This window comes from Ornithorhynchus anatinus, chromosome 6 (assembly GCF_004115215.2).
Source record: "Ornithorhynchus anatinus isolate Pmale09 chromosome 6, mOrnAna1.pri.v4, whole genome shotgun sequence".
Taxonomy (NCBI): domain Eukaryota; kingdom Metazoa; phylum Chordata; class Mammalia; order Monotremata; family Ornithorhynchidae; genus Ornithorhynchus; species Ornithorhynchus anatinus.
The window spans coordinates 11,076,541-11,195,233 of NC_041733.1; the positions used below are offsets into that span (position 1 = coordinate 11,076,541).

At 49.3% G+C, this 118,693-nt stretch overlaps 4 protein-coding genes across 7 annotated transcripts; 2 read left to right on the forward strand and 2 right to left on the reverse strand.

Annotated features, from left to right (window-relative positions):
- Positions 1–12,456: 12,456 nt before the first annotated feature.
- On the reverse strand, positions 12,457–27,101 carry TRMT2B (tRNA methyltransferase 2 homolog B). Of its 2 annotated transcripts, XM_029067049.1 has the most exons (13): positions 27,039–27,101; positions 24,807–25,035; positions 24,107–24,161; positions 21,830–21,964; positions 21,217–21,316; positions 19,986–20,056; positions 18,076–18,222; positions 16,718–16,812; positions 16,075–16,289; positions 15,148–15,249; positions 14,540–14,659; positions 14,069–14,168; positions 12,457–12,789 (listed from the first exon to the last, which is right to left on the reverse strand). In XM_029067049.1, the coding sequence occupies exons 2-13, from the start codon at positions 24,983–24,985 to the stop codon at positions 12,663–12,665; spliced, it is 1,446 nt and encodes a 481-aa protein (XP_028922882.1). In that variant the 5' UTR covers positions 24,986–25,035; positions 27,039–27,101; the 3' UTR covers positions 12,457–12,662. The 2 variants fall into 2 exon arrangements, with proteins under 2 accessions (XP_028922882.1, XP_028922885.1); XM_029067052.1 differs by lacking the exon at positions 21,830–21,964.
- Positions 27,102–33,639: 6,538 nt separating this feature from the next.
- Positions 33,640–78,704, reverse strand: LOC100082632 (maestro heat-like repeat-containing protein family member 7). 3 transcript variants are annotated; one of them, XM_039912367.1, is made up of 25 exons: positions 78,373–78,704; positions 63,089–63,167; positions 59,704–60,192; positions 58,844–58,998; positions 58,191–58,319; positions 57,493–57,572; positions 55,590–55,734; positions 55,001–55,096; positions 54,155–54,259; positions 53,454–53,589; positions 50,968–51,086; positions 50,098–50,250; positions 47,346–47,506; positions 45,890–46,022; positions 45,447–45,637; positions 43,665–43,802; positions 43,428–43,542; positions 42,821–42,961; positions 40,426–40,596; positions 39,746–39,901; positions 36,879–37,001; positions 36,630–36,729; positions 36,153–36,218; positions 34,502–34,674; positions 33,640–33,919 (listed from the first exon to the last, which is right to left on the reverse strand). In XM_039912367.1, exons 3-24 carry the CDS (start codon positions 60,182–60,184, stop codon positions 34,529–34,531), a joined length of 3,240 nt encoding a protein of 1,079 aa, XP_039768301.1. In that variant the 5' UTR covers positions 60,185–60,192; positions 63,089–63,167; positions 78,373–78,704; the 3' UTR covers positions 33,640–33,919; positions 34,502–34,528. The 3 variants fall into 3 exon arrangements, with proteins under 3 accessions (XP_039768301.1, XP_039768300.1, XP_039768302.1); XM_039912366.1 differs by having other exon boundaries at positions 40,426–40,599; XM_039912368.1 differs by lacking the exons at positions 33,640–33,919; positions 34,502–34,674; positions 36,153–36,218; positions 36,630–36,729; positions 36,879–37,001 and adding an exon at positions 38,928–39,370 and having other exon boundaries at positions 40,426–40,599.
- Positions 64,430–81,061, forward strand: TMEM35A (transmembrane protein 35A). The gene is made up of 2 exons (XM_029067603.1): positions 64,430–64,731; positions 79,620–81,061. Exons 1-2 carry the CDS (start codon positions 64,612–64,614, stop codon positions 80,004–80,006), a joined length of 507 nt encoding a protein of 168 aa, XP_028923436.1. The 5' UTR covers positions 64,430–64,611; the 3' UTR covers positions 80,007–81,061.
- A 3,440-nt stretch (positions 81,062–84,501) lies between these two features.
- Positions 84,502–113,454, forward strand: CENPI (centromere protein I). The gene is made up of 21 exons (XM_007671542.2): positions 84,502–84,573; positions 86,708–87,067; positions 88,813–88,950; positions 89,915–90,033; positions 90,561–90,668; positions 93,096–93,144; positions 94,042–94,088; positions 97,390–97,479; positions 98,893–99,021; positions 99,175–99,342; positions 99,447–99,567; positions 101,269–101,360; positions 102,015–102,132; positions 102,227–102,291; positions 104,723–104,817; positions 105,536–105,671; positions 106,772–106,896; positions 108,109–108,157; positions 108,312–108,542; positions 111,902–111,943; positions 112,709–113,454. The coding sequence occupies exons 2-21, from the start codon at positions 86,827–86,829 to the stop codon at positions 112,817–112,819; spliced, it is 2,274 nt and encodes a 757-aa protein (XP_007669732.2). The 5' UTR covers positions 84,502–84,573; positions 86,708–86,826; the 3' UTR covers positions 112,820–113,454.
- Positions 113,455–118,693: the final 5,239 nt, after the last annotated feature.

A 118,693-nucleotide genomic window follows, 5' to 3' on the forward strand; every position in this document is an offset into this window, starting at 1 on the left:
CTTGTTTCTCTGGTTTCATGGCTCTTTCGTGTCTCCTAGGATGATGATCTCTAGTTGCTTCCCAAGATTGCTAGGAGATGACGGAGGTGGGGAGGGGATGGGGAAGGGCAGTTGAATCATTCCCATTTTACAGCTAGGAAGATTGAGTCCCAGAGCTCATAACCGATATGATCCATCCTCCCTCGCCTGTGCCGCTGGGACCTCAGTGGGCAAATTTCACGCCTAGCTGGGCTGGGTAGTACAGTGCCTGGCACATAGTAAGCCCTTAATAAATACTATCATTATTATTATTACTTTGTAAGCTTCTGCTCTGAACCAAAAAGAGAAAAGACTCATTGTCTGTCATTCAGCCAGTCAGAAGTACCAAAGTGTTTGAAAACCACACATCCTTTTGATTACATTTTTTAAAAAATCAAGCTCCCTGTGCTGAACATTAGGTGATTTGGAGGGGAAGGGGTGGGTGCTGAAGGAGGACTTGGGGGAAATATTTTGGTGAGGGGGCTGGTCTCTAAGTTCCTCCTCTAGACTGTAAGCTCCTTGTAGGTTCCCAAGCCCTTAGTACAATGCTCTGCTCACAGTAAGCACTTAACAAATACCATCGATTGATCGATCGATCGATTGCTAGATTGAGGACAGGACCCCAGAAGAGGAAGCCATGGCAGCTACCACGTCTCCTGCCATTTCAATATCCCAGTCTCCCCAGCCTCACAGAGATCGTCTCCTCCCGGAAGCTTGTCTGCCTCCACTGCTGCTCCCCGATCCTCCCCCAACTCTGGCATGGAGATGCCATTGGGGGGGAGGGCCGGACAGGCCCGCTCGAACTCTGGAGCTGAGCCTGGGTTCACCCGTGTTTTCTAGTCAGAGCCCCTTGTGTCCAGCATGTCTCCGCCAACTTCACCCCCTCTCCTCCCTCTGTCCCTCAGGAGCCGTGTTCAGCCACCAGTGCCCTCCCGGGAACCCGCCACCCAACGACGGTCCTGCTCGGCCTGCGCTGGCTCCTCTGCACCATCGCCGCCCACTACGGTCAGCTGAGCGCTCGCCTACAGGAGGACTGCCCCGGGCCCGGGGGCAGGGGAAGGCAGGGTGGCCTCAAGAAGGGCAGGCCTGGAACCTCTTCTCCCGAGTGAGTTTTGCAGCCTGCAGTGCTGGTGGCAGGGCAGTCCCAGATCCTCTCGGCCTCCCTTGCTTGAATCTGTTGCCCTGAGCAGGGAAAGCTAACCTCCAGTGGTCAGGATTTCTGTGTTTGTCTCCTCCGTCAGACTGTAAACTCCTTGTGGGCAGGGAGCGGATCTGGAGCTTCCACTGTACTTTCCCAAAGAAGTCTGTGGCACACAGCGGGGGCTTGGCAAATACCATCTCCACTAACCTAAGGTGACAACATGGCTCAGTGGAAAGAGCCCGGGCTTGGGAATCAGAGGTCATGGGTTCTAATCCCCCTCTGCCACTTAGCTGTGTGACATTGGGCAAATCACTTAACTCTTCTGGGCCTCAGTTACCTCATCTGTAAAATGGGGATGGAGAATGTGAGCCCTACGTAGGACAACCTGATTACCTTATCTACCCCAGCGCTTAGAACAGTGCTTGGCACATATTAAGCGCTCAACAAATACCAACATTACTATTCCTCTTATTATTACCAGCTGTCCATATTTAGAAGGAATTTACCCACAATGTTGGGGCCTGTCCCACCTCTTGCTGTACACTCTGAGGGAAACACCTGGGCTTCCCAAACCTAAACCAGACCTACAGAGCTAAACCAGGCATCAGGAGTCCTGCCTCACATAAGGAGGTAGAGAAGAAAAGGGGGATAGGAGGGGAAAGGGAGAAGAGGGAGGAAGGGGGTGTGAGAGAAGGAAGGGAAAGGGAGGAAAGGAGAAAGGGGGACAGATAAGTAGAGAGGGGAGAGAGAAAGAGAGACTGACAGGCAATCAGACGAGAGAAACAGAGAGATTGAATTTCTGTCTGAGCACATAATAATAATAATAATGTTGGTATTTGTTAAGCGCTTACTATGTGCCGAGCACTGTTCTAAGCGCTGGGGTAGACACAGGGGAATCAGGTTGTCCCACGTGGGGCTCACAGTCTTAATCCCCATTTTACAGATGAGGGAACTGAGGCACCGAGAAGTTAAGTGACTCGCCCAAAGTCACATAGCTGGCAAGTGGCAGAGCCGGAGTTCGAACCCATGACCTCTGTCTCCAAAGCCCGTGCTCTTTCCAGTGAGTCACGCTGCTTCTCATGAGTTTAACTGCCTGGTCAGGCCTGGAACAGGGGTCTGGGGCTAAGGCGGGAGGCGGTCCCCACTCCTGGGAGAAGTTCATGGGAGTGGGGTTGCGCACCCAGAGCCCATTAAGTCCTCTCCTCCTCTCCCCTCTTCTTCTTTTCCCTTTCCTCCTTCTCACTTCCCTTCTACCCTATTTCTCTCCCTCATTTATCTCTTTCAATTAATCAGTCAGTGGCATTTATTAAGCACTCGCTCTGTGCAGATCACAGTACTAAGGGCTTGGGAGAAAACTAGAGAATAAATAGACATAACCTCTGCCTTTAAGGAGCTTCCAATCTCCTTTCCCTTTCCTATTTCCTCTCTGTGTCTTTGCCCTTTGTTTCTCTTGTCTTTTTCTTCATCTACTGCTCTCTATGTCTTTATTCCCCTTCTTGGTTGTCTTTACTGTTTTAGCCCCCAGCCTGCATGTCCACCTTTGAGGTCTTATAAGACAGTTTGTGTTAAACCAATCCCAGTTCCTAGAATGGATGCTGCTGGCAGTGTGTACCAGTGTGGGGAATAGGTAGGCATTCTGGGAGGCCTTAGAAGAAGAAAGAAGGTGGGTTAATCAATAGTATTTATTGAGCACCTCCTGCATGCAGAGCATTGGACTTCGCTCTTGAGAGACTATAGTAGAGTAAGAAGACATGATACCAATGGCCTAGTGAAAAGAGCATAGGCCTGGGAGTCAGAGGTCCTAAGTTCCAATACCAGGTCCGCCACTTGCCTGCTGTGCTACCTTGGGTGAGTTTTTCGCTTCTCTGGGCCTCAATTTCCTCATCTGTTAAATGGGGATTCGATATCTGTTAATAATAATGTTGGTATTTGTTAAGCGCTTACGAGGTGCCGAGCACTGTTCTAAGCGCTGAGGGAGATACAGGGTCAACAGGTTGTCCCGCGTGGGGCTCACACGCTTTTAATCCCTATTCTACAGATGAGGGAACTGAGGCACAGAGAAGTTAAGTGACTCGCCCACAGTCACACAGCTGACAAGTGGCAGATCCGGAAGTCGAACTCATGACCTCTGACTCCGAAGTCCAGGCTCTTTCCACTGAGCCACGCTGCTTCTCCTTCTACTTAGGGACAGGGACTGTGTCCAACCTGATTACCTTGTATCTACCCCAGTGCTTATTATAGTGCTTGACTTAACAAAAACTGCAAGTATTATGCTGCCTGCCCTCAGGGAATTTACAATTTAGTAAGGGAAGTTCGGAATAACAGTGACTGACTTGGAGAATAGAAAGTATAAGAGGCTTGAAAGGGCCCAATTTCTACTTCTGATTCTTCCTCTCCCTAACCTTTTCCCCTTTTAGGGAAGCCAAACGAGAGCAGTCCCAAGAGAGTGGAACCAAATTGGAGGACTTCCGTCTCCCCTCAGGAGAAGACCACACCCCCCTCTCCCAGGTAACAGGCCCTTTGAATCTTCTTGCCCAGGCAACGGCGTATCTGCTCTTCAGTGTCTGCTCTTCAAATCCAGTAGACTTTCTCACCCTTCCTCCTTCTGCAGAAGGAAGACCCCACGTCCAAGAGAAGAAAGAAAAGGAAAGGGAAGAAGAAAGGCGTGATCGCCACCATAAGCAGAGAAACAGAAGAGAGAGGAAGTGGAGAAAGCCTAGCTGGAACAGGGACTGGACTCCTACCCAGCAACAGAGTGGGCCAGGAGAATCCAAATCCCACTCCATCCCGGTCTGTCCTAGCAGGTAATGTGACTAGGCCAGAGAAGAAAGTATGCACTCAATCAATCATATTTATGGAGCATTTACCGTGTGCAGAACACTGTACAAAGTGCTTGGGAGGGTACAATATAACAGAGTCGGTAGACACATTCATCTGCCCACAGGTTTATGGTCTAGAGTGGGGAGACAGACATTAATATTAAGGAATTACAGAAATGTGTGTAAGTGCCGTGGGGAGGAGGGAAGGGTGAATAAACGGTGCAGATCCAAGTGTAAGGACAGTGCAGAAGGGAGCGAGAAGCAATCCCACAGGTTGGCTAGTGGGCCTGTCTGTCTGGGCGTGCAGGGCCTGCAGATTTGCCTGTGTGTTTATGGCAACTCGTGTGTTTATGAAGTGTGAGTCTTTGGATCGGATTCCCCTTTCCCCATGTCTATAATTACTGGGATGGTTTCAGAAGGACCTGGACTCTAATCCCAGTTCTGCCACTTGTCTGCCGTGTGACCTTGGGCAAGTCACTTCATTTCTCTGGGCTTCACTTATCTGTGAAATGGGGATTAAAACTGTAAACCCCACGAGGGACAACCTAATTACCGTGTATCTACCCCTGCGCTTAGAACAGTGCTTGGCATATAGTAAGTGCTTAACAAATGGCATAATTATTATTGTGATTATTACCTCATCTGTAAAATGGTCATGACTGTGAGTCCCACATAGAAAGGGAACTGTGTCCAACCTGATTTGGTTATATCCACCTGAGCGCTTAGTACAGTGCCTTGAACAAAGCATTTAATAAATAGCCCAATTATTATTATTATTAATAATGGAGCAACTTGGAACTTCTCTTTGATTCCTCCTCCATGACCTCTATATGGCCATACGGATTGTAATCGCAATGATAGTGTGGATGCCAAACACTTGAAAGAGCCTGGAATCTAAGTCACTCCTCATTCGTTTGGTTTTGACAACACTTACCCGGGGTGCACGTACAGTGTTTGTGGGTCCTTAAATCTATGTATCTGTTGCTAATTCTGCTGTTGATTCATCTCCTGCCCTCTACCCATACCATCTGAGAGATGTTTTTGATGAGATTGGAGGAATTGCTTAGACAGAGCAGTCACATGAGGTATGCTGTTTCAGGGCAGGCAAAGAGGTATTGCCTACATAATAGAAATGATGGGGGAAGCACCAGTGTCCCCAGATGGACAATCTTTAGGTGATTTAATGTTGTAGCCTCCCTGGTTCTAAAAACAACTCTTCGTGTGGCCTAGAGGAAAGGGTAGAGGTCTGAGAGCCGGGAGACTAGAGTTCTCTTCCCAGCTCCTGCTGTATGACCTTGGGCAGGTCACTTAACTTTCCTGTACTTCACTCTCCTCATTTGTAAAACAGAGATTAGATACCTGTTCCCCCTCTTTCTTAGTCCATGAACCCCTTATGGGACAGGGACTGTTTCTGATCTGATAGTCTTTTGTCTCCACCACCGCTCAGTACCACGCTCAGCACCTAGTAAGCACTTAATACCACAGTTATTATCATCTGTCAATCACCTCCCTAAGGAGCTTTAAATATGAGTTGGAAAGCTTATGTGCAAGGCAAAGTGTTTGGGATAGCTTTGGGCTCTCTCCAGCCCCAAAGAATCCCTTTACAGGCAGACATAAGAGACAGGGCTCTGTCTCTGTGTTCTCCTAACTCCCCAACACCCATCCCTGACACTTCCCCTTGACAATACCAACAGAAGCACCAAAACTGGGTGAAGCTGGACAGTACTTTTCCGATGACATATGTGAATTCTCCACAGCTCCCCCGCCCATCCCCTTTAGCTTCTAAGGGAGAGGCAGATGGGTGCAAATAACCTACCTTGTTTGCTCACCTCCCACCTCAGCAACCAATCAGCAGTGGGGTCAGAGGGGGTGTGACCATATTCTCCCCACCCCTGCACCTTTTGCTCCTACCATATCCTCTAGGGCACACAGCTGGTCAGGATTTAGGCTAATTAGAAGAGCCTAGGCTTCCCTGAGCAGGACACTGCCCTGTTGAATTTTTCCATGACCTTCATGCCAGGAATTTGGGGGCTAAGCTTGACAGAGTGACAAGCTAGAGTAACCGAAATTCAGTCATGAGCGCTATCTGAGGGAAAGGGGAACATTTGGTAGGAGATAATAATAATGCATTTTTTAATTAGGCACCTGCCATTTGCTGAACACTGACAGAAGATAATTAAATCAAACAGTCTGTGTCCCACATGGGACTCACAGTCTAAGAGACAGGGAATGCAGATATCTTATCTTCATTTTACAGATAAGGGAACTGAGGCCCAGAGTGGTTAACTGACTTACCCAAGGCCCCACAGCAGGCCAAGGGCAAAGCTGGGACTGGACTCCAGGTGTCCTGATTTCCAGACCTGTGCTCTTTGCCAGTGAATTTTCCCTAAGATTGATTAGCAACTCCCCTGACTTTTATCCCCAGTTGAAATCCAGTTGAATTTCCCTTATCCCAGGGAAGAACACAAAGAAGAAAAGGAAGAGAGTGAAGAAGAAAGTACAATCACAGGAGGTGTCCCTGGAGCCGCCGGATGGAGTCACCTCAGGCACCTTTGGTCAGTGATCTCTCAGAGAGCGGAAGGGAGAGGCGAGGAGCCCGGCTGGACCTACAGTCCACTGGGTTCCCCCTTAGATCACAGACACCTCAAAGCCTCGGAGACAAGGATGTGAGTTTGGGAGGGTACGAACATTTTTCGCACGTTCTGACAGAGGATCTTTTCTCCTTGATCTAGATTTGTATCGGAGAGCAATGGTGGCTCTGAAAATGAACCAAGGCAGAAGGAAATGGTCCTCAGAGCTCACACCCTGAAGAAAGAAATCCCAACGTCATTTTCCAGATCTACCTGTTATGTTCCCTGCTCCCTCAGAGAAGGGTTCCACCAGCCCACATCCGTTCCTAGTCTCCTCACTACCTCCCACTCCTCCTCTTTCCTTGGCCCCAAGGATCAATCAGCCTCTTTCTCTTTCCAGAAGGGAGTGCAGAGGCAAAGGAGCAGTTCCAGAAAGGAATTATAATTATTAATATGATTTTATATTAAGCATTTTCTATTTGTCAAGCACTGTTTTAAGCGCTGGGGTAGATACAAGCTAATCAGACTGGACACTATCTCTGGGCCACCCTGAGCCTCACAGTCTAAGTATGAGGGAGTAGGATTTCACCCCCACTTTACAGATGAAGAAACTGAGGTAATGAGATGAGAAGTGACTTGCCCAAGGTCACGCAGCAGGAAAGTGACAGAGGTGAGATTAATTCTCAACCAGATTCATGCTCTCTCCACCAGGCCATTCTTGCTTCTCGGGAACAGTCAGGATGTCTGGAGTTCTGGTCTCAGGCTCAGGGGTATACCAGCTGAACAGAAATATCAGGAAATTAGTCAGTGAAGCTGCCATTCAAATGGGAAAATGCCCAGAGCCAAATGTGGTGAGTCTAAGAGGAATCTGATGAACCCTGCCTGCCCATCTGTTCAAGGGATTGATGACTGGGAGGGAGCTGGGAGAGTGTGCCGGGGATGCCAAGCCTCACAGGGCAAGCGAGAGTCAGGGGTAAGGTAGCTGCCAAAGGGTGAGCTGGGCACTGATGTGGGACAATGCAATTCTGCAAGCTGCTGAAAATGTCTGGGGTCGGAGGTTCCAAAAACCCTTCATCGGGCTGTCAAATTCCATTCTCCCGACTGCCTACTAAGCGGGTTAGCCCATGGTGGGGAGAACTTTGTCAGGTGAGCAGCCTGCTACCCTGGGAACAAGTCAAGGGAGCCAGCAGAGGTGCACCACGGGAATGATTGGAAGAGTTCCAGTGTGTCATCCTTCATCCCCTTGTGGCCTTTTATTTGGAATAACTTTCCTTCTTTCCTGAGGGGAAAATGCTGCTATTTTCCCTGAGGCCAGTTTGAGCATTGAGACTATCCTGGGGTTACCGATTAGAAACATAATGTATGGTAGACTGTCAACTCCTTCTGGGCACGGATTGCATTTACCAACTCTACTGTATTGTACTTTCCCAAGTGCTTAGTACAGTGCTCTGCACACAGCAAGCACTCAGTAAATACCGTCGATTGACTGATTGAATGATCAATGGGCTTCCTGACTCTGGGACTGAGATCCGAATCAACCCCTCATCTAGTGTTTAAACATGTTTGTTTTCTAATGGGTCCTGGTCTCCAGCCATGTGTATTAAAGCAGTGACCGTCCCTCCTCTTACTGTACGTATTTTGACTCTCTAGAGTCCAGGTCTACCGCCACCCACACACCCGAGCATCCTAGACATGCTAATTCATTCATTCAATTCTATTTATTGAGCGCTTACTGTGAGCAATGGAAAGAAAAGGCAATTAATAGGATTGAGGAAGGACTCAGATTTAAATGACACCTTTTCACATCATTTGGTTGCCAGGAGCACAGAGCAGCGTGACCTAGTGGATAGATCCCAGGCCTGGGAGTCAGAAGGACCTGGGTTCTAACTGCGGTTCTGACAGTTGCCTGCTGTGTGCTGTTGGGAAAGTCACTTCACTTCTCTGGGCCTCAGTTGCCACCCTTGTAAAATGGGTAATAAGATTGTGAGCCCTGTGTGGTACGGGCAATGTGTCCAACCTGCTTAACTTGCAGCTCTTAGTACAGTGCCTGATACATAGTAATTGCTTAACAAACCCCTTTAAACAAAAAAGAAAAGTGGAACCAGTGGGACGGGGTGAATATTGGGAGCGCAGGCATTGGCTCACAAGGAGTGTCGGCCCATGGGGACGGGGCACAGACAATTTGCTGTGGTGGGGCCGACTGTGAGTGTCAGTTGGGACTGGGGGTGGGCCAGTGACTAGTGGGTTGGGAATGGCAGAAGGTAGTTATTAAGCCACTTGAAATGAGCTCCAGGATGACTCAGTAATCCCACACTCTTAATCACCACTACTGGGAACCAAAATAGACCTCAGGGGCTAAAAGGATAAAGCAGCCCTCTCAGGGCAGCTCAGCAAAATGGACCTGGTCCCACGGGCCAGTTGGTAGCCGAGTTCTTGGGCAACCATGATACCCACTCCCACTTCTCCACTGGCTATGGCGACTGGAATTTAAAACTCAAAGGCTCTGATACCCTTTCCCCCACTACCAATGTAGTGTACTTAGAGGTGGTGGGTGCTCTCACACCTCATCCTTTGCTGGGAATGCCAACATAATCGTCTTGTACCTATCTCTAATTTTATTTATTTGTACTGATGTCTGTCTCCCCTCCCCCCGAGCCTGGATTGTAAACTCATTGTGGGCAGGGAATGTTTCTACCAACTCTGTTACACATACTCTCCCAAGCACTTAGTACAGTGCTCTTGCACAGTAAATGCTCAATATGATTGACTGCTTGAATCAACTGGGTTGGAAGCAGCATGACCTAATGGAAAGAGCCCAGGCTTGGGAGTCAGAGGTCATGGGTTGGAATCCCGGCTCTGCCACTTGTCAGCTGTGTGACTGTGGGCAAGTCACTTCACTTCTCTGTGCCTCAGTTACCTCATCTGTAAAATGGGGATTAACTGAGCCTCACGTGGGACAACCTGATTACCCTGTATCTACCCCAGCGCTTAGAACAGTGCTCGGCACATAGTAAGCGCTTAATACCAACATTATTAATCCAGCTCTGCTACTTGTCTGCTAATGTGACCTTGGGCGAGACACTTAACTTCTCTGAGCCTCAGTTACCTCATCTGTAAAATGGGAATTAAAGCTGCGAGCCCATGTGGGACGTGGACTAGCATCCAACCCGATTATCTTGGATCTAGTCCGGTGCTAAGTACGGTGCCTGGCACATTGTGAGCTCTAAACAAATGCCACAAAAAAAATAAAAAACCAGACCCTGTTTAAGCAGTGTGGTGCCCACGGATACATGATAAATGGGTTCCACAGCTGTTGGGTTCCACAGCTAATGTCAATCTGTGGCTTCAGCAGTCCACTCCTCTGCGGGAAAGAGATGAGAATAGCGCACACAGTGCGTGCCCCTTGTCTACCACCCCAATATGGGCACACTGGTACCCACGAGTCTACTCTTCAGGGGACTGCTCAGAGAGACTGGCCCGCATCCTTACTGGTGGGATAAGCACTCCTGTCACTTTACGTCTGCCATAAAGCATTCCTACTGTAATTGCTGAGTCGATGCCAACAGAAAGGAGGTTCATAACACTCATTTCACAGACAAAACCAGGGGAGATTTTTGTTCAGGAACCAACATTCAACTTCTCAGTCTTTCTTTCGTGTTTGGTTTGAAATGCTGCTGCGTGGAATGAGGTAAGGGGAAGGTCGTTTTGAGGGTCACAGGGAAAGGACATTATCCAAAGGATGGGCGGGTATGTGCTCAGTAGCACTGGACAATTAGCTGGGCAGGAAGGACACTCTGGGCTGATACGCTTTATGCGGGTGATCCACAGACTCTTTCATTATTGTATTGTACTCCCTGAAGTGCTTAGACAGATACTACTGATTGATTGCCTCACTGCTAGAATTAATAATAATAGGGGCTCACAGTCTACGTGGGAGGAAGAAAAGGTATTGATCAGATCCCCATTTTACAGATGAGAAAACTGAAGCACAGATAAACTGATTGTCCAAGGTCACAGAGCCAGGATTAGAACACGGATCCTCTGACTCTCAGGCCTGGGCTCTTCCCACTAAGTCATGCCATTTCACTATACTTGCCCCCTGTGCCCTGGCGGGAATCCAACTGGCAGGAGCAAGAGTGTGTATGTAAGCTCCTTGTCTACCAACTCTCTTGTACTCTCCCAAGCGCACACAATAGCGTTCAATAAATACAATTGATTGATCGAGTCCCACGCAAACCGCTAGCACTAGAATCAACTACTCTGTGTGGCTTCTTGGATCTGAATTCTCAGGCCCGGGGCTCCTCCGTCCATTTCCATTCATTCATTCAATAGTATTCATTCATTCATTCATTCAATAGTATTTATTGAGCGCTTACTATGTGCAGAGCACTGTACTAAGCGCTTGGGATGAACAAGTCGGCAACAGATAGAGACAGTCCCTGCCGTTTGACGGGCTTACAGTCTAATCGGGGGAGACGGACAGACAAGAACAATGGCACTAAACAGCGTCAAGGGGAAGAACATCTCATAAAAACAATGGCAACTAAATAGAATCAAGGCGATGTACAATTCATTAACAAAATAAATAGGGTAACGAAAATATATACAGTTGAGCGGACGGGTACAGTGCTGTGGGGATGGGAAGGGAGAGGTGGAGGAGCAGAGGGAAAAGGGGAAAATGAGGCTTTAGCTGCGGAGAGGTAAAGGGGGGATGGCAGAGGGAGTAGAGGGGGAAGAGGAGCTCAGTCTGGGAAGGCCTCCTGGAGGAGGTGATTTTTAAGTAAGGTTTTGAAGAGGGAAAGAGAATCAGTTTGGCGGAGGTGAGGAGGGAGGGCGTTCCAGGACCGCGGGAGGACGTGACCCAGGGGTCGACGGCGGGATAGGCGAGACCGAGGGACGGCGAGGAGGTGGGCGGCAGAGGAGCGGAGCGTGCGGGGTGGGCGGTAGAAAGAGAGAAGGGAGGAGAGGTAAGAAGGGGCAAGGTGATGGAGAGCCTTGAAGCCTAGAGTGAGGAGTTTTTGTTTGGAGCGGAGGTCGATAGGCAACCACTGGAGCTGTTTAAGAAGGGGAGTGACATGCCCAGATCGTTTCTGCAGGAAGATGAGCCGGGCAGCGGAGTGAAGAATAGACCGGAGCGGGGCGAGAGAGGAGGAAGGGAGGTCAGAGAGAAGGCTGACACAGTAGTCTAGCCGGGATATAACGAGAGCCCGTAATAGTAAGGTAGCCGTTTGGGTGGAGAGGAAAGGGCGGATCTTGGCGATATTGTAGAGGTGAAACCGGCAGGTCTCGGTAACGGATAGGATGTGTGGGGTGAACGAGAGGGACGAGTCAAGGATGACACCGAGATTGCGGGCCTGCGGGACGGGAAGGATGGTCGTGCCATCCACGGTGATGGAGAAGTCTGGGAGCGGACCGGGCTTGGGAGGGAAGATGAGGAGCTCAGTCTTGCTCACGTTGAGTTTTAGGTGGCGGGCCGACATCCAGGTGGAGACGTCCCGGAGGCAGGAGGAGATGCGAGCCTGAAGGGAGGGGGAGAGGACAGGGGCGGAGATGTAGATCTGCGTGTCATCTGCGTAGAGATGGTAGTCAAAGCCGTGAGAGCGGATGAGTTCACCGAGGGAGTGAGTGTAGATGGAGAACAGAAGAGGGCCGAGAACTGACCCTTGAGGAACTCCAACAGTTAAAGGATGGGAGGGGGAGGAGGCTCCAGCGTAGGAGACCGAGAATGATTGGCCAGAGAGGTAAGAGGAGAACCAGGAGAGGACAGAGTCCGTGAAGCCAAGGTGAGATAAGGCTTTATTGAGCGCTTACTATGTGCAGAGCACTGTACTAAGCGCTTGGAATGAACAAGTCGGCAACAGATAGAGACAGTCCCTGCCGTTTGACGGGCTTACAGTCTAATCGGGGGAGACGGACAGACAAGAACAATGGCAATAAATAGAGTCGAGGGGAAGAACATTTCCGAGAGAGACAGAGAGACTCGATCAACGGCAACCCACGCCGGCACCTGGCCAGCCAGGTCCGTGGCACAGAAGACATCTGAGGCCGACGAGACGAGAGGGTGTGGCAGCGGCACAGCCGACGTCAGGCATTAAGCTCCTGCAGCCCGGTGGGTCAGCGGCTGAAGAGAACCACCAGCTCGCAGTGCAGGGTGTGGGGAAAAAGATCCACCGGCACAGCCTCCTCTGGGACGAAAGGTTCTCCCAGGAGCTTCTTACTAGCGTCGGGGGGACAGCACAGCCTAGGGACAAAAAAAGGTGGATGTGCGGCCGGTGGGCGGCCTGTCCCAGAGGCCTGGGATACCCACCCACTGGAGCCCCCAGCCAACAATCTCCCCATCCCTTGAAGAGGACAGAAAAGGCTGATTAAAATCGCCCCATCTTGGAGAACAGCTCCTGACGGAGATCGGTGGGGGAAGCCGGGGCTCTACGATGAGGAGAGCAGGAAGACGGATGATAAAACCAGTTAAATCCAGCTAAATCCAGACCAGTTCTGGACACAGGTTACTACGGGAGTAGGGCTGGAACAGAAGCCCAACTTCTGTTATTTTACTATTTTGTACTCTCCCAAACGTTCAGTACAGTGCTCTGCACACAGTAAGTGCTCAATAAATACGATTTAATGAAGTCACACTTTGACAAACTGCTATACCAACACAACAGGGTTTTGTGGGGATTTTTTGCAATGGTATTTGTCAAATGCTTACTATGTGCCAGGCACTGTACTAAGCACTGGGGTAAATACAAACTAATCAGGTTGAACCCAGTACATGTTCCACAGTCCTAATTCCCATTTTACAGCTGAGGTAACTGAGGAACAAAAAAGTTAAGTGACTTGTCAAAGGTCACCCAGCAGACAAGTGGTGGAGCTGGTTTTAGAACCCAGGTCCTTCGGACTCCCAGGCCCATGCTCTATCCACTAGGTCACACTGCTGCTTTTTTGGAATTGCCAAACAGAGGAAAACTCCTTCCTCCTACCTGGCGGAATTCCTAACAGCTGCCAACAGGTGTACCGGCATTGCCTAGTGGAAAGCACAGGGGCCTGGAAGTCAAAGGACCTGGGTTCTAATCTCGGCTCTGCCACCAGCTTGTTGGGAGACTTGGGCAAATCACTTCATTTCTCTGCGCCTCAATTTCCTTCTCTGTAAAATAGGGATTCACTTCCCATTCTCCCTCTGACTTAGTGAGTCCTGTATGGGTCAGGGACTGTTTTGAACTGGTTATCTTGTCTCTCGATCAGTACTTAGCACATTGTAAGTGCTTAACAAGTACAGTATTATTATTACTATGCAGGCTCCCCTTGCCTCTCTCCCATTTACCAGGGTGGGGAGTGAGAGTTGGTCTCAGAATATGGGAAGGTTGCATGCTGAAGCTAAGACTGGGAATCCACGAACTGATGCTCTTAGCCACTTTCAGCCTGGGCTGAGAGGATTCCCTCCGCTAGATCCATGGAGATTTCAATATCTATAGATCCAATGATGCCTACACACCATCCAGACAATAGCTAAAGTCAGTGCTCACTCAAAGAAGTTCCTCATGGCTTCTCCGTGAGGCTTGCAGGAAACAAAAACCAGTCTCCGGATGGGCCCGCAGTTCCGGATGGCCCGAACAACACGGGGATCTGGGAAACAGAGAGACAATCTTGGGGAGGACCGCCAGAAACCTAAAATGGGGGACTCCCTGGACTGGTCATCTGATTTCCCCAGTGAGTCTGCCCCTCAAAGCCCAACTAATTGGCATTCACAGTTACTTTGGGCCGGAGGAAGCCCAGACCTGAAGAAAGAGGCAGGAAGGAGAATCTGGGCCGGCAGTGGGAAACCAGGAGCACCAAGCATAGGGAGACAGGAACACCTTGGGAAGCCAGGGGGACCACACAAAACGCCACTGCTGTGACAGAGTGTATGAGAGAGCAAGGCCAAGGGGAATACGAATGGGAGACTGGATGGGGCTGAATAAAAAAAACGCAGATAAACTTTCAAGAGAATTTCTTACGTAGTCCAGCCCGGGCTGGATTCACCACAGCCACGAGGGACCGACCCTCCATCTGCGACACAAGTAGCTGTGGCACGATCTTCTCCGCAGGCCCAGCGTGGAATTCACAGTTGGAGATGCCTGGGCAGTAGAGAGGCCTTGAGAACTCCAGCCACAACCAGCAGTGGTCCAGGGAGGGTGGGCGCTGCAGCTTGACAGCACTTCTTCTGCCAAGCTGCTGCCAGAACCGGAACGACTCCGAGGAGGGATTAAGTGCCCAGAAGACCCTCCTCCTCCCCACCCCCAGTAGGAGCTCAGGCCTGGCCTGAGAAAGGACATTTGGTCACTGGTAAAATCTCCACCTTCTCACCCCGGGGCCATCTCCATCCCTGTCTAAGTTCTGACGGGGAAGGCTTGAAGGGAAAGACAACCGTGGCATCTGGACTCCCTACAGAGATCCTCCTCCTCCTCAACTCTTTCTAAATCTCCTTCCTCTCCCAATGGAAAACCTCTCCATCCTCCCTCCTCAACTGAGCGGCTGCTCCCCCCGGCTCCCCGGACTCCCCCCAGACTCCACCCCCACCCCAGGCTCGGGACTTTCTTCTCAGCGAGTGGACGACGTCTCCCACCGTTGAAGGCTGCGGTCCACCTGGCGTCCTCCACCGCCTGCTCGATCAGCTCCACGCCGAGAACGCGGGACACTCGTGGGGCCAGAGAGAGGCCGATGGCTCCTGCCAGAGCGTGAGAGACAGAGAGATAGTGAGAGCAAGAGAGAAAGTGAGCCAGCAAGAGCAAGAGAGCGAGAGGGTGAGAGAGGGAGGAAGAGGGTGGGGGAGGCGGCTCAGAGCTCAGTACCTGGGCTCAACCAGGTGGCTTTCACTGGCTCAGAAGGGGCCCGCCCGCTGCGGACTGGGAGAGGGAGGTGCTGAGTGGAACCTCTCTCTCTTTTCCCCACCCTATTCAGATCACCCCCTGCATCATCTACACACTTGGATCTGTACCTCTTAAGCACTTTGCTACTCACTCCTCAGCCAAACAACAGTTCTACCCAAACCCTAATCCTCTACAGTTTCCCCTATCCATAATTCACTTTAATGCCTGTCTCCCCCACTATTCTTTTATTTTATCATGGTATTTCTTAAGCGATTACTATGTGCCAAGCACTGTACTAAACACTAGGGTGGATACAAGCAAATCGGGTTGGACACGGCCCCTGTCCCGCACGGGGCTCACCATCTTAATCCCCATTTTACAGATGAGGGAACTGAGGCACAGGGAAGTGAAGTGACTTTCCCAAGGTCGCACGGCAGACAAGTGGCAGAGCCGGAATTAGAACCCACGACCTGCTGACTCCCAGGCCCATGCTCTATCCACAACGCCATGCTGTGCTGCTTCCACTGGATTGGAAGCTCCGTGAGGGTACGGAACATGCCTTACTCTGTTGTAATACACTCTCCCAAGTGCTCAGTTTGGTGCTCTGCCCCCAGTGAACGCTCACTGACGGACTGCCCGATGGATCGCCGGGCACTCTGGCACTCCCCCGTTCCGGCCCTCACCTGTCCCACAGCAGATGTCAAGAAGAACGGTCGCGGGGTTCAGCCCGCTCAACCGGCCCACGGTCTGGTAGAGGAGCTCCGCCCCCGGCGTGTTTATCTGGAAGAAGGCCTCGGGGGAGATGCGGAAAGTCAAGCCCGACAGCTCCTCCAGGATGTAGGGCTCCCCGGAGAGAAGCTGGTAGGGAGACTGCCGGTGGCTGCAACGGGTCATGGTGCTGGAGGGGAGGACCGGGGGACAGAGTGGGATGGCGGACGGTGAGAAGGCCAGGCTCTCCCTTCTTGGGAGTCCCGTGGTGGGGAGGGAGCATGAGGCGTCAGAACCTCGGCAGAACCCCCAGCGAGCCTCCCGGGACATCCTCCCTCGGTCCAAAACGGGGCCTGGGCACCATGGGGCAGAGCTTGGCAGGCTGCTACTCTGGCTCGCCCTTCTCGGCGACCGGTCAAAACAAGGTGGCTAGCCGCGGCCACGTCACAGGGGCATTCAGAAGCCTCTGGGCCAGCCCACGTGACGCGGAGAGGAAGGCCCCGGCCGCCCCGGCTCCTTGGCTCCCGGATGCCTCGCTCTGAGAATCCCGGAGCCCAGATGTGGCATCCATTCCCCCCTCTGCCCCAGCTTCCCTTGGGTCCTGGATCCCGGATTTACCTTTCCTGGAAATAAAGAGAGCTCAAACCACAGACCGCTCCTGGCCCTTTGGTGAAAAACTCCCTGACAGCCTCCTTCTGAGCCCAGAGCTCCTCCTATAATAATAATAATAATTAAAAATAATTTGGGTATTTATTAAGCGCTTAGTAGGTACCAGGCACTGTATTAAGTGCTGGGGTACATACAAGGTAGTCAGGTTGGACACAGCCCATGTCCCACACGTGGCTCACTGTCTTAATCCCCATTTTACAGATGAGGGAACTGGGGCCCAGACAAGTGAAGTGACATGCCCGAGGTCACACAGTTGGCAAAAGGCAGAGCTGGAATTAGAACCCAGGGCCTGATTCTGAGGCCTGGATTTCGCACGCACACATGAATAATTCTACGTAATCAGGATCAGATTAAACTGTAAACTCATTATGGACAGGGAATGTGTCTTGTTTATTTTTGGACTGCACTCTCCCAAGAGCTCAGGACAGGGCTCCACACCCAGGGAGCTCTCAATAAATACAACAATGAATGAATGAATGTTCTATTTTTTATTAAATATATTTTATTCACTAGATTGTGTTCTATTTGTTTTATTTGTCTGACCCGTTCTTGGGAAATACTTGGTATGTAGTAAATGCTTAACAAATATTACAACTATTACTATCAGACATATACCCTTGTAATGGATATATTATCTGTATATTTTATTTGTAAATTCAATTATTTACTCAAATACCTTATCCTATGATAGCTGTGCTACTCCATGTTCTATCCTTGCTCTTCAAACAAACAATGGTATTGAGCATTTTTACACTGTACCGAGCACTTGGGAGAGTACACTGGAGTAAGTCAAGACTCCTCTTATTCCCGCTACTTGTAAATCCCTTTTCTCTGCCTGAATCCCTCCTTTAAACCATAGGCTCCTTGAGGGGCGGGAAATGTGAGATTTGCTTTCAGTTCTGTACCAAACACCTAGTACGGTTCTTAGCACCGCCAAGGGCGCTCAACAAATATCACTGATGGACCGATTGAGAAGTGAGGGTCCCACTAAGTGGAATTCTGCTAGCCGTTCAGCTCTTCCTTCCCGAGCCACAGCAACCCTTCAGACCTCACTGATCCAGCCACGGAGGAATTCAAACTGCCTCGGGCAGCCAGTCAGTCATATGTATTGAGCGCTTATTGTGTGCAGAGCACTGTACTAAGCATTCGGGACCGTACAATATAACAATAAATGGACACATTCCCTGCCCACAACGAGTTTACGGTCTAGAGAGGGAGCCAGACATTAAGGGGAGACAGACATTAATATCAGTAAATACATTACCTGCCCGCCGCCCCACTCCTGCTTCACACTCCGAAATTCTCACCTGGTTCAACTGCTGGGGGTGGAAGGTGATGATGGCCATGACTTGCCCCCGGGCATTGGTGCGCACTATGAGTTCTCTCCAGTGCCCGCCCCGGTGGAACAGCAGGCACGGCCCCAGCGGGGACTTTTGGAGGAAGGCCTCGTAACACTGGAAGGGCAAGGAGAGGCATCAGCGGAGGACCAGATCCCCAACGGCCCCAAACCTTCCGGCTGGGGGATGGATGACTCATACACCTACCCCAGGCCTGGGTCCCGCCCCCTGTGCTCTATTTTATTTTATTTTATTGTAGCAATCAAACAGAAATACTTCCTAAATGCTTACTCCATGCAGAGCTCTACACTAAGCACTTGACAGAGTACAAGAGGATTATTAGAAATGATCTCTGCCCTCAAGGAATTTACAGTCTAGTAGGGGAGAAGGACACTAAGATAAATTACAAATAGGGGAAGCAACCAAGTATAAAATATATACAGACGTGCTGTGGGGGGAGAAGGGAGAGAGTACTTAAGTGCTCAAAAGTGCTCTCTCAACAGTCCTCTCCTCCTCCTGATGCTTTTTTCTTCTCCTTCCGCTCCTCCTCACTATCCTTGCTATAGCAACACTCTGAGAAGCAGTATGGCCCAATGGTAAGGGAGCCAGAGGACTTGAGAACTAGTCCTGGCTCTGCCATGTGTCTGCTGTGTGACTTTGGGCAAGTCACTTTACTTCCCTGAGCCTCAATTTCCTTATCTGTAAAGTGGGAGGTTCAATACCTGTTCTCCCTTTTACTCAGACTGTGAGCCCCATCTGGGACAGGGAAAGTATCCAACTTATCATGTATCTATCCCAGTCCTTATTACAGCGTTTGGCACTTAGGAAGCCCTTAACAAATACCATAAGTGTTACTATTATTTATTCGTTCAATTGTACTCATTGAGAGCTTACTGTGTGCAGAGCACTGTACTAAGCACTTGCGAAGTACAATTCAGCAACAAATAGAGACAATCCCTGCCCACAGCTGGCTCACAGTCTAGAACGGGGGAGAGACATCAAAACAAATAAACAGGCAGTTTACTATTATAATAATAATAATACTATTAATAGTATTAATAATGGTATTATTATATTACTATTACTGGATTTCCATTCTGCTGCTGGCATCCCCCACCTGGGTGATGCCATTTCTCCTGCCCAGGGCCACCCTCTCTTTACCCTTCCCCATATTCCTTGGGCAAGTATTTTTTCCCGCCCATCCAGTCACCTGCATCAGTCCTTTTTTTTTTTTCCTATGGTATTGGTTAAGTGCCTATTATATTCCAAGCACTTTGGTAGATACATGCTAATCAGGTAGGGTACAGTCCATGTCTCACATGCAGTTTCCAGTCTTAATTCCCATTTTACAGATGAGGTAACTGAAGCCCAGAGAAGTGACTTGCCCAAGGTCACACAGCAGACAAGTGTCGGAGCCAGGATTAGAACCCAGATCCTTCTGACTCCCAAGTCTGGGCTCTATCCACTAGGCCATGCTGCTTCTCTGTTGAGACACCGGGCAGGGCTGGAGGAACCCAGGCTCCTAACAGGTGCCCAAGCCTTTCCAGTACGGCCGCCTGTAGTCTCGGACTTAATGCAGCGCTTTGCACACAGTAAGCGCTCAATAAATACGAATGAATGAATGACGGGCCCACTGCCTGCCCAACCAGCGTGCCACCCTGGGGGATCACTGCGCCCCCTGCAGGATGCCGTGACACGGGGCAGAATCCGTAGCTGCTAAAGTCGGTCAGTCAGTAAATCACATTTATTGAGCGCTTACTGTACTAAGCACTTGGGAGAGTACAAAATAACAATAAATATATTCCCTGCCCACAACGAGCTTACAGTCTAAATTAAAACTATCAGAGCTCTTCTGGACCTGGCATCTCTCATTTTCTTACCTGAGCAACTTGCTTGTGTTTTTCCGGAATATTTTTCAGCTGGTCCGCCCGCACACAGACAATGTTCCTGTCTAAAGGAAGGCGAGGACGTGAGTTACTAGTGATTCCGGCTCCGGCCCCCTCCACACACGCTGACGACGGGGAGAGGTCCCCCCAGACCGAGCCGAGCCAAGCACTGGCAGAGACCCCACAGTTCTGACTCCCCTCTAGACAGTAAACTCCCTCTAGGCAGGGATCGTGTCATCTTCCTTTCCCACACACTCCTGGACACTTAGCACAACACTCGACATCCAACAGGTACTCAATAAATACTATGGATCGATAGAGTATGGATCAATAGAGTACTTGGCCACCCAAGCAAGCTGCCTTTAATTGAGACTATTCCAGGCCATCGATGCCATCTGCGACATAAAGGCAGAACGGTACAACCCGATCTCAGTCCCAATTACTTTAGGAAATCTCGGTTTCCGTTCTACGCCCGGGCCAGGTTGCTTAAATTCAGGAGGAGCCACCCAAAACCTCCAGGCCTTGTGGCATTGCTTTTCAGGTAGGGAGGAGATATATAGTCAAAAGTGGGTCAGGGGGTTGTTAAATGGGGAGAATGAGATAGGGGAGAGCCCTGTCACCCTAATTCCTTCTGGCTAAATCAGAGGAAAAGAGTTTATCTTGAGGACGGATGGGCAAGGAGGTCGGCCTTGGGACAGGGAGGAAGCAGAGGTCAGTGGCCCAAGAAAACTGATGGGTGGAACTGGAGGAGGGGTGAGAAAGGGAAAGCAGAATGACTGAAATGCTAGGACTTCCAAGATGGCAGCATGGCCTCTGGAGAGAGTCAGAGGGCATGGGTCCTTATCCCGGCTCTACCCCTTGCCTGCTGTGTGACCTTGGGCAAGTCGCTTAACTTCTCTGTGCCTCAGCTTGTCTCATCTGTAAAATGAGGGTTCGACATCTGTTCTCCCGCCTACGTAGAGTGTGAGCTTCATGTGAGACGGGGATTGTGTCTGATCTGATTATCATGTATCGACCGCAGCACTTAGCGCAGTGGTTGGCACAGAGTAAGCCCTAAACAAATACCACAGTGACTTCTCCAAAATCTGGGAGGCAAAGGAAGACTGAGAAAGGGTCTCTTTTCCCTAAAAAAGAAGAAAGGATCCTAGCCCTCGAGAGACAGAAAATTCAAGTCCTTTCCCGGGCCTCCGGCTCCAATGTCCGCAGCAGCAAAACCAACCCTGACCTCGGCCGGTTCCCAGGTACTGTCCCACAGTCTTCGGGTTCCCGTCAGGGCCTCGGTTCACAGAGAACGTGGACTTGTTTCTGTACTCGCTGATGACAGGCTGGAGAGGGAGAAAGGCGAGAAGGGAGAGAAAGGAGAGAAGGGAGAGAGGGAGGATGGGATTCCCAGCCAGAGGAAAGAGCTCATGACACTCTCTGGTGAGTGTAATGCACTATGGTCAGGAAAAAGGGGAGCGAGAGGTCATCAGTGGCGGGAACCCACCCTTCAGGGCAGGAGAGGGGAGGGTCCGGGGTCTTCCACCCCATCTTTGGATTCTGCTGATTGGGACTGGATCCCAGAGGCCTCCGCATCCTCAGGCCCACAGCATTTGTGTACATATCTAATTTATTTTAATGTCTGTGACCTCCTCTAGCCTGTAGCCTCCTCGTTGGCAAGGAACATGCCTACTGACTCTGTTTATATTGTATTCTCCCAAACGCTTAGTTCAGTTCTCTGCACGCAGTAAGCGCTCAATAAATACGACCGATTAACTGATCGAGAGGGGTTTCTCAGCAGCAGGTAGGCTGCCTTGGTACTCCTAGTGAAATCTGGAATGGGAGGTGGGAAAAATTACCGAGGGGATTATAGGATGGAGAAGCCAGGGGAGCTCGTCTGATTCCGGTGCGACAGTCCCTGGCTCAGGAAGGCCACGTGCTCGGAGGCGAGACGCTAGAGTCTGTAAAACTCTCTTCTGAGCTTCAAACTTGACCTGTAGAGATGACCAAGAGGTGAGTTGAGTATTCGTCCAGGAGCCAGGGCTGAAGTAGAGACTCTGGGCTCCCACTGTCATGGAGAGGAGGAAGTGACAGCTCAGTCATTCGCTTGGAGCATTTTCTTATAAAAGAGAAGCTCGGCAGACAGCGGGCCCAGAGGGCCTGGCGTGCCCCATAGAGTCATTCCTGCCAGGTCAAGGTTGGCTGGGGCACTGTCATGGAGACAACATCCAGTTCCATATCGCTGCCCCATTCACACTGATTCATCAAAGTAATAAATAATAATCGTGGTATTTGTTAAGCGCTTTTCCTGTGCCAAGCACTGTGATAAGCGCTCGGGTGGATACGTGATAATCAAGTCCCACATGGGGCTCACATTCTAAGAAGGAGGGAGAGTAGGTATTGAATTTCCATTTTGCCGATGAGCAAACTGAGACACGGAGAAGTGAAGTCTTACCCAAGGTCACGTAGCGGCAAGTGGCTGAGCCGGAATTAGAACCCAGGTCCGCTGACTCCTAGGCCCGGGCTCTTTCCACCAGACCACGCTCCCTACGTAAACCAACCACAGATTCAGGCTACATGAAGAAATGTGTTCAGTGTCCAGTGGGGAAGGCAGGAGTCACCGCTGCTGTCAGTGACTCCAGAGGCTCCTCGACCTAAGCTCTGGGTCCAGCAGGTGGGGTCACCCTCCCTAGCCCGCCCCCGCTGCAGGGAAGGCCCGAAGCGGGCCGGTGCGATCAGAGGGCACCAGAGTGAGGCAAACCGCATTGAGGAAATGCAGCTTTTCCGCCATGAGGCCTGCACCACCGTGCCCATTTACACGCCCTGTCCATCACTCTCCAAGTGGCCGACTCACCTGATGACAGAGAGGCAGTGTGGCCTAATTGAAGAAGCACAGGGCTGTGAGTTAGGAGACCTGAATTCTAATCCCGGTTCTGCCATTTGCCAGTTGCGTACCCTTGGACAAGTCACTTACCTTCTCTGAGGCTCAGGTGAAATGGGGATAAAGCATACGTGTTTGCAGTCATAACGTTGGTATCTACCCTAGTGCTTCGTATATAGTAAGCGCTTAATAAATGTAGTAATAACAATAATTACATCTGCTGAAGTTCAGCAAACTCCCGGGGAGGACTGGGACAAGAGAGCAATGTCTGAAGAAAGTTTAAATAGAGAAGGCAGACAGTTGAGGAAGTGTTCTCTCTCTCTCTCTCTTGCCAAGTCTGAGCTAATGGAAGTTGGAACCTTGGTTGGGCAGTGAAGGCATACCTCGAGGAGGAGAAAAGATGATGCTAGTTTGGGGATAACGCAGATTAAATTAAGGATTCACACCAGACTAAAGTCAGGACTTTGGCTTAAAGCCTCTGCTCCCTAATTACTGTTGCTGTTAGCTTCCACACCCCTTGCTGAGAAAGATTTAGGATTCTGACTTTGATGCTTCTATATGTAGAAACGTATACATATATCTTTTTCAATAAAGAGGACTGCCTCTGAAGTCTTTCTGTTCTGAATCCATTATTATTAAACTATATTGATATATATATATTATTTTATAATCATGGAATTTATTAACCAATTACCACGTGCCAAGCATTTTCTTTAACACTGAGGTAAAAACAAGGTAATCAGATTGGACTTGGCCTCTGTCCCACAAAGGTTCCACAGACTAAGAGGGAGGTATCTTATCCCCATTTTACAAATGCAAAAACTGAAGCACAGGGAGGCTAAGTGACTTGCCCAAAGGTCACAAAGGAGGGAAGCAAAGGATCTGGACTAGAATCAGCCTTCTAATGTTCAGTCCTGGGTTCTTTCCACTTAGTCACATTTTGGGGGTTGAAGTGATCGGTTTTCTTCTTCAACCAGCCGCTCGGCCAGGGTGCTGGACCAGGGAGCAGTGACTCCCAAAAGCTTCCCGTGCCTAAGCAGGACACAGATCTGGAAAAACCTGGTCCAGGTAGACATAGCCCGAGTGCTCCAAGCCACGGAAGGGGTCTGGGCCAGGAGGGGCTGAGAGGACAGTCTGGTGATCTGCCTTTCAGGCCTGGAGCTGAGATCCTGTGACCCTCTACATCTTTGGAAGCTCTGGAATCAACTCCAGTCATTGGGGAAGCCCCACTTCAGTCCGGGCTCACGATTCCCACCTTGAGCTGCTCTTGATAGTCAAGCCTCCACAGTGGGGTCACCACATCAGCCAGCCTGAGGGAAACAACAGCGGGGTGAATCTGAACCCTGCCGGTCCTATGGGTGCCGACGTACCAACCTCCTCACTGTACCCTCGCTCCTGCCTCACCCACAGTCCACCCCTGCCTGAAACCACCCCCTTCCCAACACACACACACATATCCGACAGACCACCACTCTCCTCACCTTCAGAGCCCTCCTAAAATCCCATCTCCTCCGGGAAGTCTTCCCGAGCTAAGCCTTCATCCCTCCACCTAATATCCCTTCCTGCTGCCTGCCCCATGCACATAATCCCAAACCTTCAGCACCTAAATAATAATAATGACGATGATATCTATTAAGCACTTACTATGTGCCAAGCACTGTTCTAAGTGCTGGGGTAGATACCGGGTAATCAGGTTGCCCCGCAAGGGGCTGACAGTCTTCATCCCCATTTTACAGATGAGGTAACTGAGGTACAGAGAAGTTAAGTGGCTTGTCCAAGGTCACATAGCAGATGAGTGGCGGAGCCGGGATTAGAACCCACGTCCTCTGACTCCCAAGACCGTGCTCTTTCCGCTAAGCCACACTACTGGTACTGCTAGGCAAAGCAGGGCACACTGCACGGGTTCATATTCAAGCTGCTTTACGCTGGAGCAGACTGGGCTCTGATTCACTCACTTTTCCTGCCAGGAAGCATCGAGGGGTCCAAGATCTTGGCTTGACTGTCTCTTCTCGCTTCTCTCTCTTCCATTCCTCTTGGACTTTCCGTCGGATGCCGTCCCAAGGGACAGCTGGCGTGGAGCTCCCAGGCGGCTCGCCCAGTGGCCAAGCCGAACGAGGTAGGAAGAGAATGCCATCCCGGAGAGGAGGGAGGGCGGAGGCTCCACAGAGGGTCCACACAACCGAACTGTGAACATTACGAATTAACATTAGAGAAGCAGCGTGGCGTAGCGGATATAGCACTGGCCTGGGAGTACGGAGGACCTGGGTTCTAATCTCAGTTCCACGACTCGACTGCTCTGTGACGCTGGTTAAGTCACTTTACTTCTCTGGACCTCAGTTACCTCATCTGTAAAAATGGGGATTAAGACTGTGAAGCCCATGTTGGAAAGGGGCCGTGTCCAACCCGATTTGCTTGTATCCACCCCAGCGCTTAGTAGTGATAGCCACATGGTAAGTGCTTAACAAACACCATAATTATTATTATTACTACATTATCAAATCTACCTCTGCGACCCTGACCTCTCTTCATCTCTGCCATCTTGTATTTCCTCCTGCCTTCAGGACATCTCTAATTGGATGTGCCGCTGACACTTAAAACGTCCAAAACTGAACTCCTCATCTTCCCACCCAAACCCTGTCCTCCCCCAGACTTTCCCATCGCTGTAGACAACACCACCATCCTTACTCACCAGCCCTTATTTAACCTAGTCCTCCCAATCCCCATGTCCCTGGACCAGAATAGGAAGGGAGAGGAGAAAGGGCACTGAAAACACAAACCCAAGAACCAAGACTCCAAGTCCTTTTGGTAAGGGATAACAAAAAAAAAATTCAATTGTATTTATTGCGTGCTTACTGTATGCAACGCAATGAATGTGCTTGCCAAGTCCTGAGGTGGAGATAATAATAATAGTAATAATAATAATAACGGCGTGTTAAGCGCTCACTTAGTGCCGAGCACCGTTCTAAGTGCTGGGGATCTATACAAGTTAATCAGGTGGGACACAGGCCCCGCCCCGCATGGGGTTCGCACTCTTAGTCCCCATTTTACCGAAGAGGTAACTGAGGTCCAGAGAAGTGAAGAGACTTGCCCAGGGCCACACAGCAGACACCTGGCAGTGCCGGAACTAGAACTCAGGTCCTACTGACTCCAAGGCTCTAGCTCTATTCACTAAGACACGCTGTAATCAGAAAATAATAATAATGTTGATGGCATTTGTTAAGCGCTTACTATGTACCAAGTACTGGGGTAAATAAACGGTAAACAGGTTGCCCCACGTGGGGCTCACAGTCCTACAGATGAGATGACTGAGGCACAGAGAAGTGAAGGGACTTGACCAAAGTCACCCGGCTGACAAGCGGCAGGGCCGGGATTGGAGCCCATGACCTCTGACCCCCAAGCCCGGGCTCTTGCCACTAAGCCACGCCGCCGTCTGGGTTTTCTGAGCAGATCACAGTCAGATCGGACACAGTCCCCGAACCACGTGGGACTCACAGTCTATGTAGGAGGGAGACCAGATATATTCGCTCCGCCTTTCAGAGATGTGGGAAGGAGGCCCGGAGAAGAAGTGAGTTGCCCAAGGTCACGGAGCAGATGGGTGCGGGAGCCCGGTCTACCGGCTGGCAGGCCCGTGCTCTTCGCGGCAGGCCGTCCTCGTCCAGGGCCCCGTGGGGCTGGGGCGAGGGAAACCGCCTGGACGGTGTAAAGGAAAAGGCCTGGACGGTGCCGGGGAAACGGCCTGGACGGTGCGAGGGAAACGGCCCGGACGGTGCAAGGGAAACGGCCTGGACGGTGCCGGGGCAACGGCCTGGAGGGAGTTAAGGGAAACGGCCTGGAAAGAGTAGGGGAAACGGCCTGGAGGGAGTTAAGGGAAACGGCCTGGAAAGAGTAGGGGAAACGGCCTGGACGGTGCCAGGGAAACGGCGCCTGGATGGAGTAAGGGAAACGGGCTGGACGGTGTCAGGGAAACGGGCCGGACAGAGTAAGGGCAAGGTGGCGGACGATGTAAAGAGTAGGGCGAGTTTCACGGGCCGTGGGGCAGCAGCTTCCCGGGGCGGGGACTGGCCAGGACTCCTCCCGCCTGCCCGCCCCTTCCTTCCCCTTCCCCTTCCCCTTCTCCTTCTCCTTCTCCTTCTCCTTCCCCTTCTCCTTCTCCTTCCCCTTCTCCTTCTCTCCCGCCCGCTTATTACCTCTCTTACTTGGGCTCCAGAGCGGCCTCTCATTCTAAGGCGGAGGGCCGGGGCCGGGGCCGGGGCGGAGTCCGAGGGGGGCGACCACCGTGCCGGGGCCGCCCCCCGCCCCCGCCCATCCGGCTCCTGCGGCACCGAGACTCGGTCCGACCTCCCCTTCCAGTCCAGCATTCGTTCGATCGTATTTCCGGACCGCTTCCTAGGTGCCGACCCCCGGACCGAGCGCTCGGAACTTCCAGTTGGGCCCCAGTTAGAGACCGGCCCTGCCCAGTGACGGGCTCACGGTCCGAAGGGGGGAGACAGGCGGCAGGGGGAAACAGAACCGAACAGAACAAGACCACGCCATCAAGATAGATACAATCAAGGGGACGTACGCCTCATTGACGAAATAAAGAGGGTGATAAATAATATATACAAATGAGCACAGTGCTGAGGGGAAGGGAAGGGGGAAGAGCAGAGGGTGGAGGGGAAGCAGAGGGAAAGGGGGGCCCGAAGTCCCCCATAATAATAATGATGATGGCATCCGTTAAGCGCTTACTATGTGCAAAGCACTGTTCTAAGCGCTGGGGAGGATACGAGGTGATCGGGTTGTCCCACGTGGGGCTCACAGTCTACATCCCCGTTTTACAGATGAGGGAACTGAGGCCCAGAGAAGTGAAGCGACTTGCCCAGAGTCACACAGCCGACAAGGGGCGGAGCCAGAATTGGAACCCACGACCTCCGACTCCCCGGCCCGAGCTCTTTCTACTAAGCCGCGCCGTTCCCTATGATGCCTGTCTCCCCCACCCTCTAAACTGTAACCCCGGTGCGGGCAGGGATCGTCTCTAGTGCTGAATTGTACTTTCCAAGCGCTTAATACAGTGCTCTACACACAGTAAACGCTCAATAAATACGATTGAATGAATGAATGAATGAATGAAAAGTCATGGTATTTGTTAAGCGCTGGAGTAATTATAAAAATAGTATTTAAGTGCTTACTATGTGCCAAGCACTGTTCTAAACGCTGGGGTCGATACGCAGGTCGTCCCATGTGGGGAGCTCACATTTTTAATCCCCATTTTACAGATGAGATAAGGGAGCCATAGAAAAGTCAAGTGACTTGCCAAATCACACAGCTGACAAGTGGCAGAGTGGGGATTAGAACCCACCTCCTCTGACTCCAGAGCCCGAGCTCTTTCTACTGAGCCACGCTGCTTCTAACTCCGGGGTAGATACGAGGTGATCAGGTTGCCCCTCGTGGAGCTCACGGTCTTCATCCCCATTTTCCACATGAAGTAACTGACGCCCAGAGAATTTAAGTGGCTTGCCCAAGGTCACACAGCAGACAAGTGGCAGAGTCGGCATTAGAACCCACTTCCACTGTAATGATTGGGGAATTTGTCACTAATCAAATTTTGGAGTGGTATTTGTTCTAAGCACCGGGACAGATTCAAGATAATCGGGATGGACACAATTCCTGTCCCACACAGGGCTCAAACTCTTAATCACCATTATACAGATGAGGTAACTGAGGCACAGAGAAGTAAAGTGACTTGCCCAAGGTCACTCAACAGACGTGGTAGAACTGGAATCAGAACCCAGGTTCTCTGCCTCCTAAGCCCGTGCTCTTTTCCACTAGGCCACGCTGCTTCATTGCTTATTATGTCCCAAATATTGTACTAAATTCTGGGGTAGTCAAACCCAGTCCCTGTCCCACATGAGGTTCACATTCTAAAGGGGAAGGAAGAACAGCTCTTGAATCCCCATTTTACAGATGAGGAAATTGAGGCCCAGAAAAGTGAAGTGACTCGCCCGGGGTGACACAGCAGGCAAAATGGCAGAGCCGCCGTTAGAACCCCGGTCTCCCGACTCCCCGTCGTATGCTCGTCCCACCGGAAAACACCGCTTCTACAGCAGGAAGGTTCTGGCAATCTCGAGGCCTAGGTTTCGGTCCCGGTTCTGCCGGATAATGAGGGTTAAGACCGCACGTGCACTTCACAACGTGCTGTACTCTTGCCTGCCGACTCACGTGTGTACATATCTTTAATTTTAATGATTTATATTGTTGTCTGTTTCACCCTCGAGACTGTAAACTCATGTAAATGGTAAATTGGTAAATTGTTGTATTATACTCTCCCAAGCACTCAGCACAATGCTCTGCACCCGCTAAGCACTCAATAAAGACGATTGGATGAATGAAATGGAACTAGTGCCAGAGATATCACGTGCATAAATGGCAGATAAATTTTTAAGTGAAAATTATGCTGGCAAGGGGACATAATTATTAAATGGTGGTGATGATCTTTTGGGATTAGGCAAAACACCCACCTGCTCAATCGTATTTATGGAGCACTTACTGTGTGCAGAGCCCTGTGCTAAGCGCTTGGAAAGTGCAATTGGGCAACAGAGACCCAGCGACGGGCTCACTTCTTCCACGGTGTATTTTTAATGATGAAACTGATGGAGATAATAAGGCAACGTGCGGTGGTTAAATCCAAGGCTGGGCTTGCTGACAGGTTTCCAAAGCAGGCTGTGAAATCCTCTACTTGGAGTTCCTGGTTTGGCAGCAGCCTGGAACGGGTGACCTCCGGGCTCCCTAAAATTATGGGATTTTTTTTTTCCTTAGAAAGTAAGTGGTGCCGTGACTTTGAACCTGACTTCCAATCGCCAGTAGGCGTCACTAGGGACATTTCCAGGAGATCTCTGGAAAATTATTTTCCTAATGTTACAGTCGGATTTGTGTAGTAGAATCGATCGATGGTATTTACTGAACGCTGGGTGCAAAGCACTGTAGTAAGTGCTTGGGAGAGTACTGTACGACAGAGCTGGTAGATACAGAGAAGCAGCGTGGCTCAGTGGAAAGAGCACGGGCTTTGGAGTCAGAGGTCATGGGTTCGAATCCCGGATCGGCCACTTGTCAGCTGTGTGACTTTGGGCAAGTCACTTAACTTCTCGGTGCCTCAATTACCTCATCTGTAAAATGGGGATTAAGACTGTGAGCCCCACGTGGGACAACCTGATTCCCCTGTGTCTACCCCAGCGCTTAGAACAGTGCTTGGCACATAGCTTAACAAATACCAACATTATTATTATATTCCCTACCCACAAGGAGCTTACACTCTGCCACTTGTCTGCTGTGTGACCTTGGGCAAGTCACTTAATTTCTCTGTGCCTCAGTTCCCTCACCTGGAAAATGGGGATTAAGTCTGTGAGCCCCACGTGGGACAACCCGACTACCATGTATCTACCCCGGCACTTAGAACAGTGCTCGGCACAAAGACGCGCTTAATAAATACCAACATTATTATTATTGTTAGAGGGGGAAACAGACATTAATATAAATACATCATTTTAAATTATTAATCATTTATAATTTATATTATCTCCGCGGTTTTCATTTTTCTAGTGGGCTAATTAGGGACGCTCGCCCTATTTGCAGATGTTTCAGCAGCACCACAGTCGCTAGCTGACTCACTCCTTTTGCTCTACCCTTCCTGCCCAACCCACAGCAAGTGTTCAATCGTATTTACTGAGTGCTTACTATGTGCAGAGCACTGTACTAAGCGCTTGGAATGTACAATTCAGCGACAGAGACAATGCCTGCCCAATAACGGGCTCACAGTCTACACTTGTGCATATATGTACATATCTATAATTCTATTTAATAATAATGTTGGTATTTGTTAGCGCTTCCTATGGGCAGAGCACTGTTCTAAGCGCTGGGGGAGATACTGGGTAATCAGGTTGTCCCACATGAGGCTCACAGTCTTAATCCCCATTTTACAGATGAGGTACTGAGGCACAGAGAAGTTAAGTGACTTGCCCACAGTCACACAGCTGACAGGTGGCAGAACGGGAATTCGAACCCATGACCTCTGGCTCCCATGCCCGGGCTCTTTCCACTGAGCCATGCTGCTTCTCTAATTTAATACTATTTAATACTAATGCCTCTTTACTTGTTCTGATGTGTGTATATAAATATATATATATATATATATATATATTTCCAATTATTTATACTGATGCTACTGATCCCTGTTTACTTGTTTTGATGCCTTTCTCCCCCCTTCTAGACCAAGTCCACTGTGGGCAGGGATGGTCTCTCTTTGTTGCTGAATTGTACTTTCCAAGCACTTAGTACAGTGCTCTGCACACAGTAAGCGCTAAGTAAACACGATTGAATGAATGAATAAATGGCCAGAGGGGTTCAGGAGCAGAGATAAGAGATCTGGGGGTGGGGCGGGGGGGTGGGGTGGGGGGGTTAATATCTTAAAACTATGAAATTAAACAGTGGAACAGGAAACCAACAGTTTTATCCCCCGCTTCAAGAACCCAGGTGGCTGTTCTTGCATCAGCGATTATCCTCCGGGCAAAAGGGAAGCCTGATATGGAGGAGACAGCCAGGGAAGACAAGATAACCGAGATAATCACTCTTTCCCTCTTCTTTCTCCCAGCCTAAAGGGGAAATGGCAGGCCCTCTTTGAGGAATTCCTTGATCTCCATAGAAACCATGAGAAACCACAGTCTATTCGAAAAGTTAGGACTCAGACAAAGAGAAGTTAAGAAAAGGGATGTTATTAAATAAGTCTTTAGTTAAGTGCTCTGTATATAGTAAGCGCTCAATAAATACCATCGATTGTTTGATTCACAGTGAACATCTTGACACAGTAAATTACTTTTCAGGGAGATTAAACCGAAGTTTCCTGTAGGAGAGTAGTCAGAACATTACGAGGGAGGGAAAGGAATGTTCAGTATTAGAGAAAAGGTGAAAGTCCACCACTCTAAAATCCAGAATGGGCAGAAACAAAGTATGTTTAATATTGGCCAGCATGATTAATTCAGGGTCCCAAATTAGCCGACCATGAAATCTCCAGAAATTTGATAGCTTTTTACGCAAGGAATTCTGTGATCCCAGTTCTGAGAAAGAAAAAAAAAGAAAGAGGATAATAGAGATTCGGAGCAAATAGACCCTCTCTTGCCTCCAGAGAGGCGATGGAAAGAAGCCTTTCGGGCCCATTTTGTAGGAAGAAACCTCCTGGAAGGATGTCATTGATTCTCCTGGCTAATAGGTATATCTCTGTGTGGTACCTTGTAACCTGGTCTCCCTGGCAACAAGGGCATCTGTGAACCTATTTGACTGGTGCTTGGTTCATTAACAGAAAGGCCGCTTCGCTTTCCGGTGTGCTGTTCTGCCAGGGAATATTTATTTCAAGGCGAGGCCATTTGAGTTTCTTTCGGGAGCCCAGATTTTCACTGAATGACTCTGCTCCTTGTGTGCCTTCTGCGCAAGAAGAATAGAATCACTGACCTGGGCTCAAGTGAAATCTCCTCATCTGCCAAGGTCCAAGATAATCTGGCTTTACTTTGGATTTCCCGGAAACCGACGAAACCTCCTTAATTTGGGCAAGGCTGAAAGCCGGTTGGGCTACGGACTCCGAGTCCAGCATCTGAGCAGGAGCCAGAGGTCCTGGAGCAGGGCTCCAGTTCGCTCACTACTCTGGGAAACGGTCTGGAAACAAGCCCTCCATCAGCTCAATTCTCTGGAGTGCAAGGACCCTACTGTGCCCATAGCGGGTACCGGGGGGAAGGGACAGGGAGCTCCCACCTGACACAAGCCCCAAGATGCACAGACTTTATGCATGGCTATTTGTCTGCTGTGTGACCTTGGGCAAGTCACTTAACTTCTCTGTGCCTCAGTTGCCTCATCTGTAAAATCCCTATTTTAAGACTGTGAGCCCTATGCGGGACAGGGACTGAGTCCAACCTGATACTCTAGCCTGTATCTAGCCTAGCTCTTAGAACAGTCCCCGGCACATAGTAAACGCTTTATAAATACCATAAAAACTGCCCTAGGATGCTAATGCTGTTCTGCTCCTTGTCAGAGGAGGGAGGAGAGTGTCAAGGCAGGCCACACTCAGCAGCAGAGTGTGTTAGGCTGTTAGTGAACCAAATACCAGTCATTTGCACTTGAGCTTGCCAAGCGCCCTCTCCGCCTCCTTAACCCCTGAGACTGTGAGCCCGTCGCTGGGTAGGGATTGTCTCTGTTGCCGAACTGTATTTTCCAAGCGCTTAGTACAGTGCTCTGCACACAGTAAGCACTCAATAAGTGCGATTGAATGAACGAATGACCTTCAGGGTCTGGATGTTGGCGGGAAGGCGAGAGGAGGGGAGGACAGTAGAGGAGAGGACACCCCAGACAGTTCTGGAGAAGCAGCGTGGCCTAGTGGATGGAGTACAGGCCTGAGAGTCAGAAGGGCCCGGGTGCTAATCCCAGCTCTGCCACTTGTCTGCCGTGTGACCTTGGGTAAGTCATTTTACTTCTCAGGGACTCAGTTCCCTCATCTGCGAAATGGGAATTGCGACCGTGGGCCCCATGTGGGTTATGGACTGTGTCCTACCTGATTACCTTGTACCTACCCCAGAGTTTAGAACACTGCCTGGCATAAACGCTTAACAAATACCATTAAAAAACCCAAAAAACTCCAGCGAACCTTCTACCCTTTGGTGGGCTCAGGAAACCACTTTACTCCTCTCCTCTTTTCCCTCCTCACCACATTCCTGCCTCCTTCTTCTTCACTTCCTCACCTCCCTCCTCCCAGTCCTCAGAGACCCCAAGGCACTAGACTTTTCCCCAGATTTTATTTTGTGGGGGAAAGAAGTGACAAGATAAGGGAAGACGTGGGTGATGGAGAAAGTGAAGATGAAAGGGGCCTCTTGTGGGACCGCCCCCAGGTACAGAGTTGGGAAAAGGAGCCGGGAAAGAGAGAAATTAAGCCTCCCTCCAGAACTGTTTGGCTCCCTGGCCCTCCACCGCCAGCTCCACATTAGTTCAGGAGGGACTGCGGGGCATGGCCGCCAACAGGGGCATCCTGATGCGTCAGGCAAGGGATGAGGAGAGGTGTCTGCAAATGAGAGAAGAGAACAAATATTGTTTCAAGCAAATCAACTTCCTCATCTCTTGCCGCCAGCCCCAAACCTCCCTTCTTTCACAGGTGGAAGGCTCCCAGTATGGAGCAGGACCAAGGGGTCCTGCTTGGGAAGGTCTGAGGGTCAAGGTGTCCTCCTCCCTCCAGGACAGCCCATCTAGATTGCACCTTTAAAAGGGAAGCACTGTGGTCTGGTGGAGAGAGCATGGACCTGGGAATCAGAAGGGCCTGGGTTCTAGTCCCGGCTCTGCCACTTGCCTGCTGTGTGACCTCGGGCAAGTCACTTCAATTCTCTGTGCCTCGGTTCCCTCATCGGTGAAGTGGGAATTAAGACGGCGAACCCCATGTGGGACATGGACTGTATCTAACCCGATTTGCTTGTATCTACCCCAGCATAGTACAGTGCCTGGCGCATAGTAAGCGTTTGCCATTAAAATGCCATTAAAAAAAGGCCCCGAGGACACCCTGCTCCACTGTCATGAGTCTAAAGGGGTGGACCGACAGAGAGAGGCCAATTCTACGGAGTCCCCGGGGTCTTCCGGAAGCGATGGCTCTCACCTGATCCCTTCTCTGGACCACACATTTCTAGGGAGAGACACAACTGAAGAGCTTCCTCCAACTGGATTCCGGCTTGGGCTCTGCACACAAGCTTGCCTTCTGGACCCTGTTGAGGGCCTGGATTGTGATGATGCGCACAGAGGGCTCGTGGTCATTCAACAGAGGTGACAGGGCTGAACGGAGAAGAGAGGCATGTCAGCGGCACAATCCTAAATCCCACCAGCCCCAGAAACTAGCACTGGCCCAGCACCCAAAGTCTGAAAAGATGCAGGAAAACGGGTTGAAGTTGGAGGTTGAAAACTGGACCTGCTTCTCTCCTCCACACTTGTGTATGGCCAGGCTCTCTCCCTTTCCTTCTCTCCTTTACTTCTTCCCCACCACGTCCCTACAATCTTCTGATTATTTAAAGGTCGTCGCCCTCATGGGCTAGAGCCACAACTCTCCAGACAAACCTCGCAGAAAGTTCCAGAATTCTCCAGGTCATCAGCACTGTGTACCCGACAAGCTTCTCATTGCCCATGAGCCTCTGCCTCCCGAGGAAGGTGATAAGTGGCTCTAAGCCGGCTGGGTGTGAGAACAGGCCGGACAGCTCTTTTACCAAAAAAGCAAAGGAGGAAACACAGAGAGCCGCTGCTCACGGTCTCCCACAGCTGACGGTTTGGAGTTAAGGAGCGTGAGAGTTCCCGGCGGGCAGACGTGGGGCTGCGGAGACAGTCGCCCATCAGAACAGCTCCAAGGAAGCCAGGTCTCTCCCTGGGCTTTGTTCCCAGGGAGGAAGTGGTGTTTTAGGAGCACACGAATCCCTGGCACCGTTGCCGGGGGGGATTCGTGTGCTCCTGACTCCCGCTGTCAGCCGGAGGAGGCCCAAGGCAGCAGCGATTCCTCCGCCGCTCCCGTGAAGGAGCTGCCCTGCTTGTTCTCACCCCCGTGCCACTGAATTATGGGCAGGGTGGTGAATTTTCCGTGTAGCCCGCTTCCCGGTCGGGGAGGAGAAAGTGCAGGGGGTGGGACAGCAGTGGTAGTTTTATTTCCCATGCTCCCAGGAGTGGCAGGGAAACCATCGACATTATCATTATCATCCTCATCATCTGGGCAGTTGGCTGTTGCAGCTGCTGAGAGGAAATGACGAGGAACTGGTAGTTCCTGGTGGGCAGAGAACATTCTGTTGTATTGTACTCCCTCAAGTGCTCCCACACAGTAAGCACTCAATAAAATACCACTGATCGATTGAAGACAATGCCCCCGCCCTGGAGGCATTCACATTCAGTCTCAGAGGGGGCAGATCTAACCTCTGACTAATCTCCCCACCCTATTTCCCCTCTCTATGCGCTTGAGTTCAAAACCCCTAAGAACTCGGGTGCTCACCCCTATGCAGTCCACACCATTTATGGGCTTATCTTTATGCATTTTCCCTTCCCCTACTTGCTCCTCTTCCTGTAATTCACCTCCCCCCAGAAACTGAAAACTCCCAGAGGGGAGGGATTGTGTCTATTTACTCTAATGTACTTAGTAAGTGCTCTGAACAGAATAAGTGATGAATAAATATCAGTGATTGACTGACCCCAAGCAGTGCCCTAGAGATGAGAAAAGGCAAAGGAATCTGCTGGAGACCCCATCCGACAAACATCCCAGACCAAGGGCAGGTACTGACCGTCTTCTATCCCGTCGGTCCCCTTCATGCAGAGCTGGCTGGGCTTCATGTTCTTTACTACAAGCCCTAAGTGCAGAATGGACAAAAGGAGCCTCAGGTGTGGACCGTGGACTTGAGCACCACAACCTAAGAGCTTCTCTCCTCCGGCAAACTAGGCGGTCGACCAACGGTGACCATCAAGTCGGTCCGGAGGATTGGCTACTTTCGATTACCTGCACCGTTCGTCCTTCCTTTCTCCCCCAATCGGCTCCTCAGAAAACTGCTAAATTCTGGGAGAAACAGCCAGGGAAGAGGGACTCTGATCACAGAAATGAAAGCATCTTATTTTTATTAATGTCTGTCTGCAAGCTCGTTATGGAGCGGGAACGTATCTGCTAATTCTGTTGCACTGTACTCTCCCGAGCGCTTAGTACGGTGCTCTGCGTGTAGTAAGCACTCAATAAATACGACTGACCGATTAACTGATTGATCGTTTACCTATAAATTGGGAGGAAGCCCGTCTGATTTGGAACTGGGGGCTCTTGGTGAACTCTAGGCTCTGGTCCAGGATGTTACATTTTCCCCTACAGTTTTTCTCCTAAAGGGGGGAAAAAAATAGAACAGTGAGAATTCCTAGAGGATAAACTCTACGTGCCGTGGTCATGCTCTCTACAGTGTCCCGATGCTGTACGGTCGAGCACAGACTAAATGTCAAGTTAAGTTCAAGAAACAGAAGTGCCCACTCACAAAGAACTGGCAGGTCTTTTCCGCTGCAGAAGGGTGGCTGTGCCAGGGATGGGGACTGTTCACCTGTCGGGGCAGCTTCCAGCCAAGCAATTGCCCACTCAGCCCAAGAGTCTTTCTACATGCCTGGGAGGAGGAAGGAGATGAGGTCAGGGTGTGTCGTAAACCCGCTGGCAACCCACTCACCCTGCCTTCCTGAGCCAGGGTGACTCTGGACGAGGGAACGGGCTCCGGTAGCGGCCAGGTGGCACAGCTCCCGTGCCAATGTAATGAGCTCCACCCTCCGCCCTCAATCCCTCACCTCTCCCTCCCATTTTTCCCTGCTGCTCTGAAGGAGCAGCATGGAAAGAGAAGGGGGCAGAGCCCTGGCATGTCACTGAGGGATGTGTACCCCTTCCTTCCAGCGACTCATTCATTCATTCAGTCATATTGATTGAGTGCTTACTGTGTGGAAAGCTGGCTTTAAAGCAGTCCATCACCTTGCCCCTTCTTACCTCACCTCCCTTCACTCCTCCATCCCAGCCCGCACGCTCTGCTCCTCCGTTGTCACTAACCTTCTCGCCATACCTCCATCTCGCCCGTCTCGCCGCCGACCCCTGGCCCTCGTCCCACCTCTGGCCCGGAATGCCGTCCCTCCTCAAATCCACCAAACAATCACTCTTCTCCCCTTCAAAGCCCCACTTAAGGCACACCTCCTCCAAAAGACCTTCCCAGACTAAGCCCCCTTTTCCTCAGTTCCCCTTTCCTCCCGCATCACCTCGACTCACTCCCTTGGCTTCTCCCCCCTTTCCCCGCACCACGGCACTTACGTATATATATATTGATTTATTCAATAATTCTATTGATTTATAGTGATGCCTGTTTACTTATTTTGATGTCTGTCTCCCCTATTCTAGACCGTAAGCCTGTTGTGGGCAGGGATTGTCTCTCTTTCTTGCTGAATCGTACTTTCCAAGTGCTTAGTAGTGTTCTGCACACAGTATGTGCTCAATAACTAAAATTGAATGAATGAATGACAATAGACACATTCCCTGACCACAGTGAGCTCAGTCTTCTCCAAAGCTAATGCAAACAGAAATCTGGGCTCCCTCCCTTCACCACCATCCCCGACCTTGGCCCTCGCCCACATCCTCCATTCTGGCTGCACCGCCAAGGGCTCTGTGGGTCCTGAGCATCAGCAGCCAGGCGGGCAGCTCTTTGACCGCCCCCAGTTCAGCTCACATACCCCTGAGACCCTGAACTCCTCCTCGGGCTGGGGCATTGAGCTGCCCGCCACCTTGCCCCCGCCTGATCTCTCACCTGTGCCAACTGGGACGTTGCTGCCCAGGGCCACAACACCCTGGGCCAGTGACAGACTTGAGCTATTCATTCATGCATTGAATCGTATTTATTGAGCACTTACTGTGTGCAGAGCACTCTAAGCGCTTGGGAAAGTACAATACAACAATAAATAGACACATTCCCTGCCCACAATGAGCTTACGGTCTAGAGGGGGGAAACGGGCATGGATACAAATAAATAAATTACAGAGATGCACATAAGTGCTGTGTTTCGAACAAAGCCTCTTCAGCTGAGCTCGCCTGCAGACAGCCAGATGCCACCTCATGCCAACGACAACTCTGTTAGGATGAAGATCACGGGCAAGATGCCCAAAGACCTGGCACCCTGGCAGGAGAAGGCTCACAATGCAGAACTCTGCCTCTGGCTCCCCCAGGCTCCACCCCTGCAGGAGCTGAAAGGCTCCAGAATAATAATAATGGTGTGGGTTACGTGCTTACTATGTGTTAAGCATGGTGTTGAGCACTATAAGGGACAGTGTAATCAGATCAGACACAGTCCCGCTCTCCCATGGGTCTCGAGTCTATGGGGAAGGGAGAAAGGGAATTTTCATTCCATTCATTCAATCATATTTACTGAGAGCTCACTGGGTGCAGAGCACTGTACTATTTAATCCCCATTTTACCTTAGAGGACTGAGGCACGGAGAAGCGAAGTGACTAGGTCATCCAGCAGGCAAGTGGGGGAGTCGGGGTGAGAACCCAGGTCTCCTGACTCCCAGTCCTGTGATCTCTCCACTAGGCCATGCTGCTTCTCAGAGTGCTCCTCACGCTGCTGCTTCCAGAGTGAAGAAGGAAGTGGGGAATCTCCACTGTGTCCCATCCCCTCCCCTTCCCCCAGTGAGGAAAGACGGTTCAAGCTGAATCTTGCAGTTTTAAGCAGGACTAGAGTTGGTGGCCCCGGGAAAATCAGGGTGGCCCTCCTGGAGGCACAGCGGGGACCCTCAGTTCCCCCCCTAAGAGTGGCACTGCCAACTTTGACAGAGCAGCACTGCCTTTACTTGGGCCTTAAACATTAGCAGTTTTCACCTAGTGTAAAAGCAAGTTCCCTCGTCATGAGACCGTAGGATCAACTTCGGGGTCAACGAGGGTCGTTCCTGGCGTAACGTGTCTGCTAGCTCTGTTGCATTGTACTCTCCCAAGAGCTTGGCACAGTGCTCTGCGCATAGAAAGAGATCAATAAAAACCACTGATTGATTTGTGCCATCCTCCCATGCACACACACATATAACCACCTCCTCCCCGGTCATAAATGCCAAGTCCTACAGAGCTGCCCCATGATCCTCTGGGCTTCAGCCCCCCCTCTGGAAGGACAGAGCCAATGCCCAAAGGCAAGTCTAACCCCAGAGTTGGGAAGAAGATTGTACAATGAGATGGAGACCTAATGATCCGATTGTGTTGTTTCTAACCCAGCCCTTAGCCAAAGGCTCAGCCCCCAAGAGCACTTCATGAAACCATGATTATGATTTTAGGATTATATTATCATAGGATGAATCCAGCAGGACAGTCTCCTGTTCCTGTCGTAGGCACTCACCTTGGCCACGCCTACATCCTCATCCTGCAAGTGCAGAATCAGTGGTACCAAGGTATGGAGGACATGGCTCTTCATGCTCTCCTTATCCTTGCCTTTCCCGACCTTTATGGAATCTCCTAAGAGGGACACAGCCGAGAGACGGACATCCTGTCTCACCTAAGTAAGGGAAACGGAAAGGGGAGAGGGGGATCCCGGCAGGTTGTGGGTTGAGGTGCATTTTCAACAGTGCCCCAGAGCCCACACTCTGATCCAGTGAGCCACTCCCTTCTCCCTGGACCCGAGGGAGCCACAGCTACTGACGTGATCTCGTCTTTTCTTCTCGTCAACTTTGTCGCCTGGGGAATATTGAGGGAAGGACTGGTTGGCCCCGGAGGGGGTCCCAGGCTGGGGCAGAGGTGGGTACTCAGCGAACAGCTTTCTGTCCCCTCTAGAGAGACCGGGCAGATCTTCCAGTCAGAGAAGAGATCACCAGATCTGATGGTCCCTCAGCGGCCCACAGACGGCAGCTAGAGCAGGATATCCCTACACCCCCACCCCCAGAGAAACACAGAAGAAAATGTGACGGAAAGCAGCCCCAAGGCAACTGCTCTAAGAGCTCTGAAGTGAGACTCTGTATCTGATCCTCTCTCTACACCCTCTCCCCGCATCTCCATTCCAGGAGTTTTGCAGTCTTGTCTCACATCACTGAGCAGGAACAGCAGAGAGTTGATGACGCTACTGAGTGTCCTGGAGTCCATTTTGTCAAGAAGTTTTCTGAGGACATCTATTGCAAACAACACTTCCCTTTTGCTCCTCTTCTGTAAGCTGCTGGAGATGAACGGGAGCATTTTCTTTATCTCTTCCACCTGCACCTGCTTTCCAAAGAAAGCTCATTAGGGTCACAGAGAGCAATAGATCAGATGGGAAGTGATGTTTTGACATCGACTCTCCCTCCTGTGACACCAGCCTGGTGTGGCCATGGGAAAAGCTGGGTGTGGAGTCGATCTGAAATGTCCAGAATGGAGCCAGAGAACGGAAAACCTGACCTTCGACCTTCCTTTTCTTGTGTCCTCCTGTCCTTCCTGCTGCCTCAAGCCGAAATCTCCTTTGAGGTCTTGGCATTCCTTCACAGATGTGAAAACCGGTCAGGCTTGTTGGCTTCTAGCCATTCCAACCCCATTAGATCTTCCTGCCTCAACTCCAAAGTGATTCTTCACTTTCCCCAGGCCCACGCCATCCCAGGCTTGGATTATCTCTAGCCCCTCTGCCCTGTCCAGTGGCTAACTTTGGGGCCTGCATGTGATAAGCCATAAGTAGTTCCGGGTTCAGTGGAGGAGGGAGAAGTGGAAGAAGATGAGAGTGAAACCTAGAAGTCTAGGGAAAAAAGGACCCAGGGAGAGGGACTAGAGCAAATGATGGGTTTTGATTGCAGGAAATAAGTCAGTCAGTCAGTCAATCATATTTATTGAGCTCTTACTGTGTGCAGAGCACTGTACAAAGCACTTGGGAGAGGACAATATAACAGTCAGATCCCCTGCCCACAATGAGCTTACAGCCTAGAGGACTAAGGTCCAGACGGGTTTAAAACAGTACCTCACGCCTCTCTAAATTAGCACCAGGTTGAAGAGCTGAGCTGCGCTTATGTGGTCATCATCACCATTAAAAACATTGAGGAGTGAGGAGCACAAGGCACTTGGGAAGACACAATAGAAGTAAAAGACACAGGTCCTGCCTTTAAGGAGCTTACGGTCCGATCGGGGATCCAAGCGGACAGAACATATCTAAAAATATAATAGACAAAGCCTAAGATAGAGCTGCTTGGAAACTAAGCATCTGAGCAAGCTCAGAGCCAGGGGTGCTTTTAGGGGGTCGAACGGTGGTCGCTCTGGGAATCTGGGTCCCTGGTCAATTTGTATTGGTCAATACAAATTTCCAGTTCCAGCCCCAAATGGTTTCTCAGGAACCATAACGTTGGCCCGTACAGCACTCCGGGATCTCTGTAGGAACTGAGTATTCCTTTACACCGTAAGCTCTTCTCTAGACCGCAAGTTTGTTGTGGGCAGGGAATGTGTATGTTTTTTGACGTACTGTACTCTCCCAAGTGCTTAGTAAGTTTTGCATACAGTATGTCCTCAATAAATATGATTGAATGAATCATTCCCTGTGGAGTCCCAGGGCTTGCTTCTCTGCCTGCCCCAGGCCTCTGTTATTAATAATAATTATAATTGTGGTATTTATTAAGTGCTTACTATGTGTCATGCGTCCTCTCAGGGTCGCACCTGGAGAGTTTCCACTCCTCTATCATTCTCGACTGTGGGAGGGCAGAGGCCTGTCCATTCCATTCCTAGCTTAGGCAGTGGATAACGCGTGGCGGGCCATCTGCTACAAGTCGAAACTCACCTGTGCTGGGCAGCAGCGGCATGGGAGAGAGTCGAGGGCGGAGACTCAGGTTTACTGCGCGGAAGAAGGCAATGGTAAACCGCTTCCATATTTTTGCCAGGAAAACTCTAGGGGTACACTACCAGAACGATTACAGATGGAAGTGGGACGTTCTGGGAGAGATGTGTCCATGGCGTCGCTACGGGTCAGACACGACTCGACAGCATAAGACAACGACAACATGTGTCACGTATTGTACTAAGCGCTGGGGTGGATACAAGATAATTGGGTTGGACTCAGTCCCCGTCCCACATGGGGCTCACAGTCTTAATCCTCATTTTACAGAGGAGGTAACTGAGGCACAGAGAAGTTAAGTGACTTGCCCAAGGTCACAGAGCAGACAAGTGGCAGAGTTGGAATTAGAATCCAGGACCCTCTGATTCCCAGGCCCATGCCCTATCCACTAGGCCATGCTGCTTCTACCTAAGAGGGCGGACGGTGTTGTCTGCATGCTGGCCATGTCTACTTGGTCTGCACCAACGGTTTGGATGGGACAGGCCTGCTCACGTTGCTTCATAAAGCATCGCTCGGGGAGGAACACTGAGCTTGAGGTTGAGGATGAGGAGACGAATGCCACCAGGGTCATTTATCCCAAGGTCCGGTTTCCTTGTGCCCGATACTGGCTCCAGACCTCAAAGCCCGGGCCTCGTGGCTCACCTTCCTCTGATGGCAGAGAAGATTTCTGAGTCCCCGCAGGCCGAGGGTCCGGAAGAGTTCGTTCTCACTCTGCAGCCACTGGCCTAACCTGCCGGTGGTGTATTCCCTGGGGAGTCTCTTGGACAGTGGGCTTTGGAGGAGCTAAAGGAACAAAGCAAATCAGGCCCTCACGTGACTTTCAAACTCCATTCCTCTGCCCCCACCGCTAATTTCCGGGCAGATTGGCAGCAAGGATAAATCATTGCTCCTGCTCGTTGTCCAGGCTCTGCAATCCGATTCACTCCATACCCAGGCGATCTGGATGGGAGAAGTCAGTCCAGAGAGGTACCGTGGGAGGAGCCCGGCAGGTCCCGATTCCTCCTTCTAAGAGGCCTACGGGCTGGGTCAAGAGAGAGCGAATGAGGAGGGAACAGGAAGTGAGAGAGAAGTTCATCCTTCCCTCTCCCATCGCCTCTTCCGCTGAAAATTCATCTGGCCTGCTCTAAAGAGGTAGACTCGTCCTCCTTCCGGCTGGTCAGCTGGGGTAGTGAGGGAAGAGGGAAGGCCACGACCGCGTACCCCTCTGCACTCTGAGAATGAATTCAGCCATTTAAGGAATGGATCTTACCTCAACGAAGAAGGCAGCTGATGTGAGCTTATGCCTTTCATTTCCTCGGTTAAGAAGAGGGATCAGCAAATACAAGATCCTCTGGGCAAAGATGGAATTTTTTTCCAGCAAGGCACTATAAAATAGACCATCGGTACAGGATCACGATCCGGGGAGTCTGGTTCTGGAAAGGACATCTTAATTTCGAATCGGGCCGAGCAGAGCAGCGAGGTAGTTGCGTGATACCCGGGGCCTTACTTTGCGAGGAGACGCACTCCTTGAAGATGGTCGTTTTTTCCTTCCAGAAGGTCCCAGCCCCTTTCTCTTTCCATGGTGTTCAATTCATGCCAGCAACAGGTTCTTATAAGGAAGGCCTTGGAGGCTTGAATGGCACAGCTAAATCCAGGACAATCACCATCACCATCATCAATAGCATTCACTGAGTGTCTACCGGGTGCAGAGCACTATACTACGTGCTTGAGAAACATACGATGGGAATTAAAGACACAGCCCCTGCCCTCAAGGAACTTTCAATCTAATGGGGGAGCATAAGAACCGGTCAATATACAATAGGTGTAAGGGTAAGAGAGATACAAATGATAAAAAATAAAAATAAACCACTACCTAGCAAATAAACAAAGCAACAGCCAGATACAAGAGGGCCTCAGTATCCTCATCTGCAAAATAGGGATGAGATATCTGTTCTCCTTCCCCTTTAGACAGTGAACTCCATGTGGGATGGGGATTGAGAAGGAGCGTGGCTTAGTGAAAAGAGCACGGGCTTGGGAGTCAGGGGTCATGGGTTCTAATCCTAGCTCTGCCTCCGGTCGACTTGTCCTCCGGGCAAGCCACTTAATTTCTCTGTGCCTCAGTTACCTCATCTGTCAAATGGGGATGAAGACTGTGAGCCCCCCGTGGGACAACCTGTATCTACCTTGTATCTTCCCCAGCGCTTAGAGAAGTGCTTGGCACACAGTAAGGTCTTAACAAATACCAATATTATTATTATTACGTCCGATCAAATTATCTTGTATCTATCTATCCCAGTGCCTAGCACAGTGCTTGGCATGTAGTATACCACCAGTATTATTATTAGGAGTGCTAAGGTGGCTGTTAGGGCTGTGAGATCCAGAAGGGGAATGGGGGTTAGTCAGGGAATGCCTCTTGGAGGAGATGTCTTTAGGAGAGTTTTACTAGTAGAAAGGGACATGGTTCGCAGGAGTCGACAGGGGAGGGAGTTCCAGGCAGCGGGGAATAAGTTTTAGTGGGTGACTTGGGTCCTCTCCCTCTATGAAGGCAGCCCACTCAAATAAACCTCATAACCAGAAGCAGGTTCTTCTAGGACATGTAGAGAAAGGCCCATTCTATGGAGATAAACTCCATCACTGTCCAAGAATACTCTCGATGGATTTCACATGTTACAAGGTGCAAGTCTCCCCACCCCCGGCCCTTCTTAAATAATCGTGGTATTTGTTAAACGGTTATTATGTACGGAGCACTGCACTGACCTTCCTTCTATCCATCAATCAATGGTATTTACTGGATGCTTACTGTGCAGAGCACTGTACTGAGCCCTTGGAAGAGTACAGTAGAAAGGAGTTGGTAAACCAGTTCCCTGCCCACAAGGAGCTTACAGTCTAGAGCAGAGCTGTGGCCCATCTCCATGGAGGTGCCTCACTGAATCCAACTCAGTTTCTCCTCCTGAGGTGTGGGGATAGGGACGTAGCCGATGGGCCATTCGCTCCACATTCCCCGCCTTCGATCCCTTCCCATTTCTAGGGAGAGCGGGCCCCGTCACAGAGCACAGCCCGCTGGGCACGGAAGGGCCTGCCCGAGCTGGGCGGCTGAAATGGGAGCGTGGCCCCACGGGAAAGGATGAGGATGAGAACGGATGGCAGTGGTGGAGTCACAGCAAGGACCAAAATGGAAAACTGACCTGGGGAGCAGCAAATCTCTGCCCCGGACAGGGAGCGCCTGGAGGGGAATTGGGGTCGGGGGAGGGGGTGCTGGGCGTCAAAATCTGCTTCAGTTTGGCAGTACCTCAGAGGGGTGAAATTGGAGGGGAACCCCCGCCTCTTGGACATGTTGCGGGGGAAAGCGACATCCGAGATCTTCAGGCCGATGCTGTGGTGCACTTGGATGAGCAGCGTCATGAGAAGCTGAGGGAAGAGTCGGTACATGGCTGGCCGGAACTTGTTGGCCACAAACACCTCGTAAAGAGCGTCTGTGGTCTGTGGGAGTCAGAAGAGAGACCCGCACTGAAGAAGACACCCACCCTCCTCCCCGTTCCCGATACAAAGAGCGGGACCCCGCCCTTTAGCAGAGCCCGGTGGGGGCCTAGGGACCGACCCCCAGGATGGGCAGCAGAAGCGAGAGCGCCGTCCCCCGGGCGGGTCCGCGGATAGGAAGCGGCCAGAGACGGGCACGGCTGCTGATCCGTCCCGCCCCTACGCGGTCAGGGATGTGAGAGCGCGAGAACTCACCGCAATGGCGACGTAGGCCATCTTGTTCCGACTGGTGGACTGACACTTCTGCAGCTTCCTCAGGAGCTGCCACAGGATCCAGGCGTTGCAGGTCTCCTCCACCTCCAGGGACCTCCAGAGCTCAGCTATGTGTCTAGAAACCCAGCAGATTCTCATCAGGCTCAGGATATTAATCCACTACACCATCCAGGGGGACCGGACGTTCCCGCTGCCTGTTGGAGGCCCGGGAGAGGCAGACCGACCACTTCAGTTTCAGGTAGGAGGAAGATAAATAGCCAGGAAAGGCCAGTCACTTCTCTCTATGTATTTGTTATTCCATCACCCTCTGGCTCTTCCCACGCTGGCTGGACTCATGAAAGGGGGAGGAAAGAGCATGGGTCTGGGAGTCAGAGGACCTGGGTTGTTACTATTATTAGTAGTAGTAGTAGTACTATTATTATTAATAATCGTATTTATTTTCTGTGCGCAAAGTACCGTACTAAGAGTTGGGAGAGTACAATATAACATCAGACACATGGATGAAACACGAAGTCCTTGAGACCCAGTCTCTGCCCTTGAGGTATACGATCTCTTGCCTGAAAGTCACCACGCAAGGAGACGTTCGGTGCGGGATGGATGAGGAAAACCAAATATCTACATGGTTTATAATTACCAATCACCTACTGCATGTTAGAGCACCTTGCTGGGTGCTTGGGAAAGTGCAAGAGGAAGAAGACATAATCCCTGCCTACAATCAATCAATTGTATCTATTGAGCACTTACCGCATGCAGAGCACTGTACTACATACTTAATAATGCTAAGTACTTAATAATAATAATAATAATTATAGTATTTTTTAATTGCTTACTATGTTCCAGACACTGTATTAAGCTCTGGGGTAGATCTAAGCAAATCAGGTTGAACACAGTCCTGTCCCACATAGGGCTCACAGATTTATTCCCCATTCTACAGATCTGGCTCTAGTCAATACCTGTTCTCCCTCCTACTTAGATTGTGAGCCCCATGTGGGACCTGATTATTTTGTGTCGCCCCCAGCGCTTAGGAAAAGCAGTGTGGCTTAATGGAAAGAGCCCGGGCTTGGGAGTCAGAGGTCATGGGTTCTAATCCCGGGTCCACCACCTGTCTGCCGTGTGACCTTGGGCAAGTCACTTCACTGCTCTGGGCATCAGTTACCGCATCTGTAAAAATGAGGGTGAAGACCGTGAGCCCCATGTGGGACTGTATCCAACCTGGTTAGCTTGTACCTACTCCAGCGCTTAGTACAGTGCCTGATTGATTGAATTTTTTTCTGGTATTTGTTAAGTGCTTACTATGTGCCAGGTCACATAGTTGAAGTCACACAGCAGACAAGTGGCGGAGCCAGGACTAGGACCCAGATCCTTCTGACTCCCAGGCCCCGTGCTCTATCCGCTAGGCCACGCTGCCCCCAAGCTGACTGAGAGCTGGGTGACCTACCTGTCATAGGGGACAGGATGAGACAAAAGGTAGTTGAGCACTTGGTTGGTGGACTTGGGTTCGGCGATCAGCAGGCTCACGAGGCTCATGACTTGGTGGCGGGTACTGTGCTGGCCAATGGAGGGCAGGTGGGTGCAGATGGCCCTCACAATTTCTGGCACCTGGAAAGAAATTTTAAAAAAGCATCCAGCTGTTTGGTTTGGCCAGGGCTGGATTTTTGAGGCGCGGAGCAGCTATCCATCCATCAATCAGTGGTATTTATTGAGTGCTTGCTATGGGCAGAGCACTGGACTAAGCGCTCGGGAAAGCACGGTGCAACAGAGTTGACAGACGTGATTCCTGCCCACAAACAGGGATCCGCCAGTTGCCTGCTGCGCGACTTTGGGTAAGTCACACGTACCAAGCAAGCTTTCAAATCTGAAGAGGTGAGTGTTAATTCTTCGTTACCTTCAAGATATGAAACTTGAATTTTTCGCTTTCTCTTCGGGCGAAACTTTGAACTACAAACAAAACTAGACCGCGAAAAGCAGTGTGGCCTACTAGAAAGGGCAAGGGATTGGGAGTCAGAGAACCTGGGTTCTAATCCCGGTTTGCCGCTTGCCTAGAACGTGACCCTGGGCAAGCAGCTTAACTTCTCTTGCTTCAGTTTCCTCATCTGTAAAAGAGGGAGTAAATACCATTTTTTCCCTCCTACTTAGGCCATGAGCTCCATGTGGGACAGGGCCCGTAGCCGACCTGATTGCACTGTATCAACCCCAGTATAGTGCTCGACAAAGTATAGACACTTGACAAATTCCATTATTATTACTACTGCAAATCTAAGCCCTAAATGTGAATGAACTCACTGTATGATGTCCATTACTTCATAGTTTACTATGGATGTGTTTGTTTGTGTTTATCAGTCTTCTATCGCCTGTACAATCTGCGTCGCCTATGCACTTAGACCTGTATGAACCCTTTAAGAACTCAGTATTCACCCCACCCTTAGCCCAAGCACATATCTGAAATTTCTTTCTACTAGTATCTGTCTTCCGCTCTGGATTGTGATCTCCCCGTGGGCAGGGAACACGGCTGTTGTACTGAACTCCCCTAAGCACCCAATAGAGTGCTCCGCACACAGTAAGTGGTCAATAATGATCGCCGATTGATTCTATGTTCAAAGATGACACTGCTGAGAGAATCCATCGTGTGTGTCTTTGACGGACAATCTTTCTTTTACTCATGAGGAGAAAAAGTAGCACCTCTTTTCTGGCCCATTTCCCATTCAGACTGTAGACTGTCAGCTCATCCTCTAGACTGTAAGCTCATTGCGGAAAAGGAATGCGTCTCTTTCTTGCTATACTGTAGTCTACCCAGCGCTTAGTAGAGCACTTCACAGGAAACGGGCAATAAATATGGCTGAGTGAATGAACGAATTCAGGGTGAGCATTTCACCCCTATGTCAGGCTGCTAGGGCACTGGGAATGGTATAGAAAGACTGTGCTGCTTCTGCCCAAAAAAGAGACCAGTACCCAATTGCCTGTGTTTCAAGGGATTTTGGTTTAGATCTGGGGTGAGAGGAAAGATCTAACCTACAGTCAGTAGGACCAGCCCTCGATTTGCGATAGTAGTGATGGGTAATTGCCCTGAGCCAGCCAGAGCCCTTTGCTCTGATGATAATCAATCCACTACACGTTTTTTAATCAAGTGCTTACTCTATGCAGCATTGTGCTAAGGGTTTGGGAGACTACACCAGAGTAAGTAGATCAGATTCCTGTCCCCAAAGAGCTTATGGTGGGGGGGGGGGGGGGAAGAACAGACAATAAAATCAGTTTCAGGTAAAGGAGGCAACAGAGTATAAGGATATGTACATAATCGCTGTGGGGTGTGGAGAACCAAGGTGCTTGGTGGCGGGGTGGAGGGAGGCTGATATGGACACAAGCGCATAGGTGACGCAGTAGGGAAGGAAAACAGGGTGGAGTGATGAGTCAGGGAAGGCTTCCTGGAGGAGAGATGATTTCAGTGGGGGCTTGAAGATGGGGAGAGTGGTGGTCGGCTGAACGTAAAGTGTGGAGGACGTTGATCGGGAGAACCAGATCGAGGCACAGCGAGTAGGTTGGTGTTGAGGAGGAGCATGGCCTAATAGAAAAAGCACGGGCCTGGAAGAGAGAGGATCTGGGTTCTAATTCCAGCCCTGCCACTTGTCTGCTCTGTGATCTTGGACGAATCACTTAACTTCTCTGTGCCTCAGCTGCCTCGTCGGTAAAATGGGGATTAAGATTGTGAGCCGGATTAAGATTGTGAGCCTCACGTGGGACATGAATTGTGTCCAACCTGATTAGCTGGAACCTACCCAATGCTTAGTACAAGGCGTAGCACATAATAAGTGATTAATACCATAAAAAAGACCAAAGTGTGTGCACTGGGTTGTAGTAGATCAGCAAGGTTAGGTAGGAAGGAGTGAGCTGACTGAGTGCCTTAAAGCCAAGTCCTCTCATTGGTAGTCTGTAAGCTCATTCTGGGGAGGGAATGTGCCTGTTATATTGGTATACTGTACGCTCCCAAGTGCTTATTACAGTGCTCTGCAAATAGTATGCCCTCAATAAATACGATCGACCGGCTGACTGAATCAATCAAGGACAAAGACGTCTGAGATTCGGGTAGGTGGGGGCCCGGGGCCCTCTCCTGACCATAGGGGCTTCTCAGGGTTGCAGTTTAATGTCACAGCCTCAAATCCAGCCTGAGGTGACAAACCAGCAGCCTACGCCCTCACCTTCTCTAGGCGGGTGCTAGCATTCTTCACCAATATCTCCAGCAGACGTCCGGCCGTTTCCTGGGTGCAGAGATGTTTCAGGTTCTTCATCCCGTTCAGGATGGTCATGATAAACTGGAAGAGCTCTTTCGGGCTGAGAAAGATTTCGAAGACCTGAAACGATGGGGACAAGCGAACTTTACGCCAGTGGCGTCGATCACCGCGGCTCCCGGGGCCCGCCGACAGGAAGTGACGAAAAGTCAGTCTCCTGCTGACAACATAACGCCTATCATCCAAAACACTGGGGAAAACACAGGGTGCTGGGGGGTGAGGAGGGAAGAGAGAGAGAGAAGAGTGAGAGAGAGAGAGAAGGGGGAGAAGTAAGAAAGCAGAATATTGATTGTGTATACTATCTCTATTGTCTTGTACTCTTGTAAGTGTTTAATACGGTGTTCTGCACATAGTAAGTGCTCAATAAATAGTGTTATTTGGTTATTTATCCCCCACAACAACAAAGAACCTGTAGGTTTCTTGAAGGCAGGGTTCATCTTTACTAAATCTACTGTATTCTCAATATCAATCAATCAATCAAAGAATGGCATTTATTTAGTCCTTACTGTGTGCAGAGCACTGTTCTAAGCACTTGGGAAAATTCAGTACAACAGAGTTGGGAAACACATTCCTTAAGCACTTACTCCAGAACTCTGTGCCAAAAAAAGGCTCAAAAACCACAATTGGTTGATTGACTAGAAAAGCGGCCCAGGAAAAAAGCAAGGTTCCCCCAAAATAAAGCCATCTGTGCCGGTGCAGGGCCAAAGGGGCAAGGTTCTCACAGAAGGGTTGGGCTCCGGCTCAATTAATGGCTTGCTGTCTACTCCCAGCTCGAATCACCTCAGCTATTTGGAATGGGTTGTTGAAGAATTTCTCAGTATTGTAGATTCTTAGGAGGTCATTGCACTTCTTCATCAGTCCCCTCATTTTCAAAAGGCTCTTTGGACCAAAGGTGAGATCTGTAAAACATATTGGAAACCGTACTCGACGAAGGCGGCCTCAGAGCGGGCGGTGTTAGCACTTTGAACTGCCAAAAACTGGCACATTTGTTGTTCACGTTGGTTGTTCACCAATCACATGACGGGACCCAGGTGGGAGTCACTGTCCTGATAGTCAATAGAAGCAGAAGAAGTGTGGACCGCCCCACCCAAACCCACTGGTTTTGCTTCAATCCCCTTAGACTGTGAGGCCAGGTTGGGACAGGGATTGTGTCCCACCTCATTATCTTGTATCTGGCCCAGCACTTAGTACAGTGCTTGGCACACAGTAAAAGCTGAACAGATATTATTCTTACTATATATTCTATTATTAGAATCATCATCATCCTGGTCTCTGGGCTGAATCCCTCTCACAGGCTGGACCCCTCTTGATGAGGCAGAACTTGAGTCTCTACTGTTCGACTCTACTATTTTGCCAATAGTAAAAGGATTTTTGGAGTGATAGGGGACCCTTCCTCTTCTCATTAGTCGGCCCTACTCGGGGCAGCGTTACTGATCCTCCTGCTCCAGTGCTGGGAAGAGGGAGTCAAGTTTGAAGGAGGGTTGCCTATCAGAGAGGCAGAATTCTGGGCAGAAATGTTTTCCTCCAGTTAATAATAAGAATAATAGTATTTGTTAAGCGCTTACTATGTGTAAAGCACTGTTCTAAGCACTGGGGTGGGGGGTACAAGGTGATCAGGTTGTCCCACGTGGGGCTCACAGTCTTAATCCCCATTTTACTGATGAGGTAACTGAGGCCCAGAGAAGTTAAGTGACTTGCCCAAGGTCACACAGCAGATAGGTGGCGGAGCCGGGATTAGAACCCACGACCTCTGACTCCCAAGACCGTGCTCTTGTCACTAGGCCACGCTGCTTCTCAAGTTGCCTATGCTCGGGAATTGGTAAATAGCTGTTTGATTGTCCATCCCCCTCAGCGATTCCCCGGAGGAATGCAAGATCTCTGTGGGCAGGGAATTTTGTCTCTTGCTTCTACTGTATTTCCCGAGCGCTTAGCAGAGTGCATTGCACCCGATGGGTACTCGCTAACTACCATTACAACTACGACTATTTCCCGTGTGTAGCCCCATTCTATAAAGGCCGGAGCTTTGGGCATCGGAATCCCTTGGCACCTGGCCAGTCCAGGGCATTAAGAAGCAGCGTGGCTCAGTGGAAAGAGCACAGGCTTGGGAGTCAGAGGTCATGAGTTCGAATCCCGGCTCTGCCACTTGTCAGCTGTGTGATTGTGGGCAAGTCACTTCACTTCTCTGTGCCTCAGTTACCTCATCTTTAAAATGGGGATCAAGACTATGAGCCTCTTGTGGGACAGGGACTGTGTCCACAAGGACACAGAACACAGTAAGCGCTTAACAAATACCACCATTATTATTAGAGGTGTGGGGTGCATTAGCAAGAGACCCCAAGAGAGTCCCAGCAATGGGGGTTTGCAAGTAGGACCCTGAGATTATAACCGGGAGCCCACCCTCATAAAATGAGCAGAACGGGTTAGGCAAGTGGCCGTGTGATTATCCAAGAGCCGGGGTAGAGGCCCGGGTGACGGACGTGACTAGGCCAGGATGCGGCAGGGGGAGGGGTGGGCATTTGACAGAATCAAACACTTTCTGTCTTCTGATCACTTACGACATCTTTCCGAAGCAGGAGAGCTTTATCAAGCAAAATCTCCTCACTATTGGCTTCAAAGCTCTCCATCGCCTCGCCCCCTCTTACCTCACCTCCCGTCTCTCCTTCCGCTGCCCACCCCGCACACTCTGCTCCTCTGGTGCCGCTAAACTCCTCACGGTGCCTCGTTCTCGCCCGTCCCGCCGTCGACCCCTGGCCCACATCCTACCTCTGCCCTAGACTGCCCTCCCTCCTCACGTCCGCCAAACTAGCACACTTCCCCCCTTCAGAGCCCTACTGGAAGCTCGTCTCCTCCAGGAAGCCTTCCCAGATGGAGCCCCCCATTTCCTCTGCTCCTCCTCCCCTCCCCATCGCCCCGACTCCCTCCCTCTGCTCTACCCCCCTCCCTGCCCCACAGCACTTGTGTATGTACGTACGTATTTTTCTATTTATTTAATTAATGATGTGTATATATCTGTAATTCTGTTTATTTCTATTGATACTATTGATGCCTGTCTACTTGTTTAGTTTTGTTGTCTCCTCCCTTCTAGACTGTGAGCCCGTCGTTGGGTAGGGATTGTCTCTATTTGTTATCTCTTTCCATGCACTTGGTACAGTGCTCTGCACACTGTAAATGCTCAATAAATATGACTGAATGAATGAAGCAGGGAAGGAAGGGCCTGTTTCGGGCTCAGCCCCGTTCGGTGTGAGGGGGCCGCCCGGCCGACTTACACTTCAGGTGGACTGTGATCCGGAGGAGGTGATGCGTGCTCTCCGACGCCTCAAGGGAGATGTCCTCCTCCTGGTCGCCACACAGCAGGGCCAGCAGGGCCACCAAGTGCCCGAGCCTTTTCAGCTGGGCAGGGGGCTAATGGGGAGGGAAAAAGAGAATCGGGCAGCGGCGGGTCTTCTCCTCAAGTATTTACTCTAGGATGTAAATCTGGGGCAGATCTGGCAGGGTCTCAGAGCTGGCCTCCTTTAATAACAACAATAATAATAATACTGGTATTTGTTAAGCGCTTCTATGTGCCAAGCACTGTTTTGTGCACTGGGGGAGATACAAGATAATCAGGTTGTCCCAGGTGGGGCTCACAGTCTTAATCCCCATTTTACAGATGAGGTAACTGAGGCACAGAGACGTTAAGTGACTTGCCCAAAGTCATACAGCTGACAAGTGGCAGCTCAAGTCCTGGGACCGAACCAAGAGGGTGAGGAAGCAAGGCCCACACTGACAAGAGGGGAGAGGGTCCGCCCAGGCCCATTTTGGAAATGACTTAGGGCTCGGGCCCAACTAGACCGGCCGAGAGAACCTCTCGGAGGGCCAAACTCCGAGGAAGGAGTCCACGGGATGAAGGGGGGAGGCGGTGGATAGCCGGCCGGAGGTGCCGGGGAGGTTCCACTCTCCACTGCCGTCAGAACCACCGGTTACTTACTTTCAAGGAGAGATTTCGGGACAGGCATCTCAAGGCGAGGGACAGGCTGATCACAGCCCTCTCCCGCTCGTGATCTACCTTGGACTGTAGCCAGGGGTCCAACTGCTGTGGTCAGAGGAATGGAGACCCAAGGGGGTTAGTTCGGGAAATACAGATGAATCCCAAATCCCCTTTCCTCCGACAAGCTGAGGGTTGCCTGTTTAGCAGGGGTTTGCTGAGGGAGCTCCTGGTCTGACTTCAGAACCCAGAGAGGGTGGGAAACACCCCCTCCCCCAGACTGGAAGAACCCCTGACCTTCCTTTCCTTACCCCGCTCTTTCCCTTTCCTCCCTTCCTCCTCCATCTCTTCCTTCTCTTTCTCTTACCTCTTCCTCTTCTCTCCCCCTCCTCCTCTTGAGTTGCTTTACCACCTAACTTCCTTCCCTCCCCTTTCCTCCTTCTTTCCTTCCCTTACTCCATGTCTTTTCCTCGTAGCAATCCTTTCCCTCGATGCTCTACCCCCGTGCTCCGGCCCCCATACCCCACCTCCTTCAAAGGTCTGCGCCCACCTTTTCAATGTCCCACCTCTAAATGACAGGTCCACTCCCTGATCCTGAGAGGAGTGTAATTTTGGAGAATTCAACATCCCTACACTGCACTGTAAATTCAGGCTCCACCACCTACCCAGATTCTGTCCTCCCCCAACCGCCCCAACTCCCAGTTGACAGATTTCTTCCTACGTGTACCACGTGAACCCCTACTGTCTGGAAAAAATGAAGGTCAGGCTCCATCAAACTTGTAACCAAGTAGCGACGGCCAAAGAAGCATGACTGCCCTTCCTCAACAGCTCCCCCTAAACCCCGTTTACCTCCAAAATGGTCTCCAGTTTTTCTAAATGAGGGTCCGACATCACCAAACTTTGGAGCATTTCACAGAATGCCAGAAGCGTCTGCGTGTAGAGAACCTGAAAAGCCACAAGATCAGTACCACAACCCCTGTACTCTCCCAAGCACTCAGTACAGCGCTTTGCACACAGTAAGGGCTCGATAAATATGATCGAATGAATGAATGAACCTATGATGAGCATTTCCCTAGGCAGACCCGCCTCAAAACCCTCCTAGGACTTCTTGAGGCCAGATCCCAGGAGATCGGTGCCGCTATGAATAGCTGCAGTAGATAAACTAGCTGAGATGTCTCAGGTCGTTCCTTATCCTGAAAGAAAGACTGAGGACAATTGACACTGGATTACGGAGGTTGGCACCCAAAGGACGGGAATGAATCTCTTATGAAGTGAAGTCATCCAGCTGATTACAGGGAGTAGAAGTAGACCTGCAATGTCCCAAGCATTCATCTCCCCAAACCTTCTTGGGCTTCCCTTTTTCTGGTCCAGAATCACGAAGTCGAAGGACCCGAAATAAGCAACAGGGACGATTTTTTTTTAAGTCGGGAGTATTTACCTCTGTCTTTTGCGGTCCATCACATCTGCCTGATTCGAGCCTCCTTAGGGTCTTGACCGATGGCAAGGCTATTATGCTTCTGGTGAGACTGCTGAACAGGGAGGAACCCCCCGGCGATGTGAGCAGCAGATGGATGTTCTGGAAGCTAAAAAAAACGAGAGGCACAGATGGGGCTGAGCAGTGGCCAAGCGGCTTCGGACGCCATCTTGGAAATGACGCTTATGCTAGGGGGAGCTGGAGGAAATAATACCCAGCAGGGCCCCAAATTCAGGTCCGGGGGATCAAATATTCATTAGAGGGAGTTAACCCTAAGAACCCATTGGCCTCTGGCAAGTCACTGAACACAAGATGAGTCAAATACAATTTATTCCCTGGAAGCTAGGCTTTTAACGCTGGCCACATTGAGAGATTTATGAAAAGGATGAGAACCACAAAGGAATATACCTTAAAAAATGTTCATGGGGCTTCCATCTCTCAGGCATTCACCTCTCTAGACTGTCAGTTTGTTGTGTCTACCAACTCTGTTATATTGTTCTCTTCCAAGCTGTTTAATACAGTGTTCTGCACACAGTAAGTGCTCAATAAATATGAATGATTGATTGATAAATGCATAGGCATTGTCAACATTTCAAGGAGCGGCGTGGCCTAGTGGAAAGAGTACAGGTCTGAGAATCAAAAGGACCCGAGGTCTAATCTCAGCTCTGGCCACTTGACTCCTGTGTGACCTAGGGCAAGTCACTTCATTTCTCTTGGACTCAAGAGAAGCAGCGTGGCTCAGTGGAAAGAGCACGGGCTTTGGAGTCAGAGGTCATGAGTTTGAATCCCGGCTCTGCCACTTGTCAGCTGTGTGAACGTGGGCAAGTCACTTAACTTCTCTGTGCCTCAGTTACCTCATCTGTAAAATGGGGATTAAGACTGTGAGCCCCACGTGGGACATCCTGATTCCCCTGTGTCTACCCCAGCGCTTAGAACAGTGCTCGGCACATAGTAAGCGCTTAACAAATACCAACATTATTATTTTCCTCATGTGTAAAATGGAGATTCAATACCTGTTCTCTCTCCTACTTGGACTATGAGTCCCATGTGGGGCGGGGACCGTGTCCAACCTGATTAACTTGTATCTCCCCCAGGGCTTAAGAAGAGTGCTTGACACACAGTAAACATGTAAGAAGTGGCATAAGTAATTTCAGAAGAAGGGCAAAGGTGCCATTCATATCTCTCTTGAGGCAGGCAGGCATCCTGAGGCAGATAGGTACCTGCCCCTCCACCTCTGTTGGCTCCACCAAGGGCTGCTGAGGGAGGTGGCTGCAGTGAATCTGGCCTGTCTGGGGAGGGCTGGTTGGGATGGCAGGACAAAGCACGGGAATGACTGAGGCCCCTCAGGTCCCCATCCACTCGGGGCTTCTGGGAACGAACAAGGGAGATACCGGGAATGGGGAAACTGGTTGTCAACATTTCAAGGAGCAAAGTGGCCTAGTGGATAGAGCGCGGGCCTGGGAGTCAGAAGGACCTGGGGTTCTAATCGTCGCACTGCCACTTATCTGCTGTGTGACCTGGGGCAAATTGGTTCACTTCTCTGTGCTTCAGTTACCTCATCAGTAAAATGGGGATTTACACCGTGAACCCCATGTGGACATGGACTATGTCCAGCCTGATTACTTCGTATTTACCTCAATGCTTAGAACGGTGTCTGACTTAATGAACACCATTTAATTTAAAAAAACGGGTAAAATCCAAGTCCCACCATCAAAGTTCCCAGTGGTTCTCCTAATTCCCTCCCCAAACAGCTCCTGGAGCTAGAAGCGGCCTGGTCGGGTATGAGGGCACGGCCAGGTGGGCTCTCTTGGACCCAGCTGAAGGCCCAAGATGCAGGGGCCTGGAAGAGAGATAGCGAGGGGATCACCTCAGGTTGGTAACCGTGATGAAGACCTCCTGGAGCATCGTGCTGACGAGGGAATGGAGGGACTCTTGCTTAACAAGCATCTGTAAAGACACGGAATTGATCCCAGAGTTGCACGTTCACCTTGAAAGGCGGTATGCCGGCTGCATCGGGGCAGAGGGGTGGGAGAGGGGATTCACACCAAAAATCTCTCTACAAGATGGCATTCTTTTACAGGGTGGCCTAACGGAAAGGGTTCAGGGCTGGGAGTCAGGAGACCTGGGTTAATCCCAGCTCTGCCACAGTGACTTGGACAAAATAACTTCACCTGTGCCTCTGTATCTTCATCTGTAAAATGGGGATAAAAGATCTGTTCCCCCTCCCTCAGACTGAGCTCATGTGGGCCAAGTGCGTAGTCCAGTGTTCTGCACGCAGTAAGCGCCACTGATCGACTGACTGGAGTCTCCTGCTTTTGCTTTTGACGTAGACTCTCCCGAGCACTTGGAATAACGCTCAGCACACAGTAGGCAATCAATCCATCCTACTGATTGATGGGAACGCCAGGTGAATTTGCTGTAAACTCATTTTTCATTTGAGGAGCAAAGGAGGAAGATGAGGCTAGGTGGGAGGGCCAGGAAGTGGCATCAGTGGAAGTCAGGGGAGCAATAAAAAGTTTGCCAGGAAACGTTTCTGAAAGCCATTTGTAAAGTAGAAATACTCACACTGATGGCCTTGGTGATTTTCTCTAGGCGATTCTTAATGAATGACACACTGTTTTCACTCCAGGACAAAGTCTTGCTGAGGGTGGTTAGGTTTCTCAAGAATGTCAGCTTCTCCGCCTCACCGTGAATCTGGGGGAAGATGAGGGAAACGGGGAAATCTGTAAATCTAGAGTTTCATTATATCCATACTTCTGATTAATAATCTCTAGTTAGAGTTAAATGGCCCTGAGGCTAAGCATACCGATAAATGTCAGACACCCCCAAAAAGTTCGGATTAAAAGGAGCAAGCAGAAAACACATGGGAGGTTTGAAATCCAGAGAGAGGGCTCCAAAGAGAATGCAACCCAAAAGAGTGGGATGTGGCTATTTTTACATTTACATAGAGCTCATCCTTGTACAATTATAAAGACATATTTTAATGTATCGACAACAGGCAAAGTACTGCTCTCCACAAATGTTTTATCGTCTGAATGCCTGCCAAAGAAGGGCCGTCCTAGGCACGAAAGGGATGGATTAGTGTCAGGTTTTAAATGGGAATCTTTCAGAGAAAAGCCTGCCCACAAGAAGTGAGGAAGGAGTGAAGAGACTTCCATGGGTGTGTTTGTGTGTTGTATGTGTGTGTGTGTGTGTTGCGGGGCGGGGACTGCACGTACCTTTTGTTCACTGTTCAGGTGGTCCTGAATGGACCCTGTCAGCACTTTCATGGAATCTTGACTTATCGATGCCTCGGGAATCAACTCTATTTTAGATTTCAACAGGACCCCACTCTTTTTTGGAGTAGTGTCCTTGAGGTAGGGATGGTTCAAATCTGAGAAAAGGAAAGACAGACAAATCAATCAACCAATCGGTGGTATTTATTCTGCGTTTAGTGTGTGCAGGGCACTAAACTAAGCGCTAGGGAGAGGACACAGAGTTAATGGACACAACCCTGCCCTCGAGAAGTTGACAATCTGGAGGGCCAATCTCGCTGCAGCAGATGGATGGCAAGCAAAATGTTGAATCAACAGCTCTGGGAGTGTCGAGCTCTTGTCCTCAGCTAGTTTTTTCCCTGCCTTCCTCATTATTTTTTTGTTTAAACGGTATTTGCCAAGTGCTTACTATGTGCCAGGCACTATACAAACACTGAGGTAGATACGTGATAACTGGGTTGGAAACAGTCCCCGTCCCACTTAGAGCTAAAGTCTTCATCCCCGTTTTAGAGATGAGGAAACAGAAGCACGGAGAAGTTACATGACTCGCCCAAGGTCACACAGCAGACAAGTGACGGAACTGGGATTAGAACCCAGGTCCTAATTCCTCGGCACATTCGGCCTCACTTCAGAACTTCAGAAATGGAAACCCTAAGCCGTTTTAGCAGCAGCCGGATTTGGGGGGTGGGGATGCTGAGGAGAGGGCTTGTTCCCAGGCCTTTCCTTCCTCTCCGGCCCCCCGGCCCCCAAAGAGGCCCCTCCCCGTGCCCGTGAATTTGAGCCAGTTGGCTCTTTCCTCGCTCCCTCCAGCCGTGGATCCTTACTGTCCGAATCACTGTCAGAGACATAGGATAACACCTCTTCCAGAGGCTTTCTGGTGCTGAGGGTGGAGGTGCAAGAAGAAAATGTTCCTTCCTTCACACTGGACTGGGAAAAGACGGTGAAATCTTCTAGGGAAAGCTCTGAGAGCAGTACATCTAAGTCACTCATGTTGTAGGACGAGGTTTCAGAGTCTGAGCGATTCTCGGTGTATCTGAAGGTCTTGGGGGCCCTGAGGGAAGCCGTGGGGCCAGCAGGAGGTGAAGCCGTGGGGTCAGCAGGAGGTGAAGCCGTGGGGCCAGCAGGAGCTTCTTTTTCTGGAGGGGAGGCCTCTGTTGGAAGCTGGCCTTCCGGGCCCTCCCGCTCAGATTTCCATTTAGGTCCAGAGTCCCTCTCCCAGGCTAAAGGGGGGGTCCCCTCATCTCTGCTTGCTGTTCCAGGGGCCTCCGGTGTCTTCTCTGACTTCTCCAGCGCTCCTGAATCCATACTGCAATCTGAACCAAAAAGCACCGTTTTACCATCAGTTTGCACATAAAGCGAGGAGAGACACATATTAGGTAACGGTCGGAAATGGCCAGACTTCTCTGTGGGGGACCCTCTCACTCCTTCACTGGGTCCCCTCATAATCATAATAATGATAACAGTAACAGCAACTGTGGCATTTTTATGGCATCTGTTAAGCGCATACTATGTGCCAGGCACTGTTCTAAGCACTGAGGAAGATACAAGGTAATCGGGTTGGACATGATCCCTGTTCCACAGAGCGTACAGAGTCTGAATCCATATTTTACAGATGAGGTAACTGAGACACAGAGGAAGTGAAGTGGCTTGCCCAAAGTCACGCAGCAGGGAAATGGTGGAGCCAGGACTGGTATGCGGGTCCTTCTGACTCCCAGACCATGCTCTATCTACTAGGCCATGCATTTGTTAAGTGCTTACTCTGTGCCGGGCACTGTACTAAGCGCTGTACAAGATAATCAGGATGGACACAGTCCCTGAGTCCAGTATGCTCCTGGGCCTGGGAAGGAGGTGTGCGGCCGAGGGGGGTCCATCCGCTGGGCTGAACGGAAAGAAATAAATGAAAACCGCTGGCAATTCGTGAGGCTGACAGTGCAGCGTGGCCTTGTGGAAAGAGCAGGAAACTGGGAGTCAGAGGACCTGGGTTCTAATCCTGGCTCTGCCACTTGCCTGATGAGTGACCTTGAGGAAGGCACTTCACTTTTCTGGGCCTCGGTTACCTCATGTATGAAATGGGGAAGAAATAACCTGTTCTCCCTGTTACTTGAGACTGTGAGCCCCTTGTGAAATAGGGACTGTGCTTGACCTGACTATCATGTATCTACCCCATCACTCAGTACAGTGCTTGGCACACAGTAAGCACTTAACCAATACCACAATTATTAAAATCCACAGGGGAAGAGTTCCAGGGAGACACAGCAGACAAGTGGTGGAGCCGGGGCTGGGACCCAGGTCCTTCCGACTCCCATGCTAGACTTCCATCCACTAGGCCACATTGCTTCTCATCTGCTGTGTGACCTTGGGCAAGTCACTTTACTTCTCCGTGCCTCAGTTTCCTCATCTGTAAAATGGGGATTAAGACCGTGAGCCCCATGTCCAACCTGATCAGCTTGTATCTACCCAACTACTTAGTTCAGTGCCTGGCACGTAATAAGCGCTTAACAAATACCATTAAAAAAAGCATATAATACTGGGAGTCAGAAGATTTGGCTCCTAATCTTATCCCTGGCATTTGCCTACCATATGACCTTGGGCAAATCATTTAACTTTTCTACACCTCATTTTCCTCATCTGTAAAAGGGGGATTCAAAACCTGTTCTCCCTCCCTCTTAGACAATGAGTCAAGTATGTGGGAAAGGGATTGTGTCCGATCTGATGGTATTGCATTTACCCCTATGCTTCGTATCTATCGATCAAGCAATGGTATTTATTGAGCACTTACTGCCTGCAGAGCACTATTCTAAAAGCTTGGATAAGTAGAAATACAGTAGACCCCTGCCCACAAAGAGCTTAATAATAATAATAATGTTGGTATTTGTTAAGCACTTACTATGTGCCGAGCACTGTTCTAAGTGCTGGGGGAGATACAGGGTAATCAGGTTGTCCCACATGAGGCTCCCAGTTAATCCCCATTTTACAGATGAGGTAACTGAGGCACAGAGAAGTGAAGTGACTCGCCCACAGTCACACAGCTGACAAGTGGCAGAGCCGGGAGTCGAACCCATGACCTCTGACTCCGAAGCCCAGCCTCTTTCCACTAAGCCACGCTGCTTCCCGTGGCTCAGTGGACAGCCTACATGGGGAAGACAGACACTGAAGGAGATTAGAGATCAGGGAAATAGTAGAGTATAAGAAGTTACATAATAATAATAATAATTTGGTATCTGTTAAACGCTTACTATGTGCCAAGCACTGTTCTAAGCACTGGATAGATACAAGTTAATCAGGTTGTCCCACATGGGGCTCACAGTTTTAATCCCCATTTTCCAGATGAGGTAACTGAGGCCCGGAGAAGTTAATAATAATAATAATAATGTTGGTATTTGTTAAGCGCTTACTATGTGCCGAGCACTGTTCTAAGCGCTGGGGTAGACATAGGGGATTCAGGTTGTCCCACATGGGGCTCACAGTCTTAATCCCCATTTTACAGATGAGGGAACTGAGGCACAGAGAAGTTAAGTGACTTGCCCAAAGTCACATAGCTGATAAGTGGCGGAGTCGGGACTGGAACCCATGATCTCTGACTCCCAAGCCCGGGCTCTTGCCACTGAGCCACGCTGCTTCTGGTAAGTACTGGGGGACTGAGGTGAATATCGAAGTACTTAAGAAGTACACAGACTAGTGTATAGTCGATGCAGAGGGAAGGAGGATGGGGAAATAAAGTGCTTAGTCTGGGAAGGCCTCTTGGAGGAGATGTGATTTTAGGAGGGCTTTGAAAGTGGGGAGAGTGTGGGCGGTTGTCAGATATAAAGAGGGAGGGAATTCCAGGCCCGAGGGGGAATATGGACATGGAGAGAGTGGGAGGGTAGATGAGATCGAGAAACAGTGGGCAGGTTGGTGCTAGAGGAGCGAGTGTGAACGCTGGACTCTAATAAGGAGACCAGCAAGGTTAGGTAGGAGGGAGAGAGCTTATCATCATTCCGATGATAAGGAATTTCTGTTTGATGTGCAGGTGAATAGGCAACCGCTGGGGGTTTACTTAACAGGTGCCACAATTACTGTCATTATTACAGGGTGCACCAATGAGTCCCCAATTGTGTCTGCCTTCACTGGGTGTGAAAACAGTTCACAGTTGAAAATTGCCCTTCTTCTTCTGAGGGAAACTATCAGATAAGTGCTGGAAAGGAATGGGAGAAAGGAATGGAACCGTACCATGTCAGGGAGAGCCGCTGTGCACTCCAGGAGCCTCCTAAGTGGTAACTAAATTAAAGCAGGTAGCCAAGGGTTGCATCTGAAGAAAAATCCACAGAACACAGCAGTCAAAAAAAAAATCTGATTGACTCCATTTTCTTTTATGGTATTTGTTAAATGCTACTATTTGTCAGGGGCTGGACTAAGCACTGGAGTAGATAAAAGCTAATCGGTTTGGACACGGTCCATGTCCCACACGGGGCTCACAGTCTTAATCCCCATTTTACAGATGAGGGAACTGATGCATAGAGAAGTTAACTGACTTTCCCGAGGTCACACAGTAGACGAACGGCAGAGCCGGGATTAGAACCCAGGTCCTTCCAACTCCCAGACCTATGCTATATCCACTAATAAAAATAATTATAGTATTTGTTAAGTGTTTACTATGTGCCAAGTGCTGTTCTAAGTGCTGCGGTAGATACAAGGTAATCAGGTTGTCCCACGTGGGACTCACAGTCTTAATCCTCATTTTACAGATGAGATAATTGAGGCACAGAGAAGTTAAGCGACTTGCCCAAGGTCACACAACAGATGAGTGGCGGAGCCGGGATTAGAACCCTATCCTCTGACTCCCAAGCCCGTGCTCTTTCCACTAAGCCACACTGCTTCTCTAATTAATGACAGAGGAGGGAAGGATCAGCTTTCGCTCCTCCATCCCCGAGGCAGTGAACTAGACTGCTCTCTCCTCATCCACACTCTCGGTTTACATTAATTGGACTCCAGGCACTTAATAATAATAACGGTGGTATGTGCCGAGCACTTTATTAAGCCCCGGTTTAGGTGTAATATAAGCGGATGAGACACAGTCCCTGTCCCACCTGGGGCTCACAGTCTAAGTACTGAATCGCCATTATACAGGTGAGGCAACTGAGGCACAGAGAAGTGAAGCGATGTGCCCGAGGTCACCTGGTAGGCAACAGGCAGGATGAGAACCCGGGTCCCGACTCCCAGGCCCGGGGTCTTTCCGCTAGGCCTCGCTGCTTCCCGGCAGGTGGGTGCACCAGGAATTCCAGTTGGTCGGTTCTGATTGGAGGCGCATGAGGGGCTTAGCGGGCAGACCGGCTTCGGTGGCACTGCCTCTCCTTCTCCACGAAGGTAGAGGGCAACGGCCACAAGACGGTGGGATGCCCACCGAAGGCGGAGCGCCTAGCGCGTTGAGCAGGGTGAAGATAGGGCATTAGGACCCAGAGACCGTAGTGGTGGGAAAGGCAGAATCTCCCTCCTCCCTCTCTCTCTCTTTCCCCTTCGCTCCCTCCATCCCTCCTCTCTCTTTCCCTCTCTCTCTGTCTGTTCCTCCTCTCTGTGCCCCCCTCCCTCTCCGTCTCACTCTTTCTCTCTGGCTCCCTCCCCTCCCCTCTCTTTGTCATCCTCGTTGCCTCTGCAGCCTTCCTCCCGATCTCCTTCGATGGTGACCGCCTGCCCCTTAGCCGGGCAGGGAGACGGAGCGAGAAGGGCCAGCTAGGACCTGCCCGAGGTGTGACCCGATGGCCTCCCCCAGGACTGTAACCATCGTGGCTCTCTCAGTGGCCCTGGGGCTCTTCTTCGTCTTCATGGGGACCATCAAGTTGACCCCCAGGCTCAGCAAGGATGCTTATAACGAGATGGTAAGTGCGGGAGCCGGGGTGGCGGGGAAAGCACCTTGCAGACTTGGGGGACCACCCCCCCCGTCCCCCCACCCCCCTGGCCTCCACTGGTCTTCTTCCCCCACCGACAACTCTGCAGGGGAAACAGGAATTTCCTCTGGGGTCCAGGCGGACCCCACAGAGCAGGCCCCAAGGCTCGGGGGGAGCCACCGAGCCAGGCCCTGCCTACCACCCAGTGCTGTCCACACGGCAGCAGCGACCGCCTGGACCCCAAACTCGGCGATCCGGACCTCCGGACCCAGGGGACCCGCCTCCCCGGACCCCGGGGTCTGGACCCCCACGGTCCGGCGGGATCCGGGCCCTCGAGCGTGGATCCCCCGGGGTCGGGATGCAGGTTCCCAGGCCGGGCCGGAGGCTCGGCGGCGGCAGGCAATTCCCTAGGAAGAACAAAAGAGCGAGGTGCGGGGCGGGCACGGAAAGGAGGAGGAGGGAGACGAAACAACAACAAGTCCGCAGCTTTGGGGGGCAGGTTGAGGCAAGGCAGGCCCTCGGCAGAAATCGCTAGGAACTCACCGACGGGATGGTTTTTGTTTTGGGGTTGAGGGCGGGGGGTGCTTGCCCCTACAGAGGTCAAGGAAGGTGAAGTCTCCCCTTCGGTCCATTAGCTTTCCCCAGAGACTAGTCTAATCTGCAAGGCCGGCGATGTGCCTCTCCGGCCCATCGGCCCCTCGGCCCGTCAGCCCATCCTAGTCTGGGCACATCTGCAGGGCCGGGGCCCAGACCTCTGCAGATTTTCACCCTCCGCCAACGTGTCGGCAGTGGAGACGGGACTGGCCGGCTCCGGCCTCTGCCCTTCGGCCCCGCGTCGGGGGGCCGGTGGGCTGCGGTGATTCCTGGAAATGTCGGTGGACGTTTCCAGCATTCCTCTCTGCACCGCTCCCCACCACCCCCTCCAAAAAAAACCCTCCGGAACCTTCCACCCATCCCCCTCCCCCCGCACCTGTCAACCTGCTCAGCCCCCCTCCACTCCCCTCGGACCGTGTACGTAATTTAAAATTATGGATTAAACTATGTATTTCAATTACATATTATAAATGATTTATTATAGTAATGTCCGTCTCCCCGTCTAGACTGTGAGCTCGTTGTGGCCGGGGAACGTCAGCCTACTCTGACCTGGGGAACGGGGACTGCGTCCAACTTGACTACCTTGTATCTATCCCGGCGCTCGGACTAGTGACTGGCTATGTGCTAAATTATGGCTACATATGGCTATGTAAGCACTTAACAATTACCGTGAAAAAAAAAAAATTTCCTCGTCTGTCCCCCTGTGCTTACTACAGCGTCTGGCACAGAGTAAGCACTTAACAGATACCACAATCGTTAGTATTATTATTATTGTTATTACTCTCTCAAGTGGTTACTGCAGTGCTTTGCCCATAGAAAGCGCTCAATAAATACCATCGATGATGATGCTGAGAGAACCGTGACCTGAACCTCTGGGACCTATCTTAGGGGCGATGAATACAGACCCTCCTGGGTTGGGTAGAAAAAGATGGAAATGAAAGGATAAACTTGCTGGGGCTGGGCCACGATGAATGAGAGGGGTCACTGAGGCGGGGGAATGACCAAGAACTATCAGCCCTGGAGCCCATTACATAGCTCCCCCGAGAGCCAGGAAAGGAGGCACCCAAAAACAGTAGAAGCAGCCCAGCTGAGGTAATGCACTTGGGTGACCGAGGCCCGGGCATAATCCCAGCCCTGTCTTTGGCTGGTTGCTCTGTGACCTCGGGCAAGTCACTTAACCTCTCTGAGCTTCGGCTTCCTCTATAAAATAATAATAATGTTGGTATTTGTTAAGCGCTTACTATGTGCAGAGCACTGTTCTAAGCACTGGGGTAGATACAGGGTAATCAGGTTGTCCCACGTGAGGCTCACAGTCTTAATCCCCATTGTACAGATGAGGTAACTGAGGCACAGAGAAGTGAAGTGACTTGCCCACAGTCACACAGCTGACAAGTGGCACAGCTGGGATTGGAACCCGTGACCTCTGACTCCCGAGCCCAGGCTCTTTCCACTGAGCCACGCTGCTTCCCTAAAATGGGGGCTCGGATACCAGCGCTCCCTCCCTCCTCGACTATGAGTCCTGCGTGCGCCAGAGGCTTTCTCCTGGCTGACTAGCATGTCCCTGTTCAGTGCTTGACCCCCAAGTGAGCATTTAATAAATACCGTAATACTGACCCAAGCGCGGTGTGGATGTCCCAGAAATACCAGACGACTGACCTCTCTGTGCTTCGGTTTCCACAGCTAATAATAATGATTATGGTATTTGTTAAGCGCTTACTATGTGCCAAGCACCGTTCTAAGTGCTGTGGTATAATGGGGTCCATAATACTGGACGATATCGGTTTCTCCCTACCACCCAAGGATAATATCAGGGTACGACGAAAGAACTGATACAAAAAGATGAAAGGGAAAATACAAGGAGGGAGGACAATAATAATAATAATAATAATGGTATCTGTTAAGCGCTTACTATGTGCCAAGCACGTCTGAGCAATGCTTCAAAGTAAGAGAAATACGAATAAAGTCCACACTGGTCCTTTCCCTCCTACTCAACAGTGGTATTTAGTGAGGGTTTTCTATGTGCAGAGCACTGTTCTTCCCTCTCTTGATGCCAACTGATAATTCTCTTGAAGGTCCCGGAGTGCCGACAGCGGATTCGGGCCGGGACATTTTCCTTCCGGTTCTTATCCCACCCGCCCGACCGTCGCCCCCGTTTCAGTCAGGGGGCACGGAATAGGATTTAGGGCAGTGACCGGCTATGCTCTCCGGGCCTCACCCTCACAGTTCCTAGAGGGCTGTTGTGGCCCAGCGAGGAGACGACGGGTCCCTCCGGTTTGGACCCAGGTCAGGGCTTCTAGCCCGGCCCCACCTCCAGGGAAACGGGATCAGTCAGTCGTGTTTAGTGAGCGCTTACTCTGAGCAGAACGCTGAACTAAGCCCTTGGGAGATGAGAGTACACTATAACGAGAGTTGGTAGACACATTCCCTGCCCACGCTGAGCTTACAGTGTAGAGGGGGAGACAGACGTTAATTACTAGCTAATTAGGATTAGCAACAGGGCAAGCTGCACTGAGGGCAGAACACTCTACTAAGTGCTTGGGAGAGTAGAGTAGGACAGAGTCAGTATGAAGAAATGCTTGGTAGTCTAAACGGTGGGGTAGTGTCCAAACCTAGAATCGTGAAGCCCCAAACTGCATGTCCATAAAAGTAGCTCCCCGTGGGCCTCCCAGTTGCAGTGCACGGATCCGGTGGAGAAGCTTAGGCCCGAAGTAGGAGATGAGCTTCTTCGCCGAAACTGTTCCCTCGTCCCTGAGCCGAGCCCAGCTCCCCTGAAGGGAGTGGGAGAGGGCGTAAGAGGTGGAGGCTGGGGGTATGCCATAATAGGAGCACTGGACTTCTCCCTCTCCAGCCTGTAAGATCATTTGTGGGCAGCGAATGTGTCTATCAACCCTGTTAATATAATGTACTCTTCCAAGTGCTTAGTAGAGTGCTCAGCACACATAAGTGCTCAGTGTGGTCTAATGGATAGAGCCCGGCCCTGGGAGTCAGAAGGACCCGGGTTCTAATCCCAGCTCCGCCACAAATCTGTGTGACGTTGGGCAAGTCACTTCTCTGGGCCTCAGTTACCCTTATCTGTAAAATGGGGATTAAGACTGTGAACTCCTTATGAGACAGGGACTGTGTCCAACCTGATTGGCCGGTGTCTACCCCAGTGCTTAGAACAAGGTTCGATACATAGTAAGCGCTTAACAAATACCATATTATTATCAATAATAATAATAAATGATTAGACTGTAAACCCATCATTGGGCAGGGATTGTCTCTGTCTGTTGCCCAATTTTACATTCCAAGCGCTTAGTACAGTGCTCTGCACATAGTAAGCGCTCAATAAATACGACTGAATGAAATACCATTCATTGACTGATCAACTAGGCCTGCTGTCCTAACAGTAACAGCATACAACAGTAATAACTTGTAGCCTCTATGATCCTGCCCTCATTAGAACTCTGCAGAGTGATTTCAAATACATGATCTCACTCATGTGCACAGATGTTTATTTTTATATTTTTAAGGCTACGGAACAAGTGAAAGATAAAAAAAATTCACGGGGCTTCTATTTTATTTTCCAGCTTCTCCTCATTTGATCTAATCTTACTCATTTATAGTTGTCTTAATTCCAAATTTACTACAAAATGATACTATGGTTTTCTCTGAAGAGCTTCAATTTATTCAAGAAAAGGCTCTGCTTTTTAATCATTCAAGGTAATTATTTAACCCCAGTAGACTAAAAGCTCCTTGTGGGCGGGGATCACATCTATCAATTCCGGTGTATTGAACTTTCTCAAGTGTTCAGTTCAGTGCTCGGCATCATAGCAAGCGCTCGATAAAATTCCACTGACAATGATTTAATAAGTAGACAGTAAGAACAGAGGTCACATTTATTCACTCTACTGCACTCTCCCAAGTGCCCAGCATAGTCTTCTGCCCCTAGTAGGTGCTCAATAAATACTATTGATTGACTGATTTATAAATATCTCTCTCCAACGATTGTAAGGATTTTCTTGTTCTCATCTCAGTTCCCTCTAACTTTAGTCTTCTAAGTTCATTTATCACAGTAAATCCACTTATTTCTTGCTTGTTCTCTTTGGGTGGGAGAAGAATTGGAACTCCCCCATTTTTCAGATGGAGGAAGAGCTGCCCAGAGAGGTCAAAAAACTTGCCCGTGGCTCACAGAGAGTATAGATGAGCCTATAAGCTAAAAGCTAGATTGCCAACTCCTGCTCCAGGGTCAACCACTATTTTTGTACACAGCATCACCCAGACCTAATACTTCGACACCTTTCACTTCTCTTGGTTATCATTTCTTTCCCATTTTATTTCCAGTTTTTACTTCTCAGGCTTGATTGCTTTGTACCCATCTCAATTTCTTCTTGTAAAATTGTTGTGACTCACCACAGCAGAGACAGCCTTAGGTTAAAGCGAGGCCTATACAAGTCTGCGTTCGGACTGTAGGCTCCCGGGGACAGGATTGGAATTTGCCCAACTACTGTGCTCTGCCAACCACTTAGTGTGATGTTCTGCGGCCAGTCGGTCAGTGCTCAATAAATACCACTGACTGAAGTAGCAGTGTGTAGTAGCCGTTAAATAGTGAATGCCTGTGGGTTTACAATTTTCCAAGGGATAAGAGCAGCCTGCCCTGGACCTGCCCTCGTGGGGAGCAGCATGGCCTGGTGGAGTCAGAGGATCTGGGTTTTAATCCTGCCACTTGTCTGCTGGTGACCTTGGGCAAGTAACTTCTCTGTGCCTCAGTTACCTTATCTGTAAAATGGGAATTAAATCCTCCTCCCTCCAACTTAGACTGTGAGCCTCAGGCGGGACAGGGACTGCATCTAACCTGAACTGCTCATCATTGTACTTTCAGAGAAGTGCTTCGGAGAGCTTTGGAGGAGCAAGGCAGGCGTTCCCCGCTCTCCAGGAACTTGAAGTCAAATGGGAAGAGAAGGAGACCCAAATGATATACAAATAGTGGGAGGAGGGAAAAGTGCAGCTACATCAGGTTGAAATAGCTGACTAAATAACTGGCACCCTAACCGCCCAGGATTGCCCAATTCCTAGAAGCCTCAGTCCCAAAGGTCTTCCCAGGGATCTGGATTCTGGAAATGTGTCCAGCTGGCTGGGTGGAGGGCTGTTGGACCATAGGGATGAGGTTTGATTTTAGAGAAAAATCCATACAGGCAACTGAAAAACTTTCCCCCTAACTAGAAAAGCTGGCAGTAAAAGAGAAGAGTCGGAAGTGCCGGAGCATAGAGTCCTGATCGACCAATCAATCCTATTTACTGAGCGCCTATTGGGTGCAGGGCACTATATTAAGCACTTGGGAGAGTACAACACAAAGATACGACAGACACACTCCCTGCTCACAGTGAGCTTACAGTGCAGAGGGGCAGACGGATAAAATAAATAAATTACGGATAGGTTCATAAGTGCTGTGGGACTGGGGGTGGGGGTGGTGAATAAAGGGAGCACGTCAGGGTGACGCAGAAAGGAGGGGGAAAAGGGGAAATGAGGGCTTGGTCAGGAAAGGCCTAAAGGAGACCTGAGGTGTGCATCTTTTGCCCACTCCAGAGGTTAGTCAACAGGTACCCGTCTCCCCGCACAGACCCGCAACAGACACACACAAATACACAGCCTTCCCACGTCTCTACATCAGTGTCCTGCCTCCTCCTTCTGAATAAGGGTTTGACCGACAGGTGGAATTGGTGCCGTTCCCTTGGGGCCTTCGAACTGAAGCTATTGAAATGGACCTCTCCCATTATTTAACAGCCGGGCCTTTAAGCTTGCTGCAATATTCATTCATGCATTCAATGGTATTTATTGAGCGCTTACTATGTGCAGAGCACTGGACTAAGCGCTTGGAATGGACAATTCGGCAACAGATAGAGACGATCCCCGCCCAGTGACGGGCTCACAGTCTAAACCGGGGAGACAGACAGCAGAGCAAAACAGAACAAAACAAGACAACATCATCAAGATAAACAGAATCATGGAGATATACACCTCATTAACAAAATAAAGAGGGTAATAAATAATATTCATTCATTCAATAGTATTTATTGAGCGCTTACTATGTGCAATATGTACAAATGAGCACAGTGCTGAGGGGAGGGGAAGGGGGGAGAGCAGAGGGCGGGAGAGGGGGTAAGGGGAGGGGAGGAGGAGCAGAGGGAAAGGAGGGGCTCAGTCTGGGAAGGCCTCCTGGAGGAGGTGAGCTCTCAATAGACTAGACTATAACCTTGTTGTGGGTAGGAATGTGTCTGTTTATTGTTGTGCTGTAATCTCCCAAGCGTTTAGTACAGTGCTCCGCACACAAGAAGCACTCAGTAAATACCACTGAATTAATAGCAGTTAGGAGGGACCAGGGTACTTGCAGTAGCTCAACCTGGAGTGGGCCATGCCTGTTCTCCAGCCCGGATACGTGTCTGTGCGTGTCTGTGTCGCAGCATGGCTTAGTGGAAAGAGCACGGACTCGGAAGTCAGAGGTCGTGGGTTCTAATCCCGGCTCCGCCCCTTGTCAGCTATGTGACTTTGGACAAGTCGCTTTACTTCTATGGGCTTCAGTTACCTCATCTGGAAAATGGGGATTAAGACTGTGACCCCCATGTGGGACATCCTGATGATCTTGTATCTACCCCAGTGCTTAGAAGAGTGCTTGGCACATAATAAGTGCTTCACAAATTTCATCATCATCATCATCTGGAGTTTTCCCAACAACAGACCCACTCCAGTCATGCTCCACCTTTAAATCCTTTTGGAAGAGCCCCCATTTGCTCCCCATGCCACTGGGGATTTGGGGTCTGGCCAGGATCGTCTAAACAATTCTTCATTTAAACAGGACCTGGCAGGGTTTCTTCAGCTAACTTCACAGGGCTAGAGTTTTCTGCTATTCTGAAGCTCAAGGGAACAGAGGAGCAAAAGCGTCTGTTTCATGGGAGAAGCAGCTTGGCCTAGTGGAAAGAGTATGGGCCTGGGAGTCAGAGGACCTGAGTTCTAATCCCGGTTCTTCCTGTTGTTGCTCGCTGAGGGACCTTGGGCAAGTCGACTAACTTCTCCGTGTCTCAGTTTCCTTAACTGTAAAAAGGGGATTCAATACCTGTTCTCTCTCCAATTTAGACTGTGAGCCCCATGCGGGGAAGTGACTGCATCAGACCAAAATAACTTGTACCTACCCCAGTGACCAGAACAGTGTTTGACACTTAGTATCGCTTAACCATTACCATAATAATATGCCTGTCTGCCTGGGTATTTCCCAATCCTGTCATTCCAGCCCTCAGAGGGCACTCAGAAATGACAACCAAGAAGCAGCGTGGCTCAGCGGAAAGAGCACGGGCTTTGGAGTCAGAGGTCATGAGTTCAAATCCCAGCTCTGCCACTTGTCAGCTGTGTGACCGTGGGCAAGTCACTTAACTTCTCTGTGCCTCAGTTACCTCATCTGTAAAATGGGGATTAAGACTGTGAGCCCCACGTGGGACATCCTGATTCCGCTGTGTCTACCCCAGCGCTTAGAACAGTGCTCGGCACATAGTAAGCGCTTAACAAATACCAACATTATTGAGAAGCAGCATGGCTCAGTGGAAAGAGCCCGGGCTTTGGAGTCAGAGGTCATGGGTTCAAATCCCGGCTCCGCCACTTGTCAGCTGTGTGACTTTGGGCAAGTCACTTAACTTCTCGGTGCCTCAGTTACCTCATCTGTAAAATGGGGATTAAGACTGTGAGCCCCACGTGGGACAACCTGATTCCCCTGTGTCTACCCCAGCGCTTAGAACAGTGCTCGGCACATAGTAAGCGCTTAACAAATACCAACATTATTATTACCTAGCCATTCCCAAGAATTTAACATCCCTTGGCTTTTGGATCTCAGGCCATTGGGTTACTATTATTATTACTACTAATAATAATAATCATATTTACTGAGCACTTACTGAGTCCAAAGTGCTGTACTAAGCACTTGGGAAAGGACAACATTACATCAGACACATGGATGAAACATGAAGTCCTGGGGAGATCCAGTCTCTTGCCCTTGAAGCATACATACAACCTCTTGCCTGAATGTCACCACTTTAGGAGCCTTTCAGTTGGAGAGACTGGGTGATCTCCTCTCATTCAGGATGAATTAGGAAAACCCAAAAATCTACACGATGTATAATTGCTGATCACCTACTGCATGTAGAGTACCTTGCTGGGTGCATGGGAAAGTGCAATAGAGGAAGAAGATACAATCCCTGCCTCCAATCGATCGATCGATTGTATTTATTGAGCGCTTACTGCGTGCAGAGCACTGTACTAAGTACTTGGGAGAGTACAAAATAACAGAGTTGCTACACAGCGGCCAACCTTCCTTTGGTCTCCGAGTGAGAAGGCCTGAGCTACAGAGATCCAGTGTCTGTCCAAGCTATTTCTCACCCAAGAGCTTTGAGACTGGAGGGTCATTTCACTTCTATAGCTCCTACCCATTGGGAAAAATTCTTTCTTTCTCATAGGGAAGAGAGAGGAAGGGCTGGAAGGGAAATCTTCAAGTTGGAGGGCACTGCCATAACGGAGCTTTGGAAGCCCCCAGTCAAAGATAAAACTGTGGTTTTAGCCAGATGTATTCTCCCGTGGATTACACATTCCAACTCCCAAGATCTTTTTATTTTTTAATGGCAGTTTTTAAGCGTTTACTATGTGTCAGGCACTCTACTGAGAGCTGGGGTAGGTACAAGGGAATCAGGTTGGACACAGACCGCAGCCCACTTAGGGATCATGGTCTTAATCCCCATTCTTCAGATGAGGGAACTGAGGCTCAGAGGTGTTAAGTGACTTGCCCATGGTCACACAGCAGACAAATGGCAGAATCAGAATTATAACTAAGATCCTCTGACTCCCAGGCCCGTGCTCTTTTCATTAGGCAACTCTGCTCCTGCTTTCTAAAAATGTGTTTACCTTTTCCTCTCCCGCCCATTCCCCATCTTCCATTCTCACATCTTCCCTCTCCAAGCCACTCATCCAACCGCCTCCCTTTCCATTCATTCATTCATTCATTCATTCAATCGTATTTATTGAGCACTTACTGTGTGCAGAGCACTGTACTAAGCGCTTGGTAAAGTACAGTACAACAATAAACAGATGCAATCCCTGCCCACAACAAGCTTACATAATGCCTTCTGGACCTGGCATTATTGTGAAAATAGAGATTGCTGAAGCAGGGGCAGAAAGACCGATAGATCACTTAGATGAACATCAACATGAACATCAAGGGTCAGCTGAATAGGACAGGAGATGGGGAATCAGGAAATCAGAGATCTGATCCTGGTTCCTTCCATGATTTTCAGTTCCTCCCTTAGCCTTAAGCTGTACCAAAAACACATCTACTCCCAAAAGCCTTCCCTGACCTCCCATTTCTCCACTCCATTCACCCTCCCTATTTATCACCTATGCTTTTTTTATGGTAATTTGATAAGCACCTACTACTATACTAAGCGCTGGGGTAGATAGGAGCTAATTAAGTCCCTGTCCCACATAGGATTCACAGTCTTAATCCCCATTTGACAGATGAGGTGACTGAGGCCCAAAACAGTGAAGTGACTTGTCCAAGGTCACACAGCAGACAAGTGGCAGAGCCGGGATTAAAACCCGGTCCTTCTAACTTTCAGGCCCGTGCTCTCTACTCACTAGGCTACACTGCTTCTCATGGATCTGTACCCTTAAGCACTTTGATACCGATCTGTCCCAACTTCCCAACCCATATGTACACATCCTTACACTTCCCTTAGCTGTAAATTATTTTAATGTCTCTCTCCCTGACTAGACTGTAAATTCCTTTAGGGCAGGAATCATGACTACCAACTCTATTGCACTGCGCCCTTTATTCGCCCCTCCTCAAACCCACGGCACTTATGTACAAATCTGTCATTTATTGATTGATATTAATGTCTGTCCCCCCCTCTAGACTGTATGCTCATTGTGGTCAGGGAACGCATCGACCACCTCTGTTTGCATTGTACTCTCCCAAGGTCTTAGTACAGGCTGTGCACACAGTAAACACTCAATAAATATGATTGATTACGCTCCCGAGCATTTAGTCCCGTGCTCTGTACTATAAGTGCTCAAAAAATACCATTGATTGATTATTGATTGGTCTCCGGTCCCTCACCTATCGGATAATCCCAGCTCCACCACTTGTCTGCTGTGTGACTTCGGGCAAGTCACTTCATTTCTCTGTGCCTCGGTTGCCTCATCTGTAAAATAGGGATTGAGACGGTGAGGACCATGTGGGACAGGGAATGTGTCCAAACCAATTTGCTTGTATCCACCCCAGCGCTTAATACTGTTCCTGGCACATAGTAAGCACTTAACAAATACCATAATTATTATTAATTACTATAATTGTCACAGAATGCTCTCTCCTCCTCCCCTCCTTCTAGGGATGGAATGAGTCTGAATCAGTGGTGTTTCTGAAGTGATTTCATCTCCTCCGTGCACATTTTCATTGGACTTTTAATTAGCTTGATTACCCTGTAAATACTTTTATATTCATCTGCCTCATTGGAGTGTAAACTCCTTGTGGGCAGAGAATGTGTCACTAGCTTGTTTTGTAATTCCCGAGTGTTTAGGACGCTACATTACACCCAGTGGGTGCTCAATAAACACAATCGTTCCTCCTCCTCCTCCTACCTAAAGGAAGCGTATTACATAAACCTGAAGTTAATACTAATTCTTTATCACCTATTAAGCAAACATCACCTCTGGTTTATGTTTAGAAAGCCGTTCACACCGTGAAGCATTTTAAAACAAACACCCTGTCTACACAACTGATAGAGAAACCGTTTAAAAACAATTACGGTCGTTATCTAACAGGTTTGGAAAGACAGCAAAGAAAAAAATCAGCTCCGGCCGCAATGGAGAGGAAGAGAGGTACCTGAAGTTACAAGACCATAACTGAAATGTGGGCAAATCACTTAACTTCTCTGTGCCCCAGTTACCTCATCTGTAAAATGGGGATTAACTGTGAGCTTGACGTGGGACAACCTGATTACACTGTATCTCCCCTAGCGCTTAGAACAGTGCTCTGCACACAGTAAGCGCTTAACAAATACCAACATTATTATTATTATTAAATAGCTGAAGTGTTGCCAAGGGGCCAGCAGAGCCGGGTTTGCAAATGGCCAGAAATCCGGGGATCCGGGCCGGGCCGACGGGCAGCCCCTCCGGAACCAAGCCAGCACCTCGAGGCACTGACTCAGAACCCACATGAGGAAGAAATTGTCCCGCTTGCTGTGTTCGTCATATTAGAAAGCGACATACGTTGCTGAGTCACTGCCTCCTGGGCCTACTTGTATTTTTCAATTAGGGACGGCACTTCTGAGTAGCTGCCTTTTTCTCGGGAGCTGTTGTTCCCGCGGAACACTCGCTGGCCGCTGACAGAGTCATTTACTCCAGAGAAAGAGCCGGCTTCTGCCCCTGGGTGGAGTTGCCATGCCCACGTGGCATCGACGGGCGGTTTTCCAGGGCCTTCGTCTCTCCCCTTTATACCTACGGGACTTCTCCCACCCGCCTTTTTTCTCTCATTCCTCCTCCGGCTGCAGTGGGCTTCTGCTCCTGCTTTTCTACATAGATTGATAATAACTTTAATCATAACTGTGATATTTGTTAAGTGCTTACTAGGTGCCAGGCACTGCACTAAACACTGGGGTGGATACAAGCAAATCGGGTCGGACACAGTCCCTGTCCCACGTGGGGCTCATGGTCCCAATCCCCATTTTACAGATGAGGTACCTGAGGCACGGAAAAGAAAAGTGACTTGCCCACAGCCAAACAGCAGAAACATAGATCCGGGATTAGAACCCATGACCTTCTGACTCCCAGGCCTGTGTTCTATCCACTATGCCATGCTGCTTCCCTGCCTGGAACTCTGTCCAGCCCTTCCTGGAGTTGAGACTGCCCAATTCCAGGTGGGAGTTGCCAAATCTGACCCCCTGAACTCAGTTGTGCCTCCCTCCTCTCCCACCCCTGCCCGTTTTCTCACTCCATTACTACCCCAAAGGAAGTATTTCTTACACTTCGGGAAAATTTTGTGGGATGCTCTCTGGATCTCTTCTCTCAAGGTTCAGCCCTGAGAGAATCAATCAATGGTATTTACTGAGGGCTTACTGTGTGCAGGGCACTGTACTAAGCACCTGGGAGAGTAGAATATAACAAAGTTGGCAGACTCTGCCCACAATGAGCTTTCAGCCAATCAAACAATCAGTGGTGTTTATTGAGTGTTTACTATGTGCAGATCACTGTACTAACTGCTTTGGGGGGTATAATTCAACAGAATTAGCAGAAACATTCCCTGCCCATGACCAACTTAAAGTCTAGAGGGAAGAAAATATTGGAAAAGGTCTGAGCAGAAGGACCTGAGGCCCCAAGAGCTCTAATACGGAGAGCGCTTAGAACAGTCCACTTAGTAAGCACTTAATAAATACCATAATTATTATTATGGCACAGAAAATCATGCCTTCTTCTTGATGACAGATTGTTGAAAGTCAGAATATTAAGGGTCAAGCTCATTTCATTGATGATGAAGTGCGTTAGGGTAAAGGGTTAGGGTTTGGGTTCATTTGGATTTTGGATGTAGGGATATAGAGAGGATGCGATGATTTAATGTTGGATAATTGGATATGTTAATGTTGAAGCCATTAGTTGCTTTATCATTGATGATTTGTTACAGTTTCTTTCCAGTGAAGGCCTGTGTGCTAAATCTCCCTTTTAAAGATGTCACATAACTCAAGTGCAACGGAATTATTAATGCTCGTTCCATTCACAGCACTGAAGGGGGAGATGAATACGATCATAATTGCTGTTAAAGAGCAAAGCTTCTAGCTTATCTTCAAAAATTAGCCAGGAAGCCTTCGAACAATGAGCCCCTTATAGTCTCAACTTTAAAAGATGCAAACTGCCACAAGTTTCAAATACAGAGGCTGAACATTTCAGGCTTATCTCAGGACAAAATTCAGAAGACTGCTCAATTCTAACAATGACAAAACCCAGCCAATTCCGCTCACGCGAAGATTACAATACCTTCGTGGCTGAGTGAAAAGCCTCCTGGTAGCGTTCTAGAAAATTCTGGGAAGTCTACCTAAACTCAATCGATCAATAAATAAGTAGCGTTTATGGCGTGCTTACTTTGCAAAGCACGTTACTAGACCCTTTTGGAGAGTACAATAGAATTAGTAGACAGGATCCCTGCTTACAGTTTAGTAGGGCGGCCGGGGGACGGAGTGAGGGGGAGAAGGTAGATACTTAAAACAAATTGCAGGCAGCAAGATGAAACAGAGTTTCAAAATATGCACATAAAGTCCACATATGTGCATGAGAAGCAGCGTGTCCTAATGGAAAGAACACAGGCCTGGGAGTCGGAGGATCTGGGTTCTAGTCCCGACTTTGACACTTGTCTGCTGCGTGACCTTGGGCAACTGACTTCCCGTCTCTGTGCCTGGTACCTCATTGGTAAAATGGGGATTAAGACTGTGAGCCCCAAGTGGGACAGGGACAATGTTCAACCTCATTTGCTTGGATCCATCCCAGTGCTTAGTACAGTGCCTGGCATAAAGTAAGCACCCAAATACCAATTAAAAAAACAAGTCCTGGGAGGGGAAGAGGATGTGATGAGCCTCTAAGTGCTTGGCGGGTGAAGACCCACGATCAGACGGTTAGAATTTCTAACCACCATGAGAGAGCAGTACTCACTGGGCACCTAATAAATATCGACACGTCCTCGGGGCCTAAAAGCCATCAGGACACCAGGAGAAGTGGAACCACTCCGCCTCTCTTTTCCTGTTCTCTTTGCCTCGTTTCCAGAGCAATTTCTGCCGGCACGGTCCTTTCATCCGGCTGCTCTGGAGAGGCTCGGGCCAAAGTAGACCTGCCTGGGTTTAGGTGACGCTGGCAAATTTCTCCTGCGGGAGCAGAATGCCGTGTTTATAATCATCACTTTTGAAAACGATAGGCCGAGCTATCTAAGGAATGATAATCGATGAATAGCATGGTACATCGTTTTTATGACTAACACCCGGCCCCGCCACGTGCTCGCTCCCGCGTTCCTGACGGGGTTTAACTCGAGCCTTTGTCCAAAATCTTGGCTCCCGTAGCTGCGCTTTTTCTTCGGCTCCCCGTATCTGGGGCGGCCCGAGAAGGGAGCGGGAAAGCTGGTCCTCGGCCTGGCGCGGAGGGAAGGTGACGCAGAAATAGGATCCCGAACGCGGCCTTTTCACCCGCACGAAAGTCCTGGTTAATGCAGAATTCTCCTGGTGGTGTTCCAATTCCAGAAACGTGCCTACAAGAGCTACATCCGGGCCCTTCCTCTGCTGAAGAAGATGGGGGTGAGTTCCATCCTCCTCCGCAAGAGCATCGGGACCCTGGAGGTGGCCTGTGGCATCGTCATGACGCTGGTGCCCGGCCGTCCCAAGGACGTGGCTAACTTCTTCCTCCTGTTGCTGGTGCTGGCGGTGTTGTTCTTTCACCAGCTGGTGGGCGACCCCCTCAAACGCTACGCCCACGCCCTCGTCTTCGGGATCTTGCTCACCTGCCGCCTGCTGATCGCCCGCCAGCCCGAGGAGCAGCCTGCCGAGAAGAGGGCCGTGTCCCTCGACGGCGAGGAGCAGCCCTGTGCCCCCGCCGGGGCCCCGGAGAAGGGCAAAGTGAAGGTGTCTTAGGGCAGCGCCGGCGCAGGGGAGTAGACGCTCCAGGCAGCTGCCTCCGAAATGCCCAGGAAGATTTCCATGCATTTTGTCCTTTTCTTTGGTTCATTTCTCTTTGGGTTTTTCGACAAAAAGGAAGGAGGGCCCAGCGGGCAGGTTGACGACCGCGATGGCTTCTGCACCCCTCGCCCCAAAACCCTCTTCTTCTTCCCTCACGGTCCTCTCCGCCCCCGTGGAACACAGACACACATACGCCCCCACGCTCCCCTTTGATTGGTCCAGGGAGATGCTCGCATCTTGCAGAACCTGAGTGTGCGAGGCCGGCTGTAGCAACCATGTGACTCTGTGGTAGGTGTGAGACTGTAGTTCGACCGTCTGCGTGCGCGTGCCTGTGCAAAAGCGGTTTCTGCTCCTCGACCGGCCCAGAGTTGGCAGCGTCTAAATGTGTCGGCAGTAGAACCTGAGGTCGACTCCGACCCCAACCCGCCTAGTCCACCCGAGCTCCACAAACGAAGCAAGTAGACGACTTTTTTCTTCCCGTTCTGCCTGAGCCTCAAATTGCCACCTTTCCACCTTTCCCAGCAGCTAACCAGGATGTGGCTGCTGTCCTGGCTGTGGGAACGGTGCTCTATCGGCCAGGAGGGTGGGTAGTAACGTTTAACCCTCGCTTGTGTGAGTGTGGGCAAAATGGAGGGGCTGCAATAAACGCCTCTCTGCAGAGAGAGCTCCCTTCCCTGCTGACTCCTCACTTCGATGTAACAGTATTATCCGTGGCTATTCAAAGTGGATTTCCAAAGCTTTCCCGAGATTCCACATCGATACCCATCTTGGCCAGGGGATGGCCCAGCCCGAGCTGGGGAGTTAGCCGGAGAAGCTGCTTCCACGACCCCGGGCCGCTGCGTCTCTGAATGTTGTTAGATCTGTTTTGTTTTGATTGTTGTTGTGCTGGGGCGGGGGTTCCCTGGGGTGATTACTGTGTTGTTTTTTTGAATTGGTTGCGGTTTTGGTGTTCGTCTTTTTTGTTTTCAGTCTCGGTCTTTCGAAATAAACTTTTTGAAATTTGGAGGAAATATGACTGAAGGAATATTCATTTACTTGGAAAGAACAGTCCTCAAGGGGCTCAGGACCCCACTTCTGCTTCCAGTCATTCATTCATTCATTCATTCATTCGTATTTCTTGAGCGCTTACGGTGTGTGGAGAACTGTGCTAAGCGCTTGAAAAGTACAATTCAGCGATAAAGAGAGACAATCCCTGCCCTTACCGGGCTTACAGTCTACAAGGGGGGAGATGGACATTAAAACAAGTAAACAGGCATCAATATAAATAGAATTATAGATATATACATATATACATAAGTGCGGTGGGGAGGGGAGAGAGGGGTCAAGGGAGGTGATGTGGAGGGGAGGGGGAACTGAGGCAAAGGGGGGCTTAGTCTGGGAAGGTCTCTTGGAGGAGGTGAGCCTTTAGAAGGGCTTTGAGTTGGGGGGGAAGAGTCATCGTTTGGTGGATTTGAGGAGGGAAGGCGTTCCAGGCCAGAGGCAGGACGTGGGCCTGGGGTTGATGGAAGAACATGAGAGAAGGAGGCACTGTGAGAAGGTTAAAGGTGAGACCGGCAGGCTTTGGTGACAGATTGGATATGTGGGGTGAATGAGAGAGGGGAGTCAAGGATGACACCAAGGTTTCGGGCTTGTGAGACGGGAAGGATGGTTGTGCCATCCACAGTGAGGGGAAAGTCGGGGAGAGGACAGGGTCTGGGAGGGAAGATAAGAAGCTCTGTCTTGGACATGCTGAGTTTTAGGTGGCGCGAGGACATCCAAGTAGAGATGTCCTGAAGGCAGGAGAAGATGTGAGCATAGAAGGAGAGAGAACGGGGAAGGAGATATAGATTTGGATGTCATCCACACAGAGATGATAGTTGAAGCCATGGGAGCAAATGAGTTCTCCAAGGGAGTGACTGTAGATGGAGAATAGAAGGGGACCGAGAACTGAACCTCGAGGGACCCTTATACTTAGGGGATGGGAGGGGGAGGAGGAGCCCAGGAAGGAGACTGAGAACGAATGGCCAGAGAGATAAGAAGAGAACCAGGAGAGGATGGAATCAATGAAGCCAAGGATGGATAACGTATTGAGAAGGAGATGGTCTACGGTGTCAAAGGCACCTGAGAGGTCGAGGATTAGGATGGAGTAGGAGCTTTGGATTTGGCAAGAAGGAGGTCATTAGTGATCTTTGAGAGGGTGGTTTCAGTGGAGTGGAGGGGTCAGAAGCCAGATTGGAGGAGGTCCAGGAGAGAGTTGAAGGAGAGGAATTCGAGGCTTCCCCCTTGCAGAGAGGGACTAATGATCACCTGAAGGAGAGAGCCTTAAAAACATCTTCCAGAAATTTTAAATTGTAAATTTCCAGTCTGCAAAATGCCCAAGATTCGGAGTGTCAACACTTGAGAAGATGGTTTGGAAAAAATCTGAGGCACTAAGCGGCCGGGCATCTATTTCAAAGGGTCCTTTTGAACCTTGGTGAAATGGTTTGAGAGCCGGCAGCAGAAGTCTTTGTTCAATCAGTTGAAAGCTTACTGCATGTCCCAATAGCCTTAGGGCTTTCTTCCTTTCATTTAAACACTTACTGTTCCTCTTTTGTCTCCTCTGTGTGTAGCGGTGATGATTAGTCTTGCCTGCTTAAGCCTTGGGGAGGAATCAGGATGTGGGTGTCAAGCCCAGTGTAAGGAGTCCAATGGCCATCCAAGTTGTTACACACCCACAGCCTTATCTTTTGGACCAGCCCCCAGTGAACTCGAAGGTGGAGGCACTGGGGGGTTTTCGGATTAGCTCTGGGTCATCCCGCTGGCCCAGTGAATCAATCAATGGTATTGATTGAGCACTCAGTGTGAACAGAGCACTGTACTAAGCGTTTGGGAGACTACAATACAACTGAGTTGGTAGATAAATTTCCTGCCCACAGTGATCTTACAGTCAAGAGGGAGAAAGCACCCAGATGAGGCCGAGACAATTCAGGAGCACGGAGAGAGTTCAAGTCACTTCATTATAGGCCCAGAACAGCAAGGGTCAACGCTGGATGATCTTGGAGCAACCTGTTTCCCCAGAATTTACGAATCCATTTGGTCTTCTCAGAGCCAGGGTTGACCTTCTGAACCGATCTGAACCGCCTTGCCCAAAGTCACACAGCTGACAAGGGGCGGAGCCGAGATCTGAAACCACGACCACTGACTCCCAAGCCCGTGCTCTTTCCACTGGGCCACGTTGCTGAAAACACCAAGGGTGGAGAACAACGGGTAACACGAGAGGCTCATCGTCTAAGGCGAGGGGCAAAGAGGAGAGGTATTTCATCCCTACTGAGGCACAGAGAAGTTAATAATAATTATTAGTATCATGGTATTTGTTAGGCGCTTACTATGTGCCAAGCGCTGGGGTGGATACAAGCTGAACCTGTGGGGCTCAGAAGCTCAATCCCTACTGAGAGCTCACCTCCTCCAGGAGGTCTTCCCAGACCGAGCCCCCCTTTCTCTCTGCTCCCCTCCACCCTCTGCTCTTCCCCCTTCCCCTCCGCACTGTGCTCACTTGCATATATTACCCTATTTGTTTCATTAAAGAGGTGTATATCTCCATGAGTCTATTTATCTTGAGGTCTCGTTTTGTTTTGTTTTGCTCTGCTGTCTGTCTCCCCCATTTAGACTGTGAGCCCTTCACTGGGCAGGGATGGTCTCCACCTGTTGCCCAACTGTACATTTCAAACGCTTAGTCCAGTGCTCTGCACATAATAAGCACTCAAAAATAATAATGTTGGTATTTGTTAAGCGCTTACTATGTGCAGAGCACTGTGCTAAGCACTGGGGGAGATACAGGGTCCTCAGGCTGTCCCACGTGGGGCTCCCAGTCTTCATCCCCATTTGACAGATGAGGTCACTGAGGCCCAGAGAAGTGAAGTGACCTGCCCACAGTCACACGGCTGACAAGTGACTCCCGTGACCTCTGACTCCCGAGCCCGGGCGCTTTCCAATGAGCCACACTGCTTTTCCGAATGAATGAATGAAAGAATCCCCATTGTACAGACGGGCTTGGGCGAGTCCCGCAGCAGAGCAGGGGCAGGATTAGAACCCCTGACCTCTGCCTCCCCAGCAGGCAAGTAAGGAGGCCAAGGGAGGTGAGAACCCAGAACTCCTGACTCCCAGTCCTTTCCTCTTTCCACTAAGACGCGCTACTGCCCCCCCGACTCTCAAGGCCCCGCGGCCATAAATACCCCACACTCCTCCGCCGCCTCCGCCGGCCCGGCCTTTCGGAGATCGAAGCGACTGCGCAGGCGCCGCCCGCCCTCACTCAAAATGGCGTCCCGCCGGCTTCACCCCTCCCTTCCCTTCTGCGCCTGCGCGGGCGTCGCTCGCCCTCACTCGAAATGGCGTCCCGGCTGGCTTCACCGCCCCCGTCCCTTCTGCGCCTGCGCCTCTGACGTCGCGGGCGGCGGAGCGCGCGCGCCCGCCCCGCCCCAGCCTCACAGGCCGGCGGGGGCGCATGCGCGGGGCGGGGCGCGATTATTTGAATCTGACGGAGCGAGGGAGGCGCGGGAGAGAGGAGGTGAGAGGGATTGGTTTTTTTTTTTCCCTTCTCGGGCGGAGGGAGGACACGGGGAGCCCCGGGGGAGTGAGGACACGGGGGGACAGAGGGGGAGGAGGGGGCTGTAAGGGGCTGCAAGGGGCTGCAAGGGGCTGAGGGAAGCGCGGGAACCGCCCTTCGCCCCGCAGGACCAACCCGCCTCTCCTCCCCCGCCTGAGGGACAAGGGCTCTCCCCCACAATGCTTTGCGCATTTCCCGCAATGCTTTGCGGTTGCCCTGGCTCCCTCAGGAAGCTCATTCATTCGCCCTTTTTGAGCGCTTACTATAATCATGTTGGTATTTGTTAATACTAATAATAATAATGTTGGCATTTGTTAAGCACTTACTATGTGCAGAGCACTGTTCTAAGCGTTGGGGTAGACACAGGGGAATCAGGTTGTCCCACGTGGGGCTCCCAGTCTTCATCCCCATTTTACAGATGAGGTAACTGAGGCACCGAGAAGTTAAGTGACTTGCCCACAGTCACACAGCTGACAAGTGGCAGAGCTGGGATTCGAACTCATGACCTCTGACTCCAAAGCCCGTGCTCTTTCCACTGAGCCACGCTGCTTGTTAAGCGCTTACTACGTGCAGAGCACTGTCCTAAGCGCGGGGGGAGATACAGGGGAATGAGGTGGTTCCACGTGAGGCTCCCAGTCTTCATCCCCATTTTGCAGATGAGGGAACTGAGGCCCAGAGAAGTGAAGTGACCTGCCCACAGTCACACAGCTATGGGGCAGAGCACTGGACTAAGCGCTTTCAATGTATAATGTGGCAACAGATAGAAACAGCATGGCTCAGTGGAAAGAGCGCGGGCTTGGGAGTCATGGGTTCGAATCCCGGCTCCTCCAATTGTCAGCTGTGGGACTGGGGGCAAGTAGCTTCACTTCTCTGGGCCTCAGTGACCTCGTCTGTAAAATGGGGATCAAGACTGGGAGCCCCACGTGGGAGAACCTGATTACCCTTTATCTCCCCCAGCGCTTAGAACAGTGCTCTGCACAGAGTAAGCGCTTAACAAATACCAGCATTATTATTAGAGACAATCCCTGCCCATTGATGGGCTCACAGTCTAATTGGGGGAGACAGAGGGACAAAAACAAGACATCATCACGATAAATAGAATCAAGGGGATGTATTAATTGTCCATTCCAAGCGCTTAGGCCAGTGCTCTACCCATAGTAAGCGCTCAATAAGTACTATTGAATGAATGAATCTATTGAACGCTTACTATTCATTCTGTATTATTGGGCACTTACTATGTGCAGAGCACCGGACTAAGTGCTTGGAATGGACAATTCGGCAACAGATAGCGACAGTCCCTGCCCAATAATAACAATAATGACGATGGCATTTGTTAAGCCCTTACTAATAATAATGTTGGTATTTGTTATGCGCTTACTATGTGCAGAGCACTGTTCTAAGCGCTGGGGTAGATACAGAGTCATCAGGTTGTCCTACATGAGGCTCACAGTCTTAATCCCCATTTTACAGATGAGGTAACTGAGGCACAGAGAAGTTTAGTCACTTGTCCACAGTCACACAGCTGACAAGCGGCATAGGCGGAATTCGAACCCATGACCTCTGACTCCCAAGCCCATGTTCTTTCCACTGAGCCAAGCACTGCTCTCAGCGCTGGGGAGGATGCAAGGGGAGCAGGTTGTCCCACGTGGGGCTTACAGTCTTCATCCCCATTTTACAGTTAAGGGAACACAAGCACAGAGAAGTGAAGTGACTTGCCTAAAGTCACAGAGCCGACAAGGAGCGGAATTGGGATTCCCCCCTTCAAGCCTTCGAGAGGAGGAAGGCTGGCCTTCGGGCCAGGAGGGTGGCCCGAGTCTGCCTTAACGTCCCGTATGGACTCCCTTAGAGAAATGTACCATCAAATGCAATTGGCCACCACCCGTAGTCCTCTTGAAAGTCGGACTTATGTAGAGGCCCTTGTGTTCTCCCTTGAAGTACAAATTCCAACGATCTGCAAGTTGGGACCCGGTTGGCATTGAGAAGGGGTATAGGTCTTGTACTCGTCGAACCTGACTGCAGTTTGGCCTGAATCGGATGCTGGTCCGGGCATCGTCATCGATGGGAATCCAAACATTTTGGGGTCTCTTTCTCGCAGGCATTCCGAAGCAGATAGCGTGTCATCCGTGTTGCCCGGATTGCCACCGCTACCATGGTGGAGAACGGCGTGAGAGTGAGGTCAACGGATGCACGGTAACTCGAGGCTCACCTCCATCGATGAACTGTGCGGGAATGCTATCTCTATGCTCCCAGAAACGAAAGAGAGTTTCTCGGGGTCGCAGGAGCACCCAGACTGACCTTGCGGCATGGCGAGTCGGAGAAAGGACAAGTGGTTCAAAACCGGTGAACCTCAAAACTGGACAGAAGCAACGTGAGGAAGACTTTACCTCTGACGATGACCAGGCGCAGGACGGTGAGCGAGATTCCTTAAGGAAAGCGCTGCGATACTTCGAGAAAGGTAAGAGCGACGTGATTCACGATCTTGAGTTGATTCCAAGATCTGTGGGACTGTGTGGACTAGTAGTAACAGTCTGAATGCAAGAATTGAACTGTGGGAATTCTGGTGTCTAGCTTTCAGTGCGTTCAATCCCCTACATCGTGAGCGTTCAATTTGCAACCTGAGGTCCGCCTAGTTCAACTGGGGTTGGCATTCAAGCAAGCCCAAGTTAAGGCGTGCTAGGACTCACCGTGTCAGAGGCCATGCGTGCGGCCTTAAATTGTTTCATCCAACACCGCATCTCTCGGACTCTAAGCAGCCTCATTTGGCAGGAGAGTGTTCCCTAATCCCTTAACGGCATTCTAGCCCAGTTGCATGGTGAAAGCCTGCGTTGGGACCGAGTTGAATGTCCTTTAAAAATTGGCCCATCGGGGATTTCAGTAACTATAGTTCCTTGTTCCGACTTGGATAACAGCATAGCCTAGTGGTTAGAGCACGGGCCTGGATGTCAGAGGACCTGGGTTCTAATCCCGGCTCTGCTACCCGCCTACTCTGTGACCTTGGGCAAGTCACTCAACTTCTCTGTGCCTCAGTTACCTCATCTGTAACCTGGGGAATATGACCGGTGAGCCCCGTGGGCTGGACTGTATCCAACCTGATTAGCTTGTAAGTACCGTGCATGGCATATAGTAAGCGCTTAATACCATAAATATAAACAAAGTTTGTATTGTTAGCTCCTCAACCGTAGGGGCCATGTCTTTTAAACCATTTTCTTCTCTCTTCTGGTTGCTTGTATTAATTTCTTACTGTCAAAATTCTCTCTAGTTCCTTTTCTCCAAGAGCTTCTAAGTAGTCCCGTCTTCTAGAAAGTGCAAGAGAATCCACTTGTAACTTTGGCAACTCCACAAAATCCTTGGGCTTTCTTTCCTATAGAAAAGTTGAGGACAAGTGAATAGGACTAAGAACCATTAGTACTTTCGCTAGCCCCCAGGAATGTCCTGTTTGCCCAGAAGAGAGTTAGGGTGTCAAACTTGTTCCCCTCCACTAAATTGCCCACTCTGCCCCAGGCCAAAAACTGTGGCAGTGTTTGGTTGCTATGGAGAGAAGTAGAACTATAAAATCCACGCTTAGTTTTTTTGTTTCGGAAAGCGAATTCTCCCTTTGCTCCTCCACCGCCTCCCTCACCCGTTCTTCCCAGGTTATGCAGTGTCCTTCTATGTCCAGTGGGAAGAACACTGGGATACACTCAGGAGAACCAGACTTAATCCTGGTTCTGCCACCGAGTGTCTTCCACCCGATGTCATCCGCAAATGGCTTTATTCTCGCAGTACTTCGTTTGCCCCACTGTCCGTCTTCCCCTTCCTCACAAGAGGTTGTTGTGATACATGAGAACACCTGAATTCTGTGGAAGAAGAGTAAGCAATCAATTCAAGGGTCTAATGCTTTCTCCCTTATTTTTTCTTCCAATGAATCCCGGCTTCACACATAACAGCAATAGCCAAAAACATTATGCTCTACTGTTGAAATGAAATTAAAAAAATCCTACTTATGTGACCAGTAGTCAAAAACAGTGTAACGAATGATTCTGGGCTGCGGGTTTCTTGCGGGAGGGAGAGGGGGTGCCAGGGAGCGTGGAATTAATATGGCTAAGAGTTTTATAACTAAGAAAGTGATTATTTTTAAGTAGGCAGCCTAATTGTAAATGGATCAGGGGTTGCACTCAGTGACGATGTCGAATTTAAGTGTCTATATGTCCAATTTTCTAGGTCAGATCTCAGTTCCCCTGAGGAAAAATCCAACTCTGCAAAAACACCTGGAGACTGTAGAAAACGTTGCGTGGAGGACGGGGTTACCCCCGGAATCAATCGACACCCTGCTGAACGTGGCGCTTAGTGGCAGGTTTGGTAGGTTGAGAGAAGCATTTTCACGTGCTGCCTTCATATGTACCTCTTGGTGTCTTGGTTTCCTGGAATGTCACGCTTGTTTTTATGGCTCAGTTTGTGATGAGGCACTTCTCTCCCCCGAATATCGATTCTACCGTTGAGACTCTTGATTGTTGACATTTAACTTAACTTGTTTTCATGTTGCTTGGATTGTGCCCTTATTGCTATTCATCTGTCCTCCCCTGCTTTGAGAGTGAATCCTTTAAGGTCAAGGAACCACGAATGAATTAATTGGGGGAGGATAAGGAGCTCAGTGCTTAGTATGTTCTTGGCACATTGTAAGTGCTTCATAAACATTAATAATGATAATCTCAAATGTTAAACTCTAAGAATGAGTGATAATAATGTAGTTTTGGAATGACAGTGGGAAAGAATAAATTGCTCAAATTTGAAACATTGTAGTTCTTAGAAAGTCTTGTTCTTTAGGAAGAGAACACATTTTCCCATTTGTTTTTAATAGAAGTGGTAAGGCAGTACTTACAGTGAGGTGGAAATAGGTGCTGGTGGGCGAGTCGAGGTACACGTAGTTTAATCTCTCTGAGCCCAAGAGGAAAAGCTATTTTAGGGAGAATCCGCCATTCAATCCAGGTGTGGATGAGGCTGGTTTAGCTAAACGACCTTTCTCTGGGCTAATTCAGAGAAATGGATAATCCGATTCCCTTCCTTTCCATCCCTTCCCCTTCCGGATGTACATTTTGTTTAGCTATTTTGGCAAAGCGAATGACCAGGGGGCTCACACAGCTATCTTTAGTTTGGTCACACTGTTGCGGTGAAGATGAGAGAAGGGGTGAGATAGTCTCCACTGTTTTCTCTTTGGTGCTTGAAGTGAGTTGATGTCACGTTTATGGGAGAAGGTAAAGGAACAGGGTGGTGGCATAGAAACAAATCTGCAGTGTCATCTGACAGCGTGTGATCTGCTTTCTAGCTGAAGCTGTAAACACACGGCTCTTGAAGTGTATGATCCCAACAACTCTGATACTAGAGACGTCAATCGTGGCAGCCGTCTCCTGGCTTTGTGTCGGGAAGTGCTCTGGCAGCAACAAGGTAATCCTCTGGCAAACGACCGATCAATCAATTAAAGGTATTTATTGAGCGATTACCATATGCAGAGCACTGTACTAAGCACTCGGGATAGTAGAGTACAACAGAATTAGCAGACGGAGCTTGTGGGTGGGGAATGTGTCTGTTTATTGCGATACTGTACACTCCCAAGTGCATAATACAGTGTTTTACACGTGGTAAGTGCTCAATAAATACTATTGCAAGAACAAACGAGCTTACAGTCTCGAAGTGGGAGACTGCCTTCCGACTGGGACTCGAGTGACTTCTGGGTCAATGACCAAGAGCCACCTGTAAAATGTGATAGTGGCCTCCCATTGTTCCTGAGTTGCTCAAGGTTCAGGCACGCTACTCAGAGTACTCGGACCCAGGCGGATCATCGTGATACCATTCCTGTGGCTATCTGGGGACTGTCGACGTTGAAACATTCAAATAATCCATGGGGAGGAAGGGCGCGAATGTATGCGTAGATCATGTTTACCGGAGGATAACGGCATCCTGTCTCTTGGCAGATTCTCTTTTTTCGATGGCTGATTGCAATGTTTGATTTCGTCGACCACAAAGAGCAGATTAATTCCCTCTATGGCTTCATTTTTGCCTTCCTGCAAGACGAGAACCTGGTAAGTAAAAACCGGGCACGATACATGAAGCTGGGATGTGGCTCCATCATTCGTACATCTTCGATGGTATCAGGAAGTGAGTGAGTTTCTAGTACTGCCGCCCGGTCAGGGGTGAAGTCTTGATTTCTGGAGAGAAAGTCCTTTCTCTCTGGTGCCTAGGTCTGCCGACAGGGATGTGCGATCAACTTTTTCCTTGACCGTTTGGTTTCTCCACTCTCCCTAAAACTGATCCTGTATTTCAGTCAAATAATAAATCGTATTTTTTGAGCACTTACTGTGTGCAGAACACTAAGCGCTTGGGTAAGGACAGTGTAACAGTGGGTAGACACATTCCCTGTCCGCAACAAGCTTACAGTCTTGAGGGGGAGACAGACATTAATATAAATAAATACATTTAAGGGTATGTTCGTAAGTGCCGTGGGGCTGAAGGAGGGATGGATATTTTCCTGATAAAGGAACTGAGGCACAGAGAGAAGTTAAGCCTTGTCTGCTGTGTGACCTTGGGCAAGTCACTTAACTTCTGTGTGCTCCAGTTACCTCATCTGTAAAATGGGGATTTAGATTGTGAGCCCCAGGTCGGGTAGGGACTGTGTCGCGTCCAACCGGATTATCTCGTACCTACCCCAGCATGAAACTGTATCTACAGTGTTTGGCATATACTAAACATGTAACAAATACAATTTTTTTTAATTGACCTGCCCACAGTCACCCTTGGGTACCCAGCAGACAAGTGACGGAGCTGGAATTAGAACCCAGATCCTCGGTCTCCTAGGCCCTTACTCTTTCCCCTAGGCCACGCTGTAGAGGAAGTAACAGTAGCCTCAGATTATTCCCCAAATGCACAAGATTCAGGCACGCTACTCAGCGTAGCAAGGGGTTGGTGGTGCAATAAGCACTATTGAAGTACTGAGGTAACGTTAGAGGAGCAGAGTGTGCGGGCTGGATCATAGGAGATCAGCAAGGTAAGGTAGGAGAGAGAGACCTGATTCAGAGCCTTAAAGCCGATGACAAAGTGTTTCTGTTTTATGCGGAGGTAGAGGGGCAACCCCGGCAGGATACGGACTGAATAGCTTTTCAGAAAAATGATCGACGCGCACCGGAGTGAAGTTCGGACTGGAGAGGGGAGAGCCAGAATGGAGGGAGGTCAGCGAAGAGGCTGATGCAGTAGTCGAGGTGGGAAATCAAACTGTTACTTGGCTAGAAGCCTCACTAGTTCAGTGAATTCCAAAATGGAATTAATAAAGGTTTGGGTGGGGCTTTTTATGCCATCAGGAAAGCAAGAAAATTGTGTTTTATGGATGTCGTAGAGGATGACACAATTCCAGGAACCGGGGAAAATAATCTATGTGTCTGGGTTTGAGACACTTCCATTTCACTCTTTGGCATTCCAGAATTGGGCAGCTAATGATCCCCAGTCCTAATAGCTATTTTAGTGTGACAGACAAGTTTCAGAAATAACTGTCGCGGTGATGGGTGATGGACTCTTTATGGGCAAAAAAGGACAAAAATAATTACTTAATAGCAGCATTCAGGCACTGAAGAATACCGGTGTCTAAATTCAGTCCAAGTGAGTCTGTCTCTGTCACCTGTCTCAGCAAACACAGGTGAGAGGATCGCATGGTATAGCTGTCTTTGGTTCTTAACAATTATAACTGCTAAACTGTAGTTTTGAAAAAGAAAATTTTTAATCTATTCTCAATCCTGGCATCATTTGAAGATACCCTAAGGATATGGGTTAGATTTGACTGTGAGCCCGTCATTGGGCAGGGATTGTCTCTCTCTGTTGCCAAAATGTACATTCCAAGTGCTTAGTACAGTGCTCTGCACATAGGAAGCACTCAATAAATACTATTGAATGAATTTGACTCTTTGTTGCCTAGAATGAATCATCATCAAATAGACTTAGGGGGACAGTTAAATAAAGTATGCTAAAATGAAAAGAACTGACCGTATTCTACACATGGCCTAGGAGTCAAAGGCCTGGGAGTCAAAAGGACCTGGGTTCTAATTCCCGCTCCACCACATGTCTGCTGTTTGACCCTGGGCAAGTCACTTCACTTCTCTGTGCCTCAGTTACCTCATCTGTAAAATGGATTTAAGAGTATGAGCCCCATGTGGGGCAAGGACTGTGTCCAACCTGATTAACTTGTATCTACCCCAGTGCTTAGAACATGCTTGGCACCTACTAAGCGATTATCAAGTACCATAATAATTATTACATTCTGAGGTGAGAGGGTAATTTTACAAAATGTGCTTCTGAGTTTTGCAAAATTACTGTGAAATCTGCACCGATATAGTGGTCCTTTTCACCTCCTATGGAACATTTGCTCTTGAGAAAATCGTTCGATTCATCAACAGATTCCAAAACCTAGAGGGACATATTTCAGGAGTATCTGTCATGCTGTTTATTGGTGCCTTTCTTTACAGTGCCCGTACATCTGCCATCTGCTGTATCTGCTGACCAGAAGAGAGAACGGTGCGTCTTTCCCTGCCGCTGAAATGTTTTACTTTGAGTTATATAGGAGCTGTACCTATATGTTAGTTTCAGTTACGTAGACTCATTTCAGGTGCCCAGAAATAAGGGGGCTTCATTTTCTTCTTGATTTTACCTGATTGTTCTGGCTGTTATTTGCCCAAGTCCATCATCTCTGTTGGGCCAAGAAGGATGTGTGCACCGAGTGACCTAGTGTCAGTGCTATCGGCTCCGGCTCGACCCCCACGTCCGACTCGTAGCCTGCCATTTTTCCAGACATCTGGTCACCTAACGGACAGATGCCAAGAGCCACTTTCTGTGGTTTATTACAGCCCGTCCAGCTCTTACACCGACACATGTCTTGGTGGTCTACCAGCGGCAGAACAAAGATCACCATACAATAAGTCCTTTTGATCCCCTCCAATATCCCAGGTCCCTTTCTCCGGTCCTGCGCCAGGGTGGACTTTCTCACCTCTGATGTGTGCCCTGGGAGCCGGGGGGGAGGTTCCATAGGAGGAGGCTGGTCTCGTTTCATTTTCCGCTGTTATCCTCTTCGTGGTTTTTACACAGTCAGAACCAGCGTCATCGTTGCGATCAAGGGTCTTTATGATTGAGAGTCTCCCTCCCCCACCCTTCTCTTACTCTTTCCACTCTGTGTTTTTACTGTCTTTAAGAATAATCTGCACTTTTTCTTGCTCCATATTGTGTTTGCTGTTCTTGAAAATAATCTCCACCTATTCTTTCCTTAGTATGTTTCCGTCCCACCTTTTTGGCTCACAATCCTTCATCCCTCTACACATCCCAACTCCACATCACAATCAACCCCTATAGTTAGGAGTTTGAATTGTTTTGTTTTTTTAAAATACTGAGACCTTATTATTCCTGCTCTTGTTTTACCAGTCAAACCATTTCGGGTGAGAAAACTTCTTGATCTTCAGGCCAAGATGGTAAGTAGGGTGCATACCCAAGAATAACCAAGGAAATATTAAAAAGTTCAAGAGCCGCTTTGGTAAGCGGCGTGGCCCGGTGAAAGGAGCATGGTTATGGGAGTCAGGAGACCTGGGTTCTAATCCCTGCTCTGCCACATACCCCGTGTTGCCGTGGGCAAGTCACTTAACTTCTCTGTGCCTCAGTTCCCTCATCTGCAAAATAAGGGTTCAATACCTGTTCTCCTTTCTACTTAGACTGAGAGACCCATGTGGAGCCTGATTATATCGTACCTACCTCAGCATTTAGTACAATGCTTGGCACATAAGTGCTTTACAAGTAGCATTATTATTATTATGGAGGAACTGGACTTGAGATTGAGAGAATTCAGAATGTTTCAGAAAGAAAATTAAGCAAGTTGAAGGTTAAGTTTCTTGCCTTGGACAGTGCTCACCAATGGCATCTGGCTGTTCACTATGGAAGCTTATAATCATTCCTTCATTCATCCAATCGTATTTGAGCGCTTACTGTCTGCAGAGCACTGTACTAAGCGCTTGGAAAGTACAATTCGGCAACAGAGACAATCCCTATCCAACAACGGGCTCACAGTCTAATAATAATAATGATGTTGGTATTTAAGTGCTTACTATGTGCAGAGCACTGTTCTAAGCTCTGGGGTACATACAGGGTAATCAGGTTGTCCCACATGAGGCTCACAGTCTTCATCCCTATTCTACAGATGAGGTAACTGAGGCACAGGGAAGGTAAGTGACTTGCCCACAGTCACACAGCTGACAAGCGGCAGAACGGGGATTTGAACCCAAGACCGTAAGCTCGTCAAAGGGCAGGGACTGTGTCTATCTGTTTCCAATTTGTACATTCCAAGCGCTTAGTACAGTGCTCTGCACATAGTAAGCGCTCAATAAATACTATTGAATGAATGAACTTCCATGCAGCAGAGGGAGGACTGACTTTCTCAGAGCAGGGTCCTAGGGAGAGAAATGCCTGTCGGAAAAGCAGCAAAACCTGGATATTCAGAAGGAGATGCAAAAGTCATCTTCCTGCAAGAAAGGGCAATTTGGATCAGATCCAGTGGGGTAGATTTGTTACTCAGTAACGTGGAGTTCCGTAAGAGGAGATACTTTTTTTTTTTTTTTTTTGGCCCTTACTGTGTGCAGAGATTGTATTAAGCACTTGGGAAAGTGCAATGCAACAATAAACAGTGGCATTCCCTGCCCACAACGAGCTTACAGTCTAGAGGGAGAGCTTACAGTCTAGACACTTTACTGGATTTAGGCCAGAGTTAGGGAAGTGACAGTCCATTTTCTCAGTGGGCTATCTTCTTTTTCACAGTGTATAGTAATGTTACCCATGAAACTTCCTGTTCTGGGGGCTTGCCAACTGTGGTCTAGCAGCAAAGTATTCAGTAGCGCAGTGTGATCTTATAACTATTCTTTCATTTAGTCTCTCGGTCCTTGCCTCTTGCCTCAAGTTGGTCCACACTAGAGTAGGCTAAAATAACATTGCTCCAGTGTGGAGAGTTTTTCGTCTTCTTTAAAATGCAGTGAGACATTTTAAATATAAATTCAAGAAGTTTGTTTCCTAAGTAACTGAATGCATAAGAGGTAATAATAGTCGCGGTATTTAAGGGCCTGTTTACGCCAAGCACTCTACCGAGTGCTACGGTAGATACAATCAGATCAGAAACAGTCCCTGCCCAACATGGGACTCACAGAGTAAGGGGGAGGGAGAACAAGTATTTCAGCCCCAACTTACAGATAAGGAAACCGAGGCACAGAGAAGTCAAGCTTGATTTGCCCATGGTACCCAGGGTTCCCGTGGCAGAGCTGGGAAAAGAACCCAGACGTTCTGACTTCCAGTCCTGTGCTCTTTCCACTGTGGAATCCGACCAAAGCCTCATCCACCTCGATATTTTATCGATCGTTGATATTAATCGAGCACTGCTGTGTGCAGAGCAATATACTAGGCACATGGGAGAGCCCATTCATTCATTCAGTAGTATTTATTGAGCGCTTACTATGTGCAGAGCACTGTACTAAGCACTTGGGATGTACAGATCGGCAACAGATAGAGACAGTCCCTGCCCATTGACGAGTTTACCGTCTAAGCACGGGCTTATAATCTAATCGCCCAGTACAACAGAGTTAGGTGACGTGTTCCGTGCCTACGAGGAGTTTACAGTCTAGAGGGCCATCTTACTGTCCCTGCCTATGTCAGAGAATTCTTTCATTTTTACCACTAATGACCTAACAGGCACCAGTTATTCTTGAACTTGGTTAACCTTGCCTACATCCTTAAATTTTTCTTCTAACTCACTGTGGTCCTTTCCTCCAGGAATTTATAAATTCCTTTTAATTTACCAGCCAGTACAATTTACTGGAATAACAGATTCCAAGTGCCTACAACCTGGTGCTTCGGAAAGTTCGTATCTACGTTTATTATGCATCTCCGCCTTCAATAGGGGTTCCCTGGATTAGTGGGGTGGGATTGGGTGGCTCCCTACTTATTATGACTTTATTAATCGAACAATATTATCTTATTCTGATATCTTTCCTATTCCTAATCTCATTTAATGTCTGTTTCCCATAAGCTCCTTGTGGGCAGGGATCACATCTCCCAACTCTTTTGCAGTGGACTTTTCCAAGCATTTAGTACAGTGCTGTGCACACAGTAAGCATTCAGTAACTCCCATTGATTGATTGATTAACCAGGCATTTTGTCATCTTTCTGAATAAGCTGCCACAATAAAGTCACTTCATAATGGATTATGTCAATTATTTATTAATTCATTCAATCATATTTATTAAGGACTTACTATGTGCAAAGCACTGTACTAAGCTCTTGGGAAAGAACAATATGAAACAATCAACAGTGACAGTCCCTGCCCACAACGAGCTCACAGTGTCGGCGGCGGGGAAGAGACAGACATCAACGCAAATAAATAAAATTGCAAACTGTGAGCCCCACGTGATTCCCGATTATCTTGTGTCTACCCCATTGTTTGGCACATAGTAAGCACTTAACAAATACCACGATTATTGGCTGTAGTAGTGATAGTTTCTAAAATTGTCATTATTTTGGGATTTCTTTATTTCCAGTCAAGTCTTTTTGATTTATCAGCTAGAAGGATGTTATGTCTGTGCCTCGCAGTGGTCAGAATACACTTGCTCACTGCGGCCTAGAAAAGTGAGGATCTGGTTGGAATTATAAGGGTCTTTCGGGTTTTCTCTCCCTTGGCTGCTCTTTTCAATCGCTTGCAGAATGTGAAATTTAAGCTCCGTTAATCTTGTTACCCTACAGGGAATGCAACCTCATCTTCAGGCCCTGTTGTCACTCTACAAGTTCTTTTGTCCTGAACTGGTTTCCATATCTTTGTCCACGAATAGGAAGGTAAGAAGCTAAGAAAGAGGAGGCTGCAGAAATATGGGTTGTACTCTCTGAGGAACTGGGTGACTGATTGCAATTAAATGATCAATTTAATATTATTGGTTTATATTATCTTTTCCTATTATATAATATCTCATATCTTTGTCCACAAATAGGAAGGTAAGAGGCTAAGAAAGAGGAAGCTCCAGAAATATGGGTTGTACTCTCTGAGGAATTGGGTGACTGATTGCAATTAAATGATCAATTTAAGATTATTGGTTTATATTATCATTTCCTATTATTGTATAATAGCTCATCATATATTTGAATTATGAATGACCAAAACTTCATAGGATCTAATTTCTCAGAAGGGATAGTAATGGTGCAGAAATTAAGACTGGGGAAAAATATAATCTTAAACGCCTTTAGGACCATTGGTAGGCCATGGGAAAGAGCTGAACAAGCATAAATTTGGTTTAAATAATGTAAGAAAATTTAACTTTCTGTCAAAATCGAGAATCCACCGGTCTGTTTACAAGACCAGAAGGGGAACAGAGACATTGCTTTAAAACTTTGTCCTCAGCGAGGTAAAAACTGATTTGCCAAGAACAGTGAAATCAAAGTTATAGTAAGAGTGTTTATGAGGGGCTTTTGGTGTACAGAGCACTTTATTAAGCACTGGGAGAAAGTACACAGGTGGGAATCTAACATGGGCTCGGTCCCCCCAGAGGACTCACACACAATCTAAGAGTAAAAGTGGGGAGAAGGGACTGGAGACAGATCTGTTAGAATAATGAAATATTAAAACCCAGTGTGAACAAATATATACAATTAAAACCAAATCAGTTGGGTCCCGTGAGCAGAATTTCAGGTTCCTCAGAGCCCAGAGTTCAGGGCATCCCTGCAGCCACCAGTTTTCCTGGGGGTTTGTGGTGTTCTCATGCTGAGCGCACACATGGGAGCGGACTTTTAAGATCACTATTCTAAAATGGTACCACGTCTCCTAGGGAATGATAAGGTTAATATGGCGATTAGTTGCCGAGGAATGGCGACCCGTGTTGGGGGGCTCCTTCAGGGCACAGACCTTGTCTTTGACCCTTATGGTGAACTCCTGATTTACGGGCTCGATATGAGAAGGGATTTGGGATAACAAAGTTAAAAGAGATGCTTTTCAGGGACTTTCCATCCTGGGGAAAATCTCCAAGACGTAGTTTTACCATTAAAAGAACACCTGAAAAATCATGGTTCCTCCTCGACCCTAGCCCCTCCTCTGCATTTCTTCTTCTCCTTCTCCCCTAATCCCTCGAGAGTGTGCTGTCAGTAGCCCTTTCAGACACAGCAGGTGAATTTGGAGAAAGCCAGTGAATTTGGGTGTGTGGAGGCGGGTCTTGTGTCTTATAGGCTAGGCTCTCACGTGATCGACTCTTGTGTTCGCAGACGTACTTTAAGGATTCCGAGTGTCTGTGGAAAACAGCACTCAGTGCTGTGAGGCAAAGAAACCAAGGACCTTCTCCAGGCTCTCCAAAACTGATTTTGGGAACGACCAGCATCCAGTCCCGAAGGAGAGTAAGTGTTCGAAACCCTAATTGTGGAAGTAGAAAGTTTCTTCAGACGCCCGGTGTTGCATTTCAGTGTCTCTTAAGGTGGTCGGTCAGGGTCTCGTTGATTACTTCTGTATTTGCCACGCACAAAGTTTGAGCCCTTGGTGTGTCTCTTCAGAAATGGAATACTAGTTTGGTTGTACCGCTGTGTAGCAGCCAGGACTCCAACCCGCAGAGCGGAAACAGAGAACTCAAACTCGTTCACTTCCTCAAAACTGATGAATCATTTCCACCAGAGCAACTTCACACCTTCTCCCAACTGCTGCAGAATGCCCACTGCTTAGAGGTGAGAAATGGGTCCCTGACCGCATTCTAACCGACGGCTTCAGGGCCTTGGTGTTCTCATTGGAGTTTCCTGCCACTCACCGACTGCCCTGATTTTGTCGACAGCTTCCTTCCCAGATGGGCTCAGTGCTGAAGAACTCTCTGCTGCTTCACTATCTCAATTGTATCAAAGACGAATCCGTCTTACTGAGGCTTCATTACTGGATTAATAACACCCTGAAAGAAGGTAGGAATTAGAATCGCCTCATGGTCTCTTCTGGCCCCCTCCTCTACATTTCTTCTTCTCTTTCTCCCCTAATTGTTCCACAGTAGCCTTAGAAGACTAATTTGTTCTAGCCCTTTTGGACACGGCAGATAAATTTGGAGATAGCGAATGTCGTTTTCTTGGTGGGTGGAGGAAGGTGATACGTCTTTCGGGATAAAGTCTCATAGAACTAACTTCTGTGTTTACAGACGTACTTTAAGAATTTGGAGTGTCTGTGGAAAACAGCAAGCAGTGCTGTGAAGGAGAAGCCCTAGATAGGGGTTGAGGAGGAGAGGGAGGAAGCAGAAGAAAGTTTCTTCTGTGAAGGGGTTTTCTTTATTACAGTAACAAATTTCAGACCCTGTGTCCATACCTTAACAGAACTACATTCAATAAGAATAATGATGATGATGGTATTTGTTAAGCGCTTACTATGTGCCAAGCACTGTTATAAATGCTGACGGGAGCATTTGAAAACAGAATCACTTCATCAGAGATAGAAGAGCATAAGCATGGCCATTATTGGATCAGACCAGTGGTCCATCGAGCCAGGGATTCTGTTTCCAGTAGTGGCATTGGAAGGTGCTTTAAGGAACTGGATCGTGATTGTGGTTGTCCTCCTTGACAGCATTCCTAGCGATTAACTCTGTTGTACTGGAGTCTCCCAAGCACTTAGTATGGTGTTCTGCTTACATAATAAGTGCTCAATAAATATCACTGTCTGATTGATTAGGATTATGCCATCTAACATGCCTAATTAGTACACTTATTATGCACCTGCCAGCTTCCCCAGTTTTGGACAATCTAATTTGTCCTCCTCATCTTCTTTCAATTTCACATTTGTTTCCGTCCCTCAGTTCTTCTATGTCCTTGAGTCACATTCATTGGGTTTCCCCCCAGTTTTATTGCCTTTATACCTTTTAGGGCCAGTAGCTAGTGCGATTTAAAGTCAGATGGAGTTTACCCCTCCTGAACCAGCATCCCCAGTTCCCCAGTTCCAAATGTATCTCAGCCCTCCTCTCAATACCACCGACTCATCCCTGCTTGCCTCTCGAGGCCCTGTGAGTGGAACCAGGCTTGACATGGAGAAGCAGCGAGGCTCAGTGGAAAGAGCACGGGCTTTGGAGTCAGAGGTCATGGGTTCGAATCCCGGCTCTGCCACTTGTCAGCTGTGTGACTGGGCAAGTCACTTAACTTCTCTGTGCCTCAGTTACCTCATCTGTACAATGGGGATTAAGACTGTGAGCCCCACGTGGGACAACCTGATTCCCCTGTGTCTACCCCAGTGCTTAGAACAGTGCTCGGCACATAGTAAGCGCTTAACAAATACCAACATCATACAGAATGCTACCCTAAACATCCCGGATTGAGGTTTCCTCCTTTTAACCTAAATTTGGCCTTCTCGTCCTTCTGTCCTCGGTACCCACAAGTATCATAAATCCCACGGAACTTGCCTGGTAACCTGGGTGTGTGCTTTTACTATTCATTCAATCGTATTTATTGAGTGCTGACTGTGTGCACAGCACTTGGGGGAGTCCAAAAAAACAGTAAACAGATATTCCCTGTCCACGACGAACTTAGAGTCTAGAGGAAATTGTTTGGGGTAACTTTGTTTTCAAGCTTTTGTGCAGTTTTCATTCTTCTGCAGCTAGATGTTCATATTCAATATCATCTGTGATTCAGACTGTATTTGGCACCCCACCGGCGACCATTTGGATAACGAAGAGTTCAAGGAATTCCTGAACCTTATTTTTAGAACTGAATGCTTCTTACAGGTGAGGAGTCTTCTGACTGCATCTCTGGCTTGACGTGCCCACTGTCCAAGTTTCGACTTCTGTCGCTCTGAATGTCCTTAAAGCGTGGAGGGCCCCCTTCCAAAGTTTCAGTTCCTATGCCGTGTCCGGAATAGAAGTTGCTTGGAATTTTACTTTCCAAGCGCTTAGTACAGTGCTCCGCACACAGTAAACGCTCAATAAATACGATTGAATGAATGAATGTTGCCAAAAGTGGTGATGCCATGAAAACCGCATGAGATCATCTTCCCTAGGAGAAAGGTTAGTGGCTCAAGTGGAAAAGACGTGAAAACTCTTCCACAGTTTAATTCCCAGCAGCCCAAGTCCTATCAACTGAACAACTATCTTAAGCAGTGATGTATAAATAACTACCCTCACTTTGGTATGTTCAGTCAGTGGTACTTTCTAGTATTGATTTTGATTACTCTTTGTGGAAATATTTTTTACCTCTTGGAGGACCGATAAGGGAAAGCTCTTTAGGACAGGGAGCCGGTCCCTTATTTCTGTTTTTTCCCCAACCATTCAGTGCGGTGCATTGCACCCAGTGGATGCTTAATAAACACGAAGCAAGGAACAGTTCAGTATCCCCTTCCTCCAAGTTGCTCCTTAAAGATTTGGACCAAATATTGTTTGCAGGAGGGATTTTCTTCATGTGAAAAGTTCCTGTATAAGAGTCTGCCTTCCTGGGATGGATTCGGCTTTCGCTCCCAAATCCTTCCCCTGGTGACCTGGATTCCCCTTCGGAACTTCTCAGGTGGGTGTCGTGGCAATTTGGGGGTCTTCTTGGCTAACTGGGATTGGAAGGTTGGGAGGTGCCTGAAATCTCTCTCTTACCTTTCTGTTCCCAGAAATAAAGGCACTTCTTTGCGAACCTCTAGCGCAGCTCTTCTTCACATCCTCCATTTATTTCAAGGTAAATTGCGACTTCGGTTGGCTACAGAGGGGGCTTCCACCTCCGGGAACCTGAGATTTCAGGCCGTCTCATAGGCTGGCTAAAATGGTCACTCCTGTTTCAATAAGGGTGGAGATTTTTCAAAGCAGCCTTTTCTTCTAGAACTCATTTTTCTACCATAAGACACAGTATTGCAACTGTAACAGGGCTGCAGATTTAACATTGTCATTGTCTGGCTGAAAAACAGTGTGCTGCCTACCCACCCATTGCTTCAAGTGAGCTCTACTTTGTCATGCCAATTGTGTTTTTCAGTGCCTGACCGATGGAAATTATTCCCATGCATTTTTGTCCGCCTTTTCTCATTTATCTTAAGCATTGCCCCAAAGCATCCCAAGTAGCTCAGATTTCTTTCTGGCTTTCTTTCGGTTGATCGCTGACATTTTTATCATTCTCCCTAGCTCAATTATATCACGCACGGTGTTTTCTTTTCCTTTTGTCCCTTCTGGATTTTCTTTCCTCCAAGCTCTCTTGGTGTCCTTAGCCCCTGCTCAACTTCCCGCATTCTTTCCTGGCTTTCTCCTTTATGCGAGAACCTAATTTTGGGCCATAGAATCTTCTATAAAATAAGCCAGCTGAGAGCCCTCATACCCTGTCTTCACTTAATAATGGTATTCAAGTGCCTACTAAATATCAGACACTGTCCTCAGAACTGGGGTAGGTATAAGATAATCAGGTTGGATACAGATCCTCTCCCACATGGGGCTCACAGGGCAAGTAGGAGGCAGTAGGATTTAATCCCCCATTTTACAGTTGAGGAAACTGAGGCCCAAAGATGTGAAGGGACTTTCCCAAGGTCACACAGCAATCACTCATCCTATCCTGTCCCGCCTGGATTACTTTATCAGCCTTCTTGCTTACCTCCCAGCCTCCTGTCTCTCCCCACCCCAGTCCATGTTTCACTTGGCTGTCCGGATCATTTTTCTCCAAAGAAATTCATGACATATCTCCCCGCTCCTCAAAAATCTCCAGTGGTTGCCCATCCATTAGAGAAGCAGCGTGGCTCAGTGGAAAGAGCCCGGGCTTGGGAGTCAGGTCATGGATTCTAATCCCGGCTCCACCGCTTGTCAGCTGCGTGACTTTGGGCAAGTCGCTTAACTTCTCTGTGCCTCAGTTCCCTCATCTGTAAGATGGGGATGAAGACTGTGAGCCCCACATGGTACAAGCTGATCACCTTGTATCCCCCCCAGCGCTTAGAGCAGTGCTTCGCACATAGTAAGCGCTTAACAAAGACCATCATCATTATTATTATTATCCATCTCCACACCAAATAAAACTCCTCGCCGTTGGCTTTAAAGCTCTCAATCACCTTGCCCCCTCATACCTCACCTCACTTCTCTCCTTCTACTACCCAGCCCGCACACTTCACTCCTCTAGTGCTAACCTTCTCACTGTGCCTCCATCTCACCTGTATCACCGCTGACCCGTAGCCCACGTCCTGCCTCGGCCTGGAACACCTTCCCTCCTCAGATCCGACAGAGAGTTACTCTCCCCCTCTTCAAGCCTTATTGAAGGCACATCTCCCCCAAGAGGCCTTTTCAGACTAAGCCCTACCTTTCCTCATCTCCCACTCCTTACTGTCACCCTGACTTGCTCCTTTTGCTCTTCCCCGCTCCCAGCCCCAAAGCACTTACGTACATATCTGTAATTTTATTCATTTATATTGATGTCTGTCTCCCCCGATTTCTAGACTGTAAACTCATTGCAGGCAAGGAATGTGACTGTTTATCACTGTACCGTCCTCTCTTAAGCACTTAACACAGTGCTTTGCATACAGGAAGTACTCAATAAATACGATTGAATGAATGAAATGGCATGGCCTGTGCTCTTAGCATTAGGTCTCACTGCTTCTCATATTTCAACCCAGCATTTATTCACTTATGAAGTGAAGAACCCACCATTTTTCCTTTGCTACAATGTGCCAGAATAACTTTCTCAGTCTTAGGATGTACTTGACCACATTTTACCTTGTAGTGCTCATGAAATACTGTTAACTGCTCCTTGTTTAAATAAGGGTATTAAAAAAACATTTTGGTTGAGAATTTGCATTGAATCGTATTTATTGAGCGCTTACTGTGTGCAAAGCACCGAACTAAGCACTTGGGAGAACACAATACAACAACAAACAGACACAATCCCTGCCCACAACGAACTCACAGTCTTAGTTTTATCATGATAAACTCTATCATCGTAAGGAACGTGGGACAGTAATTTTCAGGATATTGGCATAATTTCTACTGGCTAAAAAAGCTCCTCATGGACAGCGATCGTGTCTTCTTTCATTGTACTCTCCCAAGTCTAGTACAATGCTCTGCACACAAGCAGTCGATAAAATAAGTTGATGGAGATTTGCGGTATGCTATGGGTAATGTATTGCTTGCTTTGCCTTCTTTAGTGTAGCATCCTTCAGACCCTGAGAGAGCTACTGCAGAACTGGCTGTTGTCACATGCCACAGACATGGATGAGGAGCCCATAATAAATAGTCCTCTGTAAGTTACCCCAAGCTTTTGGAAGAGACGTTGTTTTATTAGTGTCATGCAGAAAAATCACACACTACAAAATGGCAAGGAACTTGTAAGGCCTCAGAGATGTCACGTAAATTTTCGATATTTAACATCCCGCAAATGCTTATCGACAGGCACTAGTTGGATAAGTTTTTCAGGTAGGCCAAGGTGGGTAACTCCACATTTTAGATGAAAAAATCGAGGTCGAGAGCCGCCAAAGGAGACTTGGAATTGGAGCCCTCAAACAGGAAGTTGCAAGTGCAGGGTCGGTAGAGCGATGCGATGCCGCCCTAAGGGTCCGTCGTGCCACGTTGCAGCACGGGTTCCTGTCAGGCTGTAACCCAGGAGCCGACAAATGATGACACCCACGGCTCCACGACGATTTTTGGAGCGGAGAAAGGCTAGAGTTACCCAGGGGGAGAAGAGTTTGGATTTCGTTAGCGGGTGGGAAGGGGAGGAAACCTCTCGTCGGTTTCTGATTGGGGACCGCCTTGGGGGCTAGGATAATTGGATGGCCTCCATTGCCGTAGGGTTCAGAGTTGGATTTTGTTTGGTTTAATCGACTCCACGAAGGGCATCACCCTTGTGGGAAGGATTGTTCTGAATTCCATCCACCTACTCGGGCTTTGAGTGGTCTCCTCTGTCATCTGGGGGCTGAGAGGCTTGTAGTGCCCAGGTAAGGCTCTCGACTGATGCCTTATAGGAACACTACCCTGGCTGGCCTGGTGAACTCCGTGGCAGAGCTCATTCACTTTGTCGGCTGGATGTCCACCAACGCGGTGCGTCTGGAGAACAACAGCACTTTCCTGATGCACTTTATTCTGAATTTCTACGAGACCGTAAGCACCCATCTCCTTTTGCTCAGGCCTCGTGGCTGCCATCCCGATAACAGTGACCACTGCTTAACTTTAACCCGTAATTGTAAATGCAGACCTCTGCCACCGCTCCAATTGGCCCTAACTTCTAGGTGTGGGGGAGAGGAGGAAAGGAGGGATTCTATTCCCATGAGTTGGAGCATAACTACTTTCTTGACCCCATGGAGGGTTGGGGAAACAAAAGGAAATAGCCCTTCTGTCCGAGTCCTAATAATAATTCATTAAGCGCTTACTATGTGCCATCGTGTGTACCAAACACTGGGGTAGATTTGACGCAATCGGGTCAGACACGGTCTCAACGGGTAGAACAGCTATTTAATCCCTACTTTAGAGATGAGGAAACTGAGGCACAGAGAAGTTAAGTGACTTGCCCAAGGTCACCCAGCAGACAAGTGGTGGAGCCAGGGTTAGAACCCAGGTCTCGTGCCCTTTCCACTAGGCCCCACTTCTTGCTCCAAGTACTAGGGTAGTGAGCCTATTTTTGCAGGGATGCCATTTCGTGGTCAACCTTCAATTATAAATACTCTCTGTTCTTCCAGGACACGTGTTTTTGCCCCGTTGTTCGGATAGAGTGTTGTGAAAGCAGGCAGCCCTCCTGGGGTTCATCCCCTTCCCAAACCTGGGGGGGAAGCAGAGTGACCGTGGGGAACCCAGGAAGGCGGCGGGTGGAGGAGCATAGAGAAGGGTTAAGACAGAGCGGGTTGATGAGAGGCAAGAGTGGGGAAGTTCTTGAGTGGAAGTGTTCTGAGAATCTGAGGACTGTAAGCTCCTCATGGGCAGGGAACATATCTACCAACTCTGTATTGTCCTCTCCCAAACGCTTAGTACGGTGCTCTGCACACAGTAAGTGCTCAGTAAATATGATGGAGTGAAGGAAGAGAGAAAGGTGGGAAGGCAGGGTGATGGGAATTGAGCCGATGGAGACCCCAAACAGTGACACAAGTACGTTGCCCACACACAGCGAGCGCTCAATGAATGCCAATAATTGACAGATCGGCCGACCCGAAAATGGGGAGACTGGAGAGTAATTCGCACGTGGGTAATTGTTCGCTTCCTTCCTAAAGGTGTGTGACATACATCTGAATTATAACCTTCCCTTAGTGGTATTGCTTCCTCCTGGGATCTTCTACCCAGCATTGCTCAGCATGGACGCCGTCACCCTGAACCGTCTCTGTTACATCATGTTCAGGTAGGTTTCAACCGCAGGCCGTAGCCTTGACTGGTTTCCACCAGGGCCTAGGGGACTCCTGAGAGACTGGTGTGAGTCTTGCTGGCAAGGCCTCCTCATTCAGGACTCCACAAAATCTATGAGTAACTTAGCATCGTTCATTCTGGAGCTCAGCCTTGTAGGGGAAAATTAGCCATTCATTCATTCAGTCGTACATTCATTCAGTCGTATTTAATGGGCGCTCACTGTGTGCAGAGCACCGTTCTAAGCACTCGGGAGAAGGAACGTGGTGTAGTGGATAGAGCATAGACCTGGGAGTCAGAGGATCATGGATTCGAATCCCAACTCTGCCACTTGTCAGCTGTGTGACTGTGGGCAAGTCACTTAACTTCTCTGTAAAGTTACCTCTTCGGTAAAATGCCTCAGTTACCTCTTCGGTAAAATGGGGGTTAATACTGTGAGCCTCACGTGGGACAACCTGATTACCCTGTATCTACCCCAGCGCTTAGAACAGTGCTCTGCACATAGTAAGCGCTTAACAAATACCAACATTATTATTATTAAGATTCTTAAGAAGTCACCTAACTGAATTCACTCATTCAGTCGTATATATTGAGCGCTTATTGTGTGCAAAGTGCTGTACCAAGTCCTTGGGAGAGTATAATACTACAGACAGACACATTCCCTGCCCGTAACGAGCTCAAAATCTAGATGGGAAGATCAGTCAGATTTATTGAGTGCTCCCTGTGTGCACAGCACTGAACTAAGCGCTTGGGAGAGTACAGTATAACAGTTGGTAGACAAGCTCCCAGCCCACAAAAGCTGAAGGATTCAAAACTAGCGCCAACTGAACGAGTGAACTTTCTGGCCATCTCTCTGTACAAATCAGAATTAATAATGGTGATGATTGTAATGAAAGTAGTATTGGCAAGCACTGAACTAAGCGCTGGGATAGATACAAGATAATCAGGTTGAATACAGTCCCTGTCCCGTGTGGGGCTCACAATCTCAGGGGGAGGGAGAACAGGTATTTGAACTTCATTTTGCAGCTGAGGAAATTAAAGCACACTTAAATGACTTGCCCAAGCCACAAACCAGGCAAAAGGCAGAGCCGGGATTAGAGCTCAGGTCCTCTGATTCCAAGATCCACAGTCTTTCCCCTCAGCCACACCACTTCCCGTCAGAGACAAGACATTCAGAAGGCATTAACTTTTCCATCTTTATTCCCATTAGATACCGAGCCAACCTGGTCGCCGCAAAGGAGAATGAGTTGATAAAAAAGGTACTGAGCGTTAACCCGATCGTCGAGGCATCATTGTCAGAAACCAAACCACAGGTGGTAACAATTTGGGGGTGAAGAGATGCGCCAGGCGGAGAAGGAAAGGTATTTTCACACCAGTAGTGACCCGATTTCTCTCCCACCTCCATTCCTCCAGGCGAGACGGCAATTCAACTTCAGCAGTAGGACTTATAAAGAGTTCAACCAATATGTAATAGCGATCGTCGACTGCTTGTGGACATCCAAGCCCTTCCAGAACATCCATTCTCAAGGAATTTCCTTGGACCGAGAAGTGCTGGAAAAAACCGGAGTGCCCGAAGTCAGGAACTGCTTAAATATAGTCCATCATCCGGCGCTGTTAGGCTATGCTGCCCTCTTTCTGCAGCAGGTAAGGGCCCAACAACGATAGTAGTTAATAATAATAATAATTCTGGTATCTGTTAAGCGCTTACTATGTGCTAAGCACTGTTCTAAGCGCTGGGGGCGGGGATACGAAGTAATCAGGTTGTCCCACATAGGGGTCCCAGTCTTCATCCCCATCTGACAGATGAGCTACCTGAGGCCCGGAGAAGTGAAGTGACTTGCCCAAGGTCACACAGCAGAGACGGGGCGGGACTGAGATTAGAATAATAATGTTGGTATTTGTTAAGCGCTTACTATGTGCCGAGCACTGTTCTAAGCGCTGGGGTAGACAAAGGGGAATCAGGTTGTCCCACGTGGGGCTCACAGTCTTAATCCCCATTTTACAGATGAGGGAACTGAGGCACAGAGAAGTTAAGTGACTTGCCCACAGTCACACAGCCGACAAGTGGCAGAGCTGGGATTCGAACTCATGAGCCCTGACTCCAAAGCAGAACCCACCTCCTCTGACTCCCAAACCCAAGCTTTTGCCCCTAGGCTATGCTGCTTCTCATTCATGCTCTACATGCTTGTTCATGTAGATGCACATGCTACATGGACATCGTCTACATGCTTCTCCTAGTAAAAATAATGGTAAGATAATGATATTTGATGAGCACTTACTTGTGCTAGCACTGTTCTAATCGCTGAGCAGATCCATCAATCAGTGGTGTTGATGGAACTCTTACTATGTGCAGAGCACTGTTCTGAGCGCTTGGGAGAGGACAGTACAACAGAATTAGCGGAACTGTCCGGTGATCATAATGAACTTACAGGGTAGAGGCAAGTTAATCAGATCGGACTCAGTTCCTGTCCCACACGGAGCTCACGGTTGAAGTAGGAGGGAGAACAGGTATCGAATCCCCATTTCCCAGTTGAGGAAACTGAAGCACAAGAGAAGTTAAGTGACTTATCCCAGGTCATGCGAGTGGCTGAGCCGGGATTAGAACCCAGGTCCTCTGACTCCCGGGCCCGTGTTGTTCCCACTGGGACACGCTTCTTTGCGAGGCACTCTTTATGGGACTCCCTGCTCCTCGGTGTCCTGATAGCTCTCTTCTGAGTTACATTTAGCTACCCTGTAATTCAGCCTGTTGGCGAATGTTGCTTCTTACATCGAAAGGACCAACTGCTGCAAACCTCCATTTACAAAGGCTGAAATCCCGTGCCAGCCAAAGCGTCTGGACCGAAGTGGTCCCTGGGGAGGCAAAGAACAAGAGCGCACTCTTGGGAGTCATTTGCGCGTTCCAGTGGTGTGCCAGTTCGGGATTGGTGGAGTGGCATGTTTTGGGAAAAGCTGGGAGGGGGTGGTGGGGAGGGATGGGGAGGAATCAATGCCCGTCACCCTTCCCTGGAATAAGGGTACGAAATGTCATCTGTTCCCGACTGAGTTTTGTATATTGGACATTGTGACCCCTGCATTGGCTTTGGAGAACCACAGAGAATGGGTCCGTCTCAAGGTAATCGAGTTTAGCTCCGCTGCTAAAGCCTGATCTTTTCTCCCCCCATTATGGATGTTCAGTGTACCGAGGAATGGTGAATCTCTGCCTACATTCTGCTTTGGCACAGTCTAATCTCCTGGGTAATTTGTGTTTTCCGGTAGCCCGGATCCCTTACTTTGGTCTCATCCCTCACCCAAGTTCTGCTTGGACCGTTTCCTATTCTACGAATTAGTTCTAGAGCCATATGTGATGGTTCCTCCCGAATCAGATATCTACGTGGGGAGTTTTCCTCTGAGATTTTCTGAGATCGCCAATCTCAGCAAGACTTTGAGCAACTGCCGTGTCCGCAGCATGGAATCTAACACTTAGGAGCAAAACCTAAAAGATACGGGCCTTTACAATCTAATGGGGGTACGGAGGAAGACATAAATTGCATCTATTCAGTGGGAAGAAAGAGTGAAAACAGATACAACTGTTAAAAGCAGATGTAATATAAAAATAAGCGGAACAAATTAACAGTTGAGAGCAAAGGACGATTGATGAGTCGATGATCTGTGAGCCCGTTATGGGGCAGGATTGGTCTCTATCTGTTGTCGAATTGTACGTTCCAAGTGCGGAGTACAGTGCTCTGCACCTAGTAAGCGCTCAATAAATACGATTGAATGAATGGAGGATCTGGTCGAGTCAACTCATTGCTTTAGGCCCAGGGTTTGAGTCCCGTGGGATTAGAATATGGATTTTAAGGCACTTAAGGAAATGAATGCAGACCGTTGGTTCTCTAGGAGGATTGATTTACTCCGCAGCGCCAGAGGGCACTGCTCGACAGCAGCCTGGGAAATTGTTTTTGCAACTGCGTCTCCACCGAGCAAGTGTCCGCTGGCTCCATGTGGGCCTGGAAAAGTCTCCTGACTTGAATGCTAATGACTCTCCCAAGATGGTGATTCCCGAGCCTCTGAAACGCCAGTAACTGCAACCTCCACCCCGCCAAATGCCTTCACTCCCTCTGGCACCAAGTTTGGTATTTTGCTAGCGTGGCTGGGCGGTTGATTCCCTTCTGGAGGTTTTTCGATGGAGAGCCCTGAAGTTGCTCTGGAAAAGGTCGAAAGAGCCTCTTTGCTTAGAATCGACGATTGGAAGTTTGGGAGCCGGTGAGGAGATTGAAATCCCTGCTGCTCTAACACGGCCTCCGGAAGGAGGTCCGAGTGTCTAGGGAGGACAGCTGATGAGGCCGGTGGATAGATAACGGGAAAAGCAGTCTGTCGGGCTGTTGTTGCTGCTGCTGCTCCGTCCTCCCCTTTATTTTATTTTGAAATGGTATTTTTTGAGAACTTACTATGTGCCAGGCACCGTACTAATCTCTGGGATAAATACAAGTTAATCCAACTGGACACGGTCCATGTCCCACAAGGGGCTCAAAGTCCTCACGATGCCAGGTCCGTTCTCTACCCACTAATTAGAGAAGCAGCGTGGCACAGCGGAAAGAGCACGGGCTTGGGAGTCAGAGGTCATGGGTTCTAATCCAGGCTCAGCTGCTTGTCAGCTGTATGACTTTGGGCAAGTCACTTCACTTCTCGGTGCCTCAGCTACCTCATCTGTAAAATGGAGATTAAGACTGTGAGCCCCACGTGGGACTACCTGATTACCTCATATCTCCCCCAGTGCTTAAAACAGGGCTTGGCACGTAGTAAGCGCTTAACAAATACCATAATTATTATTAACTGGGTCGTGATGCTTCAGTGGGCTTTTTCAGGGAAGGAGATCAGAAAGGTTGAAACTAGTTGCATGAGGGCCCCAGATTAGGACAAGTAAGAAAGACATTTCCCCAGCAATGTTGCTAGGGAATGGTTTTTGAAGACTGCTAAGTATTCCCTTAACTTGTTTTTTTCCTCTTCTGGCTTTTTTTCTTAAGGGTTGGCCAGAGAAGAAAGAACTGAACTTGAGTTCCATTAAGGTAAGTGAAAAGTGGCCTTTCTTTCTCTCCCCCCCAGGGCCTTCCTTCGGTTCTAAAGGCTATTGGCTTACCACCCCCGCTTCCGACCCTGTCATAGGCTTTCCGAACTCTACAAAAACCCCATCTCTCAGAGCTTTACTTGGTTAAACGCAGATTAAGTTATTGCTATTGTCTCTTCACTCCAGTGCAGTTAACCAATCAGTCATATTTACTGAGCGCTTACTGTGTGCAGAGCACTGTATTAAACACTTGGGAGAGTACAACACAATACAACAGACATATTCCGTGCCCACAGTGAGTTTACGGTCTAGAAGGCGAATGCACCTACCTAACTCCTCCATTTTACAGTGCCAACCCTACAAATGTGGAAACTTGGTTATGGTGGAAATAGCCGTGGGCTTGGCTTTTGCTGTCGACATCCGTTTTGTTGAACAGATGCTTGTTCTTCTCTGCATGCCTACACCCAATCACTTGTGCCTATTGAGCGCTTACTGTGTGCAGAGCACTGAGTACTGTACTGTTAGATATACACTATCACATTTAGACAGGTGAGCATAAAGTAATTCTAATTGAGGATATAAGAGGGCACTAAGTAGCTGTTGGACTTTGCACCATTTTCAAGGTTGAATCTCTGGGTTTAGATTTTATGTGTGTGTATGCGTTTGTGGACCACGTTACCCTTTCATCAGTGACCTGAGGGAGGCTGAGAACAAGGACGGTATGAATGTCAACCAAGTAACTGTCTCGCCTTTTCTTTTCCCAAAGGGAAAGAAGTGGAACTGGTATTTGGAATATCTCTATTCTGAGGGGCTGCACGGCCTGAAACTCTTCATTGAGAGCAGCATCAATCGCGTTTCCTCCCACTCCCAAACTTGACGGCCGGAGAGGTCCGACCGGAATAAACTGACCCTTAGGCGGGAACCATCGAACATTTGCGTCTCTTCTTCCCTCAGCGTCCACCCTGCGCTGCTCTCAGACTGTCCCCTCCGAGGAAGGAAGCACTGGGCTTAGACTTGAGCCTCGGGCATCGTGGCCGACCCCGTCTCCGGCCTGCTGCTGAGATTCGTCTCCCCAGGGAAGTGGTTCCTGGAAGCAGCAGGCTTTCATCCAGTATTTCACTGACCACATCTAGCAGGGCCCGTGGCGGGACCCAAGTGACTTCTCTGCGGGAGGCTCTGCCTGCCCCGGAATCGTATGAAATGACGATGTCCCAGGGCGGGCTTGCAGGCTGACTTGATTTCTACCAATCTGAGTCACCTCCCGGAGCTCGCCAGAGAGTTCCGCCGAGTGACTGAGTTCCCCTCCGGCTTTAAGGGGCAGGGCGGCCTCTAACGTACCGACCCTGGGCCCTGGCTTTCAGGGATGACCCGCCTGAGGCGGGTGTTGCCTTCGACAGCGATGCCTTGCAACAGCTGGAATTCTTCACTCAAATTTGTACATTCTGTAAATTGCTTTTGGGTTCCTCTCTCCTCTCCATTAAAAATGAATTGAAATCTGTTCTCTGAATAGATTAACTGAAAATGGTTTATTGGGAAAGAGTGAAATCCATATTTATAAATGTCAAACTCTCCCAAGCTGACTCAGGTAAAACTAGGAAAGGCAAACTGAAATAAGAAGGATTTTGCCTGTCAGTTTTGTTGGGCTCTTTTCCTCCTTCCGTTTGTATCTTTCAGGTGGTTGTGGTCTCTGCTCTGTTGGCTGTCTGCATGGAATGTGGAGAAGGGAGAATGGAACCAGAACCCAACTTCTCTCATCGACCGTCCCTTCCCTCGGGCACTGCAGTGGCCAGTGGAATCGGGACGTTTTGCCGTTAGGTAGAAGGGGGGCTGTTGCCGCTGATTGAAGAAAGCAGAGCTAGAAGAGCTGTTGCCCTGTGATGCCTTCTGGGAATTGGGGTTCGATGAACCTGTGCAAGGGTACATCATTCCCTTTTCTCCCCACCCCCAGCCTGCCCCTCCTCCCCTCTTCCTCCCCTCCCCACCAAAGGACGGACTGAAGACAACATCTGCCTCTTTCCCTGGCCTAACTCCGGGGCCGTGTTCTGAACTCCGGGTGAGGGGTCTGGGCACAGAGCAGATATCACCCATCCAGAGGTTCGGGACCCCCAGGAACCTCCCTATGCTCCATCCTCAGAACAAAAAGTCGCTCGCAGGGGCCTGCCCCAGGTAGTACAGTGCTCTGCACATAGTGAGTGCTCAATGAACACCATTGATGGTGATGATGATATGACTGTCTGAGCCAGGCGATCCAGGCACAACTGAGACCAAACGGAAGTTGTTTCTTTTTCTTCATGAGTTGAGCATATGGGGGTGTAAAATGATGTAATAGGAGAAAGGTTATTTACATGAAAATGCATTGCGTTTCAAGGTTGCCAGCCAGAGGACAGGGCCAGCAACTTCCTTCCTCCTTATCTGACAAACCGCCACCCTCTCTGCTTCCAAAACCCTCCTTAAATCGCATCTCCAAGAGGCCTTCCTAGACTAAACTCTCCTTTACTGTATCCAACCTCCCCTCTGTGTCAACTACGCATTTGGCCGTGTACCCCCGAAGCACTTTCATACTTATCCCAGCCCCACAGCACTTATGTAAATATCTTTATACTATTCTATTTCCCTTATCCATAAAATCTATTTTAATGCCTGTCTCTCCCTGTAGACTGTAAACTCCATGTGGGCAGGGAGCATATATACCAACTCTCTTGTACTGTACTTTCCCAAGCACTTAGTACAGTGCTCTGTACACAGTAAACATTCAATAAATATCATTAATCGATTGATTGGTGTACGGAAGGGTGTCCGATTAAGCCAAGTACGGGTCAGTTCTGGATCATTTGTGTCTTTTTTTTTTTTTTTTTTTTGTCTGTTTTCCTGAAACTGCCTACAACAATCCAGAACTGTCCCAACTCAACCAGGTCATCAGTCGATCCACAGGATCTATTGAGTGCCTACTGCCTGAGCCCCACAGCCATTCCTGCTGTTTTTAGGTGGACAGTCTTGGACCCTTCTCCAGAGGGCTGGCTTCCTCTCAAGGAAGGTCCCTCTGGCCTTCCAGGGGCATCTTAGAGAAGCAGCGTGGCTGGGTGGGAAGAGCCCGGGCTTAGGTGTCGGAGGACATGGATTCTAATCCCAGCTCTGCTGTGACCTTGGGCAAGCCACTTCACTTCTCTGAGCCTCAGTTACCTCATCTATAAAATGAGGTTGCCCACGTGGGGCAACCGGATTACCTTGTATCTACCCCAGTGCTTAGAACAGCGCTTGGCATATAGTAATAGTAATGTTGGTATTTGTTAAGCGCTTACTATGTGCATAGCACTGTTCTAAGCGCTGAGTACAGGGTACTCAGGTTGTCCCACGTGAGGTTCACAGTTAATCCCCATTTTACAGATGAGGTAACTGAGGCCCAGAGAAGTTAAGTGATTTGCCCACAGTCACCCAGCTGACAAGTGGCAGAGTTGGGATTCGAACCCATGACCTCTGACTCCCAAACCCGGACTCTTTCCACTGAGCCACGTTGCTTCCCTGTAAGTAAGCACTTTACAAATATCAATTATTCATTATAGTTATCTTCAGGAAAGGGCTGGGCCCCACCACCGCCCCTTACTAGATCCTGGATCCAGCCTCCTTCGGCCTCCTCTGCTCCAGGTTCTCCCAGCCTCCCCAGGTATGGTCCAGTGTAAGGCAGGATGCGTCGTGCTGAGCCCCAGGACTCCCAGCTCCCAGGTGAAATTTGGAAGTATTTATGTCTCCAGGGTCCTCTGAAACCAAGGGCAATCTTTTTCCACCATATATCCACAGCAGCGAGGCCTAGTGGAAACAGCATGGGCCTGGAAATCAGAGGAGCCAGTTTCTAATCCCAGCTCTGCCACTTAGCCTCTGTATGTCCTTGGGCAAGTCCCTTCATTTCTCTGGGCCCCAATTTCTTCATCAATAAAATGGGGTTTCAGTACCCATTCACCGTCCTACTTGGTACAGCACTTAACACATAGTAATAATGATGGCATTTGTTAAGCGCTTACTATGCAAAGCACTGTTCTAAGTGCTGGAGAGGATACAAGGTGACCAGGTTGTCCCACATGGGGCTCACAGTCTCAATCCCCATTTTACAAATGAGGTAACTGAGGCAGAGAAGTGAAGTGACTGGCCCGAAGTCACACGGCTGACAAGCGGCTGAGCTGGGATTTGAACCCATGACCTCTGACTCCCAAGCCCGGGCTCTTTCCACTGAGCCACACTGCTTCTCTACGCTTAACGAATACCGTATTATTATTATTTCTACCCATTTGCTGTTCTTTAGTCTGAACGGCGTACAAGCACCTTGGGACTTTAAATAAGCCTGGACGTGGCATTTGGGGGGGGGGGGGGTTCTTAATGATTCTCTTGATCGATAGTGGCCTTGTTGGAATCTAAGTCTAGTCATTTACCAGAAGTTTGTGGTCCTTCCACCAGTTCCCCCTCCCTCCTTGGCCCCCTTTGTCTCTCCATCTGGCCGTTGGGGAAGTGAGAGGTGAAACTAGTATCTTTTGCAGGAATTATGGAGTTAGAATGCGTTTATAGAAATACATGATCAGTCATTTTTCCTCAATAGGTACATTTCGGGCTAGCGTATTGTATCAGGGGTGCAATATAGGTGAGGAAAACAGACTCCCTGGAAGGGAATTCTAAAGTACAGGGGCGAGTGGCCACAGGGGAGTGGAAATCAATTAATCATTTCTCCGGTAATGTGCCTTGCCGTTTCATTATTTGAGTAGAGCATGATGGGACCTACTTGAGACCAGTCTTCCCACCCCCCGAATCCGTCGTGGATATAACTCGGTCTGTGATTAGGCACGAAGAGATTCGGTGTAGGTTTTTTAACACGCGCTGGCACGTAGCCTTGGTCAGGGCGTTAAACGCCGGCTCTGCTTCCCGGCCCGGCCCTCGGCCTGACCGAACCGAACCGTGTGGCACTTTGTGTCTCTTGCCTTGTTTTTGCCGCTTTACACTATCGCAGTACTGTAGCAATGAGAGGTAAGGGTATAAAAAGCGTTCCACTAGCGGTGGTTAAATTTCAGTCACTGTGGTAGGATTGTCAGACCATCCACTTCCTAACCCGTTACTTTCCACTGAATCCGTGATTATACAAAAAAAATACTAGTTTTGTGTGTGTCTCTCCCATTGATAGCCAGATGGGGAGACGCTGGGGCCTGAGGAGGGAGGGGGAACTGGTAGAAGGACCACAAACCTTTTGGTAAATGACTAGACTATACCAGGAACATTTCTGCTACTTCTGTTATTTGTATCCTCCCCAGTGCTTAGTACAGTGCTCTGGACATAGTAAGTGCCCAGTAAACACCAATGATCGATATGCCACAGTATACTGTCTGTGATAAACAAGGTTTGGATCAATCGGTGGTAGAGCCCTGACAGTAAGGCAGGGCACAGAATAGTAATAATAATTGAGGCACCGTAGATACAGTAGATAGATACAAAGGAAGATAAGGTAGATACAAAATGATCAGGTCCGACGCATTCCATCCCCCGTGGGAATCGCGGTCTTAGTAGGAAGAAGAACAGGAATTGAATCCCCATTTTACAGAAGAGGAAACCGAGGCACAGAGAAGTCGAGTGACTTGTCCCAGGTCACACGGCAGGCAAGTGGCTGAGGAGGGATTAGAACGCCAGTTCTCGGACTCCCAAGCCCGGGCTCTTTCCACTAGGCCACGCTGCTTTAGTAAGTAGACACGATCCCCACCCTTTAGAAGTTAACAGGAGAAAACACTAAAATATAGAGGGGGGAGAAGGAAAAGGGGTTCGATCAATAATTTATCGAATGCTTACCTCTGTCTAGGGTCATGCATTAGTATGGCAGCAGTAGAGTATAGAAGATGCACGCATAAGTGCTACAGGGGGTTGGGAGTACTTAAGTCTTAATGCCATGAATAAATCAGGGTCAAGAGCCGCAGAAGGCAGTGCTGCTGAGCCCAAGGCAAACCCGCGCCTCAGATTCAGCTCCGCTACAAGGGTTGGCTGTCAGGAGACCTTTTCTAACCACTCTCATTTTCAGCTGGTCATTGAGGCACAGGACACTCAGCTGACCTGGCCGAAGGCTTCCCTGGGAGGGAGAGTCTGCCAGCCTGTTGGGGGGATGGAATTGGAGTCTGGAAAGTGAGTCTCATGAGCTGCGGGAGCTAATCCTGACTCCGCTGCTGAGTGACCTTGTGGTAGTTGCCCACTCTCTCTGGGTGTCAGAACCACACCCTCTTTGGGATTGTCCTCTTTGGGAATGCTGGGTCCCATTTGCCCTCCACCCACTGCAGGTCCAAATCCCCCGGGCGGGGGCTTGAATTTGGGTGGCAGGGAGGTCCCGTGGGGGCAAAACCCTTAATAGGGCATTCTTTGGGGTGGTTGGGTCAAACTCACACATGGCTTCTATGAAATGAGTATGGCAGGAGGCCCGGTTCGTCACAGGACTAAGCAGTAACTGGGAACTGCTGATTTACAAGTTCTAGTGCCGTTTCTGCTTCTGACCTGCTGTGTGACCTTGGGTAAGTCGCTTCTCCTCTCGGGGTTTCCTCATTTTAAAATGGGAATGTTGGTACCACCCCTCTGGTTTGGGATCTGTGGACAGCAGTGGCAAAAACAAAAAGTCTCTCTAAAGGGTTTTCTAATGACCTGTTGATTAGAAGTTCTCTCTCTCTCTCTGCAAGTTGGGGGAATCTAGGAGTTTCAAAAAGAGTGGTTAGAGGCTGGGAGGAATGAGGAACTAGAGACG

Bases quoted from the DNA above. Each gene is read 5' to 3' on its own strand.
- TRMT2B (XM_029067049.1), bottom strand. From the start codon at position 24,985: ATGGCATTCTCTTCCTACCTCGTTCGGCTTGGCCACTGGGCGAGCCGC. The intron at 18,223-19,985 runs GTAAGAAAATGA...TTGCCCTTCCAG, and splicing joins AACACAAGCAAGTTGCTCAG to TGTTACGAGGCCTTCCTCCA. The intron at 16,290-16,717 runs GTAAATCCGGGA...CCTCCCCTCCAG, and splicing joins TCTCTTTATTTCCAGGAAAG to CACCATGACCCGTTGCAGCC.
- LOC100082632 (XM_039912366.1), bottom strand. From the start codon at position 60,184: ATGGATTCAGGAGCGCTGGAGAAGTCAGAGAAGACACCGGAGGCCCCT. The intron at 51,087-53,453 runs GTAAGTCGGCCG...TATGTTTTACAG, and splicing joins GATCACAGTCCACCTGAAGT to ATCTCACCTTTGGTCCAAAG. The intron at 36,219-36,629 runs GTAAACGATCAA...TTCTGCACTTAG, and splicing joins GGCTTCCTCCCAATTTATAG to GGCTTGTAGTAAAGAACATG.
- TMEM35A (XM_029067603.1), top strand. From the start codon at position 64,612: ATGGCCTCCCCCAGGACTGTAACCATCGTGGCTCTCTCAGTGGCCCTG. The intron at 64,732-79,619 runs GTAAGTGCGGGA...TTCCAATTCCAG, and splicing joins AGGATGCTTATAACGAGATG to AAACGTGCCTACAAGAGCTA.
- CENPI (XM_007671542.2), top strand. From the start codon at position 86,827: ATGAACTGTGCGGGAATGCTATCTCTATGCTCCCAGAAACGAAAGAGA. The intron at 99,568-101,268 runs GTAGGAATTAGA...TCTGTGATTCAG, and splicing joins TAATAACACCCTGAAAGAAG to ACTGTATTTGGCACCCCACC. The intron at 111,944-112,708 runs GTAAGTGAAAAG...CTTTTCCCAAAG, and splicing joins TGAACTTGAGTTCCATTAAG to GGAAAGAAGTGGAACTGGTA.